The 129,398-nt window shown below is 45.6% G+C and overlaps 25 protein-coding genes, 4 long non-coding RNA genes and 2 other non-coding genes across 57 annotated transcripts; 13 read left to right on the top strand and 18 right to left on the bottom strand.

The window, feature by feature from the left end:
- Positions 1–23,789: 23,789 nt before the first annotated feature.
- On the bottom strand, positions 23,790–25,790 carry LOC9646564 (EP1-like glycoprotein 3). Its single transcript, XM_002976215.2, has 5 exons — positions 25,555–25,790; positions 25,160–25,412; positions 24,939–25,023; positions 24,148–24,827; positions 23,790–24,053 (listed from the first exon to the last, which is right to left on the bottom strand). The coding sequence occupies exons 1-5, from the start codon at positions 25,788–25,790 to the stop codon at positions 23,790–23,792; spliced, it is 1,518 nt and encodes a 505-aa protein (XP_002976261.2).
- Positions 25,791–33,104: 7,314 nt separating this feature from the next.
- LOC9648833 (syntaxin-132) lies at positions 33,105–35,033 on the bottom strand. The gene is made up of 12 exons (XM_024681374.1): positions 34,728–35,033; positions 34,567–34,659; positions 34,450–34,506; positions 34,341–34,389; positions 34,182–34,270; positions 34,052–34,125; positions 33,955–33,997; positions 33,831–33,891; positions 33,671–33,774; positions 33,537–33,617; positions 33,408–33,473; positions 33,105–33,356 (listed from the first exon to the last, which is right to left on the bottom strand). The coding sequence occupies exons 1-12, from the start codon at positions 34,743–34,745 to the stop codon at positions 33,180–33,182; spliced, it is 912 nt and encodes a 303-aa protein (XP_024537142.1). The 5' UTR covers positions 34,746–35,033; the 3' UTR covers positions 33,105–33,179.
- A 208-nt stretch (positions 35,034–35,241) lies between these two features.
- TRNAG-GCC lies at positions 35,242–35,312 on the bottom strand. The gene has a single exon. It is a non-coding gene; the product is annotated as a tRNA-Gly (tRNA).
- Positions 35,313–35,456: 144 nt separating this feature from the next.
- LOC9648832 (cyclin-dependent kinase F-4) lies at positions 35,457–38,383 on the top strand. The gene is made up of 16 exons (XM_024681175.1): positions 35,457–35,600; positions 35,724–36,149; positions 36,207–36,285; positions 36,350–36,418; positions 36,471–36,560; positions 36,609–36,747; positions 36,801–36,903; positions 36,950–37,069; positions 37,126–37,234; positions 37,291–37,356; positions 37,409–37,477; positions 37,528–37,597; positions 37,652–37,686; positions 37,744–37,798; positions 37,856–37,931; positions 37,996–38,383. Exons 2-16 carry the CDS (start codon positions 36,124–36,126, stop codon positions 38,162–38,164), a joined length of 1,275 nt encoding a protein of 424 aa, XP_024536943.1. The 5' UTR covers positions 35,457–35,600; positions 35,724–36,123; the 3' UTR covers positions 38,165–38,383.
- A 113-nt stretch (positions 38,384–38,496) lies between these two features.
- On the top strand, positions 38,497–40,776 carry LOC9648831 (protein KINESIN LIGHT CHAIN-RELATED 1). Its single transcript, XM_002976355.2, has 3 exons — positions 38,497–39,464; positions 39,559–40,508; positions 40,579–40,776. The coding sequence occupies exons 1-3, from the start codon at positions 38,826–38,828 to the stop codon at positions 40,724–40,726; spliced, it is 1,737 nt and encodes a 578-aa protein (XP_002976401.2). The 5' UTR covers positions 38,497–38,825; the 3' UTR covers positions 40,727–40,776.
- Positions 40,777–41,212: 436 nt separating this feature from the next.
- Positions 41,213–44,410, top strand: LOC9648830 (alpha-L-arabinofuranosidase 1). The gene is made up of 17 exons (XM_002976354.2): positions 41,213–41,474; positions 41,546–41,600; positions 41,684–41,877; positions 41,953–42,080; positions 42,146–42,290; positions 42,366–42,435; positions 42,511–42,656; positions 42,728–42,773; positions 42,831–42,883; positions 42,952–43,096; positions 43,158–43,276; positions 43,333–43,407; positions 43,462–43,565; positions 43,614–43,670; positions 43,746–43,941; positions 44,003–44,140; positions 44,217–44,410. Exons 1-17 carry the CDS (start codon positions 41,334–41,336, stop codon positions 44,349–44,351), a joined length of 1,947 nt encoding a protein of 648 aa, XP_002976400.1. The 5' UTR covers positions 41,213–41,333; the 3' UTR covers positions 44,352–44,410.
- A 3,300-nt stretch (positions 44,411–47,710) lies between these two features.
- LOC112348569 lies at positions 47,711–48,980 on the top strand. Its single transcript, XR_002993108.1, has 5 exons — positions 47,711–47,873; positions 47,921–48,221; positions 48,308–48,544; positions 48,596–48,768; positions 48,826–48,980. It is a non-coding gene; the product is annotated as an uncharacterized LOC112348569 (long non-coding RNA).
- Positions 48,981–49,101: 121 nt separating this feature from the next.
- LOC112348511 (pentatricopeptide repeat-containing protein At4g14820-like) lies at positions 49,102–50,004 on the bottom strand. Its single transcript, XM_024681174.1, has one exon. It carries the CDS (start codon positions 50,002–50,004, stop codon positions 49,102–49,104), a length of 903 nt encoding a protein of 300 aa, XP_024536942.1.
- Positions 50,005–50,561: 557 nt separating this feature from the next.
- LOC9646563 (probable helicase MAGATAMA 3) lies at positions 50,562–54,246 on the top strand. The gene is made up of 20 exons (XM_024681369.1): positions 50,562–50,671; positions 50,722–50,878; positions 50,954–51,087; positions 51,136–51,309; positions 51,372–51,557; positions 51,605–51,640; positions 51,700–51,782; positions 51,839–51,889; positions 51,935–52,046; positions 52,104–52,209; positions 52,270–52,367; positions 52,421–52,531; positions 52,583–52,675; positions 52,724–52,777; positions 52,830–52,888; positions 52,939–53,023; positions 53,081–53,446; positions 53,509–53,631; positions 53,690–53,776; positions 53,843–54,246. Exons 1-20 carry the CDS (start codon positions 50,579–50,581, stop codon positions 54,071–54,073), a joined length of 2,439 nt encoding a protein of 812 aa, XP_024537137.1. The 5' UTR covers positions 50,562–50,578; the 3' UTR covers positions 54,074–54,246.
- Positions 54,247–60,828: 6,582 nt separating this feature from the next.
- On the top strand, positions 60,829–62,147 carry LOC112348502. 6 transcript variants are annotated; one of them, XR_002993062.1, is made up of 7 exons: positions 60,829–60,955; positions 61,032–61,143; positions 61,229–61,302; positions 61,359–61,448; positions 61,513–61,642; positions 61,688–61,757; positions 61,816–62,147. It is a non-coding gene; the product is annotated as an uncharacterized LOC112348502 (long non-coding RNA). The 6 variants fall into 6 exon arrangements; XR_002993065.1 differs by having other exon boundaries at positions 60,829–61,125; XR_002993064.1 differs by having other exon boundaries at positions 60,829–61,131; positions 61,376–61,448.
- Positions 62,148–65,102: 2,955 nt separating this feature from the next.
- On the bottom strand, positions 65,103–65,884 carry LOC9646561 (embryonic protein DC-8). The gene is made up of 3 exons (XM_024681368.1): positions 65,686–65,884; positions 65,358–65,513; positions 65,103–65,285 (listed from the first exon to the last, which is right to left on the bottom strand). The coding sequence occupies exons 1-3, from the start codon at positions 65,791–65,793 to the stop codon at positions 65,205–65,207; spliced, it is 345 nt and encodes a 114-aa protein (XP_024537136.1). The 5' UTR covers positions 65,794–65,884; the 3' UTR covers positions 65,103–65,204.
- A 203-nt stretch (positions 65,885–66,087) lies between these two features.
- LOC9648827 (protein MODIFIER OF SNC1 1) lies at positions 66,088–70,583 on the bottom strand. Of its 2 annotated transcripts, none has more exons than XM_024681198.1 (10): positions 70,160–70,583; positions 70,029–70,096; positions 69,897–69,968; positions 69,801–69,845; positions 69,246–69,726; positions 69,096–69,192; positions 68,983–69,042; positions 67,949–68,931; positions 66,374–67,885; positions 66,088–66,284 (listed from the first exon to the last, which is right to left on the bottom strand). In XM_024681198.1, exons 2-9 carry the CDS (start codon positions 70,043–70,045, stop codon positions 66,374–66,376), a joined length of 3,267 nt encoding a protein of 1,088 aa, XP_024536966.1. In that variant the 5' UTR covers positions 70,046–70,096; positions 70,160–70,583; the 3' UTR covers positions 66,088–66,284. The 2 variants fall into 2 exon arrangements, with proteins under 2 accessions (XP_024536966.1, XP_024536967.1); XM_024681199.1 differs by having other exon boundaries at positions 69,096–69,189.
- A 101-nt stretch (positions 70,584–70,684) lies between these two features.
- Positions 70,685–72,184, top strand: LOC9648826. Its single transcript, XM_002976350.2, has 10 exons — positions 70,685–70,782; positions 70,849–70,962; positions 71,031–71,126; positions 71,220–71,304; positions 71,356–71,480; positions 71,546–71,570; positions 71,619–71,702; positions 71,765–71,794; positions 71,850–71,958; positions 72,021–72,184. The coding sequence occupies exons 2-10, from the start codon at positions 70,870–70,872 to the stop codon at positions 72,082–72,084; spliced, it is 711 nt and encodes a 236-aa protein (XP_002976396.1). The 5' UTR covers positions 70,685–70,782; positions 70,849–70,869; the 3' UTR covers positions 72,085–72,184.
- Positions 72,185–72,296: 112 nt separating this feature from the next.
- Positions 72,297–76,823, top strand: LOC9648825 (transportin-1). 3 transcript variants are annotated; one of them, XM_002976349.2, is made up of 27 exons: positions 72,297–72,508; positions 72,708–72,995; positions 73,052–73,219; positions 73,274–73,354; positions 73,419–73,469; positions 73,520–73,605; positions 73,657–73,723; positions 73,776–73,832; positions 73,880–73,909; positions 73,960–74,019; positions 74,080–74,196; positions 74,252–74,365; positions 74,414–74,638; positions 74,685–74,765; positions 74,812–74,883; positions 74,933–75,043; positions 75,101–75,184; positions 75,230–75,337; positions 75,390–75,491; positions 75,537–75,599; positions 75,657–75,719; positions 75,774–75,845; positions 75,905–76,029; positions 76,085–76,136; positions 76,197–76,265; positions 76,318–76,377; positions 76,440–76,823. In XM_002976349.2, exons 1-27 carry the CDS (start codon positions 72,332–72,334, stop codon positions 76,521–76,523), a joined length of 2,667 nt encoding a protein of 888 aa, XP_002976395.1. In that variant the 5' UTR covers positions 72,297–72,331; the 3' UTR covers positions 76,524–76,823. The 3 variants fall into 3 exon arrangements, with proteins under 3 accessions (XP_002976395.1, XP_024536970.1, XP_024536968.1); XM_024681202.1 differs by having other exon boundaries at positions 75,654–75,719; XM_024681200.1 differs by having other exon boundaries at positions 73,052–73,354.
- Positions 76,824–76,834: 11 nt separating this feature from the next.
- TRNAQ-UUG lies at positions 76,835–76,906 on the bottom strand. Its single transcript has one exon. It is a non-coding gene; the product is annotated as a tRNA-Gln (tRNA).
- A 59-nt stretch (positions 76,907–76,965) lies between these two features.
- Positions 76,966–79,136, top strand: LOC9646560 (probable polygalacturonase At2g43860). Its single transcript, XM_002976348.2, has 4 exons — positions 76,966–77,564; positions 77,857–78,188; positions 78,243–78,789; positions 78,845–79,136. Exons 1-3 carry the CDS (start codon positions 76,966–76,968, stop codon positions 78,719–78,721), a joined length of 1,410 nt encoding a protein of 469 aa, XP_002976394.1. The 3' UTR covers positions 78,722–78,789; positions 78,845–79,136.
- LOC9646559 (caffeoyl-CoA O-methyltransferase 1) lies at positions 79,105–80,509 on the bottom strand. Its single transcript, XM_002976210.2, has 6 exons — positions 80,426–80,509; positions 80,227–80,356; positions 80,048–80,127; positions 79,787–79,931; positions 79,602–79,733; positions 79,105–79,532 (listed from the first exon to the last, which is right to left on the bottom strand). The coding sequence occupies exons 2-6, from the start codon at positions 80,350–80,352 to the stop codon at positions 79,239–79,241; spliced, it is 777 nt and encodes a 258-aa protein (XP_002976256.1). The 5' UTR covers positions 80,353–80,356; positions 80,426–80,509; the 3' UTR covers positions 79,105–79,238.
- A 497-nt stretch (positions 80,510–81,006) lies between these two features.
- Positions 81,007–82,956, bottom strand: LOC112348533 (probable glucuronosyltransferase Os03g0107900). Its single transcript, XM_024681257.1, has 9 exons — positions 82,861–82,956; positions 82,579–82,808; positions 82,347–82,493; positions 82,205–82,269; positions 82,081–82,150; positions 81,779–82,006; positions 81,588–81,731; positions 81,385–81,520; positions 81,007–81,332 (listed from the first exon to the last, which is right to left on the bottom strand). The coding sequence occupies exons 1-9, from the start codon at positions 82,937–82,939 to the stop codon at positions 81,130–81,132; spliced, it is 1,302 nt and encodes a 433-aa protein (XP_024537025.1). The 5' UTR covers positions 82,940–82,956; the 3' UTR covers positions 81,007–81,129.
- A 3-nt stretch (positions 82,957–82,959) lies between these two features.
- LOC9648824 (anthocyanidin 3-O-glucosyltransferase 7) lies at positions 82,960–84,405 on the bottom strand. The gene is made up of 2 exons (XM_024681173.1): positions 83,908–84,405; positions 82,960–83,846 (listed from the first exon to the last, which is right to left on the bottom strand). Exons 1-2 carry the CDS (start codon positions 84,350–84,352, stop codon positions 82,960–82,962), a joined length of 1,332 nt encoding a protein of 443 aa, XP_024536941.1. The 5' UTR covers positions 84,353–84,405.
- Positions 84,406–87,190: 2,785 nt separating this feature from the next.
- On the top strand, positions 87,191–89,313 carry LOC9648823. Its single transcript, XM_024681302.1, has 8 exons — positions 87,191–87,488; positions 87,553–87,606; positions 87,665–87,820; positions 87,891–87,996; positions 88,053–88,094; positions 88,149–88,205; positions 88,264–88,960; positions 89,148–89,313. Exons 1-8 carry the CDS (start codon positions 87,346–87,348, stop codon positions 89,294–89,296), a joined length of 1,404 nt encoding a protein of 467 aa, XP_024537070.1. The 5' UTR covers positions 87,191–87,345; the 3' UTR covers positions 89,297–89,313.
- A 1,485-nt stretch (positions 89,314–90,798) lies between these two features.
- On the top strand, positions 90,799–92,163 carry LOC9646558 (peroxidase 5). Its single transcript, XM_002976345.2, has 4 exons — positions 90,799–91,014; positions 91,136–91,330; positions 91,384–91,549; positions 91,606–92,163. The coding sequence occupies exons 1-4, from the start codon at positions 90,805–90,807 to the stop codon at positions 92,040–92,042; spliced, it is 1,008 nt and encodes a 335-aa protein (XP_002976391.2). The 5' UTR covers positions 90,799–90,804; the 3' UTR covers positions 92,043–92,163.
- LOC9648821 (peroxidase 2) lies at positions 92,075–93,617 on the bottom strand. Its single transcript, XM_002976208.2, has 4 exons — positions 93,157–93,617; positions 92,886–93,074; positions 92,649–92,814; positions 92,075–92,561 (listed from the first exon to the last, which is right to left on the bottom strand). Exons 1-4 carry the CDS (start codon positions 93,388–93,390, stop codon positions 92,164–92,166), a joined length of 987 nt encoding a protein of 328 aa, XP_002976254.2. The 5' UTR covers positions 93,391–93,617; the 3' UTR covers positions 92,075–92,163.
- Positions 93,618–94,383: 766 nt separating this feature from the next.
- LOC9648820 (peroxidase 57) lies at positions 94,384–95,785 on the top strand. Of its 2 annotated transcripts, none has more exons than XM_024681380.1 (4): positions 94,384–94,708; positions 94,766–94,954; positions 95,018–95,180; positions 95,258–95,785. In XM_024681380.1, exons 1-4 carry the CDS (start codon positions 94,490–94,492, stop codon positions 95,653–95,655), a joined length of 969 nt encoding a protein of 322 aa, XP_024537148.1. In that variant the 5' UTR covers positions 94,384–94,489; the 3' UTR covers positions 95,656–95,785. The 2 variants fall into 2 exon arrangements, with proteins under 2 accessions (XP_024537148.1, XP_002976390.1); XM_002976344.2 differs by having other exon boundaries at positions 94,385–94,714.
- A 150-nt stretch (positions 95,786–95,935) lies between these two features.
- On the top strand, positions 95,936–99,346 carry LOC9646557 (pentatricopeptide repeat-containing protein At4g02750). 3 transcript variants are annotated; one of them, XM_024681219.1, is made up of 2 exons: positions 95,936–98,559; positions 98,615–99,346. In XM_024681219.1, the coding sequence occupies exon 1, from the start codon at positions 95,958–95,960 to the stop codon at positions 98,217–98,219; it is 2,262 nt and encodes a 753-aa protein (XP_024536987.1). In that variant the 5' UTR covers positions 95,936–95,957; the 3' UTR covers positions 98,220–98,559; positions 98,615–99,346. The 3 variants fall into 3 exon arrangements, with proteins under 3 accessions (XP_024536987.1, XP_024536986.1, XP_024536985.1); XM_024681218.1 differs by having other exon boundaries at positions 95,936–98,664; positions 98,717–99,346; XM_024681217.1 differs by having other exon boundaries at positions 95,936–98,800; positions 98,847–99,346.
- A 667-nt stretch (positions 99,347–100,013) lies between these two features.
- LOC9648818 (pentatricopeptide repeat-containing protein At4g02750) lies at positions 100,014–101,819 on the bottom strand. The gene has a single exon (XM_002976207.2). It carries the CDS (start codon positions 101,817–101,819, stop codon positions 100,014–100,016), a length of 1,806 nt encoding a protein of 601 aa, XP_002976253.2.
- A 452-nt stretch (positions 101,820–102,271) lies between these two features.
- Positions 102,272–103,015, bottom strand: LOC112348528. The gene is made up of 4 exons (XR_002993076.1): positions 102,906–103,015; positions 102,795–102,855; positions 102,474–102,553; positions 102,272–102,413 (listed from the first exon to the last, which is right to left on the bottom strand). It is a non-coding gene; the product is annotated as an uncharacterized LOC112348528 (long non-coding RNA).
- Positions 103,016–103,026: 11 nt separating this feature from the next.
- LOC112348529 lies at positions 103,027–103,664 on the bottom strand. The gene is made up of 3 exons (XR_002993077.1): positions 103,506–103,664; positions 103,383–103,462; positions 103,027–103,247 (listed from the first exon to the last, which is right to left on the bottom strand). It is a non-coding gene; the product is annotated as an uncharacterized LOC112348529 (long non-coding RNA).
- A 267-nt stretch (positions 103,665–103,931) lies between these two features.
- Positions 103,932–106,277, bottom strand: LOC9646555 (calcium-dependent protein kinase 16). 6 transcript variants are annotated; one of them, XR_002993075.1, is made up of 3 exons: positions 105,991–106,277; positions 104,093–105,919; positions 103,932–104,046 (listed from the first exon to the last, which is right to left on the bottom strand). XR_002993075.1 is itself a non-coding variant. In XM_024681220.1 (2 exons), the coding sequence occupies exon 2, from the start codon at positions 105,794–105,796 to the stop codon at positions 104,201–104,203; it is 1,596 nt and encodes a 531-aa protein (XP_024536988.1). In that variant the 5' UTR covers positions 105,797–105,919; positions 105,991–106,277; the 3' UTR covers positions 103,932–104,200. The 6 variants fall into 6 exon arrangements, 1 of the variants encoding a protein (XP_024536988.1); XR_002993073.1 differs by having other exon boundaries at positions 103,932–104,019; positions 104,093–105,928; positions 105,977–106,276; XR_002993072.1 differs by having other exon boundaries at positions 103,932–104,019; positions 105,977–106,276.
- Positions 106,278–106,518: 241 nt separating this feature from the next.
- Positions 106,519–111,376, bottom strand: LOC9646554 (serine/threonine-protein phosphatase 4 regulatory subunit 3A). 9 transcript variants are annotated; one of them, XR_002993087.1, is made up of 26 exons: positions 111,045–111,375; positions 110,805–110,909; positions 110,649–110,748; positions 110,402–110,587; positions 110,286–110,351; positions 110,148–110,230; positions 110,040–110,099; positions 109,875–109,974; positions 109,746–109,823; positions 109,630–109,697; positions 109,514–109,582; positions 109,382–109,459; positions 109,233–109,328; positions 109,108–109,178; positions 108,983–109,060; positions 108,838–108,931; positions 108,696–108,788; positions 108,422–108,636; positions 108,263–108,377; positions 108,084–108,215; positions 107,928–108,035; positions 107,711–107,871; positions 107,580–107,657; positions 106,898–107,526; positions 106,790–106,840; positions 106,519–106,738 (listed from the first exon to the last, which is right to left on the bottom strand). XR_002993087.1 is itself a non-coding variant. In XM_024681233.1 (25 exons), exons 1-25 carry the CDS (start codon positions 111,147–111,149, stop codon positions 107,073–107,075), a joined length of 2,742 nt encoding a protein of 913 aa, XP_024537001.1. In that variant the 5' UTR covers positions 111,150–111,375; the 3' UTR covers positions 106,523–107,072. The 9 variants fall into 9 exon arrangements, 6 of the variants coding, with proteins under 6 accessions (XP_024537003.1, XP_024537001.1, XP_024537000.1 ...); XR_002993086.1 differs by having other exon boundaries at positions 106,790–107,526; XR_002993085.1 differs by having other exon boundaries at positions 106,523–106,840.
- Positions 111,377–111,405: 29 nt separating this feature from the next.
- LOC9646553 (gamma-secretase subunit APH1-like) lies at positions 111,406–112,688 on the bottom strand. Its single transcript, XM_002976204.2, has 6 exons — positions 112,533–112,688; positions 112,324–112,476; positions 112,186–112,271; positions 111,974–112,099; positions 111,775–111,902; positions 111,406–111,701 (listed from the first exon to the last, which is right to left on the bottom strand). The coding sequence occupies exons 1-6, from the start codon at positions 112,643–112,645 to the stop codon at positions 111,588–111,590; spliced, it is 720 nt and encodes a 239-aa protein (XP_002976250.1). The 5' UTR covers positions 112,646–112,688; the 3' UTR covers positions 111,406–111,587.
- A 114-nt stretch (positions 112,689–112,802) lies between these two features.
- Positions 112,803–115,015, bottom strand: LOC9648817 (U1 snRNP-associated protein usp106). Of its 3 annotated transcripts, XR_002993088.1 has the most exons (15): positions 114,866–115,015; positions 114,757–114,809; positions 114,542–114,701; positions 114,419–114,482; positions 114,287–114,366; positions 114,069–114,222; positions 113,948–114,009; positions 113,825–113,887; positions 113,709–113,767; positions 113,574–113,655; positions 113,485–113,522; positions 113,285–113,425; positions 113,160–113,240; positions 113,017–113,092; positions 112,803–112,907 (listed from the first exon to the last, which is right to left on the bottom strand). XR_002993088.1 is itself a non-coding variant. In XM_024681236.1 (14 exons), coding segments are annotated over exons 1-14 (1,185 nt in total). In that variant the 5' UTR covers positions 115,013–115,015; the 3' UTR covers positions 112,813–113,091. The 3 variants fall into 3 exon arrangements, 1 of the variants encoding a protein (XP_024537004.1); XM_024681236.1 differs by having other exon boundaries at positions 112,813–113,092; XR_002993089.1 differs by lacking the exons at positions 112,803–112,907; positions 113,017–113,092; positions 113,485–113,522.
- Between the last annotated feature and the right edge of the window lie 14,383 nt (positions 115,016–129,398).

Here is a 129,398-nt window from a genome sequence, read left to right as displayed (position 1 = left end):
CATATTGTGACATACGAGGACTTGTGCACGACTCTGAGAGCTCGTGCGCTATTGAAGGATTGGATCTTCGAGCAAGTGGCCGTGGCGAGGGTGAGCATCGACACCACGCAAGAGATGATGGAAGAGCTGGACTTGTCAAATGAAGACATCGACGAGTACGTGAAGGGGGCCCCCAAGTTCATCGATCTGCTGCGGGATGCCACGAAAAGTAAAGCTGAGAAGTTGGATCAGTATCCAAATTTCATTAAGAGGGATGTCGACCGCCGGCTTCAGAAACAGCTCGACCCCGCAGCAGAGGCCTATCGAGAACCTTACCGGGTATACGTGAATTCGGATGAGGATCAAAGGTGGAGGAGCATCGTTTCCCGCGGAGATGAGCAGGTCAAGAACATCTTTTGTGTGATGGACTTCACAAACGAGGAGATCACTCATGCAGACGAAGTCAGCTCCATCATTGACTTAATGGTGGGACTTGCGGAGGTGGAATCTTCAGTCCACTATATGATCTACGACTCCGAATCCTATCACAAGTTCTGGAAGGCCTTGAACGAGGTGAAGGCTCGGTTGAAAGGCAAGGAGATGCGGGAGATCCATGGGATAATGGCTAAGAAGAAGATACCGACGAATGTCCGCATCTTCACAGTCGCCCTTGTTATTGGTCCTGCAGCAGAGTGGGACTGGAGTGACTTCCCAGCTTCGTTCAACAAAGCCGATCGAATTGATCTGAGGGAGGTCAATTTACCCGTGCCTGAGGAACTGAAGACGGCTATGGAGCTTTCGAATCCAAAGAAAGCTCCAGGTGCAGCATGGGAAATGCTCAGCTGGGTCTTCAACGCAATAGCGGGTGACTCCAAGGGCAAATGCGTTGTCGAGTACAACTGCGGCGGACTATTCTTTCGAGCCGCACTACTCAAGGGTGTCCCGTGTGTTGCGGTGACAAACTCCATTGAAGAGGTGACTTCAATGGAGCATATAATTACAGTTGCCAAAGAAAAACAGTATCTTCTCTACGAACCTGGTGAGTACGCACTTTAAGTTTAAATGTTATCTCACAAGCTCTGTATGCAGGAGCGTGGCCACCCCCAGATGCTGAAACGGCGTTAACAGCTACTGATGTTAGGCCGAGGTCACAACCTGCACAAGGTAAGGTCACGTGAGGCCTCACGCCATTTTGATTATAGATCGTTGTGAATATTCAGACACGAGGACTGAAAAGCGCACTGGTGGCGCGTCGAAGAAGGACAAACAGACAAGCAATAGGAAAAAAGGAGGTACAAATTATATTTGCAATGGCGTGTGGTCTCATGCCATTCCTTGCAGGAGACACTTCTTCAAAGGCAAAACAGGCAAGCACCAGCCAAGCTCAAACTGACAGTGGTCATAAAAAGCGAAAGCACGTTGGACAGTCGTCGGGATCAGAGGCGTTTGATTCGAAAAGGAAGAAGGGCAACGAAAAGATGATAGGTAATGCCTCGCGGTTATGGCGTGTGTGCTCATGCCATTCATTGCAGATCAAGGGCTGAGTGAAAGGAGCCAGTCACCACCTTCTGACTCAGATTCCTATGGCGGACTCCCCTTCCCCAATCTCAATGGAGAGGTACAATGGATGAGGGATGCTTTTCAAGTCAGGGCCACGTTTTTCTCATCTCGTCGTCTTCGAAGGGTGCAAGAACGTGCAGAAACCATGTTAAGACAGTCGGGTGAGGATACGGTCCTAGGTCACGCACTAAAACAGGCTATGGATGTCTTGTATTTTGAGATGGAGACTCGGCCAGATGATTTTTCCAAGATGGTCCTGGAAAAACAAGCAATCCAGCCTGAGCAGCCTATGGAAGAAATGCAAGTGGGGGATGAGGAGCCAGAGAAAGATAATGAGCAGGAAGAGCAGAAGGACGAAGAGGAGGACGAAGAAGAGGAGGACGAAGAGGACTTGGATGGTCCTCACAATGGTGACGATCACAATAACGACGATGACGATGATGACGATGATGGCCAGCCTGAGGTGGCCAAAGAGCAGCGGAGGAAGGTCATACAAGACAAACCATCAGGTAAATAATAGTACATCCATTCCTAACCTTTTACCATTTCTAACATTGTCCATGTAGGTCGCAGAAGAAATGGTAAGTAGAGATTATTCAGTTGAATTAAGATACAAACTCTAGCCTTTAGTGTCGAGGAAGGATAGTGCCAAGCAAGGGTCGAAACGTATGTCCAATCCTTCAGAATCAGCAGTGCGCCCAAGTGATATCGGTCCTAGTTCCTCAATAGCAGTTGATGGTAAATACAGTATAGTCGATTCAATGTGCTAATGAGTTTGTTTTTAGTAGCACGGGAGGATACCATCTCAATCGAAGGGAGATATTTGGACATGATATGGATCCGCCAGTGGACTCTACTTGCCTGCAAGAGTCATCAGAGCTGGTGGAGGCTACTATCCATATCAACGCCAAGCAAGCTGACCACGCTCCACTTGATGCTGCCCATACCACTGAGTCAATCTTGTCCACGTATCCAACTGACGGTGACCAGGCGCCATTGGACCCGCATGAGGCCGCCCCAGCCGCCGAGCCGGTCGTATCCTCATTTCCAACGTGTGCCCAATCGTCTGACTACGCGCCGTTGGAACCTCCCTACACCGCCCCTGCTGCCTGTTCGGTCATGTCCACTTTGCCAACGGAGGCACCAGCTGAAATGGCGTGTGATCACACGCCATCGGAACCACCCCATGCCACTGTTGAGCCAGTTGTACCAGAGTCTACAGCTGAAATGGCATGTGCCCACACGCCATCGGATGCGATTGACCCCACATTGCAGAGGAGAGTATTTCCGCCCTTCACGTTTCCTCGACCAAAACCCTCTGAACGACCATCGGGAGCACCATTCGCTAATATTGTAGATGGTAAAATTGACTTGTACCATTTTTTATGCTAACGCATTTCATTTCAGAGTCACGGCGAAAGTACTGTATCGTTTTTGATCTGAACGGTGTCCTTTTCTCCCATGAGCGTGGCTCGTCCTCGAATGTCACTGCACCCTCCAAAGCCTGCGGTCGCAAGTTGGTCAAAAGAGACAGATTCACATTAATCACACGGGAGAAACTGCGGGATCTAATAATGACCATGCGACACTTAAAACAGAGGGCCGGGTTCAATTTGCAATTGGGAGTTTGGACATCCATGATGCGCCACAATGCATTAACGTTGCTACAGATGATGCACGATCAGACGCGAGTAATATTACCATTTGACTTTCTCCTAACGCAGGAGGATTGCTTGACTATGGTCCATGTGAGGGGTAGCAAGCCCATCTTCGTCAAGGCAGAGGCTGTAGTGATGAACCGGACTGCTAGGTCAAGTGAAATCCTCATCATCGATGACTCGCCGATTAAAACTGCAGCGAACACGCACACATATGCAGTGCACCCCATCTCTTGCAGTATGGAAACTAGGGAGAAGAAACCGTATGTTCTGGGGGACCTTGCAAAACGGCTTGAAGCGATGGTGATAGAGAACCGGCCAGTCCAGGAGGTGGCTGCAGAAATCAACCAAATGGCAGATGGAACGGTATATCAGAAGCCATTTGATCGGACAGACACCAGTCATCATTTATGGCATGTATATTGTCTAGCCAAGCACTATCCGCATCTCCATAATCTGTTCAACCGGATGGGTTCTTCGACCACTGAACATGAGCGTGGACGTATTAGAGAAGAGATGGCATTACTATTGGGTTTAAATCCTGATAGTGTGGAGAGTGATGAAATTCCAAGATTATTGTATAGGCGTTGGAGGCAAAAAATAACAGTCTGAGATGGCATGTATTTATTTAAAAATGTAACTTATTATGGCATGGGGTTCCATGCCATTGTATTAATATTAAAAGACAATTCTTTGAGAGGATTTGCATTATACTAGAAGTGTTACAGCATGTTATTGGAAGTCTACGAAGTTGTTTTATTAATAAGGGGAAAGTAAAGATTGAATGGGGACTTGGGCTCCACCTAGACTCGGAGCAACTGAGCCAATATTAAAAGGATGGAAAGAAATTGGACGACAATGACAAGGAGAAGAGAGAGGTGAAGCAGTGAGAAGTGATTGAGTAGACATTTCCTTGTTTAAAATAAAATGGCATGTGCCTCAATGCAGTTGAATTTTGTTATATTTATATACTATATAAAGGTTTGGAAACCTTATTTTACAAGTGGGATAATGACAATTCCCACTTTAACGAAATAGAGCTTTATATTAGTGTTCCTTGGCTAACTTTGCCATTTGGATCCCTTCCATTAAATTCCATGGCCCAAACTTGGCCACTAGTCCTTTGCTCTTATCCTTGATTATTGCACCCAGCAACATAGGATCGCTACCTCCATTTTCGAGGTATCCCTTCGGTTCCATAGCAAAGACTCTTCTTTGCCAAGTCCAGAGGATGTTCACTCCTAATACATCTCTTTAGCATCTTTTGGTATGGGCTCTATCCACGGCCCAACTTCGTGACCCTCCCATGGGTCTTTTATAAAGACTACTTTCCTCAGACTCATTATGCCATCGCACGGACACAACTTATTTCCCTTAGGTGCTCTTCCCACTTGGTCATCTTGACCAAGCCACACCATTTTAAACAGTTCAATTTAACATTTTGAACCAGGAACTTCATTCCTTAGCCAACCAAGGACCTTGTCCTTATTTGGCCATAAGATCACCTAGTGATCTCACCTTGGCACCTTAATAGAGTTGCCAAGAGGTATTTGGTCTTCTAGACCTTCAAGTTGTTGACCATAACCCTGGGGGCATCCCCCACACTTGGCGGTGCACCCAAGCCAGCTCTTACGGCCAAGGGTTCATAGCAACTGAGATTAGGTGTCCCCATCTCACTCACCACGTCCTTGGTGCCACTTGCACCAAAGCGTTCAAGTTAGATATGCCGAGCTTTCACACTAAACAATCTAATCGTGCATCACGACTCCAAAGCATCCCTCGCTTGGCAGTGTGCCCAAACCAGTCTCCCCACTGAGAGTCCATGACCACCGAAATATAAGTGTCCTCATATTCCAAACCATCACCACGCCCTAGTGAGTTGGGACTCGAACCCAAGCACTAAAGGGTCGGGACTCGAACCCAACCTCCATATATGCATCTACGGATGGCATCACACTAGATACCTGGCGTGACTCCCCACGCCGGTGCACCAACTTATTTTTAAAGCGTGCTATAGATCACCGCTTAGGAACCTAGTTCCTCCGCACTGCCAAGTCCTCTTGCTTGACATGTCTGTGATCATGCATGGACTCCTCCATACTCGGCCCCATGGGCCACCCCTTTTGAAGTTAGCACCTTCAACTAGGGGATTGGTTCCCCCCGTCTTGCCAATCTCACTTAGCAAGTCATTCGGCCACCGTAACATAGTTCATGCATAAGTGTGAAAGTCCTTAACCATCGACTTTCATTCAAAGCCTTCTCTTTGAACACTCGGAAACTACTTCCCCAATCTTGATAGCCTTGCCTCATGGCAAGCTTCAAGACCATGCTTCTGCTGCGCTACTCTGATTTCGCGCGTTCTATGAACCATTTACACTTGGCTGACTAGGTACTTACCTACCTAGGGGAACGTTCAAGGAACTCTGTTCCTTGGCTTGCTAAGGCCTCTCCTTTCGCAAGCATTCCAATTACTATATAGTCTAACATGAACAATCCCATGCTTTAGACTCTCCATGGCATCCCGGTCGCTAGTAACAACATGCTTGAGCACCCACTTGATTCTCCACTCCCAACTTCCATAACCACATTTGGTCATGCGTGTCAATTTCTATGGTTCGGTTTTATCCCTTTACTACTTGCTTTTTTGGCCCCATACATTTCCTTCGATTATTCTCCTCTAGACTAGGAAGATAGCTTTGCACTTTCTACCATGCCTTGGCAAGTATTCATAGGGATGAACCTACTTGACAGCCTAGGGAGTGGTTCCTCAATCCAGGTTTGCTCACCTCGTAATCCCACACCCTGGGATCACCGTTGTTACTTATGGGCCTTTATATGCCCATCACTAGCCTTGCCAAAATCCCCTTTTTGGCTTTGTCCAATTTGGGTAGACGGACTTCTCTCGTCTCCGCAACCTTGAATATTTGGATAGCACCTCCTATCCATCATTCACTAGGAACTTTGTCCCTTGGGCATTATCCATTGCCCTCATGCTACTAAACACCACCTTTTGGTGTTCTAGAGTGTTTGGGTGTCCCAATGATGGTTTCTTTGACAATGAGCATTCCCTTTTCGACATTAACTTACTATATCGCAACATAAGCAATTTATCCCCTATAAGGGTATATCTAACTTCCTTAGCCCAATAAGAAGTCTTAGGTAGTTGCCTTTTACCAGCTTAACGACTTATTTTGCACCTTTTGATTAGTTGTCTCATAGTTGTCAAGTCTTACAACTCATTGCTGGTGCTTCCACACCTCCATCATTATCTGGGTCACCACACTCTAACCGCATGCCTTCCAGCATAGGCTATGCTATTCCCATTTCCATTGGGATTCCTTTAGAATGGGTTCTCATAAACCCACCAACTTGACCTCAAGGTAGCACGCCTTGGCACATTCGGTGTTTCCACACCATCGGCTCCACGAGCCTACCTTTATGACACTTCTTACTGGTGTCTAGGTCTTTTTGCCAAGACCAATATGGTTGTCTCTTATGCCAATTATCCATTAGCACTGCACCATAAAGTTCACACACAACTTTGTGTCAAAGTTGTTTTCTTCCGGGAAACTCCTTCCCACGACTTTAGCATGGCACCTTCTGCCATCAATGGCACCGCTCTCATGCTTGGATCTCAAGATCCTCCCCATCCTTTGTGGGGCACCACACACCTCAGTCCAAATGCTTTCCTCAAGCCCTTAGAGGATTATACCTTAACTCTATTGGAGTCATTCAACTTTTTGGACTTTGTTAATCCGATGACCCATGAAGTCCTACCTTTAAGGTGCTAGCTCATTGGAATACAACTCTTTGTATTCATGTCCTACTCCAAGGACCATCTTTTGCAAGTGTTACTCCGACACTCGATTTTTTCTCTAGGGGCAACCTTTCGCCCCTTAGGACCACTTGTCCATGTGATGAGAATACCAACTCATCCTCTAAGTACACCCCCGACTCCTTGGGTTGTTCCAGCATTTAGAGGTAGCCCCGGCTACCATTTCAAGGACTTGTGTCCTCTTCCGTATTTGACCTCCCACGGTCATCAATTCCGATCTCAAATTTATGAGCACTAGCCCCAACTATATGAGGGTAATCTTGTGACTCCTTTATTGTTTTGGAGTCTACATCTTTCTCGTGATCCCAACTGCCACAACTACGTAAGCCCGTTTGCTGCGTCAAACGCTCATCTGGATCATATCATCAGCTCTCTGAGGAAACCTTATACTGTTCCCAAGATCCCAAAGTCATTCCCTTACTGACCCTTTTCCATCCACCATATTGCGCACAAGTTCACGCATGAACTTGAGTGGAGAGCCATGTCCTCTCGACAGGCTACTCTTCGAGGATAGGTCCACATCTAGGACCTTCCAATTCCAATACAAGTGGTGATATACTTGGCCACCAATAAGAGTCGGACTAAGGAACAGCTCCGATACCAAGTTGTAAGCGACTAATTTTTCCATTCTACTTTAGTCACTTAACCGCACCTCCGACCACTTGGAGGAGTCTCATTCACAACCTCCATAAGTCCCATTCAGAACTTGGGGCTTGCTAACCCCGCAAATGACATCCACGCCACTCAACTTTTGCACTTGGTCCAAGTGCTCCATGTGTCCGATCCCTTGACTGACACCCCAAGGCACCACCAACATACCAGCCCGTTATGCTAGGCCATGCCCAATCACCTTGGTCACATTGGTGGTCCAACACCACCTGCATTGCAATCCCGTCTCTCCAAGACTGGGCTATCTGTCCATGAGTGGTCATCCCAGATCCACTCCTTAACATCCTTATGATGCCTGCAGACATAGGAAATAGCCTTCCCCAATATCTCCTTTCTAGTCCCCACCAAGTCCCTTTCTGTCCATGGCCGTGTTCACCAACACTGCCACTGGATCAAGGCCCACAGGCCCGACCACTAAGTCCAATTGTCCTCTAGGACTTCCTTACTGTGTGGCTGTGTCCCTTGTCACCACACTAGAGGGTTGCTCCTCTTCCTTTCCACAGTCTGGGACTTTGGGGCAACGTTTCGGAACACCGTGGCTCTACGCGGGCCTCATGGGTACTCTCCTCGCCTTCTGCCTTTGGGTGCTCTAGCCATGGGCTTAGAGCGAGGTTCCGTTGAGCCACACCAGGTATCCAAGTAGGTAGTGCCACCCACACTTAGACTGGGAGCATCGGCCAGTCGATCTCTCGGGGGAACTAGAGCTGGCTCTTGAACACTTCACCAAGCTACCCCGCTTGTCGGTCCGTGTTCACTCTAGTCTTGGACTTCCCAATGGGCAGCTCATCACCCAACACTGGGTCCGGCCTTCCTGGGACAAACTGGCCTTTCCTGGCTAAACTGGCTCCACTGCAGTCTTCCCCCTACTATACTTTTGGAGCTCACTAAACCCCCCAGGGTCTGGGAGACGAACGCTTTGGGCTTTCACCCTCTCAGACTCGAACTCGGACTCGGCCTCGGTCTCGGACTCGGACTCGGATTCGGACTCAGACTCGGACTTGGCCTCAGCCTCGGCCTCGGTCTCAGTCTCGGTCCCGATCTCGGTCTCGGTCTCGGTTCCGGTCCTAGTCTCGGTCTTGGTCCCGGTCTCGACTTCGGACTCCATCTCAGACTCCATCTCGGGTCCATCTCGGGTCCACCTCAGACTCCATCTCAGACTCCACCTCGGACTCCATCTCAGACTCCACCTCGGACTCCATCTCGGATCTTGGACTCCATCTCGGGTCCATCTCGGGTCCCATCTCGGGTCCATCTCGGGTCCATCTCAGACTCCATCTCGGACTCCATCTTGAGTCCATCTCGGACTCCATCTCGATGTGAGACACAAAATCCCTATGCCCCAAAGTGGAGCCGGAAGGGCGCCACATGGTAGTGGCCGAAGCGAGAGCCAAACGAACGTAACACGTTTGGACCAAAAGCTTCGACTTGAAAAGTCAAGAGCGGGAGTGGAACTCCCAACGAAGTGCTCGAGGAACGAGCACGAAGAGAGCAAAAGGCGAGGCTCCAAAAAGGGACCCAAAAGGACCAACACATGACACGTGGGAGTGTCCGAGATGGACTCGAGTTGGAGTCCAAAGTGGAGTTCGAGATGGACCCGAGTTGGAGTCCGAAGTGGAGTCCGAGATGGACCCGAGTTGGAGTCCGAAGTGGAGTCCGAGATGGACCCGAGTTGGAGTCCGAAGTGGAGTCCGAGGTGGACCCGAGATGGACCCGAGTTGGAGTCCGAAGTGGAGTCCGAGATGGACCCGAGATGGAGTCCGAGATGGAGTCCGAGATGGAGTCCGAGGTGGACCCGAGATGGACCCGAAATGGAGTCCGAGATGGAGTCCGAGATGGACCCGAGATGGAGTCCGAGATGGAGTCCGAGATGGACCCGAGATGGACCCGAGACGGAGTCCGAGATGGAGTCCGAGATGGAGTCCGAGATGGAGTCCGAAGTCGAGATCGAGACCGGGACCGAGACCGAGACCGAGACCGAGATCGGGACCGAGACCGAGACCGAGGCCGAGACCGAGACCGAGGCCGAGGCCGAGACCGAGCCCGAGCCCGAGTCCGAGTCCGAATCCGAGTCCGAGCCCAAGTCCGAATCCGAGTCCGAGTCCGAGTCCGAGTCCGAAGCCTGAGAGGGTGAAAGCCCAAAGCGTTCGTCTCCCAGACCCTAGGGGGTTTGGTGAGCTCCAAAAGTATAGTAGGGGGAGGACTGCAGTGGAGCCAGTTTGGCCAGGAAAGGCCAGTTTGGCCCAGGAAGGCCGGACCCAGTGTTGGGTGATGAGCTGCCCACTGGGAAGTCCAAGACTAGAGTGAACACGGACCGACAAGCGGGGTAGCTTGGTGAAGTGTTCAAGAGCCAGCTTTAGTTCCCCCGGGAGATCGACTGGCCGATGCTCCCAGTCCAAGTGTGGGTGGCACTACTTACTTGGATACCTGTCGTGGCTCAACGGAACCTCGCTCTAAGCCCATGGCTAAAGCACCCAAGGGCAGAAGGCGAGGAGAGTGCCCAGGTGGCTCACGTAAGGCCACGGTGTTCCGAAATGTTGCCCCAAAGGCCCAGACTGTGGAAAGGAAGAGGAGTAGTCCTCTGGGGTAGTGACCAAGGATATAGTCGTGTGGTGAGGAAGTCCTAGAGGACCGTGGGACTTAGTGGTCGGGCCTGTGGGTCTTGATCAAGTGGCAGTGTTGGCAAACACGGCTAGGGGCAGAAGGGGACTTGGTGGGGACTGGAACAGAGATATTGGGGAAGGCTATTCCCCATGTCTGTAGGCATCCTAAGGATGTTAAGGAGTGGATCTAGGATGACCACTCATGGATGGATGACCCAGTCTTTGAGAGACGGGATTGGAATGTAGGTGGTGTTGGACCACCAGTGTGACCAAGGTAAATGGGCATGGCCTTAGCGTAACGGGCCGATATGTCGGTGGTACCTTGGGGTGTTGATCATGGGATCGGACACGTGGAGCACTTGGACCAAGTGCTAAGGTTGAGTGGCATGGATGCCATTCTCGAGGCTAGCAAGCCCCAAGTCCTGAGTTGGGCTTATGGAGGTTGTGAATGAGACTCCTCCAAGTGGTCGGAGGTGTGGTTAAGTGACTAAAGTAGAATGGAAAAATTAGTTGTTTACATTTGGTATCGGAGCTGTTCCTTAATCCGACTTTTATTGGTGCTCAAGTATATCACCACTAGTGTTGGCATCGGAAGGTCCGAGGAGTGGGCCTATCCTTGAGGAGTAGCAAGTCGGGAAGACATGGCTCTCCATTACAGTTCATGTGTGAACTTGTAGACGAGGTGGTGGATAGAAAGGGGCCAATAATGGAACGACTTTGGGATCTTGGGAACAGTATATGGTTTTCCTTAAAGAGTTGAGGATGTGATCCAGATGAGCGTTTGACTTAGCAAACTGGCTAATGTAGTTGTGGTAAACAACTACAGTTGGGATCACGGGAAAGATAAAGACTCCAAAGCAATAAAGGAGTCACAAGATTTTCCTCATATAGTTGAGGTTGGTCCTCATGAATGTGAGACCAGAAGTAATGACCGTGAGAGGTCAAATACGGAAGAGGACTCAAGTCCTTGAAAAGGTAGCCGGGGCTACCTCTAATAAATGCTGGAACAACCCAAGGAGTTGAGGGTGTATTAAGTGGATGAGTTGGTGTTCTCATCACATGGACAAGTAGTCCTAAGGGGCAAAAGTTGCCCCCAGAGAACAAAATCAAGTGTCGGAGTAACACTTGTGAAAATAGTCCTTTTGAGTAGGACAGGAATGCAAGAAGTGTATTCCAGTGAGCTAGTGCCTCACAAGTAGGACCTTACGGGTCTGTGGATTAACCAAGTCCAAAACTGCTAGATGACTCAAGTAGAGTCAACGGATGGTCCTAAAAGGACTGATGGAAGCATTTGGACTGAGGTGTGTTGTACCCCACAAAGGATGGGGGGGGGATCATAGGATCCAAGGATGAGAACAGAAGGTATCTCATCGATGGTAAAATGTGTCATGCTAAAGTTATGGGAAAGGTGTTCCCAGAAGAAAACAACTTTGACATAAAGTTGTGTGTGACCTCTATGGTGCAGTGCTAACGGATGGTTGGCATGAGAAAGAGCGGTGTTGGTCTTGGCAAAGACTTAGACACGAAGGGGAAATGTCATAGAGATAGGCTTGTGGAGCCGATGGTGTGGAGACACCAAATATGCCAAGGTGTGATACCTTGAGGCTATGTTGGTGGGTTCATGAGAACCCCTTGCCAAAGGAATCCCAATGGAAATGGGAATAGCATAGCCTAAGCTGTAGAGCATGCAGTTGGAGTGTGGTGACCCAGATAATGATGGAGGTGTGAAAGCACCAAGCAATGAGTTGTAGGACTTGACAACTATGAGGCAACTAAGCAAGAGGTGCAAAATAACTGGTTAAACGGGTAGAAGGTAGCTACCCAAGACTTCTTAATAGCATAGGGAAATTGGATATACCCTTACGGGGGATAAGTTGCTTGTGTTGCGATATAGTAAGTTAATGTCATAAAAGGAAATACTCATTGTCAAGAAAGCCATCATTGGGACACCCGAACACTTTAGAACACCAGAAGGTGGTGTTTGATGTCGCGAGGGCAATGGATAAAGCCCAAGGGACTAAGTCCCTAGCGAATGATGGATAGAAGGTGCTATCCAAATGTCCAAGGTTGCGGAGACAGGAGAGGACTGTCTACCCAAGTTGGACAAAGCCAAAAATGGAATTTTGGCAAGGCTAGTGATGGGCATGTAAAGGCCCATAAGCAACAATGTAATCCCAGTGTGTGGGATTATAAGGTGAGCATACCCGGATTGAGGAACCACTCCCTAAGCTATTGGGTAGGTTCATCTCTAAGAATACTTGCTAAAGCATGATAGAAAGTGCAAAGCTATCCTCCTAGTCTGGAGGAGAATGACCAAAGGAAAGGTGTGAAGCCAAAAAGCAAGAAGTAAGGGGATAGAACCGAACCGTAGGAATCAAAGGGCATAACCAAGGTTGGTTATGCCAGCTGGGAGTGGAGAATCAAGTGGGGGCTCGAGGGTGTTGCCGCTAGCAACCGTGATGCCATGGAGAGTCTAAAATATGGAATTGTCCATGTTAGACTGTGTGGCATTTGGAAGGCTTGCAAAAAGGGAGGCCTTAGCAAGCTGAGGGACAGAGTTCCTTCAAAGGTTCCCAGAGACGATTCTAGGTAGCTTAGTACCTAGAAAGGCCAAGTGTAAATGGTTCATGGAACGCGCGAAATCAGAGTGGCGCAGCAGAAACGTGGTCTTGAAGCTTGCCATGAGGCAAGGCTATCAAGGTTAGGGAAGTAGTTCCCGAGTGTTCAAAGAGAGGGCTTTGAACGAAAGTCGATGGTCAAGGACTTTCACGCTTATGCAGGAACCATGTTACAGTGGTCGGAGGACTTGCCAAGCGAGATTGGCACGTCGGGGGAACGAATACCCTAGTTGAAGGTGATAACTTCAAAAAGGGTGGGCCATGGGGCCGAGCATGGAGGAGTCCATGCATGATCACAGACATGTCAAGTGAGAGGACTTGGCAGTGTGGAGGAACTAGGTTCCTAAACTGTGATCTGTAGCGTGCTTTAAAAAATAAGTTGGTGCACTGGCGTGGGGAGTCACGCCAGGCATCTTGTGTGATGCCGTCTGTAGATGCATATACGAAGGTTGGGTTCGAGTCCCGACCCTCTAGTGCTTGGGTTCGAGTCCCAAATCACTAGGGCGTGGTGATGGTTTGGAATATGAGGACACTCATATTTTGGTGGTCATGGACTCTCAGTGGGGAGACTGGTTTGGGCACACCGCCAAGCGAGGGATGCCTCGGAGTTGTGATGCACGGTTAGATTGCTTAGTGTGAAAGCTCGGCATATCTAACTTGAACGCTTTGGTGCAAGTGGCACCAAGGTCGTGGTGAGTGAGATGGGGACACCTAATCTCAGTTGCTATGAACCCTTGGCCTTAAGGGCTGGCTTGGGTGCACCGCCAAGTGTGGGGGATGCCCCCGGGGTTATAGTCAACAACTTGGAGGTCTAGAAGACCAAGTACGTCTTGGCAACTCTGTTAAGGTGCCAAGGTGAGATCACTAGGTGATCTTATGGCCAGATAAGGACAAGGTCCTTGGTTGGCTAAGGAATGAAGTTCCTGGTTCAAAATGTTGAAATTGAACTGTTTAAGGTGGTGTGGCTTGGTCATGATGACCAAGTGGGAAGAGCACCTAAGGGAAATAAACTATGTCCGTGTGATGACATAGTGAGTCTGAGGAAAGTAGTCTTTATAAAAGACCCATGGGAGGGTCACGAAGTTGGGCCGTGGATAGAGCCCATAACAGAAGATGCTAAAGAGACGTACTAGGGGTGAACATCCTCCGGACTTGGCAAAGAAGAGTCTTTGCTATGGAACCGAAACAATACCTCAAGGAGGGAGGTAGAGATTCGATGTTGCTTGGTGCAACAATCAACGGATAGGAGCAAAAGATGAGTGGCCAAGATAGGGCCGTGGAATCCCTTGGAAGGAATCCAAGTGACAAAGTTAGGCGAGGAACACTAATGTGTTGAACGCTAACAAGTTGCGGGAAAGAAAGTGTGTTTCCAAGGAGGGATTCCGAAATGCTCCGATTTGGCGAAAGTGGAAGCTCCAAGGGAGGGAGCGGTAAGGTAGCCAAATGATAGGGCCATGAACAGCCCTAGCACAAAGTATGATAACTGGAACTTTGGCACGAAATAGAAGAGAGGATGATGGTGCCCTCGAGTAGAGAACTTCCTAGGATGGGAAGTGGAGTTGCACAAAAGGTGCAAGGCAAGGTGTCGGAGACACCTAGGAAATTGACTCCAAAAAGTCAAAATTCAAAGTTCCAAAGTGCAAAGGTTATATCGATGGAAATTGAGACTACTCAAGAAGGAGCAGTGGAATTGACTTAGAGAAGGGTCTCTAAGAGGTTTAGCGAGAACTAAACCAATAAAAGGAGAGAACCACTATATGTGGTCCAATCAATCTCTAAGTTGAAGAGACTACCCTCCTTAGAGGATATGCAAAAGGCATGGTGAGCCTTCAATGTCCAACCATTGACGAATATGGAGAAGGCATGGTGAGCCTTCAATGTCACACCATTGACAAAGATTGGCTACACGCCAAGGATGGAAATGGTAACACATGCGGGTGTTACTTTATAAAATGGTTCACCGTTCGATGAGGACATTGAACTTCGTCTATGGGTGGTGGAGTTGTGAGACACAAAATCCCTAGGCCCCAAAGTGGAGCCGGAAGGGCGCCACATGGTAGTGGCCGAAGTGAGAGCCAAACGAACGTAACACGTTTGGACCAAAAGCTCCGACTTGAAAAGTCAAGAGCGGGAGTGGAACTCCCAACGAAGTGCTCGAGGAACGAGCACGAAGCGAGCAAAAGGCGAGGCTCCAAAAAGGGACCCAAAAGGACCAACACATGACACGTGGGAGTGTCCGAGATGGACTCGAGTTGGAGTCCAAAGTGGAGTCCGAGATGGACCCGAGTTGGAGTCCGAAGTGGAGTCCGAGATGGACCCGAGATGGAGTCCGAGATGGAGTCCGAGATGGAGTCCGAGATGGAGTCCGAGATGGAGTCCGAGGTGGACCCGAGATGGACCCGAAATGGAGTCCGAGATGGAGTCCGAGATGGACCCGAGATGGAGTCCGAGATGGAGTCTGAAATGGACCCGAGATGGACCCGAGACGGAGTCCAAGATGGAGTCCGAGATGGAGTCCGAGATGGAGTCCGAGATGGAGTCCGAAGTCGAGACCGAGACCGGGACCGAGACCGAGACCGAGACCGTGACTGAGATCGGGACCGAGACCGAGACCGAGGCCGAGGCCGAGACCGAGCCCGAGCCCGAGTCCGAGTCCGAATCCGAGTCCGAGTCTAAGTCCGAGTCCGAGTCCGAGTCCGAGTCCGAGTCCGGAGCCTGAGAGGGTGAAAGCCCAAAGCGTTCGTCTCCCAGACCCTAGGGGGTTTGGTGAGCTCCAAAAGTATAGTAGGGGGAGGACTGTAGTGGAGCCAGTTTGGCCAGGAAAGGCCAGTTTGGCCCAGGAAGGCCGGACCCAGTGTTGGGTGATGAGCTGCCCACTGGGAAGTCCAAGACTAGAGTGAACATGGACCGACAAACGGGGTAGCTTGGTGAAGTGTTCAAGAGCCGGCTCTAGTTCCCCCGGGAGATCGACTGGCCGATGCTCCCAGTCCAAGTGTGGGTGGCACTACCTACTTGGATACCTGTCATGGCTCAACGGAACCTCGCTCTAAGCCCATGGCTAGAGCACCCAAGGGCAGAAGGCGAGAAGAGTACCCAGGTGGCTCGCGTAAGGCCACGGTGTTCCGAAATGTTGCCCCAAAGGCCCAGACTGTGGAAAGGAAGAGGAGTAGTCCTCTGGGGTAGTGATCAAGGATACAGTCGTGTGGTGAGGAAGTCCCAGAGGACCGTGGGACTTAGTGGTCGGGCCTGTGGGTCTCGATCAAGTGGCAGTGTTGGCAAACACGGCCAGGGGCAGAAGGGGACTTGGTGGGGACCGGAACAGAAATATTGGGGAAGGCTATTCCCCATGTCTGTAGGCATCCTAAGGATGTTAAGGAGTGGATCTAGGATGACCACTCATGGATGGATGACCCAGTCTTTGAGAGACGGGATTGGAATGTAGGTGGTGTTGGACCACCAGTGTGACCAAGGTAAATGGGCATGGCCTTAGCGTAACGGGCCGATATGTCGGTGGTACCTTGGGGTGTCGATCATGGGATCGGACACGTGGAGCACTTGGACCAAGTGCTAAGGTTGAGTGGCATGGATGCCATTCTCGGGGCTAGCAAGCCCCAAGTCCTGAGTTGGGCTTATGGAGGTTGTGAATGAGACTCCTCCAAGTGGTCGGAGGTGTGGTTAAGTGACTAAAGTAGAATGGAAAAATTAGTCGCTTACACTCGGACTCCATCTCGGGTCCATCTCAGACTCCATCTCGGACTCCATCTCGGGTCCATCTCGGGTCCCATCTCGGGTCCATCTCGGACTCCATCTCGGACTCCATCTCGGGTCCATCTCAGACTCCATCTCAGACTCCATCTCGGGTCCATCTCGGACTCCATCTTGGGTCCATCTCGGGTCCACCTCGAACTCCACCTCGGACTCTATCTCGGGGTCCTTCTCGGACTCCACTTCGGACTCCAACTCGGGTCCATCTCGGACACTTCCACATGTCATGTGTTGGTCCTTTTGGGTCCCTTTTTGGAGCCTCGCTTATTGCTCTCTCTGTGCTTGTTCCTCGAGCACTTCGTTGGGAGTTCCACTCCCGCTCTCGACCTTTCAAGGCGGAGCTTTTAGTCCAAACGTGTTACGCTTGTTTGGCTTTCGCTTCGGCCACTACCACGTGGCGCCCCTCCAGCTCCACTTTGGGGCCTAGGGATTTTGTGTCTCACAATCATGTAATCAAGAGTCCCTACTTTGATGCATATTGGAAATGATGGTTTTACAAGTGGTGAGTTATGGGATAGATAACAATGAAGAGCTAAACCATTTTGTTTAGGCTTGGTATTGGAAGGCTTGGGTTACAATGCTTAATTCTTTTTCGAAGAACTTTGCTATTGCTTTTTGAATAGTTTGGTGTTGGATTAGTTTTGAGTTTGGTCAAAACGAAAGTGGCATGAGTTGTAGCGCACGTGGTTTTGACCCTTTATCCTATGGTGTTGTAGCGCACCTTATCTCTCTCCCCTTAAGTCAATTGGAAAAGGGGCAATTGCTTGATGAGAGAGCCCTTAGTGGCTATTTTATCCCCATTTATCCCCCAAGGTTCTAAGGATCCACGGTGACAATATATCCAAATCTCATCCCATGATCACATGCGCTACACTCACCCCCCTTCAGAGATGTCAATGTCCTCATTGACTATTGACTAGCAACCCCTACTGAGCCAAGGGGAACCAGCACCTCCATTTCCACACTCAATCTACCAATCCTTCCATTGTGTAGACCAGTTATTCCATGTGAGGCAACTAGTCATCCACCCGTACCGTAGTCCCACGGTAGATACCTTCGTCCATGGATACTCCACACAAGAGGAAGGACGTACGCATGGATGCCCAATACGTACAATTTCAAATTTTTAGGGGTAGGAATATACCTTGCTCAAGGGTATATTATACTTTTAAGTAGCCACTAATTAATGGGAATCGAACCTGTGCCATTTGCTCTGATACCAACTGTAACGCACTTTATCTCTCTCCCCTTAAGCCAACTGGAAAAGGGGCAATTGCTTGATGAGAGAGCCCTTAGTGGCTATTTTATCCCCATTTATCCCCCAAGGTTTCAAGGATCCACGGTGACAGTATATCCAAATCTCATCCCATGATCACATGCGCTACATGAGTTTGTCCGTGTTGTGAACAAAAGTTAGTGGTGTTGGGTGTTGTAAGTCTCTTTCGGTGGAGTGTGGCATTTATGTTGTATTTTGTCAAATCGAGTTGACACTTGATACTCACATAAACCTTTGTAGTAGTGATATGTGCATTACTTGTGGTGTTACTCAATTGATGATCAACTCATTATGATTTTATATCATATCCATGTGAAATGAGTAATGTGTTTACAAAGTTGCTTGGTTAGACGATGATCAACCCTAAAGTGGTTGATGGTGAAGCTAGTCTACTTGCACGAAGTAGCTTTGACTAAATTCTTGATAGTGATCCATTATACTAAGCTTAAGTTGGTACCTTGCTTCCTCGAGAGATTGCCCATTGAGGTGTTAGAAAGGGTTATAATATTCACTTGCTATAGCTTGTCAGTTGATCCGTTAACACTTGAGTAAATTATTGGATGGAAAAGATGTGTAATTGAAGTATTGACATCGCTACCACTTATGTTAGTGAAAGTGGCATTGTTATGTTAAGTGATGAGGAATTTTCCTTAGAGCTTGATTTTCCATGTCATTTTATTTGTTAGTGTTATGGCTTCACATTGGATCTTGAAAGTGATTGAAGAAAAGTGTTAATGCAATATGGATATCTGAAGATGTGGTCTTCATGATCAAGCCTTGGATGTTCACTTTGCATTTTGCGGATGTCAGCGTTGGACGTCAGATATATGAGCAAAGATGTCAATGTTTAAATATATTGTTGGATCTTGAGAATTTGTGTTAAGGTATAAAGTTATTAGTAGATAGAAGTTGGTTGAGTTTTGAAAGTTTACATTCCTAGACTGAAAATCATTCTTTTTCTAAGATGGAAAATTTTCCACAAATTTTCTGAGGCTTTTCCAATAGCTGATCTATTGATCATTTTGCTAAAAAATCATTCTATTTTCATAAACTAGTACAAACTAGTGAAAGGGTTGGAAGTTGGCTTAGATTTTAGTAGTTAGTTTGTATAATGTGACCTGAAAAGGATGCTGACTTTTGGAGCTAAGGCAATTGAGTTAAATAGAGTCTGGAGTTGGTGTAGAAAAGTGGCCATTACGCTTTTCTAAGAAGGGTGACTCTTGTGCCTTTCTTCTATAACGTTATGCTTGGTGGTACATTGCACTTTGTATTTCATTAGACTTTATGAGAGTAGTAAGCTCTTGCTAATCTTGATTTAGTCTTAATAGCCCTGTGCCTTGGTTGAGGATGGTGATGTCCAACTTAGTTGTTTGAGGTTGAGATGTTGGTACCCATACTATAGCTTATCTATCAGGAGGTTGTGTACCAATATAAGTCCATCTCATGGTTTTCACTTTAGTTTCGATTGAGTGTTGATCATGCATAGCTAGTCTCTTCAAGGCATGTTCAGAGCTATTGGCTAGATGTGTTGGTGAGTTTATTGTAGTTGAGTTGGATTCGAGTAGTCATTTAGTTCGTGTTTGTCCATGAATCGTTATCTCATGTTAGGGATGTTATGTTTATGTTAGATAAGTATATAATTCGATGGCATGAGTTTAGTGTTCAAGTTTTGTGAAGGCAAGTTGAAGAGTGGTTGTTGGTTGCTTTGCGATTAATGATTGCTTGTAGACTTTGTCAACGACTTTTGACACTTGCTTCATTTAATGAAGATTTAGCAATGATGGATTTGCTTTACCGAATGGTGTTGCGGAAGATTGTGTCGTTAGACGTACATGGGTTTTCTATGTTAATATGTTGACTCTATGCCTATCAATATCATTTGGTTGCATTTAGTTCGTAGTGTTGGATTTCTTTGAGTCTTGGATGTGGTGATTCACTCTTTGATGAAATGTTATCTGTAGCTGAATAATGTTGAAGAACTGTTCTCAAATACTAACTAGGGTATCTTTGACTTTGGTTAGCTTGATTGCTGAAGAGCTTTGAGTGATTATTCACTCTTGCTTTCTTCTAGCTTTGTCTTGGTGTTGATGGCATTAAAGTAATACTTTATCATTGACAATATTGATGTTGAGATTCAAGTGAGATGAAATATCTCTCTGTAGAATTGATATTGAGTTTCATTAGTCTCGATGAAGATAGTGTTAATGATTTGGCTATGGCTTTATGTTATTGACATTCATGCATTGCTAGTTAACAACTTTGTTAATGTTCAAATGAACTAAGTGGTAAGTTTGAATTAGTTGTATTCTAGACAAGATTGTTTAGTAGGGGTTGAGTTTTGAGCTTTTCTTTGAAAAATGATTTAGTCGTGGACTATGTTAACTTTACGAGAGGAAGAGTTTGTGATTTATATTGAAATGTTTGAATCTTTATTAGATTTGAGTTGGAGTATATCGATCATTAATGATTCTTCTTGTGCTTGTTATGAAGTGAGTTATGTCTTACTATAGATGGATTCATGGAGGATCGTTTGGTGATCATTTGTTGAGCATAGCTTCGTTATACTTAACTTTTGGATTGATATAGACATGTTCTTCATTAGCTTTAGCATTATGAAGTTTAGCTTATAGATGTGTTGAGGAGAGGATTGTGGGTTATACTATGACTTCTTCGTTAGCATTGAAGTTGGTTTATGTGAAACTCGTGATCATTGTTAAGCAAGACTTAACTATATACTTTTTTGAGCTTTTGGTTCTTTGGGTCTTATGTTCATTGTTCCATCTGTTAGAAGTTGTTGGGGAAGGCATTTTGGCTTATTAGCTTCGATATTGAAGTTGACTTTTGCATTTAGCAGTCATTGGTGATAATTGACTATTATCTAGAATAGTTGATTATCCTTGTCAAAAAGTTTTGCTTGATTGTTGTTGATATCGAATGATTTGCTATTCTTCAGGATAGGGAATTTCTTCTTTGACGATGATTATACATATCTTTTTTTGATGGGATGATTAATGATCTTTTATGTTAGTTAGTTGTTCTCTTTGATAGCTTATAGCTTTTCGCAACACCACATGTTCTTTGTGGTCTACTTTAAATTGGTCTCTTGGGTTTGAGACATCAATAAAATGTTGCTAACACTTGCTTAAGCAAACTTGAGTTCCTTCATATTGTTGATCGGGATCTATTCAAATTGGCTAGTGCGATGGTTAGCAGACTAAGTGTTTATTGGTCTTACCATATTCATTCTGTTTTATTGATTATTGCTCAAATTGGTTTTGATAGATTATGATGTTATTTCCTTTGGGTGATACATTCATGAGCATTATGCTTATCAGTTAATGATACTTTATGTTCTTTGAGTTATCTTTCATAAATTGTTTGGCATTCTGTCTGTAATCTTTGATAGTTATGTTTTGTCATTAAGTGTCCTTGATAATACACTAGCTATTGAATTTTGTTGGATGGTGAATCTTATATTTCCAAAAATAATGATCTTAATGGTTCTTATACTGTAATATTGGTTTATCAGATGATAACTTACTTGGAATACTTTTGTGTTCTCATCTAAGTGTAAGCAACTAAATTTTCCATTCTACTTTAGTCATTTAACCACACCTCCGACCACTTGGAGGAGTCTCACTCACAACCTCCATAAGTCCTATTTTAGACTTAGGGACTTGTTAGCCCCAAGAATGGCATCCATGCCACTCAACCATTGCACTTGGTCCAAGTGCTCCACATGTCCAATCCCATGACTAACACCCCAAGGTACCACCGACATATCGGCCCATTACACTAAGGCCATACCCATTTATCTTGGTCACACCGGTGGTTTGACACCACCTACATTACAGTCCCGTCCCTCAAAAACTGGGTCATCCGTCCATGAGTGATCATCCCAGATCCACCCCTTAGCATCCTTAGGATGCCCACAGACATGGGGAATAACCTTCCCCAACATCCCTTTTCTGGTCTCCACCAAGTCCCTTTCTACCCATGGCCGTATTCGCCAACACTGCCACTGGATCGAGGCCCACAGGCCTGACCACTAAGTCCCACAGTCCTTTGGGACTTCCTCACCACCCGATTGTATCTTTGGTCACTACACCAGAGGACTACTCCTCTTCCTTTCCACAGTCTGGGCCTTTGGGATAACATCTCGGAACACCATGGCCCTACGCGGGCCTCATAGGTACTCTCCTCACCTTCCGCCTTTGGGTGCTCTAGCCATGAGCTTAGAGCGAGGTTCCATTGAGCCACTTCAGGTATCCAAGTAGGTAGTGCCACCCACACTTAGACTGGGAGCATCGGCCAGTCGATCTCCCGAGGGAACTAGAGTTGGCTCTTGAACACTTCACCAAACTACCCCACTTGTCAATCCATGTTCATTGTAGTCTTGGAATTCCTAGTGGGCAACTCATCACCCAACACTAGGTACAACCTTCTTGGGCCAAACTGGCCTTTCTTGGCCAAACTGGCTCCACTGCAGTCCTCCCCTTTACTATACTTTTGGAGCTCACCAAACTCCCCAAGGTCTGGGAGACGAACACTTTGGGCTTTCACCCTCTCAAACTTGAACTCAGACTCGGACTCAGACTGGGGCTTGGCCTCGGTCTCGATCTCGGTCCAAATCTCGGTCTCAGTCCCAGTCTCGGTCTCGACCTCAGACTCCATCTCAGGTCCTTCTCGGACTCCATCTCGGATTCCATCTCGGACTCCATCTCGGGTCCATCTCGGACTCCATCTCGGGTCCATCTCGAACTCCATCTTGGATTCCATCTTGGACTCCATCTCGGGTCCATCTTGGACTCCATCTCGGACTCCATCTCGGGTCCATCTCGGACTCCAACTCGGGTCCATCTCGGATTCCAGCTCGGGTCCATCTCGGACTCCAGCTCGGGTCCATCTCGGACTCCAACTCGGGTCCATCTTGGACTCCAGCTCGGGTCTATCTCAGACTCCAACTCGAGTCCATCTCGAACACTTCCATGTGTCATGTGTTGGTCCTTTTGGGTCCCTTTTTGGAGCCTTGCTTATTGCTCGCTTTGTGCTCGTTCCTCGAGCACTTTGTTGGGAGTTCCACCGCTCTCGACCTTTCAAGTCGGAGCTTTTAGTCCAAACGTGGTACACTTGTTTGGCTTTCGCTTTGGCCACTATCACATGGCACTCTTTTGGCTCCACTTTGGGGCTTAGGGATTTTGTGTCTCACACTAAGATTTATTCATTGATAATTAAGTCTCTGAGATATCATTGTCTATGATTTTGATATTGTCCATTTATTGATCTTTGAACTTAGGCTAGTATAGGTAGACTAACTTCAGCACTTCGTATCAAAAGTTACTTGTCGGCCAGTCCTTACGGACACTCTTTCTTTACTACCAGGACAATAGAAGGTCGATATTGCTAGACCCTTTATTAATCCCTTTTGTGCTAGTGAAGTTAATTGAGAATTTTGAGCGTACTTAGACCGGATGAGCATAAGGACGGAATTCCTACATGTTATTAGATAAGTATATTTAACCCGGTAAGGAGTTCCCGTTTCGTTATATCTTGCACTAGCTAGTGACAAAAACCCTTACGTATTGAAATTAGTCCCTCAATATCGTTGGATGATAGTTTACCATGTCTTTCAAACACCCTCACTATCATGCCCTTTGTGTTAGTCTCATTTTGGTTCTAAATGCTATTTATGAAAAATGTCCAAATTTACTCATTTGACATATTTACGAAATGTAGAGATTGTCCTGAACACAATTGTGTTCATCCGGTGTCCAAACCCCTAGCCATCCTCAGCATAATTTCCATTCTCTATTCCCAGTTCAGCACCTTCTATTCGACACAATCTTGATAGATCCACTTGTCCAAAGAACTATTCTCCATGTGCTCATAAACCAGAAGCTTGTTTAGGCCCTCTGAGCAAAAACCAAGCAGTTTCACCAGATTCCAGTGATGAATTGTCCCTAGGATGGAAACTTCCGCATAGAATTCCTTCTTCCCCTGTCCTGTACTTTCCAGTTGCTTCACAGCAACTTTCCTACCATCGGGCAGGACACCTTCGTACACACCACCAAAACCACCGGTACCTAGGACTTGCTGCAAGTTCTTTATGGATTCAAGAAAGGTGTCACTGTCATATTCAACAGCCTGAATCTGTCTCCTCTTCTTGATGAAGAATATCACCGCATACCAGCATCAGGAACAAGCTGCCAACCACTGTTCCAGCAATAGCACCAGCTGAGAGACCAGAACTGCCTTGTTCAACTACTATTGCCTTGATGTATGCAACATGACTTTGATTGGAAACTGTCTGGAGAGTGTTGACATTATTGGTCATGAAGCACGAGCTAGACTTGTTCCAATAGAAGAAAGCTGAACAGGAGCAGTTCTGCAAGCACCTGCTCTTGCAATCCTCGAAACTTGTGACTGAAGAATTCAAGTACCTGCTGGAAAAATACTCTGCAACTGAGACCGAAAGAAAATCGAGAGACTGAACGTCTGTACAAGAGTCAACCCGAGGAGCAGTGCATGTGTTACTCCAAGCTGCTTTTGTGCTGTCTGGTTTTAAATATCCTACACAATCCCCGTTGGAACAAATCCCAAAAGGCTGGCACTTCTGAGGTAGCGAGCAGGAGTCATCGAACAGCTGGTAAGGCGGATCCTCCCACCGATACATGGACCCTAGCGTGTAAGCCCGCAGATTTCCATCAGGTTCAAGTCGCATAAAGGATTGATTCACAGTGTTGGAGTTCTTCAATCGCAAAGTGCGTGTTGTATTTAAGCTGTAAGTTTGGGACTTCACGTTGGCAGCCGCAGAAACGTTGGTCAGCCCCAGATCGAGAAATAGTCCAGGTCCGTTTCCATGGAGAACTGCAGCAAGACAATCACAGGTACGAAGTGCACCACTGAGTGTATCCTGTTAGCTCCTGACCCAGTACGGTTCTTGAGAGCCCAAAAAGTTGTTATACAGGACTAGTCCACCAGGTTCCATGACCAGCGAGTAAACTCCCAAAGATGAATTACTCAGGCTCATTCGACTTTGCAGCTTCATTCCTGGTTTGAAAATCTGTGTCACCATGAGAGTGTCACTTGGATGATCAAAACTTTGCCACAAGATGGTGTTGTTGGATCTGACTACAAAATTACCTGTTGGCAGAATTTCAGCATGGGTTGGCTTTGTTGGCTGTATCAGTTGACCACACAAATCTTCCATCTGTGTCTCGGAGCACAAGATCCCCATCAGCTTCAAGGGTGAGACTGGCATTGAACCCAACTAGATCATCTCGGTTGGCTTCCCAGATCAATCTACTCGTATACGAAGGCCCTGAATACTCATTCACATTCGGAGGACTCCCTAAATCCGCATGCATTGCCAAAGCAAGCGTGTACCGACCGGGTGTAGAATTCGCAAAACCCAGATTGTACTGAGAGAGTGGCGAGTCAAAGAAGCCAGTCCTGTAAAAGGTAGCAACATATATATCTTGCTTCTCCAGGAAGCTGGAGCCAGGATTGTTGAAAAACACTAGAGGCTGGCTGCTGTTTATAGGGAATGCTGCTAGAAATGGTATGATCGCCAAACAACAGTATACCAAAATACCTCGAACTCGCATCTTCATCTTCATGATCCAAGGCGCTCGCTGTGCCTGTGTGCAGACTTGAAGCCCCGAAGTCCTGCCGCTCCTTCATTTCAACAGTATGGCGCGTAGAACTGTGCAATAATGCCGGCTTTACAGTTGCTTGTAAAAAAAATCCCTTCAAGAACCTTGACTCAGGAGAATCGAAGCCCGCATTCCGCTCCGACCGTCCGATTCCGCCACTTCTCAGCCCGTTCATGCATTTCAGCGGGGTTCGAATCCCATAAAGAAAACGTCTGTGGCTGACATCAACCAAAACCTCGATCCATCGATTCCATGACCCAATTTCCTAATCGGTCATTCTGCGGGGCCATTCTTGCAAACCAAACTCGGATGTGACATTCAAAGATCCAGGAACAGACAAGAACAGCAGCTTCCCTTATTGACCACAAAAGCTTTCAATCGAGCGAACGAGTGTGCTGGTCACAGGCTTTTGACTTCATGTTTCGGTGCTCGAACGGAAAAAAAAAAACAAAAGAGGACAGAAACGGACAGATCACCAACACAAGTTACACAACCCTCTGCTTTCTGATTGGATTTTTTTTTTCCTTTTGATCCAGTGCGGCTCTAGGTGGATCGGTACACCTACTGCAAGAGGGTACATCCCTCTGGGCTGCATCACGGTCGTCAAGCACAAAAAACAAAAAACGGATGAATTGGAGCCGAGTTTTCTTCTTCTTCCTCCTCAGGAAATATTTATCCTGGCTAGGGAAAGTATTAAGCTAATGAATTATGATTATATTAAGCTGCCGGTAGTGAATATTCTGGCTCGCCGAACCTATTCCGGTACAGGAAGGCCCGCCTCACGCCTCGATATCGCGGCCTTGGAGCTGGTACTGCGGCTGTTGCTGGAGCTCAATCGATCTTCTGGATTCGGTGAGTCTTGGATTTCCCAGGCAGCAATGTTTGGATCAAAGGGGATCCGGATTCGTGCAGGGAAATGTGCAGGGTTTCTGTCTCCTCTGCCTGGTCGGTGATTTTCTTGCGGGCTTCAGCTCAAGCTTCTGCTCGTAGCAGCTCCAATTCGTGGCCTTGCTGGGATTGAAATCCTCCCTCTGTCACTTCCTCCAATCCCCCGCTGCTTGCTGCCAAATATGCGGAAATTGACTGTACGGATCACGAAAAAGAGATTCCGGCGGCCATTCCGACCTGTTTAATCAGAATTTAACTTTCAATGTAATCACTTTATATGGCCAAAAGTGGTTACCCACACTATCCACGACGCTACTGTGGCTGCTGTGGAAGGGTGAGCCCTTATGTCATATCACTTTTAGGAAATTAACTTAAGTCAATATAATTAATTAGAAATTTTATAAAGGAAATCTAAATTGCAGAAATAAAGGTTTTAATGAACTTTAAAGTATTGGAAAATGTGAATACATGAGTTTAAGGTTTCTAATAGATTGAGTTGCTTAAAAAAAATGAAGTTCATGAAAACCTATCTTTTCTAAAGCTATATTATTTTACTATAATTATTGTTATAGTTGTCATATTTTGATTTGATTTCTTTATATTTTAACTACTTTTACAACTGTCATATAATTACAGACTATTCTCTCATTTAAAAGATTTTTCTAAGTTTTTCCATCTAAATTTTTCTTGAGAAGATGGAAAGCAAGAAAAATAAAAAAATCTATGAGTAAAAGTTATAGTGCAAAAGAATGTGAGAGTGTTAATTTTGTTTCACTACCACAATTTTTATATTACACTTATAATCCTTATTATTCATCTGGGAATGTTGAAATTACTGTTACTATTAATAAAAATGCTTTTATTACTTTTGAAATAACATTCTAAAGTAAGAGAAATGAAGAAATAGGTAGAAAACACCAATAAATCTACTTTATAAAACTTTCTATGACATTTATAATTTATATATTAATTCATATCAAAAACTATGTTACCTACCTATATTGCAATCCTCTCATATGAGAAGACCAAGGTATATTTTTTTGGTGAATCCCCAATAAGAGTTTTTGGGAGTCATTTGTGAATAATAATAAAAGAAATCAATTTTTTTTTAAAGACTCAAAAGTGATATCACATCAAAGAATCAACTTTATCTACATTTCCAAGACTAAAATGCAATACATAAGAGAAAATGGCAATATGCCAGCATTCCTTACCATTATAATATGGTCTATATTTCCCTGCAATCTATTTCTCTAGAAAATTGGTATGTGTAGAAAAAAAATATATGCGTAGCAAAGTAAGATTTCATTAGAATGATAAAGCATATGTATACACAATAATCTAGAATTCTAGAAGCTCTTATGTTTACAAGTAAACTATGATTATGAAGCCCCATTTCTGAGATTGATATTTCAAGAAACTGAGTATTTTCTGTCATAATATATAAACCTCATTCTCAAGACTAAAACTTAGTATATAAATTACCAAGAAAAATTACAATACAATAAATTGTATAGTACAATAAATTTCAAAATGAGTTACGGATACATACCCACTATTTCTTCATGATAAGGAACAATATCCCTTTGGAAAACACTATATCACTGTATCACCTAATGTGAAATATGGAATTTTTCTTTTGTCTCATCATCAACATATTGATTTCTATGCCTCCTATATTAGTATTGTGGGGAAGATCTACCTTGCATTTGTTGAGTTATAGCTTCTGCATACTTCAAAAGACTTATGAAGCCTCCAATTCTAAAAACTCTAGATAACTGTGATCTATAAAATAAAACTAAACATGTATTGGAATCTTATTAAATATAATTTACTTCCTTGAGGTTGAAGGTAGCTCATGAAATCCTTTGAATTAATGTTTGAAGAAAATGATGTTCTTCAATAGCAAACATCAACCTACTAAAGTCACGTACTACCTTCACTATATAATTGCTACCTACTATGTAATCAATCACAACACTATATGGTGGGCAATAGAGCTTCACCACGACTTGTATCACCAATGGAGTTCGAAATCAATACCTAAAAAATATGTTGTGAATCTATTTGTCCACAAAGTTGGATATGATGTTTGTGGAACTATCCTAAAAAAGCAAAATGCACCATATAGTTGCTATCATGAAACCTGTCATATGTGTTTCTCCAGAAGGCATGATAAGTCCACATCATAACCTAAAAAATTTAGAAATGAGATAAAAAATACTTTTTTAGGCTTGCCTTAGATGCCCCTAGTATCGATGCTATCAAGGTTTATGATATATTGAAGAGAACGACTTGAAACAAACTTTTGTTGCACACATTATAAGCTCATACATACAATTGAGGTCATTCGGTAAAATGAAGATGACATGGCCAACTTCAAATATAAGTGCTTATAACAAAAGGAATGCATCACGCATATGGTTAAGTATGAGAAAGTTCTAGTCCTTGACTTTCCTATCAATATTTGAAAGATTGTTTGGAAAGTTGAAGAGAATAAAGTCCACAATTGGGAGTAAAGGCCTTTATATCTTTCAACACTAATGGTTAAATTAGCACTATATGTCTATGTTCATATTGTTTTTCGTGAGAGATATCAGCAATCTACTACAAGAGTCAATGAAGACACCTATAGTGCCTCAATGTGTTATTAGAAAAACAAGACAAACCTATAGAAAAGCTAAATGAATTAAAAAATCAAAGAATAATATACTACCATCATATGGCATGTCGTTAATAAGAGTTCCTCTTAACTCCTTGTTATGAGCGTCTCGTCAAGTTGAAATGAAATTACAACTAATAGTCATTGTTATAAAAAATATGTGTTACCAACTTTTTTTTGTAGAGTTACTTTTTGCTTACCTTAAGGTCAATGTAATATTTTGGGAACCATTCAATCATCGTTATTTGGTGGTGGAACTTGATCCAAATCTTGGATGTCTGATAGTTGAATTGGAGCCTGATTCTATATATTTAGGAAAGATTTTAGAAATTATGTTATACTTGTAAGCCATATATCGCATGAAATAAGGTTGACTATGTGGGTAATCATAAATTGTCATGCTCGTGGATTTCTTTAATAACCACCCCTCTTCGATCCCTTCCAATGATATGTTTATGTAAATGTCAAAGGACATGAATACACCATTTACATTATCACCAATGTGCGGTGCTAAGAACTTTTCACATTCGCCTATAGTTTTTGTGATATAGATAATTCTTTTTATCATGTTCTCAAATACTTTTAGCAATCCTTTTTTTCTATTCATTAAGAAAATATTGAAGAATTGTAAAGTCTTGATCTGTTGCTTGTATAGAAGCCTTAATTTTACAATATTGTAAATCATGTCATCTAAAGTTTTGTTCATTGCAAAAGTAACATTTGTATAATTAACAAAAATGAAGCATGCAATAAAAAACTTACATTTGTGAACATAAATTTTAACTATAGTCTCTAGTTAATGTTGTTGGATGTTATCCTCACTCAAGTCTGTAAGCTTATGTTCAAATATGACAAAACAAATTAAAGTGGAGTTGGAAGTGAAATTTTAAAACTCACATATTGATTTTTTGGTTCATGATCTAAAATGTAATGGTAACAATTTCTATTGTCCCTGACTTGCAAAAAGAAATTAAAAATATACCAATATTCATTGTTAAGCCATTCTGTTTGAATAGGTTATATATGTTTAGGTTGACATACTTAGTTGTTGTGTGCATAAAGTTCATTTGCTACAAATGGCAAAGGGGGATTTTTTTGATCAAATTACTAGAGATTAGTCACTTGAGTGCCTCAAGTGTTTGATAAATAATTTTTTCCCTTATTTGCATAATAATTTTTTGGAAGTGCTTATCCACCATATTGTTAAGAAGGTTTACAACTTTTTTAGCTCCAGATTGTTTGTTAGATTCCTTATTATGAACTTTGTTAGATTGCCTAACTTCAAGGATTTGTATTGGTGGTGGGCCTATAAAGATTAAGGGTGTAGGTGGTGGTGGTGGAGATATTTAGAAATTTATTTTCTATTGTATTAAATCCTAAATAATAGGCACATGCTTTAAATGTTATTGAACAGTGTTCATAATTATGGATAAAACTCAAGTCATACTAAGAATTGAATTTGTCATTAGAGAATAAGATTTGACAAGATTTATCATCATCTAGCATTTACGATTTGACAACTTGACACATTACACGTGCTAACAATCAAATTAGATCTCTTGGATTGATACGCTATCACAAAATGTCATTATTGATATCATTATTGACTATTAAACTTCACGTGTTGAAAATCCTTCCTTGGATCTATGTGTGTACATACATTAGACATCATAATAGATGATAGTAATATTAATATTATCACACATGCACATGTTAAATTTTCTATAGAATTTAAATTTATTTTGTACATTGTTGGTATTTTCTTATTGCTCTCCTTAAATTTCAATTATGTTTCATTATGGATTTTTACAAACAACACAAAGAGAGAGAGAACTTTAAAACTTATTGAGAAGGATAAAGAAGTTTCTTCTACATTTTCAAGATCACCCACCTCTTTCATTCACTTAGAGTATTATTTTTAAAAGTTTTTATGTCAACATTTTAATCTTCGTTGTGGCTTTATTTCTTTAGAGGCTATAATTCACAAAAACACCAATATAGTTGTATACTCAGAGTTTCTTTTTTCTAGTGTGGGTGAGGGCAAACAACAATAGGATTTATAGAATTCTAAATTGAAGGAGATTTGAGTTTTTGGATCTCCAGTCAAAATGCCAAGATGCACTCCAGCAAAAATAAATGTGAAACAAGAGTCAATCATCATATTTTCCTCTTCTTATACTTTAAGTGGAGAAGTCTTATTAGTGCTAAAGCCAAATTCACTAACTCTATCTTCATAAATACTCAAAGCCATTAACAATGCTTTTTAGTTTTTATGGCTCTCAATTGACATAAACTTGTTTTTGTATAGGCCTATAGTTGAGCTTGCATCCTTTATAACAACATTTTCTTACCTCTTGTCAATAGTATAAGTTCCAAACAAAAGGGGATGGAAATCAAGCAGGATGTCTACAATTAGTGCAAGATCAAGATCACACTTCTAACATTTCAAAGGCATATTATCTATAGTTTATTGTGATAGATATTTAGATTGTGTGAAGGAAGCATGTAATCAAAATTGCTATAGAAATTCTATATTTTTCAAAGGGTCTACAAAAAATCCTCTTATATGTGACACTGTTGCTATTAGATTCAAGTGTCAATTTTGGAAAAATGTTTTTATATGTTGTGCTATCTACGAGGCCAAGATGTACTACTTTCTTCCACGGAATGAAGTGGCTAGAAGATTTGCAGTGCATGTTGGCACACACATATATCCAATGCAGAAAGGGATACAAAAAAATTCTTTCAACTATTTTAAAGATGTTGTGCAAAAAGAGGCTGTGAAAAGTTCATTTGCAACTCCAAAGTATATTCAAAAGACCATCCTTAAGGATTTTATTATAAACAGGTTACTCAATTTAGATTGTCAAAAGATTCAACTAAATAAGGCTAGTTTGCGAGACTTACTACGAGGAGTACAACCTACTACTAGCCTGAGGAGGTACATTTGTTGTATTTTATGCATTACAATAATATCCTTTTTATATTATATTATTAAAAATAGGATAAAATCTAGGATTTTTTAAGATAAAATCTGGGATGTGTGAATCTTGAGAGGGGAAGTTGCAATACAAAATTGACTTTATCCTTGAATTGAGATAGAGTAAATGAAAATCTATAAATTTTAGACAATATGCTATAACAAAACTCTTCAAGAATGTATTCTAGAAAAAAATCAAATCTCTCTTTTATATACAAAAAGCTTACATTAATGGTTTTTTTTTCCTTTCAAACAATTATATGGCTTTATATAGAATGTTATTTCAAATTTAATAATTTTTAAATTTTGACAAACCTAATATTTACTAGCCATAAAGCACAGAGTACAAATTTAAGGAAGTGACAAGAATACTTTTTTTTGCAAACATCTTATTTTATGTTCTAACATATTATGGCATGTATTAAATATTTAATTTTAAAAAAAAAGAAATATCTTTAAAAAAATTTATCTATATAATGTGTAGAGAGTTGTGAAATTATTAAGTTCACTATAACTTTAATATTTTTTTTTTTTTGTCTTGATCTCATTCTTATTGTTTTTTTTTTGTGTGTGACAATACCACTGCTAATTTACGAAGATGTCTACAGCAGGGCATCTTTTTCCTTTTCTCGCAGGATTTGGAAAGTATGAATCCTTATTATTCAGTGAGGTGAGTCTCTACTGTTTTGTAGGTGCTATCATCTTATACCAGAAGAAAAAGGAGTTTATCTGATCTTGAAGTCAGTGAAGCTTGCTAAACTCAAGGACCTTTTATTTGAATAAGTCCAGAAGAAAACACAGCCATGTACCTGGTATCATACTGCCGAGAATCGGCTAAACACTTTCTAGATTGAATTTGCGAAAGAAACGTTCCTCATTGAGGTTCCTGTACTTCGCAATAAACTCACAAACAAAAAACAACTACTCATCCTTTTACAAAGATTTTCAGCACAAGTAAATCGTGTAAATATGGTCACCCTGTTACTGTAAAAATCGATCAAACAACACGATGCGTGCTTGCTAGCGTAAGACATCTATCTCCCGATAGACTTGCTTTGCCAGGGCTTTACGATACCTACAACAATGACAGCGATCACTATTAGAAGTATGATGATGGCAATGCACATCCATTTCCTCTTGCTGCGTTGCAACTGCTTGGTCCTCTTGAGAGCGCTCGTGCCCGCCTGGACGTGATCCACCGCCTTGGAAACCTGCGCAAGATCGATCGATCAGTTTTTAAAAGTTTTGAGGGTGATTCTTACTTGTGTTTCTATGTTGTCCAGCATCTCTCCCTGCGCCTCAACGAGGACAGCCATATCCAAGAATATCTGCAGCAAAGGAAACGCACAGTGAGATTCTTGGCACGAAAGTTTTTTGTTTCTCTTGTAAACCTGATGGAGCTCCAGCAGTTTCTTTTCCATGTCCTTGACTGCGTCGTGTCTTTCCTGGATTTCGGCTACGGTATCTAAAATCTGTAGCAAGCAATCCAGCGTTACGAACGAGCTTGTTCCAGAGCTAAAATCACCTGCCCACGCCCTTGTTCTTGGATAGCTTTTTGGAATATTGATTCACTGTCACCAGTTTCAATCAGCTGCTCTATCATATTCTCTTCTGGCCTTTTACCAGTGACTGGAAGAACAAGTTTTAGTTCTATAAGCGAAAGAAACAATGTCCTCTTCACTCACCAGTAAAGATTCTTCTTTCGACAACTTCTCTGTACTCGTCCTGGAATTTCTGTCGTAAGTCCTGAGACAAAACCCAGTTTTACATTATTAGCCTTTTCTTTCTTTACGAAGATAGCTGGCTTACTTGGAACTCTCCCATGAGGTCCTTTAGCTTCTTCTTGAGAGTTCTGTTAAGAATTGATAATCATTGAACCAAGCACGAAAACTATAGATCGACATACGCAGTCATCGACATCCTTTGCCTGTCAATACTCGATCCTTCGCCACATCCCGGTTTCTTACGATTAGATATATTCTGCGAAAAGTATAAAACCAACGAGACTGATCCACCAAATCAACGAGAAAACTCACAGATTTATCCAACGCCTCCAGCTTCACTTTGATCTTTCGCGCGGCTTTGCTAACCTCATCAACGTCCGCTTCCATCCGCTTCTTTAAAGCTGCGTAGTGGTGAAAGACAAGGGCATTGATGTTAGAAAAGAATTTTTCCAACACCCCTCACTGACGAACCTTTCATTGCTGCCGCCTTGGTGACAGTCTTAGATTCCTCGTGTGCTTCCTGAAATGATTCCGGTCACAAGGCGTCTCAAGAACAAGGAAAAAAAAAAGAGATCACTACCTGTAGCTTGTGAAGGTTTTTTCTAATCTGTCCCATTGAGGTAGTGATATGTCCAACCTGATGAGAAAATCCCCGATGAATAAAAAATTCTCTTTTCCAGAAGGCATAGACACGAACCTCCTGAAGGAAATCCTCCATCCCTGTGTTAGCGACCCCGGCTTCCAGGTCTCCATTTGAGTCGCCGCTGATCCTAGCTTGCGGCGAAGAACCCTGGAAGAAAGAAGACCAAGACAAACTTTCAAAACCAAGAGAGCTTTCCAGCCGATGGGGGTTTCTACCGCTAGAAGATCGTTCATGCTGCTAATCCACCGCGCGAAGAATTCCTTCCGAAATATCACCCGCAGCTCCGATCGCAGCTAGAACCCTGAAATCCCTTGGAAGTAGACCGATCGATCGATCGATCCGTCTGATGGAATTCCCAATGCGCAGGGACTGGCTGGCGCTAGATCATGGAAGAGACGATCGATCGCTCGCTCACAGCACCTCGCTCGACTACGAGATCGATGATGCGTAACGTGCCAGCGCGATCGGCCCCGTTGCCTCCGCCATGACCCACAAAACTAGGGCTTCCTCTTCTAGCTCCTTTTATTTTCCACTCTTTTGCTTCCCACTCACTCACGACTTTAGTTTAAAGAACCATCTAATTAATTGTCGTGTTTCTGGGATCCATTTCTCCGATTGATCGATTTTTACAGTCTTGGAATGAAACCATTAGCAATCAAAGAGATAAACCTTCCAAGAACAAAATAATGTATTGAAGCCAACAAAAAGATTATTCATGTGGTGGAAAAATGCACTGCCCGGGAATCGAACCCGGGTCTGTTCCGTGGCAGGGAACTATTCTACCACTAGACCAGCAGTGCTCGTATGTGTATAGAAGCCCGCAAAAACATTCTTTGATATTTAAAAGGGAATAGTTTTACGCGCAAAATAGTTTTCGATTTCCACATCGTTGCTTTTGACGGCCCAATCCAACGGCGGCACCACCAAGAAAAAAATTCACTGTCCTTATTAGGGCTGGCCAGGAGCAAGGGCTAGGGTTTGGCGGCGTCGGGGGGTGGGGCAACAGTGCAGCAAGGCGGCGGCAGGCATCAATCTCTCCAGGCGCCTCCAGGCGCCGGGCTGTATCGGCTCGTTTCACAATTCCTGGGGTAAGTAGAGCAGCAGTAGCGCCCAAAATTCTCGCCCTCTAGAACTCCTCCTCGCTCTTGGCGCCGATTTTCTCGCGGCAAGCTTGCTCGAATCAGCTGGCTGACGGTGAATTTTACTTGCAGAATTGTGGTGCCTGAGCCCATGAGCATAGAAGGAATGCCAATCATCTATGGTGTTGGGCGGTTTGCACCGCCTCCAATTGTTAGGCTGGCGAAAGGGGGCATAGTTTGGACGGGACTAGGAGGGCTGTTGATGCAGCGTCATGGATGAGTCGTGCTTTTGGCAGCAGTTGTCCTGCTGCGATGACAAATCGTCATGGTTCTGCCGGTTCTGAAATGGACGAAGCTGCTCGATGCGTCCTAGGCTCTAGTTTTTGCGGTTTAGTCCTCCGGGATGGAGGATCTCGGTACCCGGCTCGCAGATGGAAGACATCGTTAGAACGTACTTCAGATATTTTCAGCTACCGTATTTATGTAGAGGGGGGTTTCAGCAGCTCAGGAAAGGCCTAATCGTAACAGTTGAATGCACAAGACCTCAATCATGCAAAGGTATGTCCTCCTTCTTTGTTTCACTGGAGCAAACAGCGATTTTGTTGTTCTTTCTAGGTACAAAGTAATCAAGCAATTGGGGGACGGTACTTATGGAACTGTTTGGAAGGCTGTGAATAAAGTTACTAATGAGACTGTAAGTGGAATCCGTCTTCCATTCCGTTTCTTCTCTGTACTAAACTTGGGTTTCGTTTATTCAGGTTGCTATAAAAAAAATGAAAAGAAAATACCTTTCTTGGGACGAGTGCATGAACCTGAGGGAGGTGAAGGTTTGTGTCCTTGAAATTTTTCTTGCTGGCCTTATCTTTTCTCTTCTTACAGTCGCTGCGGAAGTTGAACCATCCGAATATAGTCAAGCTGAAGGAGGTTATCCGGGAAAATAACGAGCTATTCTTCGTTTTTGAGTATATGGTATTATATTTCTGCTTCCCATTTTCGGCGACTCACGTTTACTTGCAGGAGTGCAATCTTTACCAAATGATGAAGGACAGGCAGAAGCTTTTTCCAGAAGCAAAGATACGGAATTGGTGCTTTCAGGTGTTGCAGGGTCTGGCTTATATGCATCGCGAGGGATACTTTCACCGAGATCTGAAGCCAGGTTTGTCTTTTGTTTATCTCTACTCGCTCTTACCTTGTTTCTTTCTTTTGTAGAAAATTTACTTGTTACGGTCGATGTTATCAAAATTGCCGATTTTGGTCTTGCACGTGAAGTGCGGTCTCGGCCACCATACACGAATTACGTCTCTACTCGATGGTAGCTTCTTTTGTTGTTCGTTGCGTAATCTTATGCATTACCTCAGGTACCGTGCCCCGGAGGTGTTACTGCAGTCGTCTCTGTACAACTCTGCGGTCGACATGTGGGCAATGGGTGCTATCATGGCTGAGCTTTTCAATCTCAGGCCTATCTTTCCTGGCGCTAGGTAATTTCGCAGTCTATTGGACGCTATCGCTTACCATTTTTTTACCATCTGTGCAGTGAAGCGGATGAAATATATAAGATCTGTAGTGTTTTGGGCAATCCATCTCAAGCTACTTGGCCAGATGGAATGAAACTTGCAAAATGCATGAATTTCCGCTTCCCGCAGGTCTGCTGATACTCTGCTTTATGATCATGACATTCTAAGAAGGATTCTTTTTCCAGTTCGTGCCAGCTAATCTTTCGGCTCTTGTACCTTCCGCGAGTGCTGAGGCGATTGATCTGATGAAGGTAGAAAAATCCTTTCGAGGTGTGCTTGGTCTTAAAAGTGCCACCTTGGCAGGCAATGTTCGCTTGGGATCCTTTGAAAAGGCCGACGCCATCGCAGGCCCTGCAACATCCGTTTTTCCAGGTTTGTTCTTTATCCATGTTTTGTACCGAAGCAATAAAACCTTTGTGTAGGTGGGTGCGTGTATACCACCCTCGATTCCGTTCCAGGAACTTCGTGAAAACAAAGTAGCTCTTGCAAAAGGTACTGTTTCTGAATCCACTTTTTCTTGACTCATTCCGATCGTCTTCTTCGCAGTTACATCTCAGCCTGTCAAGGGTGAAGTGACAGCGGTATGTTCGTCTTTCTCGTTTTCCCTTTCGACTTTACTAACTATGAATCTCGTGCAGGCCCGAAGCAGCCTCATAAGGCAGGCGCGCTACAAGCCGTTCGTGAATCCATCTGGTAAGCTTGTCGCTTCTCGCCGTTCTCTCCTTTTATCCCTGACAAGCGGACTCACAGACGTGTACCGGGCTCCACCTCCAGCATATGTGTCGCCTCTGTTGAATCCAACCGATCTCAAGGATTCGTTTAGGAGGTCTGCTCGTCTTTTTTATTTAAACTCACCGCACAGAGAATCTAAACTCTGGATTGTTGTGCAGTCAGATTGCGCTTGGAGGAGCCGAGAAGATATCCTCACAAGCCAGTGGCAAGCAACAACACTGCAATGACTACTTCCAGTCAGTGAAGCCGCACTTTGGTCACGCTCCCTATGGAGCGGCGGCTTTCGGCTACAACGATTTGGCTGGAGTGCCTCCTTCTAGGTACTAAGATTTGGAGAGTGGTTTTAAGTTTGATCTCTGCCAGGCCCGGCGTAAGCATAAGTCCTCTCCTGCGAGAAGAGGAAACTAAACTAAGGTGCTTTGATACTAGAGGAAGCATTCTCTGATTTGATGCTGGGCTGGATGGAGATGGTGGTGTGGTTTTTAAGAACTAAATAAGCTGGGAATGGAAGTGCTTTAATGTTTGTGAAAGAAGTTGGCTGGCAAACAATGTCTTGTAGCAAATGGAACATTGAATTTTCTTGCTTCATGCCTTTCTCTATTGGCCAGAGTGTGACATTGTACCAACATGGCCAAAAGAAAAATATATCCTTGTCGCTAGAACGAAAGGAAAAGAGTAAGAGTGTGATCTTTGGCTGGGTTCCACTTCTAGCCTTTAAAAATGCGATTTTGATAGTAATTCATGGAAGATTCAAGCGATAATCAAAAGTTGCAAAAGTTGCATCGTGAGATGGAAAGAAGAGATCCCAACCACATTGGTGTTGATTGATGTGAAAATAATTGGAAACTTTCTTCAAAGTAATTGGTGGATTGACTTGCAAGGGAGAGGGAAGAGAAAAAAATCCTTTTCTAGAGCTGATCTGTGCTCTTCCAATGGGTGTACCAATCCACGGGAGATCTAGCAGTGCTGGGCAGTGAATTTCGAGAGAATGGAGAGTAAGAGCGCAGATTTCAAGGACAAGGAGAACACGAATCGCGGCGCCAATGCCAGGATCACCAGCGGCAGGAGGAGCAATCCACCGGAATTGCCGCGGATCGTGCCTGGCAGCCCCAACAAGCCGCCGCGCGGGAGCAAGGAGACGATCCGGAGGAGCTCCAACCCCAAGGGCCAATCCCCCGCGCGATCCTTCGCCCCAATTTCCGCGGCGGCGCTCAAGAGCCTCTCCAAATCCATCAGCGGCGCCACCGCTCCGCAGAGGGCGCTGGACTACGCGCTCCAGGCGGTGAAATTCTTCGAGGAGGACGAGCAATCGGGCGGCAATTCGATCGAGCTGGCCATGAGCCTCCACGCGCTGGCCGCTGTCCACTGCCGGCTCCGCCAATTCGGCGACGCCATCGCCGCGCTGGAGCGCTCGATTAGGGCTCCTGACGCTGGCCGGGGCACCGAGCACGCGCTCGCGATCTTCAGCGGCTACATGCACCTGGGCGACACCTATGGATTGATGGGCCGGCACCCCGAATCACTCCAGGCGTATCACACCGCACTGGATCTCCAGAAGAAGGCCGTGGGCGATCGAGATCCCGGCGTCGCGCAGACTTGCCGCTATCTCGCCGAGGCCCACTTGCAAGTAAGCTCCAATTCTCGCGAATTCTCCGCGAATTCGCCTCCCCGATCGTCGCCCTCCTCTAGCCCTAATCGTTCGTTCGTTCTTCTTCCTCTAGAACTTGGAATTCGACGAGGCCGAGGCAATGTGCCTGGAGCTGCTCCAGATCCACGCCCACATCGGACGGCCGGGATCGGTCGAGGAGGCCGCGGATCGACGGCTCATGGCGCTCATCTGTGGCGGGAAGGGCCAGCATGACGTGGCGCTCGAGTACCTCGTCCTTGCCAGCATGTCACTCATCCAATCCAACGGCCACGATCTCGAGGTGGCGGCCGTGGAGGCGAGCATTGGCGACACCTACGTTGCCCTAGGGCGCTTCGACGATGCGGTGTTTGCCTACCAGAAGGCGCTCACGGTCTTCAAATCCGCGAGAGGGGAAGATCACGCGTCGGTGGCGTCAATCTATGTGAGTCTCGCCGATCTCTACCTCAGAACAGGCAAGAATCGCGAATGCCGCACGTATTGCGACACGGCGCTCAAGCTCTTCACCAAGAACGAGGGTTTGATCCAGGGGAGTAGAATCCCGCGGCAGCAGCAGGCGCTGGACGAGATTATCAGCGGATTGACAGAGATCGCGGCGCTGTATGGCGCGCTGGACGAGCCGGAGCGCGCGATCCAGCTGCTGGGCAGCGTGCTCGACGCGATCGAGCCGGCGGCGCAGTATAATCTCGGGCAGCAGAGCGCCGTGGCCGCGATCGAGGCGCAGATGGGGATTCTCTACTACGTTCTTGGAAAATTCGGCGAGGCGCTTGTGACTTTCAAGAGCGCGGTGATGAAGATCAAGGCGGCGTCGCCGGATCAGGCTTGTTTGCCCGAGAAGAAGATGGTGTTCTTGGGATTGCTGCTCAATCAAATGGGGCTGGCGTGCGTGGAGCTGTACGAGATTGTGGATGCCGGGGAGTGCTTCCAGGAGGCGAGGAGCTTGCTGGAGCAGGCGTGTGGGATCGATCACCCGGACACCATCGATGTGAGCATGAACTTGGCGGCCACCTACGATGCTCTTGGGAGGTGGGATTTCGTTTCTTTTGGTTTGGTTTGCAAGAGCTCTCCCTGATCTTGGTGAATTGGTGTGTTGCAGATTGGATGAAGCAATCATCTTGCTACAGAGTATCATCAAGATCAAAGAGGAGAAGCTTGGAGTTGGGTGTGAAGAGATTGAAAGTGAGAGGAAGAGGTTGAATGAATTGACCAAGGAGAGAAGTAGACAAGTAAACCCTAAACCTTAGAGTTATAATATACTTTTTCTGTTTTAAATATGTTTTACTACTAAAGTGTATTCTTAAACTTGAGTTGAAAGTTATTTTGAAAGTGATTGTTTATCAATTATATTGCACGTAATATTTATTAATCTGCATGTTATTAAATATGGTGGACTATAAACAAAACGATTATAAGCAAATAAAGATAGTGAGAAAGGCACATGAATAAGAATGCACTTTTTTTAATTCATTAAAACTTTAGAGTTAAGGTTCTTTGAATTTAAATATTCCACAAATTTGGTTACTTAGTTAACTTCTAAACTGTATTACTTATAATATAGATACTTATTAAATTTTTGTTATATATAATAATAAACTGAAACTAAAACCTCCATTATTTTCTTATAAAGCCCTTAAATTCTTAAACTTTTTATTTCAATGTCTATCCCATTCGATTGGAAGGACTAGCTGACAAGAAAAGGAGTCATTCTGGATGACTTTTACTCAATTGCCCGATTGTGATTTGAGGAGCCCCGAAGAGAAGGGCGTCGTCCAAGCTACGACAATGTCCATGTTATATAAGCACAGTAGCGTTTGGGTAAGATAGATAGGCACAAGATAGGAAGAAAAATCCATGGAGCTCCTCCTCTTGCTGCCGCTTGTGATTTTTCTGTCCATCTATTGCGCCCATGGCAGATCCATCACCATGCATGTCCTCTCGGATGAAGGCGATGGCACGCCCATACCAAGCACTCTCTTTGGCATTTTTTTCGAGGTAAAGTCTATTCGTTTCTTCGTTTTGGGGCCATCGCTAATAGCTATCGATACGTTTTCATCTTCGCCCAGGAGATCAATCACGCTGGAAACGGTGGACTTTGGTCTGAGCTCGTGAGCAATCGAGGTTAGAATACACCTCTCTCTTCTTTTTTCTTTTTTTTCTATTTTTTCGACCACTGGTGACTTTGTGAGATTTTGGGGATCAAGGCTTCGAAGCTGGTGGACAAAACACACCCTCCAACATTGCGCCATGGACCCCGGTTGGAAGCTCCTCGGATGTTTTGCTCGCCACCGAGCGTGCTTCTCCGTTCGCGAGAAATCCCATCGCCTTGCGAGTGGAGGTTTTGTGCGATAGCTGCCAGGCTCCTGTTGGTGTAGCCAATCCTGGCTACTGGGGAATGGTGAGCTCGCTTTCATCTTCTCAGTTCTCCGAATTCTTTGGTTTTTTTATGAGTTTGTATTGGATCATCCTATAGGACGTTCGTGCTGGAGACGAGTACAAAATTATTTTCTGGTTGAAAGCAGCCACATCCAGCAGTGTCGTTGTCTCCTTTGTATCTTCCGACAGTTCTGTGACACTGGCTCAAAGTGACACGATCAACGTGTGAGTTTTCTTTTGGTTTGATGGAACTATTTGTTTTTCTTTGTCTAACTTTGTAGAGTTTTCAGCGATGGCACGAAGGGGTGGACAAAGCAGGAGATCGTCTTGAAAGCACAAGCCACAGATCATTATGCCCAGCTGACAGTCACAAGCAAAGAAAAAACAGTCTTTTGGATTGATCAAGTCTCCGCGATGCCTGTGGAAACTTACAAGGTAAGTTAGTCTTATAAAAACCAAAATCAAAACGAAGCTCTTATTCCTCGTGCTTTTCTTTCCTTCTGGCTCCAGGGACACGGATTTAGAAAAGATTTGGCTCTCATGCTCGAAGAACTCAAGCCTCGCTTCATTCGATTCCCAGGTTTGCAGCTCAAATATTTTGGCCAGCTGAAATTCTCGAGATTTTTGTGTGTGTCTGTGATATCAACTTTGGCAGGAGGATGCTATGTTGAAGGTGAGAGACTCCAAAATGCTTGGAGATGGCGAGCCTCGGTTGGTCCATGGGAAGAAAGGCCCGGCCATCTCGGCGACGTGTGGGGGTACTGGTCCGACGATGGAATCGGCTACTTTGAGTTCCTCCAAGTAAGTTTTCTAGCGTGGAAGTTTGTCTTGCTTCCAGCGGACTCTAACAGGACAAGTTTCTATCATTCTAGCTTGCAGAAGACTTGGACGCATTGCCAATATGGGTGTTCAACAATGGTACGCAAACAAAGAACTCTTGACAAACTTCCAAGCATAACTTTGATTCTCTATCAGGCGTTAGTCACACGGATGAAGTTGCTACTTCACTTATTGGACCTTTCGTCCAGGTACTACGTCGTGAGATGTATTATAAGCTTTAAGCTTTTGAGGAGATTCTGATGGTTCTTGCATCCAGGAAGCTCTGGATGGACTGGAATTTGCTCTTGGCTCCAGCTCTAGCAAATATGGAGCATTGCGTGCTCAGATGGGTCATCCAGAGCCTTTTAATCTCAAGTATGTCGCGATAGGAAACGAGGACTGTGGAAAGCAGTACTATAGAGGTAATGACTCTTTCGAGTTCTTTATTTTTGTTCTTCTTTGATTGGTCTATCGAATGAGCAGACAATTATCTCCAATTCTACTATGCCATCAAGAAATACTACCCCGATATTAGCATTGTCACAAACTGCGATGGATCATACAGACAACTCGACCATCCAGCCGACCTCTACGATTTCCACGTACAGAAAAAAGCTGACTTAGTACACATACATGTTTTAATGCGTGCTTTTCTCAGATTTATACGTCCGCTAGCAATCTCTTCAATATGAATCACCAGTTCGATAAGATATCTAGAAACGATGGACCAAAGGTATAGCTTTAGTGACGTTCTTCCCATTTCTTACTGTTTTCTTCGATTTTTTAGGCGTTTGTGAGTGAGTACGCGGTCACTGGCAACGATGCTGGCCGCGGGAGTCTCTTGGCTGCACTCGCAGAAGCAGCATTCTTGATTGGCATTGAGCGAAACAGGTAACTTCCATTAGAAATAAATTTCGAGCGTAACTTTTTGTACCATAGTGATGTTGTGCATATGACAAGCTACGCTCCCCTCTTTGTAAATAACAACGATCGCAGGTATGATAGAAATTTTTCAAGAACTCCAATGATTTTAATCAAGGACTATGCACTGGCTTTGGCACTTGATTATAGATGGAATCCAGATTCTATAGTCTACGACTCGTGGCAATCGTATGGAACGCCAAGCTACTGGGTCCAAAAGTTCTTCAAGCTCTCAAGTGGAGCTACACTCTTACCCTCCAACATTACGGGCAGTACCAATGTTAATAGCGTGGTAACTTCGGCAATTCGTTCTTCAGACACAAACGATCCATCCATCATCGTAAAGGTGAGCAAAAGAAAAGTTTCTTGTTTTCTTTTGTATAATGGATGGATTCTTTTCTGTTAAGGCCGTGAACTTTGGAAACAAAGCAGTGGGGCTTAAGCTCAACATTGATGGATCATTCTGGAATTCCGCAAACTCCACTGCTGTGATTCTCACGTCAAACAACGTCATGGATGAAAATTCTTTCAGCAATCCCACGAAGGTCAGCTATACAGAAAAAAAGAAAGAAAGTTCTTAGTAAACTTTCCTGTGTCTTGATTTTTCCTTGATTTTTCCAGGTGGTTACCAAGACTGTGACAATGTCTGGGAAAAATCAAATGGGAATAACGTTGCCTGCTTATTCCTTCATGGCCATCACCGTTCCTTCGCTGGGCAGCAACTCGAGAGATAGCGAGCTTCACTCTGATATGTAAATCCAAATGTGATATACGCCTGTATTAATCAAATTCATGCTAAAACATTATCTTTGAGATTTCAGTGTTTAACATATATTCTTTTTCCTTCAAATATTCCTTTTTCCCTTTCCTCGGTTTTATATAAGTTTTCCCCTAGGGAAACTGAGATGACAATGGAGAACCCTTTTTCCAATTGGAGGCAAACGGACGCTGGCAAACAGGTGGAGAGCATTGTGAGGCCTCTCTTCTCCTACTTTCACCTCAACACCGACTCGCTCGCCTTCTATCGCATAACATCCCAGCGAAAGGTCGAAGTTTGCGATCTGAGGTGGAAGATTTGGCATCAGGCTGTTCGTCACGTCCTTGAAACGCCCACACCTGATGTTGTGCTGCTCGCAATATTTGCAGCTGATTGCTATGGGCAGAACCTGCCACCCTTTTCCTTTGCCTTTCGAGTCGTTGAAGAAATGTTTCGTAACCATGGGGTACTAATATGTTCAATGTTTTTTTTGTTCGTTACTAACAGTATCGCTTCTGCAGGAATGCGTCATCAACACAAATGAGACTGAAGAAGCACTCACAGGTATGTATTGACTCTAATGCAGATAGTTGTTTCTAACTTGGTGATGTTTTTTCATCCAGCCATGGTGGAGGCTGTCTCGAAACTCCCCTCCACTTCCATGCCGCAGACAATCATCCAAGACGCGGCTCGGCTCTTTGACATGACTGAGGCAGTGTGTGATCTTGTTCATCTCTGGCTGCTGGTTCAGCTCCAGCACAAGACTTACGCGCAATCGATCGAGTGGCTGGTCACCCTTGAGAAGCAAGCACAAGACGCAGATCCTTCCACCCGCGAGAAACTACACAGCGCATTGCTCATCTTTGCAGAGAACTCCACCTCTTTGGATCCACCACTGGAGGAGCTGACCGAGGAACTCATCAAGTGGTTTGACACTGTTACGAGGATAGATTGCAAGTCCATTGATCTCACAGCTGCTGTTCATCAGATGTTGAAGGTATGTATGTGCTAGTTAATCTTGATCGAAGTTCCTATACTTTTCTCTGTGTAGGAAGTGATGGCGGTAAAGTACACAGACTTGGGCGATAGCGATGCGATCAACGACTGGCTCGACAACCACTCACAAGCCCACCACCGGAGCCAAGATGCTCGGCAATCATGGTCTTATCAGTGTATTATTGACGTGAGCAAGACAATGGGACGCTTGCTCTACACCTGGGTAAGAACCACGAAAGGCAAGATTGACCATGCAGAGCTCCAAAACCTGTGCGGCTCCACCGTGAGTTCATTCGTGGAGCATGTCAAGCTTCATGCAGACGTCAACGATCAAGCTGAAGAGCTCATGTATCGAGCGGCAGCACAAGTCTTTGGAGAGGCGTTTTGTGGTGTGTTTGTGAGCCTGTGCGAGAATGCTCGCTGGGAGGAATCTAGAATGGTGGAGCTCTCACTCGAGGAGCTCCAGGCAATACGAGGGCGAGCTTGGAATGGGCAGTATGTTGTTCCCAACCCGCGCCTGGAAAACATTGGCAAAACTCGGATGGTTCATGTGAGCGACATGGTTCTCTACTTGGTTGATGTAAGTATATTTATATTTTCGAACTTTTATTCGGATTTTCTTATTTGCAGCTGATTTATGAAGACAAATACAAGGAGTGTTTGGCTATTCAGCAGAAATACTGGCATATAGACTGTGAGTTATTATTATTGTTATTATTAATTTTCTTCGACTATACTTGTTAATACAGGTAACTTTATGCTGTATTGCAATAACTGGGATGTGTATATTGAGGAAAAAAAGGGCGTTTACTTGTTAGATAAATGATCAAATATTCAATATTTATAATTTATAAACTTTCTTAAACACTTTCTAGTATATTCTTTTTTATTCTACCATCTAATGGTTGATAAAGATTAATCTTGTGTTTATAAATTATAAACACGTTTATAATTATAAAATTTTGTTTGATCAAATGGATTAAGAAGTAAGAATAACATTACTATTAAGCAAACCAAGCGTTGCTACATGCAAAGTGTAGCAAATTATTTCTTAATTTATCATACAAATTAAGACTTGATGAATAATTAAATAATTACTAGAAAAAATATCATTTGTCAATTATAATAGCACATTGATAATCTTTCTGGCTCAAAATCTAATCATCAAGGCTACATAAATTATTGTATTGGGCAACTGATGCATTGCACATGAGATTTATTATACAACTAGAGGATCTATAGCATAATATAAATCAATTTCCCTTTTGGAAGCCATTGAAACTTGGTCGAGAATCAAAACTATTGAAGCTTGCATCAAGAATCAAAATAGCAAGAAATAACTCATGTGGCAAGCTTGTGAAAGAATAATCCTTGGAGTCAATGAGGTTTGACATTCCTAAAATAATGATTATACATATATTTGTTCTAGTGTATATGGATGGAGGTTAAGGGATTTTTTATAGGATCACACAATCTAAGGCTAAGCAAAGTTATCGTGAAGTTGCTCTTGTGTTTGACAATTACTTTTAGTTAGCTATGGAAAGTGGTGAACTTAAAGGTAAATTGTGTTTGAGAAAATGATGATTACATCTAAACCCAAATAGTTTCAGGAATATTCATTAAGGTTTTCTAAAGCAAATATTCTACTTTCTTTCAACGGCTATAAAAGCCCTTTAATCTTGTGTTTCTTCTTCGTATGTTTGGAAAGATGGGGGATTGCCGACGCTACACTCGACTCATGGCGCGGAGGGGCGTGGAATTTCTTCGCAGCGGGCCAGTGACCCGGCAGATGTCTCGAGAGCCTCGACCAGCGGCGCCGCTTCCTGCGGCTGCGAATTGCGATGATCTTCGCGAGGAGCGCGCCGGCAACCCTCGGATGAGCGCTATCGATCTCTCCCTCAAAGCCGCACCCTTTCGGCGGCCTCGAACGGCTCGAACACGGCTGCCTCTATCAGCGAATCGCGATGATGCTGCTGGCGAGAATGAGAATCCTCGGAGGATGAGCGGCGTCGAGCTCTCCCGCAAAGCATACCCCTTTCGTCGGGCTCGATCGCAGAGGACGCGGTCTCGGTTTTCCCCTCGCAACGATGGTGTCCGCGATGCCAGCACTTCCGGTGGCGATAGCGGCGACGCTGGCATCGGCGGTGGCGGTGGCAGCAACGCTGACGAACTCGGACGAGGAGATGTAGCGGCAATGTGGGCGGAAGTAGGAGGCGATGTAGCGGCAATGTGGGCGGCGATGGGGGCGCTGGCCGAGGCCTCCTCGAAGTTCTTGAGAACGTATACTCGTGGTGCCATAGCTTAGATATCGTTGTTTCTGTCACGATATAATTGTAAGAGCTGCTTCACGATTTTAGGGTATTATAGTAGCGCTCGCAGCGCGACGCGCTGAGTGAATCCTCTCACAGCGAAAGGGGCGAGCAATCCGGCATTTCTTGAGCTTCCGCAGCTTCATCTCGGAGCGCAATCTCTTCCACGGCTGGATTAGTGGCGCAGAGCATCGGGCGCGAAGGATTCAAGCTGAGGTAGGTCTTGTATGCCGCAACTTCGTCGTTGATCTTGATCGTTCCAGCGGCATCCATCCAGTGTCGTTCTTGATCGCGCCGGAAAACACACAAGTAAAGATCGATCGAAAACCCGGAACAAAACGAAGAAGTTTCGACATCGGCCTCCTCGGACAGTTTCTGGTAACTCCAGTCTTGCGTTTCTCAGTCGTAGAGCATCCACAAGAGCGGCATCGTTCGAGTGGATTCTCCCGCAAGAAAACCGTCATTCCATTTTGCAGGCTAGCTCCGTTGCTGGGTGATGTTCTGCCTTTTGGAAGCTCCAGAAGATTTTGCTCTCTTGTGGATCCGGCTGGTGTGTTTTCCAAGGTAAGTGAACTCTCATTTCTTTCAAGTTTGTTTTTCTTGTTTATCTCCCGGCTTTGTGACATTCCTCGTATTTTTGTTTTCACCAGGCTGTGAAGACTCGTGAAAAATGCTCAACGCACTAGCACGTATTATCGAATGCATCATCTGTTCTGTCCAATAGATTGCATTGTCTCAGGCATGCATCACGGGTTCGAGAAAGAAGTTTACGAGCAGCAGACTGCTCGGGCATGGGTATCGCCATCCCAATCGCTTAAGATCTGGAGCTGAAGAGTTGCTATGCTGAAGTCCAGGCTGCTCGACTTATCGACGTGGATGGCTTTCAGGTACTTCACAGACTTGGCGTCTTCGTGCGTAAATTACGGTTCATCTTTTAGGGACGTGAGAAAGCCGGAGCTATATTCTTGTGTTCGAGCGAACAAGAAAGACCACTTCGCCAAAACGCTGCTTTTGTGGCAGCCCGCTCTCTCTATGGACCAGATATGGAAGAAGCATGTTTAAACGTTTCCAAAAAGCTGGGTACAGCACACAATATCGAATGCATCCTCAGGTAAGCATCCAATCCGCCCAATGCATTGCCATTGTCTCACGCATATAAGCATTTCAGATTCGAGAAGAGAGTTTTACGGAGGATGGTGAAGACCGAGCGAGTGTGGCATGAGTACTCTTGTTCGTTTTCTTTGACATCGAAGGCCGCGAAGCAGGGAGCGGCTCGTACATAAACAGTGACGGAACTGACACACTGTGGATGGTTTCCAGGTACTTTGACTTAGTTTGCATCCCGGCCGATGACGGTGTTATGCTTGTTACAGGGAAAGCCATAGCTATATTCTCTTGCGTGCGTGCGAAGAAAGATTATCAGATCAAGAGTATGCAGCTAGAATCAGTCCAGGAGAGAAAGCCACCCAGCCTTTCCAAGTAGATCAACCATGCAGCCATAGTGATTCATTTGTGGGATCAATCCATAGTCATCACACATCCTCGTCAGGTACTCGAGCCCATCTTCCAAGAGCCCAGCATTGCCACAACCAAAAATCACTCGCAACGAAGTTACGTGGTCGGGTTCTATCCCTTCCAAGCTCAACTCTAGCAAGAGCTCCACGGTTTCACTGCCATGCCCGTTATGGGCGATCATGGCATTCCAAGGGACAAGATCTTTTTTCACCGACTGGAACGTTTCTCTTGCTAGAACCAAGTTGCCACACTTTCCATACATGTTTACAAGTGCGTTACCAAGGTTTGTGTCGAGTTGAGACCCATAGATTCTCTCGATTCTTTGGTGGATGTTTCTTCCTCGTGTAAGGCACGGAAGGCTAGCGCAAGCATCCACCGCTCCAATGAAAGTCACCGAGTCAGGCTTTATACCCTCCAGATCCATCTCTCTCAAAAGGGGAGAGCTTCTCTCCCGAGTCCTCTCTCGGCAAATCCACACAGCATGGCCGAGCAGCATTCTCCGGAAGACTTCGATGGCTTGGGCATGCTGCTTGTTCTTGGCCATGGCAGAAACCATGGCATTCCAAGACACCACATTTCTTTCTCGCATGCTCTCGAAGACCAAGGACGCATCTTGGGTGCTGCCACACTTGCCATATATCTCCACCACCAAGTTCTGAATGAATCGGGGTTTTGGGGAGCTGGAGCTCGCAATGCAAGATCTTGATATTGAGAAGGGCCCCTGCTGGCTCCTCGATGAGCGAGCAGGGGCAGCACCACTGCCAGACAGGACTTCGCAAAGAATACCGGATCTATGAGGCCTAAACATCACAATGGATGATGGCCTTTCCATCAGGAGACACCAATTGCAGCAGCAAGATTGCCTACCTTAACCCTCGAGCATTTTTTCACTCGTCCATGCAATGATATCCTTCTGTGTAGGCATCCTTGCTGCATGTAGAGCTTCCTCCATAATGCGCCCACTCTTGTCCATCTCACAGCAGTGGCAGTCTCGCCAATTGCGCGCCCACTCGTGCCCTCGTGTTAATTGGATGGTATGGTAATGGTGATGGGCAATGACATGTCAAGAGCTCCATCGTTCGAGCAGCGTTTCTTTTGTTACTCTCTTTTTCCATCGTCTTAACAGAGAACTTGCATAGAAGAAACGGAGCTTGCCGAGATGAACAAGATGGTGATACCAGTGGCTTTGTAGCTCCAGAGTGAAGATCTTTGGCTTCTCTCTTTCACAATCTGGAAATCTAGTGTTCCAACTTGTCTAGCTCAATCGCCAACTCAGCTCACGTGCTCAAAATTTCAAAAAGTCAATTCAGTCAACCCAAAGTCAATAGACAATCTTCGCGCCAAAAACCCTGAAAGGATATACCAAGTATCCAATCTTAAACCCTAGTGTTAGGGCTTTTGGCGCGATGGACAAGGCGTCCATTGTGGCGTCTCATCACACCAAGCTCCAGAAGATCTTGCTCCGGTGGGATTACATCCAGCTGCTAGCTCAATCCAAGGTAGTGTCGCCGCGTCGCAGGAATTCAATCCATAGGATTCTTGATTTCAGGCTCCAGAGACGAAAAAGAGGAAGAATCGCGTGTCGGCGCCAGTGCTGCCCACCGTGCCTCAGACGTTTGCGAGCCTGGAAGACTACATTGCTGTGTTTGAGCCCCTTCTTCTCGAGGAATGCCGAGCACAGATCGTGAGAGGGGATGACGATGGAGGTAAAAGTTTTCTCATCGCTCTTCTTGTGGTGTTGCTTATAGCTTCTTTTTCTTTTTCTTTCCTTCTCCTCTTAGGTGCGGCTGAGTGTCACGTCGCAGCGCTCACGCATTGCGAGAAAGTAAACGAGTTTTACTCTGCCAAGGTTGCAGTTCGAGCAGAGATAGGCGAACTTTTCCCAGACAATGAGTTGATTCTCATCACGAAAGAGGTTAGCATTTCCTTCTCTTCTTTAGGAAGGTCTTAACCTTTCGTTCAGCCTTTAGGTGGTGCTGATCTTCCAAAAACTTACGCACTTGCTATGGTGGACGGGCATGAAGGGCTACAAATTCTCTCGCTTCGGCTTTACTTGGAATCGGACTCTTCGAACGACAGAGATGCGAGACTGCGACTGGCTTTGCAGGCGTCTGGATCCGGTTGGTTCATTTGCAAGGCAAGCGAGCTGACTTACTATTCAGTGTTTTCTTTTCTTTCTTACAGTCTTTGTTCTCCCAGCTTTGTAACTTGTCGACGATATCCAGGGAGTACGTTGCCTTGTGCTCGTTAGGCTCTATAGCCTTCAGTGATACAATCGTTTCTGCGAGCGCATCAGATGTCTCCGCTGGCTGTCGAACGATCCCCCGTGGACTTAAAGACTATTTACAAACCACGCATAACCAGTCACAGATTAACGCTATTCAGGTACTCGCAAGCAATTCTTATAGTCTTAGCTCTAATCTGGCAAGTAGGCAGGGCTTAGTGGTCAGCCCTTGGTGTTGATTCAGGTATGTACTTGTGTGTCGTTGAACTTTGCTCTCTTTTTCTTACTCGAAATGCCTTGCAGGGGCCCCCGGGAACTGGCAAGACTCAAACAATTCTTGGGCTCCTCAGCGTCATTTTACATGCAACTGTGGCAACCTTTTCTCAGTACGTACCCCTTCTTGTCTATTTGTAAGGCAAGGCCACTGATTTTACTTACACAGAGAGGGTTCGCTGCGCTTGCTACAAAAGTCCGAGATGTCTTCGCATGAAAAGTAAGCCACCTTGAAAGGAAACTAGAATGGTCATTGTCTTTGCAGGCTGGATCACTGGCTTAAAGCTTCGCCATGGCTGGGTGTTGGAAACCCACGCGATTTAATTATGCCGGAGGATGGTGACGATGGTTTTTTTCCTTGCGCACCGAACCAGTTTGTATAACAGAATGGTTTTGAATGATTCCATCCAAGCTTATGGTAATTTTCTTTGCAGAGAGCCGAAGTCGTTGGAACAACGCGTAAGCATCGCGCTCATGTTCTCGTATGTGCACCTTCAAACTCTGCTCTGGATGAGATTGTACTGCGACTGTTAAAATCTGGTACACAGGTATACTCTTTTTCTAAATTATAGAATTTACGTTCTCCTGTACGCTTTCCAGGTATTCGCGACGAAAATGGTGACAGTTATGTCCCAAGTATTGTTCGCATGGGCTTGAATGCGCATCACTCCGTTCAGTCCGTTTGTATGGATCACTTGGTTGGTGTTCGCAGCTTTTTATAAAATTTATTTATTTCACGCCGTGGTTCCAGGTTGATCAAAGATTGCAAAGCATCGACCGCTCAATGTCTAGTGCTCGAGGAGGGGGTGGTGGAAGAGAGAGGGAGCGTGTTCGATTGGCAATCCTTGAGGAAGCTGCAATTGTGTGTAAAGCTAACTCATCGCGATCTTTTTTTTCGCTGACACTCTTACAGGTCTGTTCGACTCTAAGTTTTAGCGGCTCCAGTGTTTTTTCGAGGATGAAACGTGGATTTGATGTCGTCGTCATTGATGAAGCTGCTCAAGCTGTAAGCTAGCCGAGATTTTTCCGCGTGTAACAATGTATGTTTTATCAGGTTGAACCCTCGACTTTAGTACCTCTAACTCACGGTTGCAAGCAAGCGTTTCTGGTAAGTGCTTCTGTACATCATAGCTTTATTTGTGGTTAATTTCTGAGTCCAGGTGGGAGATCCAATACAGTTACCGGCAACGGTGTTGTCCACCGAGGCAGTGAAGCACGGGTAAGTTCATTCTGTTCGATGACACTTAACATTTTTTTTCTCTCGACCAGATATGGAACAAGTATGTTTAAACGTTTCCAAAAAGCTGGGTACCCCGTGCAAATGCTCAACACGCAATATCGCATGCATCCTCAAGTAAGCATTCGATCCGCTTTATGCATTGCCATTGTCTCACGCATATAAGCATTGTAGATTCGAGATTTCCCGTCCAAAGAATTCTACGGAGAAGCTCTGGAGGATGGTGCTGAAGTGGAGCAGCAAACTTCTCGAGCGTGGCATGAGTACTGCTGCTTTGGCCCGTTCGCTTTCTTTGACATTGAAGGCCGCGAAACTCAACCTCCAGGGAGCGGCTCCTACATAAACAGTGACGAGGCCGAGTTTGTGTTGGTCTTGTATCGCCATCTTATCGCGTTATATCCCGAGCTCAAGGGCGGGCCTCACGTCGCCGTGATCTCTCCTTACAAGTACCAAGTGACAACGTTACGTACCCGATTTGCCGAAGTTCTGGGAAAGGATGCCGCTCGACTTATCGACATCAACACTGTAGATGGTTTCCAGGTACTTATTTCTCATGCTCGCAGATGATATTGTTTTTTGTTTATTTACTTGGTCTTTTACAGGGACGTGAGAAAGACATAGCTATATTCTCTTGTGTGCGAGCAAACAAGAGCAAAGGCATTGGCTTTGTGTCCGACTTTCGCCGAATGAACGTCGGTTTAACGAGAGCAAGAGCTTCAATGCTGGTATGTAGACTCTCTCTCTCGCTTTCATTTCCGTTTTTTTGTTCTTTTTGTTAACTAGGTCGTCGGATGCGCGGCTGCTTTGAGGCAAGACGAGCACTGGGGAAATCTCATCAAGCACGCACAGCAGCGAAACAGGATGTTTAAGGTAGTTTATTTTTATCTTTTTTTTCTCTTTGTTCTTTGTTCTTGCTTACAAGAAAGTTTCCAACAGGTCCAAAAGCCTTACCACGCGTTGTTTAACGAGGCGAGCTTAGCAGCCACAAAGAAAATGTCCGATGGTCCTCCTCTTCCAGTGCAAGAAGGCGACGCCATGGAAGTGGAAATGGAGCTTCCGTCTCACTACGATCTCGGTGAGGCCGAACAGCAGGACGAGCCGGGCGATGGAGGTGATGGAGGCGATGGAGGCGATTTTGGAGACTTCGGAAACGATGGCGAAGATTGAAAGCTGCATTTTTCTATTGGTGGCATACACAGCCTTGCCCCACCAAAAAACGTGAAATTCAACGGGTGTCATTTTGGGCACCTTTACACTGCAGAAAAACAACAACTCTTGCTATAAAGCATATGATGGAATACTACTACTAAAAAATTACAAAAACAAAAAAATACTTGGAAGATCTTTGTAACAAAAGTAAACTTTGGTAAAGTGGAATCATGTGAGGGATTTGCACTATAAAGCATTAACAATCACTAATGAATACTATTATACTAGAAATTTGATAACATTATTCATATAAAAGGTTTTTGTGATAAAAACAAACTTCATCAACCTTTGGTGCAAAATATAATGAGTAAAACACTAAAAGAAGAAAGGGGTAAAAAACTCATTTAAAGTGTTCAAGGGTCACAAAAAAGTCTGGAATGCCGCATAATTTGTTTTCATGAGGTAACTCTTCCGTTCCATCTTTCAGTTCTAGCTCTTCAAGTACAAGTTTGGTCCTGTGTGCCACCTCTTCGGTTATGTTTCAGTCACATGCCATAACCTCCAGAAGTTTCAAATTGATAGGTAGCAATCCCTTGAAGTGGACTATGCCATCTGAAAAGAAAATCAATGGAAATTACAAATTGGAAATAGCTTACCAGAGATCAAGCGTTGCAAAGCACCACATCTTACAATGACGGCCAGAAGAGTGTTTGTACACGTAAGAAGATTAGGATGCCGCCCAAGGAGGGCAGCCAGAAAGAGCAGCCATCGTGTCCTTTCATTACTCGAGTAATCCTGAAACTTTTTGTAGTGGCTGTAGGAAAACTGTCGGGAAATTTGACAATGTAATCAATCTCTCACCTGGATAGAACCATCAAAATTTCTTGGTCTTCTCCACTGAAAATACCCTCCAGAGTTGGTATCCAATTTCTTAAGAACTGTGGAAGCGTACTAGAATCACTATTCACGAGTTTAAAGTATGGGCAAAAGAATCAACAAAACTAACGAAGCTCACCTTAGATTAATCACCCATAGAACCTGTGACGGCGTAAATGCGTGAACTCCTTTCCTCTCCAGCTTCTTCACGGTGTAGAGCATGCATGCCATCCAAATACGCTCAGCTTCATTTGCCTGAAATAGACGATAAAATTCTTTTGGAAAACCACCTGTTAAACAAGGAATTCATTTACGGTGCCACCCAACAAAGTGCGTGAAGCAGCACCAATGCTCTCTCCATGTAAATCTCGCATGCCTGATCAAATAAATTTCGAGCCCTTCCAACACAAGAAAGCCGCAACACGGCCGGAAGCAGCGATCATTGCCATCGCACGACAGCTGGAAGCAGCGATCATTGCCAATCGCAAGGCGGCTGGAATAGACCCTCACCATCGCGGCATGGCCAGACATTACAATCGAGCCTTGCCATCGCAGCACCAGCATCGAGCATTGCCATGGAACTGCGGCCAGAATTGAGCAGCCTCCACCATGGAATTTCTGCCAGAGGCAGTAGCAATCAATCCATCTTGCTCTTCACTTGGTATTAGCGCCAGCGCCATGGGATTCTCCAGACCATTGATGCCAGGTGGGAAATGTTTCCTGGCGCTCTTCTCGCCTAGCTTCTTCTTGAAGCTAAGCTTTGCCACGGGCAATCCGCGCGGTGTGACGCGGGTGGCATGTAGATCGGGCATGGGAGCTGCTGTGTCGGCAAATGCACACATAGTCGATCGCTCCGCCGTCGAATTCCAGGGCCGGCTCAATCATGGACGGCTCGTTGGGGAGAGAGAGAGAGAGAGAGAGAGAGAGAGAGAGAGAGAGAGAGAGAGAGATTTCTTTGGCAGACGGGATTGTTTCTCGAGAACATCCAGATCGGAGGACGAGTTTGGTGTGCACGATCGTAAATTCACACGGACGGAGTCCATTCGATCAGAACGCGCTTCTTTCGCTTTTTTTTCCAGGTAACGGTATGATGTTTAGCGACTTTTGTAGGTTTTATGCTTGACGCAGTTAAGTTCCAAGCACATCTAGACCAACACAAAAATGGAAGGGTCTTTTATTGGCTCTCTTCGAAAGCAAGGTGGCTTCTTATCGTTTTTGTTTCTCTTTCTCTTTTGCATTCCATGACTTTGTTTGATTTGCAGTTGACGAGGAGACACAAGGTGCGGAGGTAGAGCTTGTCAAGAGTTCTTACTTCAGTTACGAGCAAGCTTGGCACAGGTTAGTTCTTCCTTCCAGTTTTTGTTCTTGATTTTCACTATGAGCTCGGAACCATGTCCCATGGAGGCTGGTGCCTGCTTAAGATCCGAGATTACCGCTACCAAGATCCGAGATTGCTTGGTACCGGCATTATCAAGGTGCTTTTTGTTTTGCCTTTTGCCAGCGTTTCTGATCTTCCTTTTCTTTTGAATCAATGTATTCAACGAAATTCTTGCGTACTTCCATCAACAAAATTCTTCCGGGAGAGCCATGAAGTCCAAGCCGCTAGTACAACACGCCTATGGGGGAAATCTACACTCAGCTCGTGACTTGTGGGTGAGAGTCCCTTTGTACACATTTGATTTCACCATTCTCTCTGGTAAGAGCTCCAGATTTTATGTTTTAAAATGTGAATCTTTTTGCTCCATTTCCAGATCTGAGAGAGATGTCAAAACGCTTAACAGATTATGAGAACTCTATTGCTGCCTTGTTGTGAACGTGACATGCTCTTTCTATACACTTTTTCTTTTGGACAGGATTGTGTTACACATAATTGCACCTTGTCTTTCTGGAAGCACTGGTACGTGCTCGTTGACACCAATTGTTTACTTACTGATGCAGAACTTTGTTGTTTCGTTCAAGCGTCCTTTAAGCTACAGACAAGGAAGAAGAAGAAAGAAACTGTCCCACAGTCGATAAGCATCGCCCCTGTTGCCACTGGTGGAGAGCCAGAATTCATGACTGTCAAAAGTTTGTGTTTCCAAGTTACCTGGGCATTGTGCTAACTAGAATAATCTGTGAAGGTTGTGATGATGATCACCCATTCTGACATGGATCGGGGATTTGGAGCAGCTACTGTTGCAGGTATGTTTTTAGTCTGGTGTTTGGTTCTTCGTCACCACGATATTTCTCTCTTTTGTCCTTCTTCTTACCCTTCGCTGCAAGTTCCATCTTCTCCAGTGGTTTGGTTTTTTGCTTACAAGTTCTTCTTACTCCGCTACCGGCAAGTTTGGCTTTTTGTTTTCGTCTTCTGGGTTGATTCTCTTGCTTGCGGGTCCCTGGTGTTTCTTTCCTTTGCTTTATTTTTCTCTCGTTTCAACCAGTTGATCGTAATGTTCTTCCTTGACTGATTGATTGTTCTTGTGATCCTGACAGTGAAAAGCTAAAGTATTGTTCCGGCCGTCTCTGGTACTTGGCTTGGGTCTGCTTTGACGTGCTTTATTGTTTATGCATTTCTTATACTTTTCATTGCTTCATCACCATCGCCATTGTCGTCCTTTTTTTATTGACGAATCTTCACAGTCAGAGCTTCTTATATGTTCTTCTGTTTTTTCCTTCCTTAGATCAGCTGGTTGCAGCAGCAATCACTTAACCTTCAATTTTACCGGATTTCCACTGTGGACTACATCAAGGTCATACAGATAGTACACGTGAACTTCAAGTCTGCGCAGCCGATGTACCTGGATTTGGTGCTTTTGATCGAGGGAATGAATGGTGCTGCTCATGATCATCGCGTTTTTGCTGGCCACGCACTGGTCGAGGAGAAATATCGTTAAGCTCCACTGGCCATTCCACAGGTTTGACGGGCTTCAATGCCTTTTAAAATGGTACTCGCACCATTTGATCGTCCTCGTTTACGGTCTTCTCATCGTTCACTCCATTGTTTTGTTCCTCGCTCGGGACTGGAGAGAAAATACGGTAAACACCTTTCTTCTTCTTCGTGTTTCATTGTTCTCGCAGGCCTGGATGTATATAACTACCGCTCTACAAGCTTGTACTTAAAAGGTTAGCATTGTAAAGGTAAACAAAGTTGGATCTTTTCAAGTTTTGCTTGATCGATCCTTTTTTAACGATGTTTCATTTACCCAGGAAAATGTTCTTGCTTTATACATGACTAAACCTCCGGGCTTTAGATATCAGAGTGCAATGTATCTCTTCTTGCAAGGCCCGGCTGTTTCGCCCTTCGAATGGTAAGCTAGAGTTGTGTGAAACAAAAGTTTTTTTTTTTCTGAAAGATTTTTTTGTGTTACAGGCATCCATTCTCCAGAACTTCCGCACTGGGAGATGAGTATGTAAGTGTACACATACGCAGTCTCGGGGATTGGACTCCAGAGCGAATGAAAATGTTCTCTCAAGTAAGTTTCTCGTGAAGAAAACTAACAAGTTTTTCATGGCTTATGTGCAGGTCGTATCAAGTTTGTTTTCTTAGCTTTTCGTATGATCTCTAAATTTTTTCCCTGTAGATATGCTGTGTTAATGGACCACATGGAGCACCATCACAGTCTCCTTTGAATGGTTTAAAGGAGCCATGACCGAAGTCTCTCAGCTTGATCACAAGGTCAGGAAAACTTTTGTGATTTCTATCTTCCACTTCTTTTTACAAATCTTTGTTCTGCTTCTTTACAGGCCTTGATCGAGATGCATAACTATCTGACGAGTGTTTACGAAGAAGGAGACGCTCGCTCCATGCTTATCGGTGTAGTCCAAGCGTTGCATCACCCGCTAAGTGGTGTTGATAGTGTCTCTCACACTTCCATTGTGATTCATTTTCTTTCTTATTTGTTCCCCAGGTTTGAACACATTTTGCTCGTCCAAACTGGAGAAAAGTGTTTGCGAGGCTTGCATCGATTCATCCAGCGTTAAACGGACTTGTTTTCCTTTTTTGGGGAACTAGGGTATGGAAGTAGCGCGTGCGTTATTCGAGCGGCGGCTTCTGCCCAAGCGGGATCTGGCAAGATGCACGGCCGTGTGCAAGGAATGGAAATCTTGCATCATAGAGCTCTACCAAGAGTGGCTCCATGCGATTAAAGATCCGAGCGAGCCCGGTGTGCTGGTATGTATGGATGACCAAGAGTACGAGGTGTGGTTTGTTGCCTCCGAGCGGCGGTTCAAGCTGGACCTCCATCCATTCTACGAGGAGGATGGCCTTGATTGCCTAGCAACCTGCAAGGGCCTCTTCTTTAGTTTCGGATGGGAGAGCTTCTGGGTCGGAAACCCTTTCACGCGACAGTGGAAAGGGCTTCCATTATTTCCACGAGACGAAGAGGAGGATGAATTTGATAAATATCTCGGGAAGTTGAATCATGTCGAGCTATTGGTGGATGATGATTCAGGAAGTTCCAGGGATAGTTTCAAGATATTTGTCCTCACTGGGAACAATCGTATTGACTTTTCACCGCTCAAAGAACATGATCAAGCAAAGAAGGTTTTCTTCTTTAATTCCAAGGTTTGGGAGTGGCAGAGTTGGGACAACAATCAAAGGGTCTTCTTGAGCTTGGAAGAGCTTGAGCTTTGGATAGAAAACAACAAAGAATGCCTTGAGTTTGTTGTTACACCTTATACCCTTGGAGGAGGAGGGATTGAAGTGTTTGGAATAACAGATGACATGGAAAGGTGGCAGAGTTCTGTGGTATTGATAGACATTCCAAGGAAGATTTTGGAATACAGGTGTCATGCCCATCGTATATTTCAACATAAGGGAAGATGGATTTTGGTGGCATTTAGCCACCCAAGGGGATACGGAGATAAGTATTTCAGTGTTTTCGAACTTGATAAAGTGGAATTATCTTGGAATATAATAAATCAGGTTTTTTTGACTGAGTTTTTCGGAGTAAAATGGGAAGAACAATTTGAAGATGATCCATCCATTTTGGAACCATGTTTCAACATCAGCATCCATGGAGATTATATAGTGATTTATGCAGGTTACAATATCCCTCCTACTTATATCCCTCCTACTTATTTTAATTTGGACACTAATTCTTGGAGCAAAATAGAAGATCCAGACGGCTTTGTTATTACTTCATTTGAACCATGTATAAGAAAATCTATAGAATAAATTAGTAAGTATGTTAATTATAGAATATATTTATAAATATAATTAAAAACTTTTAATAATAAATCTATATTAATTTTCATGAATAGTGCTGATAATGTGAAGATAGAAAGTAGTCTCATTCCCAACATTTTTTTCCTAATAAATCTATATTAATTTTTCTTTTGGCTTTATAAATAACACTGATAATGTGAAGACAGGAAGTAGTCTCATTCTTAACTTCATTTTCCTTTTTAAATTCTTTCTTTCATATACTTGCCAAAGCCTAATATATGTTTATATCTATCATATCATAATTATATGATCATATAAATATTAACTTCAAAATTTTATATACATACATACATACATACATACATACATATATATATATATAACTTTGTTATATAGTTTGTAATATGGAGTGTTTAAACTATCATTAACTGAACTAATAAATAATGGATAGTATCACATAAACGTTTAATAAAAATAGCAATTAATATCCATTATATCAAATTTGAGAATAAGGGATCACAATTAAATAATTTGTAATAGTATTGGAACACTTACAATGATAATGTTAGTTAATGATAGTTTATATTTGTTAAATACTCCATATAACAAAGTTTAATATTTTTTATATATATTCCAATGAAAAATAGTTTGAGGATGGAAACATTGTTTCCACGTCAAATGTTAAAAAAAGGAAAACCAAAAAATGAAACTTCAAAATCCACTAACGAGGAGGTATTGAGAAATGATTAACACGCCACTTCATCAGAAGCACACAAACAACAAAAGGGCCTGCATGAAGGACGCATTGTAAGAGATATAGCACACGCCATCATGGCATAGTTCATAGATGTATTGGCCGGCCTCCACCCCTCCCCCAGGTAGATTTTTCCGCTCGCCCACAACCACGCCATCAGTAGATTTCACAGATCCTTTCCTCCGCCATGTTTCCTTTAGGGTTTAGTAAACGATATCTTGCGGTCGAGGAGAAATGGGAGAAAGCTCTAGCTAGTTAATTGATCGAGAAGGCGAGAACATTGCCTACGAAGTGGTAGAGGTTTGTCTCAATGTTAGTGGACTCTTACGCTCGCTTCTCAGCATTTTTCGAGACGCTTCCATTGTTTCTATTCTTTTGGGACTGATAGTTTTTGCAGGGTAATCCAGCACACGCTGCACAGAATTGGCACCCGGTCAGATCAATCTTTCGGATGCTGTGGACGCCCGCCAGGTTTTTCTCTAAGCTTTAAAGTTCCTTTTTCGTTTTTGGTTCTAACAGATGTCTAGGAGATCGATGAACGTAGAGGTGCTTCCTTCACTCGCTTTCAGACAAGGACCGCTTTGTTCTTCCATTTGACGAGCCATGGCCCGTGCCAGGTAACGAGAGAAAAGAGAATCTCCATTCCAGTAGCCAACATACTCAAGGCTTTGTCGTTGAAAGATACTGGCAAGTTCATCCTGAAGGTTTTTGGACCATAAACTGCGTGTACAGCTCGGAGAACGACAGAGCGTCCTTCAAATGGGCGTAAGTCGTAGCTTGCTTAGTTACTACGTTTCCGCCTCTTGCTACGGTAACATTCGTGCATGCTCGAAAGAATTTAAGCCTTCTCTTTCAGGTTTTCTCTGTTGCTGGACATGAGCCACGTAAAAATCCAAAGCGGGGAATGCCTTGGGTAGACAATGAAGGTGTGAATCTCTAAGCTGTTGGTTCGTGTTTATCAATCGGCAACCTTTGAACTTGCAGGCCGCGGAAGAGCTTTACCAACAAGGATTCATCCGCTATCCCCGGGCTCAGACAGATTACTTTTCGGAAAACTGCTCTTCGAGTGTGTGTTGCATAGGTTCCTAGTCACCTTGAGCTGATATAATGCTGTCCACGCAGTGTGGTACAGGACCAGACCTGTGTGGGGAAATTATGCGCATCGCCTTCTTGACCCTCGAGCGAGCAAAGGCGACAAAGCTCATCCGCCTGTATGGTATATGCTTTAGATTAATCATTCTTCCCCCCTCTGTGTTAAAATAAATTAAAATTATTTCTAGATAAACAATTTTAAATTTTTATTCATAGAATATTAAATGAACATTTTAGATCAAATATAAAATGTAAAATGCATATGATGAAAAGTTTTATATAAGTCCTCTTATTGAATGTAGAACATATTATTGTTTGATAACATATTTTATAATAATAACTTCATTTGGTCATAAATATTTTTATAAATATTCCTCACTAAAAAGTAAGGCATTTAAAGTTTTTAAATATATATATGTATATACATGTATTACCCTAGCTAAATAATACACTAATTATAATACTATAGCAAATGGACCGTTCATTTGGGATTGAATTTACTCTATCCATTCTTGTATATAAGCAAGGTTCTAAAACTTAATTAATATACTTATTCCTATATCCCGAGCACTACAAATATAATATAATATAAATTATATTATAACTTTTAAATTAAAACAATTTAATTTAATATCTTAGTATTTAGATCACTTAAATGTATAAATTGATATACTTAAACGTTGTGCATATAAAGTTGGTTTGCTACCAACATCAAGTCACTAAAGCTGAACTATATAAATGCCTTAAATACATTTTTCTATCCAAATCTTCTTTAGCCATTTTAAATTTTATTTTATTATTTTTGTAAAATAAATATAAGTAATCACTATGCTAATAATTTATCCTTATTTAATGATATGTTTTAAATTTATTTTCTTTATTTATATTATTAAATGATAAATGGGTTACATTTAAATTTTTTACAATAAAAAAACTTATAAACTTTTTATAACTCTTTTTGAGCTTTTTTTCTCTCATTTTTGTTATATGGCTATGAAAAAGTCTAGGAAGACAAAAAAACATAAATAAATGCTATTAATTAAAAATAAATGTAAAAAGAATTAACTTATCTTTGACCACGACCACCACATCTATTACGTTGATTGTGATTCCTCCTTAGAAGTTCCTCACCTTATGTCTTTGTCGCTTACTTTTGCGCGTATTGAAGATAACCTCGACTTCGTATTCCTTTTCCTTTTGAAGTTTAATATTAGTATAAAAATTCACTATTATTTGTGTGTATTATTCTCTTATAATAAATAATATTTGTGTTAAAAATTATAATTTATTATCTTTATATTCTGTAAATTAATAAACACTATATTTTTATTTATAAATAAAACTTATTAATATTTTAAATTTTTATCCTTAATTTTGGATAATTGAGAAATATATTTTATATAAATTGTTTTAATATATGAAACATTTATATTTTAAGTTTCTTTTTCACCTATGACTTAACATATTTACTTTACAAAATATATTATGTTACTTTAGTTATATATCAGTCACTTAACTTATTTAAAATAATATAAGCTATATATAATAAAAAATTTAAGATTTTGTTACATATATATACTTATGAAAGAAAAAAAGATTTATTTCACCATGAGAATAGTTTTATCATTCATAAAGTATAGCTAAAATGTATTGCAAAAATCTTATAGAAAAAGTGCATTTAGAGTAATAATACAAGAATGCACTAGTAATATTTATTGCACATGTATATATGTAAATACACCTCTTTAATTATATAAACTTGTTAAAATTTATTATTGATAGTCCAGTTTTCTAAAATCCTGAATTTTTTTTTACAATGAAAAAGTAGTAAAACTTTTACGTTAGGATTGTTTAAGTACTTGTTTAAGTTCCTCTTTACCATTTGTATTTTTTATTATAGATTTATTACTTATTTTACAATTTGACAAGATTTTATAAACACTCTTAGTAACATTAATAGCATTATGAATTGTCTGATTAAATAAAAATATTTCTCCAATTGAGTATCAATTTATTGAATAACTATTCATCTAAATAGTAGTTTCAAAAAGAATTCAACCAGTTTATGTACATTTAAGAAGTATTTAGTAAGCTAGCTGTACTGGCACAGCTATTGAGCAAGCAAACCCTTGCCTAGCCCAAGTCCTTGAATTCAGATCATATGAGAAGCAAACCTTGCCCTTCTTACCTTTGCAAGAGCAAGAAAAGCTGAGAACACTCCCAGCTTGCCCAGTAAATCTAAACTCCCCAGCCTCCAAACCCACATCATACTTACTCACAAATTCAGTCCAGATTTCTTTCACTTCAAAACGGACTTCCCAAATCTCCACTCTGCCCTTCTCCACCACATTGAGCACGAGCACATAGAGCTTGTCACCCCAGGCAGCTACACAGACACCATCGCCAACTTTGTCATACAGATGCGAAAACAAGAACTTGTTGCGTGTCAAGTCATACTGGAGGAGCCACTTGCGATCGTGCGAAGCGGTACAATACACTACACCATCCAGCAGCGCCGGGATCGATCCGGGGCCGCCCCCCCCTTTGGCAGGAATCCACGCCGCCTGGCCGCGAGCAAAGGTGTAGAGCGTGCCATCCGAGAACCACACCACAACCTTGTAATCCCCGGGAGAAGAATTCGGACGTGTCCCCGAATCGCAAGTAGGGGATCTCCTCCCACTTGCCCACGAAGGGACTCCCGACGGAGAGCCTCCTCTTCTGCGAGGAGCGCGCCAGGACGAGGCGCTTGTCCTGCGACACGGCGCACATCCAGTCGGGAACATCCCTCTCCACGTTTCCGAAGTGCCGCGGCGCCCATCGCAGCACCGCGCCGCTGCTGTCCTGGATCGAATTAGAAGAACCGAGCGCTGTCCCTGTACGAGCTCCGGAACCTGGCACACGCATCGCCCGAGAACGGCAGCCTGCGAAGGATATCCCTGACGAGCTCCGGCATCAGGCTCGAAATCCCTGCCGTGCCTCGCCATGCCTTGCTCGTCGCCATGTCCAGGAAACCCTAGCCCTAGAATTTGAATTTTAAGCTCTAACTAAAGGTTCCACAAACAGTAACTTTAACCTAAAACTCAATAAGAACTTTAGGCCCCAAGGGGGTTCCACAAACCATTGGCTTTAACCTAAAATTTGTAAGAACTTTATGCCCTAAAGGTCAGAGCGCAGACCAATTTTTACACACGGGACAAGATTATATTCATATGCGACTTATTTGTACAACCAATCCTCAATAGTGTGATGAAGAGCGCGATGGATTGATTCGATTCACACTTTTACTTGGTGGGATTGTTGTTGCCACCGCCAGAGAGGGTCTCCTTGGCCTTCTCCACGGTTCCTTTCACCTGGTCTCCAACCTTGCAAAGAACAAATCACCAAAAATGTTAAAGAGATGTTGGAAGAACGAACGGAGATATTAAACGAAATACCTGCTGCAAGACATTTCCGGTGTGGTCCTTGGCCTCGGCCGCCTTGGCTTGAGCTCCATGAGTAGCGTCACCGGTGCCCTGCTTGGTTTGACCCCATTTGTCTTGGGTCGCCTGGCCGGCCTCGTGGGTCTTCTCCTTGGTGGCACCAGCAGCCTCCTGTTCGTCACAAAATGGTGTCAAAGTCGATTACCAATTGAAATTCGGATCCATGAACGATTTAGAGGAACAATCAAAACTCCCGAGAGGCTTGAAAGGATCACTCCATACAAAACATCTCTCGAGAGCTTCAGAGGATCCAGAGGAGCAACTGGAAGAGAGATTGACAAACCTGTGAGTGCTTTTGGGCCTCTCCAGTCTTTTGCTGCCCCGCGCCGGTGGCCTCGTTCCACTTCTGTCCGGCGGTGTCCTTGAGCTCCTGGGCCTTTTCAGATGCCATTGCCGAAGATCGAACTACGAAAAAAACGATTCGGAAGAAAGAGAGAAATCCAAACAACTGGTGTGAAGAACGCTGAGAACTTGATGAGGATGCGAGAGCAAGGAGCTCCCGTTTTATACTTGGCGAATATGGTTAAGTGTGGCCTACGTGTTGATTGTGCATGGCGTCCAGCATTTTGGACACGTGTTACGCTGTCTGGGGAATGAAGATAGCTGTCGCCACGCGTTAAAAGTCCAGCGCTTTTCGAGTTTAGTATTACATGTTTAAGATCATATTGCCCAACTAGAAGCGAAGTAGTAAACTTTATAGCTATTAAGCTAGGAATCACTTTCTCATTTCCACTTTCTCATTTCTTGGCAGAGCAAAGGCTACAAACAACGACCGAACGAACGAAAAAACTTTTTGCTTTAAAAACCTCTCCATCCAATGCTGAGTAACCAATCCCAGTGACAATCGTTCGCGGATAGGATACGGCACCGACAATCCAGTTCCTATCAAAGCAAAAGAAGAATCATCAAGAACAAGAAAAAAAAAAAAAAGCGAGATGAAGATAAAGATCGAGAGAGATAGAGGCGCTTACTCAGCCAGCAACTTGATTTGGAAGAGCTCCGCCGGTTGCATCGATCACCATCCTCTGCTTCTCGACCCTGCCTCCCATGTCCACCACCGACCTCATCCCTGCACGTCCAAACCGACCTCGCCTTCCACCACCACCGCCACCGCCACCGCCCCCACCGACGCCACCGCCACCACCGCCACCACCGACGCCACCGCCACCACCACCACCACCACCGCCACTTCCCCAGTTGGAATTATTTCCATGCTCGGGTTTTCCGGATCGATGCTGCTGCTGGTGATGGTTTTGCTGCTGATGGTTCTGCTGGTTCTGCGGGTTCTGCTGCTGCTGGAGATGGTTTTGCTGCTGATGATGCTGCTGGGGATTGTTTTGCTGCTGCTGCTGCTGTGGTACTGGCTGATACTGAGACTTGTTATGGTGATGACCGCTCTCAGACGAGAATGGTCGCTCTCTATGCCCAAACCTGGAGCCAGCCGACTGTGGCCTCTGATGACCACCACCTCCAGCAGCAGCACCACCGCCACCACCGCCTTCCGCATGAACTGTTGCTTTGTCTTGCGGCTGAGGATGATGATCGTGGCCTTGCCTACCGCCGCCGTTTCCTGACTTCTGCTGATAAACCATGCCGTTGTCTCTGTGCCTCTCGGACCTGTCGTGTCTCTCGGGCCTTTCATGTCTCTCGGGCCTCTCGTGCCTCTCGTGCCTCTCGGACCTCTCGGACCTCTCAGACCTTTCGTGCCTCTCGGACCTCTCGTGCCGCTCTCGTTCCTTGTCGTGGGGACGAGAAGCCGGAGCCTGGTGCTGCTTGGAAGCCTGTGGCTGTGGCTGTGGCCCTGGTGGTGGCGGAGGCGGAAGCTGCTGCGGCTGGTCGGGAGCACTACGCACAGGCGCCCAGATCATATTCTCAGCTCCATGCTGCTTGTCGCTAACTCGTACGTCCTGGGACTTGGACGATATCCTCTTTGGCTTCCTCGGAAGCCTTCTGCCACCATTCCCTTTTGTCGCGTTTCTTTCTTCGGCCGGAACCTCTTCCTGCGCGGCAGGACTCTGAACTCGGGCTTCTTGAGCTCGGCCATCTTGTCTCGGACTTTGGAGCCGGTTCTCTTGCTTCGGACTTTGGACCCGGGCATCTTGTCTCGGGCTTTGGGCTGCTCCGCCGTCTTGGACTACGTCATCTCGCCCATCTCGTACCGGAGTTTCCACGGCGTCTGTTTTCGGAGGTGGTGGAGTTTCAGCGGCATTCACGTTCACGTCTTTCTTGGACTGCCCTTTCGACCTCTCTTTTCTTGCTCTGCTTCCTTTGCCACCTCGCTTTCCATGCTCGGGCTTACTACTTACTCCTGAAGCCTTCGCTTCAACTGGCGTATCAGTAGTATCAGTAGGAGCGCCTGTTGAACGCCTATTAAGCTCCTCAAGCTTAGCCATTGCCTTTGCTTTCTGTTCTTTGATTCGCTCTTCCTCTTCTTTCTGAAGCTGTTCTGCTCTTTGAGCAGCAATTTCTTTCATCTTTGCACGCTGAAAGAAAAAAGACAAAACGAAATAAGTTTCACGTCATTAAAATAAAGGCTTGTAGGATACCTGAGCCTCGTAATCATAAACGTTCAAATCCGTCGCATGAAGCTTAGGCCTCCACTCCTTTTCGGACTCGTGGGCCGCAGCTGTCTTGGGCTTTGACTTGACACCATCTTTAAGCACCTGTTCGCCGTGCTTCTCGTCAACTATGGTAACAGGGCCCTTTCCAAGAACACCTGCGGTTGTTTCAGTAGGCTCGGATGGAGGAGCCACAGCCTCAGCTTTAATGATTTCTTCCTTTTTGTCAGCAATGCGAGGTGCGTCAACTGAGTCTCCATCCTCTTGCTTTTCCTTGATAGGCTGTGGCTTTTTTAGGATGGCCACGTCCGGAACTACTGGTTCAGCCTTGGGAGGATGCATCGTGGACCTCTTTGCATCGTTTGCAGCCTTGTTCACTGGTTCTCTCCTGAACTCCCCATTGTCTCCTTCTTTCATCTTTCCACCACCTCTGAACTCCGAATGAAAGCCTTCCCCATCCTTTTCAAAGACTGCATGGTTCGGCATATGACGGGGCCTTGGTCCCATTGGATGCCTGGGAAAATCAGGATGAAAACCGCCATATCCTCCTGGTCCTCCCCACATCATCATTTCTCTCTCATCCATGTTGTAACTTGGAGGATAGCCGTAGTACCCATCGTAATGCCCTGGAAACATTCCCGGACCGAAACCAGGACGTTCCGGATTCATTGGCCTCATGAACGGTGGAGGACCATAGCCATCACCGGGCTGACCGTAGGAAGCTGGAGGGCTCGGACCAAACCTTTGATGAAGAAACTCTGGATTTGGGAACCTGGGAGGTCCGTATGGTCCACTTGGAGGCCAGTGGTCTTCGCCATCGGGTGGTGGCTCCCGACGCCAGCTATTCGACGGCATTCCATATCCTCCTTCCATACCAGGCCCGGGAGGCCCTCTGAAAGGACCCCGACCCCAGCCGTTGGCACCCTCCGGGTGGTCATTGAAGCGTGGACCTTGTCCAGGATAACCATCATCTATAGCAATCAATTTCCTTAGTAAGCAAGAAAATGTAGAAACACGCGTACCATACTGATGCGAAGGTGGTCTTTCTTCAGGACGTTCGTCTACGTGCTCAGGACGTTCTCCTGAATAACAGAATCAATCAGCAAACAAAGACACAAAACTTGATTACGCTTACGCTGCTGTGGTCGAAGATTTGGATTCTTTTCGGACCCAAGCGTAGGAAAATCTCCAGTCGTGAGAGTAAAACGGGACGGCTGAGGCACCTCGTCCTGCTGTAAGAATTATACGTGGATGGTGAGTAGCAAACGGTGTAGAAGCTACGAACCGATTTCCGTGATGCCGAAGGCCCCCATGGCTGCGGACCATTACGTGCGAGCTCAGAAGTCAGAAGAGACACTCGACCGTTCGGCCTCGCCTCGGCGCTCCGTGGGCGTGAATTCGAAGGCTGACTGCTAGCTTGTGTTCCTGAAGAAGTGGAAGGACGATTTGCAGGACCCCAGGCATTCTGTGGAGGAAGGTCTTGGTTCCCAGCTGAAGATGGACGAGCTAGCTCTTGTGGATGCCTACCCCCGGCAGACGCAGGTCGAAGCACACTAGACGAAGGATGCGCACCTCCCGCGGATGATGGTCTTGTGGAGCCAGCGGAAGATGGTCGTGTAGAGTTCGGCCCCCATGCTGATGCAGGCTTGGATCCCCATGCACCAGCACTCACTGGTGGCGATGATGGCTGTGAACCGTTACCACCACCCCAGTTGTTTGTCGAAGTCGGAGGAGAACGAGCAGCGTTACCCCACGTAACAGTTCCTCTACATTAAAAAAACATGAGAAAAAATTTATAAAGTCTAAAGCCTTGCGAGAAAAGAAAAGAAAACATCGCTACCTTGGCACTATCTCCACGTTCGGATCGAGTCCTCGATTTTCTAGCCTGTATCCAACATGACTTACTTGAGCCCGTTACTTGCTTTCAAAAACATACCTCTGGCTTGGAAGATTGACAGGCCTCGGCACCGGAATTTTGCCGAGCACTGTCATGCCCCTCCGAACTCCCCTGGAAGAATTCACAAAAAAAATCATTCGCCATCGTATCAAGAAACGCAAAAAGACTTACCTGCGCTCTGTGATCATGGCTTCCGAGTTGAGCGACTAGCAATTCAGTTTCTTTAAAGAGAAGACTTCCTGAAAGAAGAGCCGACTCAAAAGTCATACGGACGAACAAACAAATTCGAAATTTCCACATACCAGACAACATGAATGTCACCCCAGGAGCGTTGGCTTACAGTAAAACTTCCACCATCGAGATTGAATCACAAAGCCCTAATAAAATCTATACCTCTGGAAAGCCCGCACGGCGAGCAAAGAAACTATAAGCTACGGGCACCTCAGAGGAAAAAAGGGAAGAAAAAAGAAGACGAAGAAACAAAAAAAAAACACCTGTTCTTTCAATGTGCGGAAATGAGGAACTAGGGTAACGAGAAATGGGATCGCTGCTATACCCTACGGCCGATCGAATGCGAGAGATACAGACCAGGGGCGCGGCGATGGCTCTAGGGCGAGGAGACGGCGATGGCGCCGCGCTGAAAATCCACCGGCGATGGAAAAGAAAGGCCTGCCCTTCGTTTTACTGCTGGAGAGAGAAGGAAGAGAGAGAGAGAAAGGGGGAGATTAGGGCTACTGTGTTAAATTGTATTAAAGTTTTAAGTTAAAGGTGGGTCGCGGTGGTGCGTGTTGTTCTTTCCCCGCGCGGGGAGCCACTGCGCGGTGGAAGAAAAATATTTCGATGGTCTGGTCGATTGGAGGCTGGGTCAAATGGACGCGGCGGCGGCCAAGCACGCGATCGCGATCCGCGAATCCAAGCTCTTGAGGTGATGCTGCTGTGCGATCGCTGATATCATCGATCGATAATCGGGGTCTGATAATCCGAGAGATAGGAGGATCTCGCGGGAGCGCCAATGGATTGGGATTGGGAGCTGCGGAGCTGCTGCAATCGCCGGCAAGTCACATTTGTGGTGACGATCGGCGTCTTTGCCGTGGCGATTCTTGCGGTATTGTCGATCGAAAGGAAGGATTTTCTTCTTGTCTATAAGTTCTTGCTTGTTCTTCTTGTTTGCAGCTATGGCGGACGCCACTAGTGACACCATTCAAGCTCATCACCGTGTATCTTCACGAAGCGTCTCACGCGATTGCGTGTAAGCTCACTTGCGGCCATGTAAGCTCTCACGATCCTTTCCTAGCGTCACTTTCGTGCTCGCGATGGATGATCCAAGCTTTTCCTTCTTCCATGTTTTTTTTCTTTTCCCAGGTAGAAGGCATCGAAGTTAATCTCAACGAAGGGGGAGTGACTCGTACGCGAGGTGGAAGTCAATGGCTCATTCTTCCTGCCGGATGTAAGTTAAGTTCTTCCCAAGTTTCTCTGGTTTGATGGTCGTTTCACGCAGATCTCGGATCCTCATTCTGGGGAATGGCATTTATTTTGATGGCCACGAATCGCATTGCTACTCGAGTCGCGGCAGCCATTCTCGGTGGTTCTCTCCTCTTCGTTCTCGTCATCTACGCAAAAAATGTAAGCTTTTCGAATGCTCCATAGCTCATTTTTTCGTTCTTGCATGTCCAACTCGACTGGAGCAGTGGTTCCTTCGATTTCTCAGCCTCGGTAAAACCATTAGAATCTTTTGCTTCTCGACTGACACAAGCTTCGCAGGTTTTATCATTTTCCTGGCGATCATCTGGGTATTGCAAGAAACCACAAGCGTTCACCTTCTGCGATACGTGATTCTCTTCATTGGTAAGCGAGCTCAAGCTTGATCTAGTCGAGATATAACGCCTTGGAATCCTTTTTCCATCCAGGAGTTATGAACTGTATGTTCTCCGTTTACGGTACGTAGCGCTCGTATGTTTCGAAGGCTTGATCAATCTACATGATCTCCTCCAGATATCTACGACGATCTCATCTCGAGAAGAGTAAACACCAGCGACGCCGAGAAGTTCTCTGAAGTTTGCGTTTGCTGCCCGTGCAATGGGCTCGCTTGGGGAGTGATCTGGTAAGCTTTCCAAAGTTTCTAGATCGACGCCACCAAAAAAAATCGTTTTTTTTTCTTCCCAGGGGATTTGTTTCGCTAGCGTTCTTGTGTGCTGCCATATACGTGGGCCTCGTCATCCAGTCGTGATCACGGGAGAACTCTTTCGCTGGCACATTCTTCGATTCTTTCTAATACTTAGGTTCTAGTGGATGCTATTGTTTTGGTGTATGATAATTTTTTTTGTGTTTTGGAATATCGTCCGTATGACATGAGCAAAGGGAGGGAAGTAGGGTTTAACCTCAGCAGGACAAATCTCTTCCAGCTCGGTCTAGTGAGAGCTTCGCGCTTGGTGCTCGGGGCAGGGATTTAGGGCTCGCGTCGCGACGGCGCCCCCATGGATCAAAGATCGCCATGGCAGCCGCGGGAGGAGGGCGTCAACGAAATCTGCGCGCTGCTCCAGGAGGGCAAGCGGCCCAACGCCGACCAGGCGCGGATTTTCGAGCAGCTCCAGCGCTGCAGCCAGGTCCCGGATTTCAACAATTACCTCGTCTTCATCCTCTGCCGCAGCGAGGTAAGCGCGCTCCAATCCTCTTTTTTTGCATGACTCTTTGCTTCGATTCTGCGCATTGCTAGGCAATGGCTTGGTTTTGCTCTTCTAGCGATCTCTATAGCTCCTCCCAAAATGCCGAGTGAATTCTTTGTGCCCTAAAACTTCTAAGCTCGTCTGTGTGCTGTGCTCATCGCCATTTTCTTTTTTTTTTTCTTCCCAGGGACAATCAGTGGTAGTCCGACAGAGCGCTGGATTGCTACTGAAAAACAACTTAAAATCGTCCTACAAACGTCTCCCTGGCGTCTACCAGCAATATATCAAGTCGGAGCTTCTTCCTCGACTTGGATCTCCAAACAGGGAACTACGTGCCACCGTCGGGACCGTCGTGAGTGTGATCATCCAGGAAGGCCAGCTCCAGACGTGGCCCGAGTTGTTCCAAGGGATTCTAGAGTGCCTCGAGAGCAACGATTATAACCACATGGAAGGAGCGCTTGACGCATTGTCTAAGGTACTTTTAAGCTGCCACTGCCAATATCATTCTTCTCTTTGTCTGTTTTCTCTTAGATTTGTGAGGATGCCGCCGATCAACTAGACCAAGTTGTCCCAGGACTAGCACAGAAACCGTCTGATGTGTTTATTCCGCGGCTGCTGAAGTTCTTCTCGTCGTCTCACGTAACGCTAAGAAAGCTTGCGCTGGGCGCGGTGAACCAATTTATTAATTTCATGCCCCAGGTAAGAAGTGAGGTTTTGTTTTCTTCTTGCTGCTCATACGCTGAGCTGTTTCAGGCACTCTTTGTTAACATGGATAACTACCTTCAAGGTCTTTTTACGCTTTCCAACGATCCTGCGCCTGAAGTGAGGAAATTGGTTAGTAGTTCCGTTTGCTTGTGATATTGAAACAGTGAGTGATAATTTCAGTTTTACATGCAAGGTGTGTGCGGCGCTCGTTCGTTTGTTGGAGATGGATGCAGAAATTCTCCGGGTAAGAATTGTTGACTCTGTTAAGTTGTGTATGCTAATATTTGTTGGCAGCCTCACATGAAAAGTGTAATTGAATATATGTTACAAGCAAACAATGATCCAGATCCAGAAGTAGCGCTAGGGTCATGTGAGTTCTGGTACGCTGCTGCATGGCTTTCGTGAGATACCTGAGGTGCTGTTTTTCGTAGGACGGCATTTTGTGAAGCACAGCTACCTTTGGAACTTTTAAGAGACGCCCTACCTCGACTAATTGGAGTATGCTGGATTTCCATTAGAAATTTGTGGTTTTGCTGATAGTTTTTTCCAGGTTCTTCTAACAAATATGATATATGCAGATGATGATGAAGCTCTGCTCGACTCTCAGGTATTTTGCACTTCCATTTATTTTATCTAACTTGCTCTTTCTTTCAGGACGATGAAAGCGTACCCGACTCGGAGCAGGTAGTGGATTTGAGGTTGGAATATATAACGTTTATTTTTTTGGATTGCAGAACTTAAAGCCTAGATTTCATCAATCACGAGTTCATGGAAATGAAACTGATGATGATGAGGTAGCTCTGATGAAGCATTCTGTTCTTTAAATTTATTTAATTGCGATCACTTTTTTGTAGGACACGGATGAAATTATAAGTTCGTGGAATTTGCGCAAGTGCAGTGCCGCTGGACTGGACACTCTATCGACATTATTTGGCGACGATATTTTACCTCTCCTCATGCCCCTAGTAGAGGTAAATGCATAAGTTCTAGAGCATGAATGCATTGCTTGTTTCTTTTGCATGTCAGGCAAGACTATCGAATTCGTCGGATGATAAATGGAAAGATCGCGAGGCAGCAGTTTTGGCTCTAGGAGCTGTTGCTCAAGGCTGTATAAATGGTCTCCTTCCACACCTTCCTCAGGTAACTTACCTTGTCTGCCTTTTATTAATTCTTACACTTTTCTATTAGATGATTGCATTCCTTACACCACTTCTGGAAGACAAGCATCCTTTGGTCAGAGGGATCACCTGTTGGACACTGTCTCGTTATAGCAAATGGATAGTCCAGGCAGCAAGTGAAACAAATGGTCTCCAACAGTTCGATAGTGTTTTAACGGGACTACTTCGACAAGTCATTGGCACCAACAAACAAGTACAAGAAGCAGCCTGCTCCGCGTTTGCTACGCTTGAAGAAGTAAGCTTCTTTGTTACTGATCGAACTTAACTTCCACGCACTTCAGGAAGCGGCAGAAGAAGTTATTCTTCAACATCATCTTGAAGTCATTCTACAACATCTTATGTTTGCTTTTAGTAAATACCAGGTATACTATCTTATGTCTCCAATCACTAATGATTCAAAATTTATAGCGCCGTAACCTACGAATTTTGTACGATGCCATCGGAACGCTAGCAGATGCAGTGGGTGGAGACCTTAATGAGGTTTGCTTCCCAGTTTTTCTAACACTTACAAAATCTACAACCTTTTCAGCCCAAGTATCTCAATATACTGATGCCACCATTGATAGCAAAATGGCAACAGCTCGCCGATAATGACAAAGATCTATTTCCACTTCTAGAATGTTTTACGTCCATCGCACAGGTATGTTTTTTTCTTTGGTTATCGTCGTTATTGGCCTAAATTTTCACATTGATGTAGGCATTAGGCTCTGGATTTGCGCAGTACGCAGAACCGATTTTTGCCAGATGTATTCGAGTTATTCGCACGCAGGAAGTTGCGAAGGTGAGCTTTTACGGTTTTGATTTTGTTTAACATGCGTTTTTGCAGGCTGATCCTGGAAGGGCCGGTGTGCAATATGACAAGGAATTCATCGTGTGCTCACTCGATCTACTTTCTGGTTTAGCTGAAGGTCTGGGAAGCAACATGGAGAGCTTGGTATGTTTATATAATAAATTTGCATACATTCTGATGTCTGTTGTGTTTATAGGTTGTGAGAAGTGATCTCAGAGATCTCTTGTTTTATTGCTGCGGCGACGAAGCACCAGAAGTTCGTCAAAGTGCACTTGCGCTTTTGGGAGATCTTGCAAAGGTGTGCTAAAGAGTAATCGATTCTGATACTAATGCTTTTTGGCAGGCTTGTGCTGGTCACCTCCAACCGAGGATGGGTGATTTCCTCAGTCTTGCAGCAAGGCAACTGGTTGGTATTCAATCTTTCGGCTGCATATGAGAAATATTTTGACTTGTCTTAAAGCAGGACGTTGAACATGTTTCTGTATCTAACAATGCGTGCTGGGCGATAGGCGAAATTGCAATCAAGGTAACGACTATATATCCTCATGAATTAAATTGCACGTCAAATGTTCTTTTGCAGGTTGGAAAAGAGATTGCTCCTATTGTGATGGGTGTCATCAGTTGCCTGGTGCCCATACTTTCGAGTGTTGAGGTACCTCCACTTCATTCTCTTTGTCGGCTTGGGTTCTAGCTGGAAGCTTGTGTTACCAGAACGTCAACAAATCGATGCTGGAGAACAGTGCGATTACCCTTGGAAGACTGGGTTGGGTTTGTCCCGAGCTCGTTGCTCCACACATTGATCACTTTATGAAGATTTGGTGCCAATCGTTAGCCATGTATGCTTTGAGTTGCAATGCTGATCTTCACGCGCTCATGATGTTTGTGACACAGGGTCCGCGACGATATTGAAAAAGAGGACGCTTTCCGAGGACTTTGTGCAATGGTAACATTTTTTTTCCTTTTTGGCTTTCTAATGAGTTCTCATATGATGTTTTATTTCCAGGTAAGGCTGAATCCCGGGGGTGCTGCAAAATACTTTGGGTCTATATGCGAAGCCATCGGTAGCTGGCATGTAAGTCTCGTGTTTCAATGCAGCATGCTCTAGTGCTAACTTCAATGAACAGGAAATTCGAAGTGCCGAGCTACGCTCCGAGATAACACAAGTCCTACACGGATTCAAGCAGGTTTGATTGGAGAAACTCTTGTAACTGTGGCGATGATGCCTGACACACAAACTCGGACGCAGATGCTTGGTGGATCCTGGGAGCAGTACTTCAGTTACCTCGATCCTGGCACCCAAGAAAAGCTGAAAAGAAGGTACGGCTTGTGACAAATCACGGCAAATCACAGGTTTCCACATTGATCTTTATTCTGCGGGGTCTGGAGTGAAAAAAGGCCTGGTTTTTGTGCTTCCACCTCCCACTCGTGACGTTTTTTTTAGCAGCTTTACGCAAAGAAAAAAAAGAGAGAGACAGCGAGAGAGATGTTTGAATAAGGAGAGACTACCAAAGCAAGCCTTTTTTTTTTTTTTTTGAGTGGAGAAAGGGAGAGGAGAGAAGAGAAGAGCGGAGTTTTGTTTTGTAAAAAAGAAGCAAAGATTTATGTAAGACACTAAAATTTTTGGAGGGAAGTCTTAGTTAGAGGTCCCACCGAGATTCGAACTCGGGCTCTTGGATTCAAAGTCCAATGTCGTAACCACTAGACTATGGGACCATTAGTCATGGTATGTTACAATACTAGGTTTCTAGGGTTTATCCACTCTGTTTTAGGGTATGGGGATTTCTGGCATTGTGATCCTCTTCGCGGCGATCTTTCTCTCGTCTCAATCTCAATGCGCGATCTCTAGTAGCAGCGCCAGGAATTTCCCTCTTCTTCTCGATCATGGCCACAGGTGGGTGTGCAATGTGCTGGATTTCGGCGCCGTGGCGGATGGAAAGACGATCGATACGTCGGCGATCCAGTCGGCGATCGACTACTGCGCCTGGAAGGCGCGCGCGTCGAGCCTGCATTTTCCTCCAGGGAAATATCTCACCGGAGCTGTGTTCCTCGCCTCCAATATGGCTGTGGTCATCGATCCCGGAGCGATTATCCTTGGCAGCTCCCGGCAGGAGGATTATCCGCGCGAGAGGTCGCGCTGGTATGTTCTAGCGGCCGAGAATGCCGTGAATGTGAGCGTCACAGGCGGGGGAATCATCGATGGCCGGGGGCTCGAGTTTGTTTCCAGGTTTTGGTCGCGCAAGAACGTTATGGTCAGCTGGAACACGACGGGTGCGTGCATTGGCGATGAATGCCGGCCTCGCTTGCTAGGATTCGTGAATTGCGAGAACGTTCGCGTGTGGAACATCCATCTAAGGCAGCCAGCTTACTGGAGGTATCTTCTAGTTTGATACACTTTCATGCTTTCTTCCATGGTTTAATTCTTTCTAGTGTATATAGACTGGTAATTTTTTTCTTCCATGGTTTGATTCCTTGTAGAGAACTGGTATTTTCTAGTTTGATCAGCTTTCATGCTTTCTTCCATGGTTGATTCTTTCTAGTGTTTGATAACACTGGTATTGTCTAGTTTGATAAGCTTTCATGCTGTCGTCCATAGTTTGATTCTTTTTAGTTTTTGATAAAATTGGCTTTTACTAAATTCTTTGATTGTCTCGTGATTGTCTCAGCCTCCATGTTGCCAACTCGAGCGGGATTTACATCCATGATATCACCCTGTATGGAGATTTTAACACGCCCAACAACGATGGCATCGACATAGATGGTTCCAACAACACGTACATCACAAACTGCCGCTTGGACACCGCCGACGATGGAATTGTTGTCAAGAGCATCGCGGGACCAGTATCTAATGTAAGCGTGACGAACTCCTGGATCAGAAGCAAATCTTGCGCGGTGAAGATCGGCAGCGAAACTTACCATGATCTTGATGGTCTTTACTTCGACAGCATCACTATCGTGGAGTCTCACAGAGGACTTGGAGTACAGTTACGTGACAAAGGTATGGCTTTTAGAAAACGTTATCCTCATCCTCACCTTTTAGCTCTCATTGCAGGGAATATTTTCAATGTAACATTCTCCAATATTGTACTAAGCACTCGCTTGTACGACCCTTTATGGTGGGGAAGAGCAGAACCAATCTATGTCACAGCTTGTCCTCGGAACCTCTCAACGAGTGTGGGCACGATCGACAGCGTCAGGTTTATCAACATTTCCTCTTCAGCAGAAAATGGTATTTTCTTGGCCGGCTCGGACGGAGGAGTGCTGAATAGATTGGAGCTTTCTAATGTTTCTGTGAGGCTGGGCAGGATCACGGACTACCCGGGCGGCCTCCACGATTATAGACCAGGTTGTCAAGGCCTCGTACATCATCGAACTGCCGGCGTTTTCATGAAGCACGTACATGAAGTTACTGTGAAGGACGTGAACTTGCACTGGGAAAGAAGTGGGGTGGAAGATTGGGATCTGCCTGTGGATTTCGAGCCAAGGACTATCGGACGCCTCTGGATGAGTAACTTCACATCCAGCGCATAGCCAGCAGACGTCAGCTGGCATCACAGTCTTCTGCCGGCCGAGCTGTTTGTGAAATAGCTTTGTTACAAGTAAGCTGCCTTTCTGTTCGGTCTCTTTCCTTACGCGACTTCTTGTTTTTCTCAGCATACGTATGCTATATATCGTGCGCACTAGAGTCACTCTGAAAGACAATTTCTTTAATCGTAACTCGTGAGCGGGGGTCGTTGGAACAACCCCGTCGAGGGAACGATCATATCCTCAACTTCGGAAAGCGTAGAGTGGACGAGAAGCAAGCACTAGCAGACGGTGGGGTCCAAGTTTCTCAGGAATATCAGAGAAAAGCTATTACCCCACCCAGAATTCGACCTTTCAACCAAGGCACATAGATTCCCTGAACACTTTGATTGACTACTAAAAAAGAATCAGTCTTTATCGATTCCAGAGCACTCTTCCGCGTTGTCTGGATTTTTCCTCGAGACCCCGGTAATTTTCCACTATACAGTTTCATCATTCTCTTATATCTCAGTTCTGGCTATATCTAGTTGAGGCGCCGACACAGTGTGATCCCGTCGCTGATCGGGACCTGGGTGATTTCGATACGCGAGTCGGCAGCGAGAGCCTTGTTCACCTCGATGACGAAGTCCTTGTAGTATTTGACGTACTTGGGCATGGGTTCGTCCTCTTCGGCAACCACTGAGCCGTTCCACAGGGTGTTATCGTAGCCGATCACGCCTCCGACTTTAACCAAAGAGATCAACCTCTTGTGGTAGTTCAAGTAATTGTCCTTGTCAGCATCCACAAAGATGAAGTCGAATGCGCCATGATTCGCCTCCTGCGAGGAAAGTGTCAGCATTGTCGTTGGTTCAAGGTAAGATAAAGAAAAGTTGTATTGAAAGCTTACGTCTTTGAGCATCTCGTCCAGAGCTGCGAGGGCGGGTCCTTCCCTGAAATCGATCTTGTGAGCCACGCCGGCTTCCACCATGTACGGGTAGCCGAGCTCAAAGTTCTTCCTGTTGATGTCCATGGCTAGCACCTGTGCATCCGCGTCAGCACAGGTATGGCTGGTTATACTTTCTAAGATTTTACCGTTCCATCTTCCGGCAGAGCCAGAGCCGTGCTGAGAAGAGAGTAACCAGTGTAGACTCCAATCTCCATTGTCTTCTTGGCGTTCATCATCTTGAGCAAGAACATGAGGAACTGGCCCTCGTCCGGCGAAGTGGTCATCAAATTCCTGCAAAATGGGGGAAGCTCCGGACGTGAGAAGGGCGAAGACTTTGAATATCGAAGAACAGATATCTCGAATCTCGATCTATCTAGAGGTACGGATGAGCTTCATGTGGTATTTACCAGGGATGGTGGGCTGTCATCTCTCGCAGTCCTTTCAAAGGAGCCGGCTCCCGAGGATAGACGCTGGTGTCAAGGATGTACTGCACGGAGATACCAAAAAAGAAGTAAGAATGCTGCTGGCTTGCTCGTCCTTCGCTCGCTCGCTCGATCGCTAATCATCTAAAACTTTGGCCAGGTACCTGATACAACTTGTCGCTCTTGAGGACGCTCTTGTGCCCGACTTGCGAGTGCTTCCCGGCCTTGTTGGCATTGTCGCTCGACACTTCCACACTGCTCACGACAGCGGCAACATCGACTCCTCCCATCCTTCTGGAATTCGAACAGCAGAGAGCTTTAGCGATTGGGGAATCGATCAGTGCAATCTGGCTTTCTTCCCACCTTGAGCGAGCGGCTTCTCGATTCGAAGAGAAGAGATGGAAGCCTGGAGAAGACTCGCGAAAATGGGGGTGAATGGGAGAACAACGAAAGACCGCTGCTGGAGGAAACTAGCAAAAGAAGCCGCCTTTAATAGTGGCAGTGAAAGAGCACACAAACGCTGACGAGGACAACACAGACATTCACAAGTCGGAGTGAGAAGGTATGACGAAACGTGGCAATCAAAGCTAAAAAACGGAAAACAAAAAACAAATGAAAATAAGTAAACATGAGAAAAAGAACAAAAAACAACTACTAGAAATGCAAAAGAAAAAAGAGAAATGACAATTTAGCAATCCAACCAAGCGAGAGAAAATAATTAAAAAGTTGGCTCTACCAAACACACGCTCACCGATCGGTCAGGCTACCCGAAACGAAACCGGTCAAACATATTCAGCGCCTGGTCAACGCGCCCAACAAAGAGAAAGTCAAGGTTTACCGGACCACGTTTATTGACGTTTGGAAGCTAGTGCCCAGACCATATAGGGACCCGATCAATTCAAGCACGCTGTGATCAAGCAAACAAACAGTGCTACAACATGAAAGAATGAGAAAAGTTAAAAAACCTTTTAATCTGATGCGAATGAGCTGACCGGAAGGGTAGCTGGATTATTAGTTGGGCCAAGTTTTCTAATCTTTTTTCAGGTCTTACTCTATTTTTCTGTATGTTACTTGATCGCATTGAGATCCTCGTCCACTAGAGTTTGGTTGTGAAGCCAAAACGTGTCTTGCGATTGATGAAAACGCCTGGACTTGCGTTGGAGTTCCCACAAGATTCCCGTCATTGCCGAGCAAGCGTGCGACTCTCCAACGTAGAGCCACAGGCACCGGACGCTCCGGCCGCGAGAGATCATCGCCTCGATCTCATAGTCTGGAAGATAAACTTAGCTTGCGAGAGATCGACTGGAAATGTTTGTGTCTACCTGGAATGGAGCGAAGATAGTCCAGGAGCTGCTCGTCGGTTCGGCTGCTCGGCCACTTGATCGAGAATTTCCTGTAGTCCAGGACGTTCTGGAAAGGGAGCTCGATTCTGTCGGAGAGAATCACTGGAACGCACTCCTGGTTTTTTAATAGAAAGAATCCCAGAAGATCAGGTCGCTTTAGAAGATACTAAACCGAAACGCACCACAAAAAAGGACTCGAAGAAGCGCAGCGTCCATGACGACTCTCCACGCGGTGACAAGCAAAACTTGGCATTGCGAAGGTGGCGGAAGTATTCCTTTCGCTCAAGCTTGGATGAGGCTGAGAATGTTAAGTCCGGCGCCTCTAGCTGAAAGAGAAGTGGAATGAGAAACCATCTTATGGAGAGAGGCCTACCTCGTCGGGGTACAATTTCGCGAGCTTCAAAAGCTTGAGGCGTCCAGTTTTGTTCTGTGCACGTCCAAAGTAGTTAGCGAGGTAATTCCTCTTGGCCAGAGGTAGCGGCTTGATAAACTGCTGTATGGCCGAGCCTTGGAGAAGTATGTCGTTGTCGATGTTGCCTGGGATAATCACGTCTTTCCAAGTGTTGAAAGCACTCGTTTCGCGCTTATCCGTTCTATCACCCTGTCTTTGAAGAAGTTGTTGTAAGTAAGCTCTCCTAGACCAGAAAAGGAAAAGGAGATCAGCACGTCACGTACTTCTGGAGTGAGAAAGATAGATCGATTCAGGTAGACTGGCCAGTGCTTGAAAATGTGAGCTCCAATTCCACTGTCAAAAAAGAAAGAAATCCAAAACTCCCGTCAAAAAGAAACTCTTAGTCACCTGGGAAATACAAAGACGTGATCCCGACCACCGGAGCGGCGAAAGTATGGCATTTGAGTAACAATCTGGAACAAAAAATTGTCTTGTCAAGTCAAGTTCTCTCTCGAAATCCGGAGAAGCAAAAGAGAAGTATAGTACCTGCCTGTATGAACTTGGAATCAATCTCTTTGTCACTCAAACCACCCTTCATTCGCACGCACTTCACATACGTAGGAACAAAGAAAAAATCGGCGTCGTCTTTGTCGAGAGTCCTATACCTCGACTCCAGCAAAAGCTTGTGGATTTTCACCTGGAAAGAGTAAAAGCAAGCTTTTATTCTAGAACAAAAGAGTTAAAAAAAAGAGTGTAGTGTTCTTCCTTTCTTCTTTCCATACCTGTGTTCCATATTGACCTTTGAGACAATCTTCCGGAGAAATCTTGTTGTCACGGCCGGAAAGGAGTTCTTTCAGCCCTGGAACTTCCGATTCCTGGTAGACATAGATGCGTAGAGCCAGATGCGATCCATAGCCGAGCTCCGGCCACTCAAATTCGCCTACATTCTTCCTTCTTACGTCACTGCTCGTCCCGCAGCGATCGCGAGCCTCGAACAAGAACAATCTCGTGCCTGCGAGCTCCAGAAGCTAAGATCTGGCCAATGAATGGAGGATCCTTCTTACACAAGACGCTGGCGACGACGACACCCAGGTAGCGCACCGCTGAGGACGAAGAACAAGCGCCACGCGATGAGCTCCCCATGCCCTAAAATTTTAAAAGTTCTAGGGTTCTTCATTCTCACGCTCTGCTTTTAGGGCTAGCGCGAAGGAGTGGAGATTTCTCGCGGAGCTGCCGCCATCACCGATGCTCTCTCGCAGCGATCTCGCTCGCGCTCTCATGCCGCTGCCGATCTCGTCGCTCATCACCGCTCTAATTGCGCCGGCGATCTCTCCGCCGCTCACATTCACCCCGATCTTCCACTCCTCGGTCAGTACCATCGCGTTCCAGTTTTGCTCCGCCGCTACCGGCCAGCACAGCGTCGGCACGCCCGCCGCCAGCGCCTCGAGCGTGGAATTCCATCCACAGTGCGTGAGGAACGCTCCCACGGAAGAATGCGGCAGTATGAGCTGCTGTGGCGCCCATTCCACGAGCAATCCTCGCCCTCCTCCAGTTATCCTCGCCGCGAGCTCCTCGAAGAATCCTCCAGGTGCGTTGGTAGCAAAGTTTCTTCGCATCGCCCATAGCACTGGCTGACTAGTTTCTTCCACAGCGTCGGCGATCTTCGCGACCTCTTCCACCGCGAGGCCAAAGACGCTGCCAAACGCTATGTAGAGCACCGAGTGTGGAGCTTGTTTCTCCAGCCACTCCATGCACGCTGCGGCCTCGCGTTTGTAGCGATGGTTGACGATGGGCTTCTGTCGTATGAGAGGCCCGACTGGAAGGTACGAACGTAGAGTTTGCTGCCGTGCTCTCACCACTTCTATTTCCAGCTCCTCGATCGTGTTGACGAGAACGCAAACCGCCTGTGGAAGCCGCGCTATAGCCACTGCTTGCATACGCGCGTCGATCGAGTCGTTTTGGTAGCAAACCGGGAGTTGGGTCGGGCGGAGTGGTGGAAGTCCGGGAATGAAAGTGATGAGCTTCTCATCGTCCTTGCAATCGCCAACTTCTGGAAAAAAAAAACGTAAGTTTCCTTATAGCGATGGTGTTCTTCGCTAACTTTTGCTCACCTTGGGCAGGAAGAACGTATCTTTCAGCGATGAGTCGAGGGAGATAAGTAGCAATGACTTCGTTGGCCGCGTTGGAAGGCCACAAGGCGACTCGAGGAATGCCGAGAGAGTCGGCCAGATCTTGGGACCATCCCATGAATGCGCTCGAGATAAGCACCTGTGCCGGGGGTTCTAGAGCTTCCAGCGCTGGCTTGACGAAGTGGAGCATCTCCGGGGACATAAACATGTTGTTGTTGGGGATTTCTTCCTTCGGCATCGAGAAGAACACGAGGTGAAAGCTCTCGCCCTCTTGCTGCTCCTCGCTGGTGGGGATGTAGGGACAGTTTTCTGGAATCAGGAAGCTTACACTGAATCCGCAGTGGACAATTCGCCGGCATAGCTCGAGCATCGGGTTGAGATGTCCGGCACCTCGGGATGGCAACACAGCAGCGTGAACTCGCGGCATTTGAAGAGTACCAGATCTGCTCAAAACTTGGCCACAGAAACAAGAGGTACGACTTTTTGTTACATGTTTACAGAAACAGTTATCTTGTTTTGGATGTTATAGGTATGTTGTGGATGCTACAGCGAGGAGATACACTCCTTGGTGTGAGGAAGATGTTATCGTCCCAGCCAGGCAGGAAACAGGGCTTGGGTGTTGTGACCGGTTGAACTTCGTGGATCGAAAGCCGAGCCGGACAAGCTTTGTAAACCTTGACAAGTTGTGTTTCGATTGAATTGCAGGGGATGGAAGCTACTTCCTTCGTGATTCATGCGACCCTGAATTTGAGCTGCTCGCTCCTGCTCTCTCGATGTTCTTGACAGATTTATCAGGCAAGACGTTTCTCTTTGTTCCGCGGCCTCTTGAGGTTTTGTGTCCAGAGGAGTGTAAGCTTTCATACTCGAGCTAAGTTTTCTCAAACATTAGGAAAAGTTTCTCAAGCAAAGGTGCTGAGTTTCTTGATCAGGTTTTTGGAAAACTCCACAAACAAACTCACGTCTTTGTATAACACGCCATGGAAGCTATAGAAGGATAAGTTTCACCATTTAAGTGAACGAGCTTTCTCGGTCAACTAAAGTCAAAGTAGAAGTTTTTACACAACTGCAACAAGAAGGTGGCGAGACTTTTCATCCTCGTGATGGAACCAGCAGCGCAAAAGAATTGCAAAGGAATTTCTTATGAATCTAGTCATTGAGCACCAACAAGTGAGAATTTAAAATCTATGAGCCCCAGTTTCCTAGATCTTCGTGATAGTCCACTTGCCGTTGTCCCTGCAAGAGTCTCCCTCTCTCTTTCACAATCTGCATCGATCACCAGCTCTGCGCATCATGTCTCCTTGACTCGATTTGCTTGCGTTGATCCATCCTCAAGGAAGAAACCTCAAGACAAAGAATACGTATATGAGAGAGAGAGAGAGAGACGATCCTTCCTCAAATAAAATAACAAAACCAAAAGCTTGCAAGGCTTGGAGACTGCATCCCATACAATAATGCAAAGGCCCCCAAAGCGTTTCCATGGGCCCGTCCTCTTTGCAGGAGGGCTTCAAGGACACCATTTGGAGGCGTGCATCTTCTTCGGCATGGTCTGTTTTAATGAAAGCTGTTCTTGGTACATGGAAACTCAAACACAAGCATGCCATGCCCATCTTATTTTAATTATTTGGACTTGTTTTTTTTATTTTCCCTCATTCATTCCTCAAGACAAAGTCGGAACTTGGAAGCTTTAAATTCTTCTGTTCGTTATTTTTTATTTTTTATTTTTTTCTTCCGCAAATGACAAATTCTTATTACACTGATTAAGCTGTCTCCCTACCAACATTTTGAGTACTGGAGAAAGGGAAAGAGAAATTTATTTCTTTTTAGCATTTTCTTAAACATACCACGTTTTGGTTGTCCCCTGCTGCGTGTCCGTGTCTGAGAGTGTGTAGCCGTGTCTGCTGAAATACTTTGCCCCAAGTGAGAACTTGAAAATGCGAATGCCACCTGCCAAACAAAAATGCTCGAATTTTTCGACAAAAAGCATCTAAAAACCATTCCCTCACAACAGCGCTTACGAAATGGGATGACGATACCTCAACCCCCAAGTCATGCCAAAGAGCAAGCTTTTTCTTTTTAAAAAAGATAAACTTTAGTAGAATTATCACTTGGGAAATGAAATAGCAAATAGCAATATTAGGACTTTAGTAGAATTATCACTTGGGAAATGAAATAGCAAATAGCAATATTAGGATGGTTTGACCACCTTTAATTTTCCTGGGCAGGCTAGCTAGCCTTACTCCAAGCCAAGTGGTCCTTTTGTTCTTTCCTTTAACTTCTTCCTATCTGAACAGATGTTAGCTTAAGACTGTACAAAGCACCACAGAAGGAAAGGGAAGGTCCTCATTGACAGTTATGGTGGTGGTGCCAGCCACCTTTTTTTTCTTGTACTCATCTTATCATTATCAGCACATAATTGTCCATGGTATGGTGGCTAAAGTTGTAATTATAAGCTGTATTTCTGGTATTTTATACTAAGCCAAGCTGAGATGCTTTTTAGGAGAGTGAAGGAAATGAAAAGTTTTCTCTCTTCAGGGTGTGAGTTGCAAAAGTCACCAATGACCATTCAAACCCCTTCATGGAAAATGATTTCTGAGACCAGAACAGCAGTAGCAGCGGCAGCAGCAAGCAGGACTGTGTTGGCAGGAAACAATTGCAGCTGATCGAGCAACACATAAAAGCACATTTTCTTCTCAAATTTCTCAAGAAGCTTACAGAGACTAAGAAGAAGTTCCAAAGAGGGGTCCAGTCCACATCCCCCAGCCATAGCCAGCTGCATTCTATTGTGCACTTATTCTTTTCTTTCTTTTTTCCACCCTGATGAACTTCTGCAACCATATTTAAAAGGCATGGAAAACAAGGAATTTCAAAGCAAGAAGAAGGAACAGCAAGAAAAGAACAATGTGATGGTGATGTGTGATGGGGAGCTTTATATGAAGGTGCTGGGTGGTAGGGGGGAGTCCATTGTCAAGCTGATTCTACCCCAATTTCCCAGTTAGATACCCATTTTTCTTCACTCTTTTTTTGATCAATTGCTACTCCCTCAAACTTCTTCCATTGTCCCATTTCTCCACTGGATGAAAGCTAGCCAGCAATGAGTGGGTGATTGTGTGTGAAAACTTTGTCACTTTGCTCTTCCAGCATATTCTTTCTTCTTCAGAAGTAGTGAAAGGAAAACTTGCAGTGTTTTTTTTATCATGATCATATACATATATAAGAGTATATGTATACGGGCTACCTGCATTTCTTAGAGAGTAGCCACAGGAATTCTTCTTGTATATAACTTCTCTTCTTTCTTATACTTGTTCCATGTACTGGAGATTGAGAGGTTCATTCAGTTCTTGCTTGAGTCTGAGATTGTCAACAATGAGCAAGAATTGAAAGGAGGAGAATTTGTGGGCATTTGGAGAGCTTCTGATTATAATGGATAGACAACAGCAGCAACAACATGGATTGCCTGTGGTGAACCACTTGTTGCAGCACACACTAAGGAGCATCTGCACGGAATCTCAATGGGTCTATGCTGTTTTGTGGAGGATTCTTCCCAGGAACTACCCTCCACCCAAGTGAGCACACAGAATTTACCATATGAATGTTCTAACATGATATATGTATGATTGATACATGTAGGTGGGACAATGAGTCTGGATTCTTGGATAGGTCAAAAGGCAACAAGAGAAATTGGTGAGGGCATTCTATGCTTGTTTGATCCAAGTCTGGGTCCTCATTCTTTGGTTTTTAGGATTTTGACTTGGGAGGATGGATTTTGCGATTTTGCTGCTTGTGTCAAGAGTTTCAAGCAGTCTTCTTCAGGAGACAGTGAAGCTGCCTCGGCTGAGCCACTGCAGCCCGAGCTCTTCTTCAAAATGTCTCACGAAGTTTACAGCTATGGAGAAGGGTACGTTCTTTCCAAGGAAAAAAAAAAATCACTTGCGGTTTTATTTTTCTTTTTTCGTTTTTCCAAACAGGTTGATGGGCAAAGTTGCCTCAGACAGCAGCCACAAGTGGATTTTTAGAGACCCGGCCGACCAAGATTCAAGCTTGGTGTCGCCATGGCATGGATCGCTAGACCCAGTAAGAAAAACGCTTGCGATAATCCTTACAAAAGTTTGGCTGTTTTTTCGTTTCAGCATCCAAGAACATGGGAAGCTCAATTCAAAGCTGGAATTCAGGTGATTTTTCCTTCCATTTCGCGGCATTTTTCATATATTTTGGGCTCTTTCCAGACCATAGCCATTGTTGCAGTCCAAGAAGGCCTCTTGCAGCTTGGATCGTTAGACAAGGTAAATTTTCAATCTTCTTTCACAAACGATGAAGCTTTAGATCGATCGAGCTATGCAGGTTCTCGAGGATCTCAACTTGGTCATTCTCCTCCAGCGGAAATTCACTTACCTCCAAACCATTCCAGGAGTTTTCGCTCCTCATCCAAACACGCTAAATCACTCAATCCGTCCAAGAGTCCCGCTCCAATCCAGCGCCATGAGATCGAGCAGCAGCAGCTATGGCGTCCTGGACGACTCCTTCATCGGCCTCACCGAGCAGCAGCGGTTCAATCTCATGAGCCTCGGGGCTCGAACACCACCAGGATCTTACACCATCCAAGACCACCGATCGCTCGCGATGGATCCAAACAACACCACTCTCAAGCAACAGCAACAGCAAGATCACACCACGATCGTTCCATCGGTGGGTCTCAAACGAACGAGCTCGTCCTGCTCGGACACCAACGAAGATCAAGCCGCCATGATCGCCGGTAGCAGCGGCCGCAAGATACCAGAGCGACCACCGCTCTCCAAATCGCTCAACACTGGCCACTCTTCCCCGGGAGTCGTCCCACACTTACACCCATCCATGTCCAGCCTCCACGCTCTCCTCTCCAAGCTCCCCTCGGTCTCGGACAACGCTCTAGTGCCGCCACCACAGCTCTCGCGAAGCTTGAGCGCCCCAGCTCCATATCAAATCCACCCGGACGATCTCCCAAAGGGCTACAACGTTCCCTCTTCCACGACCATCTCGAGCACCAAGAACACGATTCCAGGTACTTGAGCTGCGTTGCTAGACTATATATTCCATAGCCCTCTTCCTTCCCCGATATCGAATCGTTCGATTGTATAGGCAATCGATTGAGAAGAGAGATCGCGAGGTCGAGAAGCTCCTCTCGTCTCGATCGATCGATACGGTGGTGGTCTCTAGATTGTTAATGGCGTTTTTTTTGTGTGTCATAGATGCTACTACCAAAGGAGGAAGCAGCCCATTAAGCGTGGCAAAGGACAGGCTCAGCGTCTACCTGGAAGCCTTCGAGAATGTCCCAGATTTTGGGATCCAGTGTGACATGGATCCATACCACTCCTTCTTAAGCGAGATTATTAACTGAAGATTAAATCAGATTAAACCAATATCTAACGGCCGGGATCTCCATCTGTATCCAACGGCTGGGATGCACCGTGTAAATTTAGGGGGTATATTCTTAGCGTAGCTATTTTTAGCAAGGTGCATGGCCTTGAAAAGCTCGGTGCCGCCACGCGTCGCAATCAGATATAGCGGCGACGTGGTTAATACACTAGGGTTCCAAGACACCCCGAGAACGAAAGAAATGGCTATGGCGACGCTGCGCTTGTTTGGGAAGAATATCGTTGTCCGTCCATCACCGCCACCGCAGCTATCGCCACCGTCAACGACGATTTCTCCAGCTCCACCGCCGCTACCGCCATCGCCACCGCGGCCACCGCCAACGATGATTTCTCCAGCGCCGCCGCCGCCACCAAAAGCCGATGCGATCGAGCGAAAAGATCCGGCGGAAAGAAAGCACTGGCACCGGTTCGGCGACACGGCGGGAGTCGATCGAAAGCCGCGGTCGCGCGATCGAGAGGATGATCGACAGCGATCGGATCGAGAAAATCACCACCACCACCGCAAAGGCAGCGAGCGAAATAATCTCCAGCAGCAACGCGACGATCGAGATGGCGCGAATCACCACCGGCACGAATCGCTCCATCCCCGCCAAGATCGTCGGCCAGAGCGCCCGCATTATCCGCAAGAGAGGAAGGAAGGAGAAAAGGGTGGCAAGATCGACGAGGAGCTCTGGCATTACACGAGCTCCACCGGGAAGACGCAGGGCCCCTACAGCATCCACTTGCTCAAGAAGTGGCGATCGATGGACATCCTCACCGGCGCCATCCGCGTGTGGAGGCGCGGCGCGGCGCCCGCCACCGATTCCATCGACCTCGCCGCGCTCATCGATTACTACGACGAGGCTGGCAACGCCGGGATCCAGACCTGGATGTACCAGGACGCCAAGGGCGCGTTGCAAGGGCCGCGGTCGCTAGACGAGCTGCGCAGCCGGATTGCCAGGCTCCCGGAGGAGCTCAAGATCTGGAAGATCGGCCAGAGCCAGGAGCGCGTGCTGTTTAGAGATCTGGCGAAGATCGGTGACGATCGCGGCTCGAAATCTCCCCAGAGGCGACGATCGAGGGAGGAGGAGGAGGAGGGGGAAGAAGCGGCCAGGAAGAGGGCAAGAAGGGAGAGGGAGAGAGAGCGAGAGGAGAATCGCCATCACCACCACCACCATCGGGATCGCGATCGCGAGCGCGAGTGGAGGCCTCCGGGCGTGGCGTGCCGATTCTACGATAAAGGCTATTGCCGCAATGGGGCGAAATGCGCATTCCTCCATCTAACCTAAGGTAACATAAACCCTAAAATAGGAGAAGCCCTAATACTTCGATACATTATTCCAAGGGCCATTTGTTTGATGGGCTTGACAAAGTCAACTGCGAATAGTTGGACTAAGACTAGATGAAGCACGAGATTTCTCCACCGCGATGGATTTAAAAGGACTCGTGCTCCACACACGTAACACTCAAAAGAGTTGATTAATCGTTTCCGATGATGAAGTTCCTAGTGCTGATGTTTGCCGTGTTCGCGTGTTCTTCGGTGTTGTTGAGCTCCTCCGACGCTCTGGAGATCGGCTACTACAACAAGGTCTGCCCGCTCGCGGAAGCGATCGTCTCGGCCACCGTCTTTAAGCACTTCTTGCAAAACCGGACCGTCCCAGCGGCGCTCATCCGGCTGCATTTCCACGATTGTTTTGTGAGGGTAAAGTTCTTCTTGGCTTGGATCTTTGGATCATCAATGTTTATTTCTTTGGATCGTCACTCAATTGTTTGGCACCGACAACGTTCTAGCTAAATGACGTTATATGACTGTTCTTTGACAGGGGTGTGATGGATCGTTGTTGCTGGACGTTACACCCGGTGGCGAAGTCGTGGAGAAGGAAGCCCTTCCCAACAAAGGCTCCGTGCGAGGATTCGAGATCATCGACGAAGCCAAAGACGCCATCACCGCCGTGTGTGGAAACGTTGTGTCGTGCGCAGATGTCCTCGCCCTCTCGGCCCGGGACTCTTTCTTCCTGGTAAGTTTTGCAAGAACTCCTCGGTTAAAACTTTAAATTCTAATGTGGAGCAGACTAGTGGACTCTATTATAATTTACCCACGGGGAGATTCGATGGAAGAACGTCGCTGGCGTCGGAGGCTATCCCAAACCTCCCGGCATTTACCCTCACTGCGGCGGAGCTCAAGGCTAACTTTGCTAGAAAGAAACTCAACACAAACGATCTCATCGTCCTCTCAGGTGAACTTAGTATGATCCGGGAGCCTTTCACTGAAAGATGTGGGCAATCTTCGCAGGAGGACACACTCTCGGACGAGCAACCTGTGCGGCATTCACCCACAGGCTCTACAATTTCCAGAACACGAGCCGCCCGGATCCAACTCTCAGCCAGGACTACTTGAGGATCTTGCGTGGGATTTGTCCCCAGTCCGGGAATCCCAGCCCGCGGGTCCAGCTCGACAAAGGCACCGAGTTTATCTTTGACAACAGCTACTACGCGGAAATTGTCAAAAACAATGGGCTGCTCCAGACGGATCAAGAGCTCCTGTTTGATCAGGAGACCAGCGCGACTATCCGTAGCTTTGCCAAGGATAATCTCAGCTTCTTGAAGCAATTCTCTCAGTCCATGATCAACATGGGGGCGATCGAGGTTAAAACTGCAAAGGATGGAGAGATCCGGAGGAAGTGTAATGTTCCAAACAGTGGGCGCATATCCAGCCATGCAACTGAGTAAAAAAATAAGTAAGAAGAATAAAGAGAAGAAAACAAGTCAAACTTTTTAAGTATTGGCATTTGTACCTTTATTTGACATTATTTACAACCTTTTTTAAAAAAAGATTCCAAAATCAAATCAATCAATTGACAAACTCACACCGACTGCGGATCTGTCCCTGCTTTTCAACGAGCACCTCAATCCGCCCCATCTTAGTCATGGATCGTGCAAACTGGGGCCTGAAGATCGAAGGCTTGGTAGATTGCTCCACCAGGAATCTCGACCTTCGAGTCTCTAGGAGTGCAGCATCGGACTGGAGCAACCCCTTGTTTTGCATGATAAACTTGTAGTAGTTCGTATCAAATCCTGTGAGAGTGTCATCCAGGGGAACCTTGGTGACAAGATCTCCATGCTTGCACTTGGTTCTAAGGTGGGCTGCATAGGCAGGATCTAGAGATGGATCTGCATCACCTTTCCCAGTGAAATTGTAGAGCCGGGCATCAAAAGCAGCACAGTGAGAAAAGCCAATAGTGTGTCCACCTGCAAGTCAAACGAGGAATTAAGAAGTGTAGGTGTGTATAGATGCTAATGTAAACGAAAAGTTGGTGAAGGTGAGATTTATCTTACCTGAGAGTGCCACAAGGTCAATTACATTCAACCCTTTTGCAGCAAAGATGGACTTGAGAGTTGTGAAATTGGCAAAGAAGGGTGGAAGATTTAGGAGAACGTCTGAAGCATTGGAGATAATACCATCTCTCCGGCCAGTTGGAACGTCCCAAGAAGGTCCATAGATCTGTGTGATTGGATCAAAAAAGTTTATTAGAAAACTATGAGAGATAGATAAGAAATAAAAAACTTCTGTACCGTTTCTACTGAATCTCTAGCCGCGAGGGAGAGAATATCAGCACAAGATACTGTTTTGGGGCACGCTGCTTCAAGTGCAGCCTTTGCAGCATTGATCACTTCGAAACCTCTGAGTGACAAGTTTGGGAGTGCGTCTCTCTCGGCAATGCTTGTCTTGGTAGAGTTTAGTAGAATAGAGGCATCGCATCCCTGTATAAATCATCAAAAGAGTTGAGTTATAACCATGGGAAGAGAATCTAAATCACTAAGTTGTTAATCTTTGTTAACTCACCATTACGAAACAATCATGGAAGTGCATTCTCAAGAGTGATGCAGCCAGCGTTGGATCCCTTTTAACATATTGCCTCACAATCTTCTTGACAATCGCCTCCGCATTGACACATTTTCTTGTGCATTTGTAGTATCCCATCTTGAGAGGATGATATGATTGATAAGCAGTTGAAATCCAAACCAGTGCAAGCAGCAGTATTGCAATGAATCCAAGCCTTGGGAAGTTTGCCTCCATGATTCACACAAGAACTTCCCAAAAGCTGTGAATGAAGAACACCCTGAGAGACCAAGAAACCTCACCTAAAAGAAAGTGGTGGGATGACCACTTTGGGATCTAGGAAAGTGGACAGAGACTTTAAAGGGATGAAACGATGTCCTTACAAAACTTCCTAGTGACGAGCGTTCCACGCTCCCAACTTGGGAGCGATGTGCTATGTGCTCGCCAGGCTGACACACAAGAACGCCACCAACACCAACAACAACAATTTATCAAAGAAAATGGAGCATTGGCCTTCTAATCTCTCAAAGTCAAAGCCTCTTTTCCCGGAGCCACATCACACTACTCAAAACCAGTTGACTTGGTTTAGTAGTTCATGATATGGATACATATATGTTGTTAATATGTTGTTAATAAAGTTTGTTTTCTATTTATTCATTGATGACCAAGTGATGAAACATTAGAGTAATAGTTGAGAAATGAGCTAAGCTGTGAGCGATTGCAGACGTGCTCACACGTCTTCTTTGGATGCAACCCTTCACCAGATAGATGGAAGTATTATATGAGTTTTTCTTGCGTGAAACTTGTCTTAGCTTCAAATGCGATTTGGAGATTGGATTGAGCCAAGCAATGGCAAACCATTTGATTTTTAAAATGGTCAATGTGATCATAAATGCTGTTTTGGTTCAAGAAATCACGAGGCGACTTGGTCAGCAGAGACACTATGCAGTTCTTAGATTTCTTGGGAGTTTTTTAAGTTTCGAGAAGAAACTTAGTCAGTACTAGGAGAATTTTAGCGTTTGAAAAAACTTAGGCTTGAGTATACACCAAGTTATAATTTGAAAGCGCGTGAGATTTGAAACAATCAGAGCCGTTGGATGGGAGCTAGAATATGCTAAGAATTTCTACTAGCGGATAAGAATATACCCCCTTAGAAGCTTTCAAAAGCGCCTGACAAAATAGGACGGGTTGGCGCGCAAAAACGATGGCTACTACATTAAATCACCTTGTGTCTTACCTTGGATCCATTAGTATATAAAGTGTGGAACTTGGGAAGAACACCATATAGTCAGTGTACGAAAGAAGGAAAAGAACAGAGATATAGAAAGCCATAGCTATGGGAAGTAGAGGAAACTCTGTTCTTGCTATGGTTTTTCTTCTTTTGTTTGCCGGGAATGTGGAGGTCATTGGCCAGAGCAGTGGATTGCGAGTGGGATTCTACTCGAGATCGTGCCGCAATGTAGAACCCATTGTTAGAGGCGTGGTGCAGAGGTTTCTCGGTAGGGATAGGACGGTCACGGCGGCACTGCTGCGGCTCTTCTTCCACGATTGCTTCGTCCGAGTAAGTTTCCTGGCGATGGATAGTATCTGATACTTCATTTCCTCTTGGCAGGGATGCGATGCTTCTTTGTTGCTCAACTCCACGAGAACCAACCGATCCGAGAAGGAGCACGGAGCAAACGGGAGCGTCCGGGGGTATGATCTTATCGACGCCGCCAAGGCCGAGGTGGAGAGGCAATGCCGGGGGGTTGTCTCGTGTGCCGATATCGTGGCATTGGCGACGAGAGATTCGATCGCCCTGGTGAGTCTAGAGGCGTTCCTTGGATTGATTGAACACCATGGTGGTTTTGTTTCGATCGAGCAGGCTGGAGGTCCAGACTACCCCGTTCCAACCGGGCGGAGGGACGGGAGAATCTCCATCGTGAACGACGCAAACGTCTTGCCGGATCCAAACAGCAATGCCAACGGTGCCATCCAAGCCTTCGCAAACAAGGGCCTCACTCCGCAAGACCTTGTTCTCCTCCTGGGTATGTACGGAAAGAACTTTGGGACTCCTCCGTGAACCCCGGAAAAATGATCATTTTCTTGTTGTCAATGAATGTAGGCGCTCACACTGTCGGAATCACGCACTGCGGCTTCTTTCGCCACCGCCTCTTCAACTTCCGCGGCACCGGGCGAGCGGACCCGAGCATGGATCCGGCGCTGGTGAGGCAGCTCCAGCGCGCTTGCACCTCAGACTCGGTGGAAGTTTTCCTCGACCAAGGAACTCCATTCCGTGTAGACAAGGTCTTCTTCGATCAGCTCGTCTCCAACCGGGCGATCCTCATCATCGACCAGCAGCTCCGGGTGGAGCAAAGAACAGACGACATCGTCCGCGCGCTTGCAAACGGCACTCTCAACTTCAACGCCGCGTTCGCGCAGTCCATGACCAATATGGGCAACTTGGATGTGCTCACGGGCACGCGCGGCGAGATTCGAAGAGTCTGCAGCGCTGTGAACTAAAGAACCCAAGATTGTTTCCTCGATGATCGAGGCAGGAAAAATTCCATCTTTGTGTGCATTGCATTGTCGAAGGCAAGTTGATCGTTGTACGTAAAGTTCATATATATAAAAACGAGATCTTTGCAACAAATGGGCCTTGTTTTTGACCGATTTTGTCCAGATTCCCGTGGCTTGTGTGCCAGAACACATGTTCGGGAGATCGACCGTTTCTTTGGTCCCCACTATTCTATTTGGAAGAAAACGCGTGCATTGGATCGATCTAAAGGCTTCTCTTTTTAAAATGAAGAGATGGGCGACGACGTATGTGCGTCCAAGTCCAAGAGCTCGCCCAGCTCCTTCGCAGCTGTGGCGCTGCCAAGGATCTGGCCAATGCCCAACACGCCCATGCTCGATTGCTCGACAGCCCACTGCGCGGCAGCACCTATCTCGGGAATCTGGCGGTGGAAATGTATGGGAAGTGTGGATCACTGGACGACGCGGTCAAGGCCTTTCGATCGATCCACGCGCCCAATGCCTTTTCGTGGAACATACTGATGAGCGCGTTTGTGACCAACGGTAGAGTTGACGAGGCCAGGCGGGTGTTTGAGAAAAACCCAGTGAAGAATCTTGTCAGCTGGAATGTTGCTATTGCAGCAATTGCCGCAGGTGGGGATCTGGAGGAGGCGCGGCGATTGTTTGATGGGATGCCTTTCTACAGTCTCGTGTCATGGACGACGATGATCACTGCGTATACGGATTGCGGAATGGTTGACGAAACGAAAAAGTTGTTTCTTGCGCTGGAGCACAGAGACGTCATCTGCTGGAACGTAATGCTTTTGTGCTATGCCCAGAACTGGCATCTGGAGGAAGCCATTGCCCTCTTCAATGAGATGCCAGAGCGAGATGTTTCGTCGTATACAACGATGATATCAGTTTTTTCATCAAGAAATGATTTAGTAAATGCGAAGGATCTGTTTGATTCTATGCCGTTACGAACTGTAGCCGCTTGGAACTCTATGATTGCGGCACATGCCGAGAATTGGCAAATGGAAAAGGTGGCCATTGTTTTCTTTGAGATGCCCGAGTGGGACTGCTTCTCGTGGAACAGCCTCCTGGGCGCAATTGCGGAGTCTGGGAGGATCGAAGATGCAATCGTGATGTTTCAGAGAATCCCTTTCAGAGACACAGTTTCATGGAACCTGATGATCGCAGCAATGGGTTCTCGCGGCCATATCCACGAGGTGCAAGCTCTCTTCGCCATGATGCCACAGAGAAACGCTGTCTCCTGGAGCACGATGATCGGAGCTTATGCGCAGCAGGGACTGGCCGTGGACGCAAAGATCGTGTTTGATTCCATGGAGTCTCACGACACGGTCGCGTGGAACTCACTTCTTGCGGCCTACCTCGCGAGCGATCGAGTGGGCGATGCTAGAAAAGTGTTTGATTCCATGCCTGATCGAGACGCGGTGTCATGGACGTCGATGATCTCCGCCCATGCCATGCGGGGCCAGATGCGCGAGGCGAGAGCGCTCTTTGATTCCATGCCGCGGTGGGATGTGGCGGCGTGGAACGCGATCATCTCCGGCTACGCGAGGAGCGGCGATCTCGATGAGGCGCAGCTCCTCTTTGGTCGGATGCCCCATCGCAACGCCGTGACGATCAATGCCATGGTCGCAGCGCTCGCGTTTGGTGGCAGGATCGAGCAAGCCAAGCTTCTCTTTGATCGATTCGCATCGCCCAACTCTGCAATCTCCATGCTCGAGGCTTACGCCCAGTCCGGGAGGATCGAGGAAGCCAGGGCGCTGTTTGATCGCTTGAGCCCGGAGGATCGGGACTCTAGCGCGGTCAGAGCAATCATCAATGCGTATGCCCGGATCGTGGATGTCGCAGAGGCGTGGCGGATCTTCTCCCAAATCACCCATCCCAATGCAGCGAGCTACAACGCTATGATCGCAGCATTGGCCTCGAATGGGCATTTGCGCGAGGCAAAGATCCTCCTCTCCAGGGCGCGAGAGAGCAACGCAGTGTCCTGGAACACCATCTTCACGAGCTACATCCAATTCGGCCATCTTGGCGCCGCAATCGCGATCTTCCGCGCCATGCCAGATCCAAATCTAGTCTCGTGGACAGCGGCAATCACTGGCCTCGCCCACAATCCCGGATCGCATCGATCAGCACTGGATCTCTTCTGCGAGCTCCAGCAGGAGGGCTGGAACCCCAGCGAGATCTGCTACACGGCCGTGCTAGCGGCTTGCAGCTACCAAGGCTCGATCGAGGAGATCCAGTGCTGCTTTCGATCCATGCGCGAGGACTACGATCTGACGGCGTCGCCGGAGCATTACTGCGCGGTGGTGGATTGCTTGGGCCGAGCGGGGCATCTGGATCGCGCGCTGGATCTTGTGGAGTGCTTGCCTTTCGCGCCCAAGTTTGTGGGTGCCTGGACGAGCTTGCTGGGCGCGTGTAGCCTCCATGGTCGTGATCCAGAGCTCGCGGCGATAGCGGCAGAGAGGATTCGAGCGCTCAAGCGCGACAGCACGGCATCATACATTCTTCTTTCAAACACATATCATCAATCATTTGGTTGAAAAGGTGGTAGGGTTCGGGAATTCGGCGATGGAGAGCAAGAAGCGCAACGCGGAGGAGGATGAGCATCCGGGATCCAAGAGGAAGCAGGTAATGATTCTGATAGCGCATGCATGCAGGAGCCTGGTGATGCGATTTTTGAAGAAGATGCAGCGCGTTTATCTTCGCTATGCCTGGAATACACGGAAGAAGAAGAAAATTTCTTTGTTTTGTGCTGGCTACTGAGCTATGCATCACTATAGCGTATGTGTGATGTCTTTGATGCTTTAGAATTGGGTCCGCCTCTGACACTGTAATCGATCGCGGCAACCGATGTGGGAGGCGTACAACTGGGTGTTGACGGTAATGTCTTTAGTTTATGTTGTGCTGCACTGACGTTCATTCAAGGCCATTGTAGGTGCGAAGAAGTTTTGCGCTTGAATGCTCACATGGAGCTTAAAGACTTAGGTACCTGTTGTCTACTTTTCTCCTCAAGGAAAAATCACTTTCTGCTTCGCAGTGGAGTATCCAAAGCGGTACGAGCTGAACATGTGGTTCGGCGAATACAATACGTCGTTTATTCGCACTGGATTGGCGCTGCAAGGTAATCAGGAAGTCTGCTGGCTGCTGACTGGTGTTGACTAGCGCAGGTTTTGTTGACCAAGCTGCAGCAAGCTTCTTCACTGCCAGGGACGACGAATATGATCCGTCTCGCGCAAGGTCTCGTTGAGGGTCCTTACAACAGGCGCCATGGCTCGCCTCTTCACCCTGTGCACATACACGAGTGGTTGCTTTTTCCGCAAAAGATTTTTCAGGATGGCGTTCAAGTTGAGGACCATGAGATGGTCATTCCGCCTCTGAATGTGACTGTGACTTCGCATTCGATACTTGTTCTGACAAGTTTGTTCTGAGCAGCTGATCCTGGACGTGCTTGAGGGCATACACAGATTCCTGTTTTCTGTGACATACTGTTTTCTCTCACCCTTCTTCAGCTGTGTAGAGCTCTGTTTCAAACGGCCTTGAGTAAGAGCGGGTTTGTTCCTTGCTCTTTTTTCTTGTTCTCTTCTCTTTTCTTATTTCGTGTGTGCTGCAGTTGTTCCTGCAGATCCTGCCATGAAATTCTAGTCTAACTGCTGCGGCAGGACTTTTATATCTGCTGATAGGTTGTCTTTCGATCTGGATTGCACGACGGTAATGCTTTAGATCTGCTCTTTCTTGGAGTGGGTGTTGGTTATGTTTATGTTATTACAGGTAGGCTTTATATGATGATCCTCTTGAAGATGGCCAGAAGTGAGTGCAGAGTTTTAAAGCTGGATGCTTAGCATTGTGTTATTCTTTGCAGAAGAGCCACAATACTTTTTGGACGAGCATGAGAAAACGTGTGCCATGAAGTGGCTGGCGAACAAACACACCTCTAGGTAATGTGTCCGACTACGAACTGGCTGCTGGAGCGATCAAAACGGGCTTACTGCTCAAGGGCTTTAAGTATGGTGTTCCTCTTCAGAGATTTTCACCATTTGGAGTAGTCTTGACTTTGATATTTTGTTATTTGGACAGTAAATAAATTTTTTTTTCGCTCCAAAACTCCACACTGATCTCCTGGCATGAACTTCTTAAGGGTTCGAGAATTGAGAAGCGCAACGCGGAGGAGTTGCAGCACCCCAAGAGGAGGAAGGTTTTGGAGCCCCTTGCTATTTCTAAGGTTGGCAACACTTTGTACGTGCACTTTTATCATTTTTTTTACAAAAAGATAAAGATATGATAGAATGTTGGTGGAACTATGACAAAATCTTGATCTAATGTTTAAAATGTACCTTTCAGTTCATACAAATATTGGAGAGAAGCACATATGGAGAAGAAATGTCTGGATTAAGCTTCACTATCTTCTCAGCAGCCCGTGCAGCTCTTTTCTCGTCCAAGTGAACGTTACAAGATCCAAGGAGGCTCCCCCAGGCCACATCGTCTGCAGCAAATGGCATGGAATGGATAAGCTCCTCGGACTCGTACAGGAGTCCCGATCTTCCAAGCAAGTCAGCCACAAACAAATAGTGGGCTTTGAGCGGAGCAAGGCAGTGGTCCGCCGCCATCGCCAGGAAGTAGTATCGAGCGGCAACGAGCACGCCAATGTGGCTGCAAGCGAGCAGCACATTCAAGAAGGAGAATTCGTTTGGATTGACCCCGTCAAGGCACATAAGCTCGAGAGCGCGGAAGGATTCGCCATGGTCTTGTTGCGCAAGCGCTGCCAGCATCGCGTTCCAAGCCAGAATGTCTCGGTCTGGCATGAGGTCGAACACCTCTTGAGCAGCTTGCAATTCCCCGCAATGGGCATTTGCTGTCAGTAAAAGCGTCCAAGCGACGAGATCCCACGAAGGCATCTTTCCAAAAACATCTCTCGCTTCAGGAAGACCTAAGTTGTGAACGAAACCCGCAAGAATAGCTGACCAAGAGCTCGAATCCCTCACATCCATCTCTCGAAACAGGTGGTCGGCATTGTCAATATGCCGGTTTTGTGCAAACACGGTAAGCATAGCGGTTTTGGACACGACGTCGTGCCGCGGCATAGCGTCGTAAATCTCTTTGGACTTTTCAGCTTCACCTCGGATTCCGAGTGCGGTGACCAGCGGCGTCCATGAAACGGAATTCGGATCAGGCACAGACCTGAGCAGCTCCTCCGCCTGCAGCAAATACCCCGTCTCAGCATATGCAGTAGCCATCGCATTCACGGCCACCGCGTTCCACTTGGGCATTCTTGAAAACATCGCAAAAGCCTCTAGGACGCAGCCCTCCTGGCCATAGCCCGAGATCATCGCCACCCACGCAATAGCGTCCCTTTCGGCAATGGCATCAAACACAACCTTCGCCCGGTGTAGCTGGCCGTGCCGAGCATACGCTCGAAGCAAAGTCGTCCACGATACCACACTCCACTCGGGCATCTGGTGAAACATCTCCTCGGCTTCCCGGAGCCGCGAGTTCCATGCGTAGGCTCGAAACATCGCGTTCCAACTCACGATACTCCACTCCGGCATCCTCTCAAACAACGCGATCGCGTCTTGGATGTCCCCATAGTCGGCATAGGCCGTCAGCATGGCGCTCCACGAGATCACACTCAGCTCGGGCATCTGATCAAACAAGCTCTTCGCCTCGCGCAAATGCCCTTTTTGGGCATATGCTTGAAACGCCGAAACCCACGACACCGCGTTCCTGGCAGGGATCCGGGAGAAGAAAATCCACACGTCCGGAAGAGCTCCATGCTGCCCGAATCCAGCGATCATCGCATTCCAAGTAACATCATTCCTCTCGAGCATAGAATCAAAATGCCGCTGTGCATCCACCAAATGGCCATTCTGGGCATATGCACTGATCATGATGCTGTGCGAGAAAACGTTTGGAGCATCTATGTCATCGAAGGCAAGGCGAGCATCGCGGGCGCTGCCACACTTCCCATACATCTGGACGGCGAGATTGGCGATGAATCGGCTGCGCGAGTGGTCGCTGGCGAGAACTCGCGCGTGGAGCCGGCGGGCCTCTGCTAGATCGCCCATATCCCCACAGGCGCGCAGGAGATTCTCCCAGTAGACGCGGCATTCCTCCAATCCCTGTCGCAAGATTGGGCTGCTTCTCATCGAGAGTCATGATCCAAGTGGCATTTGTCAGGTTCTCTCCAAAGATGGAATTATAAGTCTTCGATGACCTAGTCTCCATTGACCAAGTCTCCTCCATTGACTATCTTCTTTAAATTCGCCCCATCGCAAGCAAAGAGACCAAGCGAAAAAGATGGCTGCTACTCAACAAGGGGAGTGGAAACTCGACATCAATGGTACGTTTGTAGCGTTGGAATTTTAGCTACAATGTCAATGTGGTGGTGGTTTTAGTTCTCGATGGGAAAAATTTGAAGAACACCGAATGGATTGGCAAGCAAGATCCTTTCGTGGAATTGGTGTATGGATCCAACAAGTTTAGAACCAGAGTTCTCCGGCGTGAGTTCTTCTTGTGCTTGATGAGAAAATTCGAGCTGATGATGGAAGCGTATCACTGTGGCAGATGGTGGCGTGAATCCTGTGTTTAACAAGAAGTTCGTGGCGTTAGTGATCGCGGGGTGCCAGGAGATCAGTGTGGAGGTTCGGAACGACCACTCGCTCTACGATAACCTCATTGGCCGCGGCACAGTTCTTCTCGACAAAGTCTTGGCATGCGGCTACGATGATCGCTGCTGGCCGCTGCAAACAAAGAAGGGAGAGTATGGATCAGAAAGAGAGAACTTATCTTTGCTCACTTACTTAGAAGCGGGTACTTTGCAGGGACGCGGGTGCGCTGAGGCTGATCTTGCACACCAGGAAAGTGGCTCGACGTTCTCCCTCTGCACAAACAGAGCATCAATCCAAGGTCGCATTGATTGGAAGTGCCCTGAAGAAATTAGTGAAAGGCAAAAACAAAGCGAGCGAAAACAAAGGAGAAGGAGAGGAAGGAGAAGGAGAAGAGGAGGAAGAGGAGGAGGAAGACGAGGAGGAGGAAGACGAGGACGATGACGACGATGACGACGAGATTGAGTTTGACTTCTAATTAAAAGTATTAAGGAAACAAATGGATAAGTACAATACCTGGCCTTGCGATCGAACTAAAGTTTGGCAGCGGGCCGAACAAGGTCACGCTCTTCAGTTCCTGCTAGGACACCTTGGTTTCAACAAAAGCCGCAACAAAGAAGGGATTACCTGATGCATAAATACATTGCATATGCGCCTTGAGCTTCAGCGATTTGTAGACAAGGTATAAGCGGCTGCATAAAGAACATTTGCTAGAAACAAAAAGAAAAGAAAAGAAAAACTACTCGCCTTTGATTTTTGGCAAATCCCTGGCTGCCCCGCCTCCTTTGTCGCAATGAAAATCTGGGATGTGACCACTTCTGGTGAATCCGAAGGATGCCTTGGACTGTTTCACGTGCTGTTGCTGCTCGTAACTTTGGCCTCATTCATATGATCTCGCTCTCTTTTCCTCTGCCAAAGCAGCCACTCGAGCCGGGCCCAACCAACAGCAGCACATGGAGCCACCATCCCCTGCACACAAAAGGTGATAAATTAGAGCCCAGCTGTTGCTAAATGCAATGCAACCGGCAAGAGACTTTAGCACAAAAACTACATGCCAGGGCCAGCAGAGAGATTGAAATAAAAACTAAAGTGCCGAAAAAGTACCGTCTGAGATTGACCCCTGCGTGTAGTGTTGTGCGGGTGTAGCAGTTTTTATGGGGAGTCCCGTGACGAAAGTTGTCGTCCTGCACAAGCGTATCAGTTTACATTCCTTTGGCAGCTCTCTACCTGGAAAATGTTAACGAATGGCTCCGTCCAGTGGATGGAGATTCTCGACAGAATACACGGCGTCGATCGCGTAGCTTGTGGACGTGGTTAAATTATTCCTAGGCCAGAACCTGTGCAATCATTTTGCCAAGGAAAACAAAAAATAATCAGTGAGATTCAGACCATACTTCACATAAAGTACGTACCTCTAAACTTGAAGCCATATTTTATCTCCGGTCCCATCTTTCCGCAAGCATTCTCCTGTTGATTACCAGCTCTATTTCACCTTCTACGAGCTCTAGAAACACGGGCTAGCAAGTAGGACCTGCGTCGCTGGAAGTAAAAAAAAAAGAGAGAGAGAGAGAAGAAAACCACCAACATCACACTCAGTGGACAGTGATGCTTCAAGGGTCAGCCATAGCCATTAAGAAAAGGACGACATTACTCTGGTCTCAAAAGATGTTGTCATTTCTGGTGTTTCAAAGCTATGGTACAATAGAAGTTGTAAGAGTAACAGTCAGCCGACTACCACATCCTGAAAGGAAAAAAAAAATAAAGAACACTACACTTGAAAACTTAGCTGAAAGTGCTCGAAATCACGATCTTACGCTTTGTTGTGAGCCTCCCAGAGGGTTGGAAAATGAGAACCCAGAATACTACGCGCGCCGCATCGTTCAAGGGAAGAAGAAGAAGAAGAAGAAGAGAGCTTTAGCCTGTCACCGCTTCTCGTAGTTTCCAGACTGGAGCGAACCATCCCTGAGTAGACGAATGCTCAGACTGTTGTACCGTCCTCTCGAGTAATGTCTCGAAGCCTTCCGCCAGTCGGTTCCAGTCCGCATCATCGACGCAAACTCCTCATAGCTTATCTTGCCATCCTTGTCCAGATCAACCTCCTGGAGGATGTCGTCGATCATCTCCGTCTCGCTGGCCCCACGATCATCGTACAGAGCTTCTCGAAGCTCCTCCTTCTCAATGAATCCGCTCTCGTCCTTGTCCAGCCGGTTGAAAGCCTTCCGCAGGTACTCATCATTGTCCATCCTCTGTATGTGGATCATCATGGCCACGAACTCTTGGTAGTCAAGCGTCCCCTTGTTATTCACGTCCGCCGCTTCCATCAGCAGCTTCGCCTCGCTCTCCGCCAGCTGCGAGCCAATCTTCGCCAGGCCAACCTTGAGCTCGTCGTACGTGATGCTGCCCTCATTCTTCTGGTCCATCACCTTGAACATGTCCTTGTAGCTCTCGACCTCGTCACCCGACAGAAGCTCCGTGATCATCTGCAGGGCCTTCCTCTTGAGCTTGTTCATCGCTGAAAACTGCTTCAGCCTGTTCCTCACGACGTCCCCCAGTGGAACGTTCGACGCCTTCTTCGCGTTTTGCAGCCACGGGTGATCGAGGACCTGCTGAGCCGTGTAGCGTTGCTTTGGATCCGGCATCAACATGTTTTGCACGAGCGACTTCGCGTTCTCAGATATCTTTGGCCACGGGTCCCGCTTGAACTCGATCTGGCCGCGAAGAATAGCCTGCGCCACACCCTGCTCCGACTCGGCCCAAAATGGTGGGACTCCCGACAGCAGAATGTAAAGGATCACACCCGCGCTCCACACATCGATCTCCGGCCCATAGTTCCGCTTGAGAACTTCGGGTGCCATGTAGTATGGGCTCCCCACAATCTCCGAGAACCTCTCTCCCGGCCTGAAGAAGACGGACAACCCGAAGTCGATCGCTTTCAGTGGCGAGTTCTCCTTCTTGTTCGCGAAGAGGAAGTTCTCCGGCTTGAGATCCCTGTGCATGACGCCGTGCTTGTGGCAGACTTGCACGACCTCCACGATGGTCCTCGTGATCCCGGCAGCCGCCCTCTCGCTGTAGTGGCCGCGTGCAATGATCCTGTCGAACAGCTCCCCTCCCTCGCAGAGCTCCATCACCAGGTGGACAGCATTGCCATCCTCGAAAACATCCTTGAGCGCCACCACATTGGGATGCCGCGGCAAGTGGTGCATGATCTGGACCTCCCTCCTCACGTCGTCGATGTCCACTGCCGTCCGGAGCTTGGATTTGGAGATGGACTTGCAAGCTAGATCCTCCTGGCTCTCCTTGCCCGTGCACAGATAGGTGATGCCAAATTCTCCGCGGCCCAATTCCTTGCCGAGAACGTACTTCTCGTTGATGTCCACTCCCTGCTGGACGGACATTCCCGGCGCATGCTCCTTCATTATCACCTTGGGCGGCCCGGTCCCCTTGAATCCATCCTGAGCAAAAGGATTGGGCTTTCGCTCCTTCCTCTTGATACCTGGCGTCGCGCAGCAGTTCCCCATTGCCGCTGGAGATCCACAGATCACCGGATGCTCAAAAGCCTCTCGGATCTGTGCCTAAAGCCCCGGCGAAAAGACTCGTGCGATGCGACTCGCAGATCGCGCCGCCCGGCTCCCGGAGCAGATCTGCGCAAGCTATATCAGAATGTAGCCAGATTTCGAGCGAAGAAGCTATCGATCTACCTCAAGGCGCTTACCGGCCAGCGAGCCCCTCGTGGAATCTAGCCAAACCCCAGCAGCCAGCTCCCGATGCCGATATTTCACGCTGCCGACCGTCGAGAGATGAAATCCGGGCAAATCACGAATCACGAATCCCGCGGAGCGATAGAGAGGCGCCGCCGGCGCTCGCGCAGCGCCATGCTCCTCCGGCCCCCGGGAAAACCCTAGCTAGCACGCCGCAAAACCCTAGCGGCATCCACAACGAAGCCGAGCTACCTCGCGAGAGGAGTGAAAAGAATGAGTGAATCGAGTGAAATGAACGGCCTGGCATTTAGGGACAGTGTCCTTAGAGCGTAAGCCAGAGTCCTCCGGGGGTCAAAGAAACGTTGCTTTTTGGCCGCCTACGTGTCACGAAGCTCAGCCGTGGGATATTCGCGCCGGCATATTCTCACGTTTGAAAGTTCCCTGTGGGCAAGTTGGTTTGGATGGAGGTTTTCTTCCGTACACACTACCTATTGACAGCATTGTACGGTCAGGTTCCTATGTTCTTTGCTAAACTTAAAGACTTTAGAAAGCAAGTGTTCTTCGCGAACCTTGATCGCATGAGAGAACAAACGCGCAAACGCGCAAACGCGCACTCTCTCGATTTCTTTTTTACATTCCTCGAGTGAGACCAGTTTACACACCACCATCACCAAACAGTTATATAGTATATAGGTATGTCATCTTCGTCGTGGTCTCTTTTCTTTCTTTCTTTCTTCTTTTCCGCGGTCCAAAGTCTTTACCCTGCGTCCCACCCAGTCAGTGTTGATGTTGTTGATGGATTTATTTAGAGACCTTGACAATGTGTCGCGATTGTAGAGCTTCCCTCACGTCACCGGTGAGCTCCTGATAAAAAAAAATATAAGAAAAACTTCCATCCCTTCCTGCATTTTCTCTCCGGACTTTGTTAAGCTCACTCGACCTTCGCCTGGATCGTTTTTGTCAAAAATCTGCTTGCTGCTCGCTCTGGCGACCGTCCCAGCACCGAAAGTTAATCTTCCCTACTCGTACATATCCCGCTGCTTCGCGGTCCCAAAAAACACGAGCTCGTTGTACACTGGTCATCCATTTTCGGCTGCTATCGGCTACTCGATTGCTCTGGAGACGATGCTGCCGGGATCCGTGGCTTGGCCTCGATCTGGAGCTTGCATCCAGCACTGACCCGGCCTGGAGCTCCTAGTCTTGAGACCACGCTATCATCCCTGACCTTGCTACTCGAAGATTTAGTGGAGTCCCGTTTGTCGTCAAGACCACCTTTCAAGTTACCAGGTTGTTGATCAGTTGTTCTACCAATCTGTGGTTTCCCCTCGACTGATATCCTGTTGATTCCATCGACCTCTTGCTTTCCCAATTCGGACTGGCCACCACTGTCTTGTCTGAGCTTTTTGTGTATAGAAAAGTCGCCTAGATGAGGCCTCCGCTTAGCATGAGGCCAGTGTTCCGATCCATCACTCTTTCGAGGACGGCTTTTCCCATTGCTAGGGACAAGGGAATCGTCATCTTCATCGTCATAGTCAACCAAGCAGAATGGTCTGTAGGGACAAATTAGCAAGAGAAAAATCTTCCAAAGAGATGAACGACTAACCTGAATGGCGCATCCTCTACTGCATTGCCATTGACTGTGATAGTCTGAGACGTTTGTGCGCTGTCCTCTTCGTCATCACTGAGCAAGTCGGAAGTTAAAAACCAGTGCCTATAAAGTAAAGCAGCACGTACCTATCCTCGTTGAAATAATCTTCTTCAGCCTTATCAAGTGCACGTTCGTCTTTCCTTTTCCTTAGACTGGGAAGCGGGCCAATAAAGCGGTCGGAACTAGTTTCTATTCCACTAGGTCCGGCAGGAGCTTCTCGATTAGACGTAGTAGAATCATCCATATACTGCTAAGTAAAACATTAAAGAATGCGAAAAAAAAAAACACTCAAACTCTGCTCACCTGGTCATATTTCACCTTCAGTTGCTTAACAGTATCAACATAGTCGACGCATTCCAGCTTTTTGCCGTAGTTTTCAACAATATGTATGAGAAGATCCTTCAAATTCGACTGTAACAAAAGAAATTAAGCTTCGTAAAAAGTATAGCAAAGATTTACCTTCCGGATAAAATCAAGCAACTCCAATACAGCTGAGTTAAGAAGGTTATATCGGTTTCCGTTAGCTAAAAACGCCTGAATAACAGGCTCAAAAAGATTATTCTTAATAAGGTACCGAGCATAAAAGTTATCCTGTAATAATGGCGTTAGTACCGAACCACATCGCACAAAACCATCACCTTAAGCCCCACACAAGTTCGGAGGAACCTCACAGCCGCGACGACAAGGACTTTTTCCTTCCTTCGAACAAGGCGCAAGACCTTCTCTACAACGTTGTTCCGCATCACGTAATACCTGCAAACAGTCTCTTAGCTTGATTAAATGAAAGTAGCACTTACTTCATCCTGTATCCATGATGCAGTACGCAAAAGCACATCAATTCACAAATGTTGCCGAGCACCTCGCCAGATGCTTGTGTTTTCTCTACCGTAGGGACTCGCTTCGAATGTTCCGTAACCACCTTTGTCGGACAGGAAGAAGTTAACACTTCAACAAGCTGATCTATGTATTTTTCATAGAACATCTCCAAGTACGCAATCTTTTCGGTTGGCTGCTGCTTTCCAACTCCAAAAATCAATAAAAAATGCAAAAACACTAAAATTGACCTCATACCTGTTCTGATGGTTCAGAGTCCAAGAGCATTCTCATTATTTCGAGAATTTGTGCTTGCAACCCTCCTTCAGAGGAGTTCAACAGACCCTTGACCTGGACAAGAACCATCTTAGTATCTATTGAAAACAAGATTTGCAAATACCAGAAGACCAAAAAGAACGTGACCCTCTTGCTGCACAAGAAAAGTACGTAGCAAAGCAGCATCATGATTGAGAATTACAATCAGGATATCGCTCCTGCAAGACAAAAAAGATAAACGAGGATTCTCAAAAATTCGAGTGACTTACCCACTTACACGCAGATTTAAATCTTCACTTTGAAGAGCCATTGTAACAACTTCAAAAATGCCTTTCTCAACAAGGGAGCTGTAAAGCGACGATCAAAGTCCAACATCAAACTAATGTGTTCATACCCGAAAAGTTCCGAGCGGTGAAGAGAAAGAAGATTTTTGCTAAGGTTGCAAAACTCGTGCAGGAAGTATATCTGGAAGAAACAGTCTAAGCATAAATTCAATTAATCAACGAAATAAAAACTTACCAAATCGTTTCGAACATTTTGAGAGATGTCAGGGGATCGAAGTTTTGCAAATAGATCACTTACAAATGTTTTATCAGAATGGAGAGCAGAGACCACCTAAAATGTAGAGTTAATAGCAGGCCGTGTCACACAATGCAAATAAAAATTACCGCTTTGTTGTTCGCTAACATCATCGAATTCATATTGGCAAACGTTTGGTCATCCAAGACACGAGGTAAAATAACATCCTGCAAACATGGAGTAGTCAGAACAGATACTACAGTCAGAGTAAGAGTATGAACCTTTACGTAGCCGATTCTATAGGTTTGGTGAATCTTCGACACAATGGCTACGTCATGTATGGGTACAGCCTACATTTAAAATAATAAGAAGCTTCAAAACCAACGTACACAATTACCTCCTTAAAGACAACTTGAGTTTTTAAGAAACCCCGATGATCTTGTTGAGAGGAAAGTTCAGGATCGTCTAATATCCAAAAGATCAGAAACAGGAGAATGAAACCTTCGGTCTTACATTCTAATGCGCCCACCACGTCCATGACGTGTTCATCGCTAAAAATAGTGTCGAACACATTCTTGTCGTTCAAAGAAACTGAAAATGAAAGGAACATCACAACTAGGCAACCACAATTTGAAACCTTACTCATTCCCTTGACTATCCGGAAGATCATGTGAAGGTTTTCAACGTTTTCCAAGTCCTCGCAAAGCCTGAACAGCTCCATCAGTTTCGGGATATAACTTTGCTGATTAACACATATTCGAGCATGAGAACTTGCCTCAAGAAAACTTAGACGAGTTAACAACTTACTTCTTTCATTATTAGCGAAGCTACGCGGTCTTTGTCGGGGGGTGCAACTTCCGCGATCGTCTGAAGGGATGAAAACATGTCAAATATGCCACCAAGAATAACCTTTACCTTCACAATCTGCGGAAGCGAGGATAGCTCAACGCCGGGTAATTGTTGAATTTCACTGCTACCACTATCGTGGAGCACATCATCTGTGGCACAGTGTATCAGTATAGTTCTGTAAAGAACTATGTTCCAAAATGATACCATCGTCTTGAGATGTACCAGAATGTTCCAATTCGTCACTTGTAACACGGGCCCCGTTTTCCAAAGCTGAGTAAAGGAAGGTATCAGAGAAGGAACATTACTGTTTACAAGTGTACCTCCAACGTTGGTATAATGAACGACAGACCTTCGAACATTACAAATTTGCTCCCTGCAGCTCAAACTTTCAGAAGAATCCCACCACGCACACAATCCATACCAGATAAACCCACACCCCATGGCCTCTTGGAAGCTCAGAGCCAGATCTGTGGCAATCTCGGGATCCGTCCATGAAATAATCGTTTCTAGAGAGCACCAAAAGCATCAGTATAAATCCGCAAAGAGCAAGAGCGCAGTAGAACCTGCCTTCCTGCCGCCTATAGATATCGTCCGCCGAGATCCGATGAACTAGAAGCGTGTTGTTGTCTTCCTCGTCAATAACAACCATGCCCAAAGCATCTGATCTCTGCAGAAACGAAAGCAAAACATATGAGACAAAGTTGCGAGCAAGCTGGCACAAACCTCAAGGTACTCGACCGAGACATGGCCCGTTCCTTTGTCATCCCACCTTCCTTCATCGTTCAAGCGGTATACCTTTACACGCTGAACCGCAAGCAGATGCAAACTCTTATACCAATCGCGAAAAAAAAGGGGGAGAAAAATTCAGTATCAGTTAGCTGCAAGCTACTGCTAAATCGCTACTTCTACCAAAGGAGAAGGAGGAACAAAAAAATAAATCCTTGCGGGAACAATGAGACTCACCTGAAGGTAGTTCAAGTCGAGTTGAGTGGCGGCTTCGTTATTACTCTGAGAGGAAGACATGACCTTGGAACCAAGCGCGCGCGCGCTACTCACAGCTCCATCCATTCCGCCATTGGAGTAACCCTAGGCCCACTTCCCAGAAAACCCTATCCTGCCGGCTTCCGCTGCTGCTGCTCCACCTAAAACCCTAGAAATTCCCCCTCGCAGCTCACACCATTCTCGGCAGGGAAGGACTAGCAGCGCCACGCTACCTGCGAGCACGCCCGCGCGACAGCGCGCCGAGAATCCCCGTCCGCCATAGCCTCGCACCTTGGCGCCCTAGACGCGTGCGCGAGTCCAAACCCAAACAAGACAACACTACTCAAAAACACACACACTTTTTTATATTTCACCCTGGGGACATTTCTACCATGGGAATTATAGAACTTAAAACCATGGTACATTTTGTCAAAAAAGGGACATTGATTGCGAAGTTCCTGGCATCCAAAAGTTCGCGATTTCAAGCGCCATTGTCTCCTCTTTTTCTGGGAAAGAATATCCTGTTTAGTCCCCCTTTTGCCACAGGGATTTTCCACACACGAAAAGCGTCAGTGCCGCGCACAGCATCACGAGGGGAGTGCCAATTACACACCCGTTCTGTACGAGATTCACCAAAGTCTACAGGAAAAATACGAAGAGAGAAAGCAATTTTTACTTCTCGATTGTTAGAAATTTTATGGAAGAACTTTACCAGCGAGGAAGCCACGGCGTGCATAGCGGGGACGAAGAATCGGAGGCCACTGTTGTGGTCTTCGTAGCCTTTGAAAAATATAACCATTGAAAATGTGTGGATCAATAGAAATCCGAGTGAGATGAGAGCTGTTCTAACAAAAAACAGACACCAGTTAAAAAGCAAAAACCTTGAGAAAAAAAGACCAAACTTTACTTACAAATCACTAGAAAAAATGGCATTTGAGGACACGAGCGAAGGTAAAATGTCCCGGGTCCAAACGCCGGTGTAAGCAGGCTCAAGCAAAACATGATCGAGTGAGCCAAACCATGGCCAAAGCCCAGAGCTGCAACCATCAAGAGATTCAGACTGCGAAAATTAAATCGATTGCCTCTAACTATGATACGGAAAAACAAGTTTTTTCAAGCTTACCAATGGCGATCTCGATCTTTTCACTGGGTCTAAGAGGAGGCTTCGAGATCCTGACCGCAACACCATTTAGAGAAGACTCCACTTTCCTGATCAACACTTATTTCCACCTCCGAAAAAACAAAGAAAGAGCTCTCTTACTTGAAAGTTCGCCAGAAGTGAACTCTAAGAAACTCCTGAAGAGCCACTGACGAAGCTAGGAGTGGCAAACAAATCCAATCGGAAGAACCCAAAGGAAGAAATCCCCTCCAAACGATCGCAAGCGCGACGAGAGATGCGAGCCATACCAGCGTGCTGAAAAAAAGCACCAAGGAAAATCAATGCGATGTATCAACTTATCAAGACCATACCTTGCAAGGAGCGTAAGAATAAGAAGGGGCTTGGACACGATAGAGAGGAAGAAGAGACTAAACCCCGGCCCAAGCGCGATCAGTGTGTACCCCACACCGCTAGCTACTGTCATCACCTCAAACCCTAGAAATTTACTCTAGAACTTCCCCCCATCTTCTAAAAACTTTGATTTTTTTTCGAGCTCTTCATCTGTTCTTCGATTTTTTTCGATCTTCTTCTCTGTTCTCTGTCCGCCAAGACGAACAAGCTAGATGAGTATATCAAAGAGATTTCTAGAGAAGCGTAAAGAATTTAAGTTTATAACTTACAGATTGTCCCACCGAGTACATGAGAATGCAACACTCTGGGAGTTTGCAAAAGACCGTCAAGGAGTCCTGGGAAATAGAATAAGGTGCAAACCACGTCACAAACCATGCATGCTAAGTAGCCATAGAGCTATATGCTGCTGCTAAAATCAAAGAAAGAGAGAGGCACTCCACGCACATTTGGAAAGAGTACAAACGATGACTGCTCATCCCATCTTCGTGATGATCCGACTCTCTCAGAAACGCAAGCTTGTCTGTGCAAAACACACACACACGCGCGCGCGCGATTAGGATCATGTTCTCGTCCACTTTGGATCTTACCACCAATGACTTCTACGGACGTCGCGGGGTGAAAGATCTCTCGACCTCTCCCTTATACGCTCGCGAGAAGGAGACCTTGATCTGTAGAACCAAAACTTAGCACAAGAAAGCAAACGAGAACTTACCTCCTGCGACCACGCTCCCTCATGTATCCTCTATCTCTATCTCTTTCTCTTTCTCTGTCACGGTAAGATCTCTCCCTGCGTTCTCTGCGATCATTTTCTCTCTCGTCGGGCTCCTTGCTTGCCAGAGCCCGTTCTCGAGCCCTGCTCCACAAGCACACACGGTTAAGCTCAGCCTCGAGACGCCAAAACTACACTCCTACTTTTCTTCTGCAAGTTTCCGCGCCTTTTCTTTTTCCTCCTGCAGTTAAAGTTGAAAGGCCGAGCTACTAGCAATCATCCGGAAGATTACCCGAAGTTCGCCGAGCTTTTCGCGGATGCGCATGTATCCGAGGTGAAGCTTTCCACCAAAATGATCAGCGAGCCGTCGATCACTGCATGACATGAAATGAGATTTTGACAAGAATACCACATCAAACTACAGTACCTGTCGTAGATGCTAAGATATGCTCCACATATATCACAAACACGTAGCTTCTGATCAGTCTGTAAACTATCACGGATTAGCATAACCACACAAGTTAGGAGTATCAATATACGAACAGCTCGTGCGTCCTGTTGAAGCACCTTGTTTGGGTCCGGAGCCATATCATACCTCGAGACAAGCTGTGCGGCACATCAGATTCTTAGCCTGACACTTATTACAAATATTCTCGCAAGTGGTACCTTTTTCAACGCTTCTGCCTCTTCCAGGGCCTTTTGCGCTTCATCCACCAAGCCTTGCTCACCTAGATCGCATCAAAACCAGTGAGGAAAACACAACAATCTCTAAACGAAATATATTTACCCAACACTTCTGCCTTGTTCAGCTTCTCCTTGATCATATCCTGGGTCCTTGCATCGGGAGGAAAAGGCATATATGGAAGAGGAGCCAGTGGAGGCGCATTTCCTTGCAAAAGTAAAGCTCTGTCCTTGTTGAACGCTTCTAGAAGAGATAGAGCCTGAGAATAAAAACAATGACATTCAAAAGGAAAACAAAATTTTGAAAGAAGGAAGAAAGCATACTTGTCTGTCTGCTCTCGTGGATCTAAGCGCCTCCACTTCTCCCATCACTCTGATTTTATCATCGGTTTTCCCCTCCAGCTCTAAAATGGAAGAAAAATGTTAGCTAGCATCCCCAGGATCATCAACTCTCACCTAGATTTTCGGCGATTCTAAGCTTCTCTTTGATCTGTCTTGTGTATTCGAGTGCTTCCGAGGACTGCGAAAGTGATTAGCGAAGATGAAACTCTGAAACCAACAAAGACGATCAACGCTCACCCTGGTCACCTCCGACACTGCAATAGCAGTAGCAGCATTCACATCATCCTCTTCTATTCGCTTCAAAGCACGCTGGATCTTCCTGTCACACTCCAAAACGTGTTTCTCCAAGCATTCTTCCAGCTCTCTATTATAACACTGCTTGGTCTGCTCGTTATACCTGAGAACACATCGTAATGAGGAAAAAACGAGAGAGAAAAAATTAATCTACTCACTCTTTTCGCAGTTGCAAGGAATGGATCTTTGGGCAGACGCCTAAATCCATTCTCTGTGGAAAACCAGATGCAATAACATCTAGCGCTGTGGATTCTAATCGATGATTACCGTGAGCTGGAAGAGATCGTGAGGACAGAGGCCAGCAAGGTAGAGGCGACAGACATCCCGATCGGAGAACTTGCGCTGCACTTCCTGGACATCGCCGTTGCGATTGGCGCCCATGAGGGCGTCCAGCTGCTTCCGGAAGGAATCCATTGTCGAGCCCTAAAACATAAACAAAGTTCAAGGCAATCTATTTAAATTAATGAGTCTCAATGAATCTAAAATGAATTAATATTTAGAAAAAAATATTTAATCCATTATCTCATATTACTTATAAATTTTTTGAATATTTTCGGATATTTTAAATCATGCAATTTTCATTGACTAGAGTTTAGCCTTCAGGGAATGAAAAACAAACTAAACTCATGTTGTGCAATCTAAAACTAAAAAATTCCCAACGTTAGAAAAAAGTGTACATAGTCACGTTTGGGACATGCCACATATGCAGCCATGTCATCTATTATTTTTTTGAATGATTCAATTTAACCCACGATTCGTGGAGCTGTGGAGTTTGGCATATACAAAATTGCGCAAAGTATTGTAAGATCTTGTTGTGAACGATCAGTGAGTGACTTTTATAGACAACATTTGGAAGCCACATTTGGAAGTGATTTCTCTCATGAAAGTTCTTAGCAGCTTGAGAACATCCAAGATGCCGACTTGTGTCATTCACAAGCTCATCACGGTGTGTGGCTACAAGACCGTGGTCAAGTTCTTCCCTCACCAGCCATCAGAACTCGAAGTATACAGTTGCCCTCACTGCCTTGGGCTACTTGACAACGAGCACAGCATCTTCGTCACCTCTCGTCGAGAGAATGCTGAACTTCTGCAAGCAGTTCTTGTCATGCTCTGGTCCTGTTTGCGAAATGGCCGGAGTCGTTCTGTCCGGACTTTTGACGCAGCCAGATATTCATTCTCATCTTCTCGGGTACGAATAAGTTCTTGTAAATGATCTTAATTAGCTTGAGTTCTTCTCGGCGCATTCATGGCCTGGTCACACGATGCACTGAAAACACCCCAAGGCAGCTCTACTGGAGTTTTTTCTTATCCCTGGTACTGTCAATGCACAGGCTAGAATTTTTAAGTTGAGATGTCCCCTGCGTTAACGCATTCTACGCAGGTCGGGGATCGTAGCATTCTTCTGGAAATTGCACCTGTTCCATGGAAGGAAGTGAGTACGCTATCTGACTCGCCCGTTGCAACTCCCAGTCCTTTGCTACGGAAGCTTCTCATCAAGCTTAGTCAGTGCATCAGCCTAATGTATTTGCCTCCGAAGCTAGCGGCTTGGAGATACATGGTTCGTGACAAGTTATATGCAATCAGATTTTACTTCTGTCTATCTTTTGCAGCTTGGCATGAAGTCTCTTTTCCAAAATCTGGAGAAAACAAGCAACGTGTTGCCTGACGATGCCTCTGCCCCCACCGCTGAACAGGACGAGGATGGCTGCAACTTCATGGTGGCTGTTAGAAAGAGAAGGAACTCAAATCAGTCTCCAATTCGAAATAAATAAATGCACTTACAAGATGGACACTTCTCCACCACCAGATTGCATGCAGACAGCCTCACTATCGGGAGAGCTTCTCACCTTCAGCACACAGAAATACGAATCTGGGAGCAAATGAAAAACTTTCACCTTGTGACTCTAGGAGTGGCGCACTTCACAATCGGTTCACTCCAGCTTTCAACAGCACGACGTCTTGGCAATCTACGTGATCTATCAACTTCTTGGATGGTTTGCGTTCTCAGTGTGGTTGATCAGCTTCTATCCGCAAGTGCTGCTCAATTGTCGGCCAAAGAGGTACGCATTGATCACCGCTGGAAGAAAACTATTCCTATTCCTCGATTTTACGTTTTGCTTTCTTTTCTCAAGCTAGTTTTCGAATGTTTGCAGCGTCATGGGACTTAACTTTGATTTCCAGGTGCTGAACTTCACCTAGCATTCCTCATATCTCATTTACAATGCGACCGTCTTCTTCAGCCCTGTTGTTCAAATAGAAGTACAGCAGCAATGAGGTGTGTAATTGAGTGATAGACGAAGAACTCTGAATCCTTTTAGCTTTCTAGATGATTCCAATTGCTCTAAATGACATTGCTCTCTCCATCCACAATTAAAAATGATTTAGTGCATACTAATGCTTGGTTTGTTTAATAGTAGTGCTTATTATTTATTAATCTAATTAATAGTGCAAGTTTCCTCTATGAGGTAAGAAACAAAAGCTAAAGAGAAAGGTGACAAGCTTATAACTTTGGTGTCTATTTAGAGAGGAAAAGTATAATGAGACCCCCATTTTTAGAATTAGGGTGTGCATTTGATTCAGACTTGTCTGAGATGCAATAAAAATTCTTATATGGCACTAATGTGTACAAAACTATGCAAACATGGCATGCATGCCAATGCATACTTATGCATTTGAAAAACATTTGCATCCAAACATTGATTTGTGAGCTACTTGTCTTGAAAAGGTGGAGGATGTGAACCATGTTGTCAACAATTGTCTGACATATAAACAATCCCTTAGGCTAACCATGTCATTGTTGGTAGTACAAAATGGACAATCCAACTATATAAATTCTTACAAGAGATGGACTTCATATGTCAAGCTCTAGTAATTTACACTTGCAACTCCACTACATCAACCATTACCCAAAGGGTAACAGTGAGGAAGAGGAAGAGATTCGGGTGATACTAGACACACTAGAGGTGGAGACAGATATTGGCTGCCAAACACTGGAGAAAATCATTTGTAAAGCTTATTTAAATCCCTCGTAAGATCATATAAATAAAATATGAATGAAGGAATGAATGAATTTATCTTGTAGCATATCAGTACACTTCCCAGCTATACTATACCTCCCTATACTTGATTCATTATAATCTGTAATTATATTATTTATAATTTTTTGCATAAGCAAAATAAAAATAAGCGTGGTGTCAACAAGTGTACATGTAATAATTGTAAAACGTGTCTGGTGTCCGCAGAGGATCTCGGTGGTTTTCTTGGTGAGAAATTTTTTTCAAGGAGAAACAGTGGCGTTGCAGAGCTGAATGAAGTGAACACCTTCCAAGGCTGATTCCGTGGAAATAATTCCATTTTTTACCAGAATCCCAACAGGCAAGCTATTGACGAAACACCTAGAGCAAACTTGGGCACACAGGATGCAAGGAGGCAGCGGTGAATGTGTGGAGCTCGTCTTCTTCAGGCTTTCTGCAATCGATCTGTGCCAGGCGAGGTGCGTGTGCCGTGATTGGCAACGAACAATCGACGATCCCAGCTTCCGTAAAGGGTACGCGCGCTCCCACGCCTGCATCCCTCTCCTCTGCCTCCGCATTGCCTGGTGCTCGTCCCTCTTCGTCAAGCCGGTGGAGAACTCCCCTTGCAGCGGCCAGTGGCGTCACTTCCAGACGCTCCCGGAGGGCATGAGGATTGTCAGCAGCGACGCCGGCTTGCTCTGCCTGGCCACCGTTGTGGAGTTCCAGCGCCCAAACTCCATCTTCGTGTGGCGCTACAGTGATCTCAACTCCTCACCGGTGAGAGTCCCTTTGCCGCCGGTGGTCAGCAATGGAACTAGCATGGTGGTGTACAGCCGCGAGAGGGATCGATCGACGCCAGAGTTTTGCATTGCTAGCTTCAACAGGCCCCCTAGGTTCGACAGGCCCTCGCTCTCGATGCACATCTACGACTCGGCGTGTGGCGAGTGGTCCAGGCGCAAAGACTGCCCAGATGTATCGGCTACTGTCAAAGGGAAGGCCTTCTCTCCGATGCTGGATCACGGTGAGGTGGTACAGTTTTGCCCGAGGGCCTCGAGGATCGCGAGATACAACGTGTGGGATGGTTCCTGGCGGGTTTTCCAGGTTGATGCCAACGAGTTGGAGCTGGGACTTTATAGCTGGTGCTTCCTGCAGCTGGATCGGGACCGACTTCTGCTGGTGAGCGAAGACATGGAAGAGATGGGGCTGGTTGTCGCTGAGGCGCGGGGAGAGAAGTGGGAGGCTGTGTCGTACTCTGACGAGGAGCTTCGTGATCCGTCACTGCGGGAAAAGTTGACATGCACCGATGGGAAGGACAGTGTATGGCTGGTGGCCAAGTCGCGCATTGTGCACTATGGAGTTGATTCCAGGAGCTGGTCAGAGGTTGATGCGCCGGATGTGTTGAGGGCAGCTCCTGGTGCCTCTGATGTTTTGAGCGGAGCTCGAGGACAAGTGGAGCTTGTGTGGTTCTCGTGTTAAGTTCTTTAGTTTCTTTTGCTGTTGATCTTCACTGCTTGTTGCTGGATCTCACGACTTTCTCCTAGTTTTTGGCGCAGCTTGACTTTCTACTTTCTTTTTAGAAAGATCGTCCTCTCGTATTCGCTTAAAAGCACGTTGCCATCTTCGTGTCACCGTCCGATTCAGGCGCTCTCTATGATACCACTGCTTTATACCTGCGTAAGAAAAGCTAATTCATTCGCAGCTTAGAGACAAATCCATCCTGGAAAAAGTTTGTCGCTACTCACTCCAACAAAAAAATGTGGTGGAGAGATCTTTCGATTTATTGAGCCGGAATGGGCAAAAATTTGGCGCTTCTCTCCTCCATACTTGAGGAGCTGGGCTCGTTTCTTCAGCGCAGTGATAGCCTTTTACACACGAGAGAAATTTTAATCATGCAAGCCAAGAAGTTCAGAATCGTAAAGACTAGTTCTAGGCTTGACTCTTGGAAATTTGGAAGTTTGGAAATTTGCTATTGTTCATTCTTCCAGTGGGCAAACCAAATCACAAGATATGGATAATACGAACCATGAAGTCAGTGATAGTATGTGGAGTTGAGCACAGAGCTCCGAATGAAGTGAGTCCCTTGCAAGGCTGACTCCGTGAAAAGAATCCCAACCGACTGTCCAAACAAATCCTGGAAGCAGTACGAGAATTGCTGGCTCGACAGCACTGAGTTTGTCCAGCTTGGGCCACTGTCGAGGGCCTGTAATTGCGCGAATTGTGGAGAAGTGAGTTTCACGAGTAAAGTTTTTCGAATTTGTCTATAAAACTTCCAGAACAACACTCGGGTTCGGGGAAGATATGGGGCATGTGACACATCCTCAGCAACGCAGACCTGATCGGCTGGCCCTGGAGCTCCAATTTCCCAGCAAAATGCTTCGATAGCTGTGCCATAAGTGTTGCAGAGTAGTTGGTGGAGCAAAAACAGGCTTTCCCACGCAAGCGTCACATAGTTGCGCATATTCTTCGTGGCTGAACCGGGATAATTAGGATAGGTATCCAGGAAGAGCCCGAATAGTTATTCCGCTTGCCTTGTCAACTTACGACGGGGCTGCCGGCCTGCAAGAGGGAAGATCGGGGAAGAACCTAATGAAGTTGGGACTGTAAGCACGTCTGCACGTTCCATTTCCTGGCTGATCTTACATCTTCCAATTGTTACATCTGAAAAACTCCAGGATCCCAGGCTGTTCTGCCTTCAGACATAGTACAATGCAGTAGTACGGAGATATACCTATTGGTTAAGCTTTACATTTGTAGTTTGTTGCATATTACATGTGGTATAATAATGTATTTAATATTATTGAATAATCTAATTGATCAATAATTATAAACATGTTTATAGTTTGCATATTTCTCTCACTGATGAGTTCTGTTTAAACACTTATATTAATGGTTTTGCCAAATCCTCTTTTTCAGCTCTAGTCATAGCTTGATACTCTATAGAAGTCATATCAAATATTAAAGCAATCTAATAGAGCATTTCATTTGTAACTTTAGTAAATTATTCTGACAATGGCATTTTGGTTCTGATGTATCATAAAAGTTTGATAGTATGTGGTTTGAGTTTTCTGGCTTCCTTAGCCAACTCAAGCTTTAAATCACCATGCAACTTGGCTAATATTTTATTTTAACTTTTTGTGTAGAATTGATCAGATTTCTCTTTATTAGAATGCCTCTTTCTTGGTTCTCCACCATTTTTGAAAAGAGTCTTCAAGATTTCAATCTCTTTGTTTGTTTCACTAACAAAATAATGAAACAATGGAGAATAGTGTTAAACAATCTCCTTAAAACTTTACTTTTATAGAAGCTCTAATTTGGTCCAATCTCAAGTTGATCCACTAAATCATCTTATTGATGAGAAATAATACATTAAAGATATTGTTTAAGAGTTTGAATAATACACTTTGATTTCCCATTATTTTAAGGATAGTAAAAAAGTTGATTCCTTTTAGCGGGGTCTAACTCGCGGCCTGAAATTGAATATCAAATCTTTACTCATAAGATTTGAACTAAACTTGTTATGCACAAGAATAGACATCTATGACCTATATTTAAATTAAGTATCTAGATTACTTCTTGTAAAGAATCAATTCCTTGAGGTGTTATGGACTAAAGGATCCCCCGAAATCACAATTAAAATGATAAAGAGTTCATTTTAAATAAACTTTCTAGTGATGCTTTCAAATTAAATTTATGTTGGGACTAAGGGTTAGTGGAAATGAATATGGATTTGGTGGGTGAAAAGATCAAAAAAATGCTCAAAACCACTCCTAAAAGGGAAATTAACTATAGTACTCTTAACTCAAGTGGAATGGTGCCCCACTTGAATATTATAAAGTTCATTGGTCTTTGCCCCTTCCTAAAAGCTTGTGCCTTCCTTTTAGGATAAAGGTGGGGAGTAAAAGTATCTTGCCATAGTGTTTCCCTACAAGATCTTGAACTACAAGAGGCACCCAAAGCTTGGGATTTAAAGGGTCCCATGAACAAATTTTGTTATATTAAGGAATGTTATGAACTTGGAAGTTTAGTGTACTTAGTTATTTGTGTTTGCAATGAGTGTAATCAAATTTTAAGTCCAATCTAACCAAAGGAGGGGGATTAAAAAAGAGTTTAAGAATCCATGGATGGATAGTTAAGACAATATTGCTCGTGTAGTGAGTAGTTGAAGCCAAGTAGCATTAAGTAAAAGCTGATACAATAAACTTTAGCAAGAGAACTTAACTGAGGCCGAGGCAAAGGTGGTTGACTAGATGAGGTAAATTGATAAATTGGAAAAAATTAAATTATAAGGGGTTCCAAATGTATAGTAAAGATAGTGGTTGAAAGTATATAATTTAGCTCCCATTGGGTTGTGCTACTCCTTGTTCTATATCTAACTTGGGTTTAAACCTAAGCTCCATATTGCTCTAGTCGGTGGGTACCCTCCTCCTCGTGTTAGGCCACTAATATGTTGAAATTATATCAAACAATCATCTAACACTATCTTGTATATAAGAGTTGGATACAAAGAGCTGGTACTTGTAGGGGCTATTAAGTGTGTACCAAACCCTCATTTCATAATGTAACAAGTCTGAAGTTCAACTCCAAATTCATGTGTGCTTATTAAAAGAATTGTCTCAATGATTCCTATCAAATGTTAGAGTTTCTGACTTTAGTTGCATAAGTAAAGGCTTTTTTAGTAAATCTAAAGTGACTTATATAAGATTAGCTAGATTGCACCATTTAGTAAGAATATTGTATGCATGTTTGTTTATTGATAGAGGTATGTATACAACTAGTGAGATGGCAAAATGGAATTATGTTGATAATGCTGAAATTTTTAAATGAGCAAATCAAGAAGAGAAAACTTTTGTTAAAGATGTTATAAAAGCAGTTGAGACTGAGTTAAAAGAGGAAAAACTTAAGGCTGTGACACCGTAGTATATAGCTGAAGACATGAAATTGAGAAGTTGCAAAAGGAAATTCATAAATTAAAAAAAGAGAACAAAAAGAGGAAGAAAGAAGTTGAGGTAATTAAATTAGCTAAACTTAAACAATCAGACTCCTCTTTGAGTTTTAAAGACGATAAAGTTTTCCAATCACCCTCAATTGCATGAGTTTCAAAATTCAAGCCCTTGAAACCACATAATTTCAAAAGTATATTGGACTACCAGGTTTTGAAAGATTAGGCATACAATATGGAAAACTATTTCATAGTAGTAGATATGAATAATTGTACAAAGGTTGTGTACATGTAGTCATTTCTCACAAATTATGCCAAAATTTGGTGGTGCCAAGTGTACACTAAAAAAGGGCAAACTAAAAATTGGACTAAGATGTGATCTCATATCCAAAAAGAATACTTATTAAATGATTTTAGTTTGAGACTTCATGTAGAGTAGCATAGGGATCTTATACACTACATTAATATGTTTGCTAAAAAATGCATTATATTTGCAAATATAAGTCAAGATGTTTGGAGAAGGTTTAGAGATTTTGAAGTTTAAATCAAAGATGTATTTGGAGCGTAAGGAGAGAATATAATAAATTGCCTTCAATCACTCACTCATTGAACAATATTACTAACCATATATTAGTACCTTGGATAAAAATTGTCAGGAATCCCCCAATTCTTGCCACATTCCTGACCTACAGACCACATTCCTGACTCTCGAGACACTTCTCTATTCCTGACTCTCGAGACACTTCCCTATTCCTGACTCTCGAGACACTTCCCAATTCCTGAGTCTCGAGCCACATTCCTGATGATGATGTGGCGCCTCCTCAACCTCAGCTATATTTAGGCCGTCCTCGATCCAAGAGTGGTGGAGCTTCATCAACCTATAGTATATATAAGTTAGCCTTGTTCCATTTCTCCACAATCTGAATCAACACCAGTCTAAGGCCTTTTCTTCGTTTCCATTAGCTTTTCTCTTTGTCTTTTGCATTTTTCAGTCTTGATCTTGTTGGGGGTCTTGACAGTTTGATTCAGATTGTGGTTTTTTCGTTTTTTGATTTAGCTCGTTTTGATTGTTTGATTACCTTTGCCTTTTTTTTCCCCCTTTTTTCTTTCTTCTTGCCAATGGAGTCTCCAAGCCATCCTGATTTCTTTGCTGAAGTCCTTGCAAAAATCCAGTCTGAGAATACCGAGCTGAAGGTGACCCTTCTTCGCATGCAGCAGGAGCTTGCTTCACTTTCGGCTCAAGGATCCAGCAAAGTTCCTGAACCGAAGGTGAGCTTCCCGGCGAAATTTTCAGGCAAGTGTTCGGAGCTTCGCGGATTCCTGAACCAGATGGAGTTGATCTTCGCACTTCAACATCGGCGGTACCCTACTCCCGAGTCTCAAATCGGCGCGATTGGGACGTTGCTCGAAGGTGCAGCTTTGTCATGGTTTTCTCCTCTTCTGGAGAAGAGAATGAAAGGGGTTGTGGTTCCAGAGCTGATGGATCTTCAATTGTTCAAAGAGAAGCTCGAAGCATGTTTTGGCGAGACGGATCGGGTTCGGGCTGCTACCACAAAGATGAGACGTCTCTCTTAGGGGTCTCGTCCTGCCTCGATCTACGCTGCAGAGTTCCAACTCCTTGCTTTGGACACTCAGTGGGATGAGCGGGCCCTGATTGACCAATTTCGTTTCGGCCTCAACAACGGTGTCAAGGATTTGTTGCTCACCATGGAGGATCCCAAGGACCTGTCGGATGCCATCAACAAAGCTGTTCGATGTGACAATCGTCTCTTTGAACGTTGTCAGGAAAGTCACCGCACCGCTGTTTTTCCATCCCAGACTCAGGAATCCCATCTTGAGTCTTCAGGGCATACTCCTGAACCTACTGCTCCGGTTCCGATGGATATTTTTGGTACTCCCCGACTCATTAGAGGGAAGTTGAGTCCTGCTGAGAAGCAACGTCGAATATCTCATAATCTTTGCCTCTATTGTGCTGATCCTAATCACAAAGCAGCTGTATGTCCCAAGAAGCCTCCTCGACTGCTCGAGTTCACTCTGCCTCAAAGTCCACCTCTATTGCAGTTGGGAAACGACCCTGTCCAAACAGAGTAGGAGCTGTCTGTTTGGACTCCCCGAATAAAAATCACTTTTCTTCTTTATCAAGCTCCTCACCACCTTTCATCAAAGCCACCACCAATTCCCGCAACTTCCGCGTCCCATGTCTCCTTTCTTTCACCGGACAATCAGGACTCAAGGCTCTGGCGTTACTGGACTCGGGTGCAACTTCCTGCTTCATGGACACGGACTTTGCTGCTCGACATCACGTTCCTCTTTCTCCTACCATACGGGATTTGAGGGTTGAAGGCATCGGCGGGCATTTTGTGTCTCCATCTTCTAGACTTAGGGAAACGTTGCCCGTTCGAGTACACATCGGGTCCACCGTCACCGATATCGCCTTCAACATCATCAGCAACAAGTCCTCTTTTGTGGTGTTCGGTCTTCCTTGGTTCCAATTACATTAGCCTCAAATCTGTTGGAAGGAATTACAGCTCATCTCTCCCACGGCTTCCCCTGCTGTTCATCGAGTCCGAATCAGGGAAAGTTCCCTAAACTCAAATTGGGGTTCTATTCCTGACTCTATAAAGTTTTCACCCTCTTCTTTTTCCTCTCTTCCATCTTACACTGGACCGTATCCTCATCTCATCATTCCATTTAGTCGTACGCCTCCTCCTATCTCCACAATCACTATGAAAGAACTCCTTCATGAAGAACCTCTTTTTCTTTTTGCTTTGCATGTTTCTTCTGTCAGTCTTCCTGAGAAGTATCATGATTTTGGGGATGTGTTTGACAAGAAAAAAACTAGTGTATTGCCTGTTCATCGGCCTTATGATTGTCCTATTGATTTACAGGAAGGAGCGTCACCTCCGTGGGGGCCTATCTACGGGTTATCCCCGTCCGAGCTTAAGGCCCTCAAAGAGTACGTGGATGAGAACCTTGCCTCGAGCTACATTCAGCATTCGCAATCCCCGGCTAGAGCGCCTGTCTTCTTTGTCAAGAAGAAGGATGGGAGCTTGCGGCTAGTCATCGACTACCGAGGTTTGAACAAGGTGATTATTCGGAACCGTTATCCGCTGCCCCTAATCTCGGACCTGTTGGAACGCCTCGGCGGTGCCCGCTTCTTCACCAAGATCGACCTCCGTGGAGCATACAACCTGATCCGGATCTGGCCTGGTGATGAATGGAAGACTGCATTCCGAACCCGCTATGGCCACTTCGAGTACACTGTCATGCCATTTGGCTTGACATGCTCCAGCAGTTTTTCAACACATGGCGAACGACGTCTTTCGGGAGTTTCTTGATCAGATGGTGATCGTCTACCTCGATGACATCCTCATCTACTCAAAAACTCAGGAGGAGCATGATGAACATGTACGCAAGGTGCTAGCGAAGCTGCGAGAACACGGCCTATACGCGAAGCTTGAGAAATGTTCCTTTGATCAGCAGTCTGTGGAGTTCCTTGGGTACATTGTCACTCCTGAGGGTATCACGATGGATCCTGCCAAAGTCAAGACTATTCTCGAATGGGAGCCTCCACAATCAATGTCAGACGTTCAGGTTTTCCTTGGCTTCGCCAACTTCTACCGCAAATTCATTGATCACTACTCTGACATTGTCCTTCCTCTCACACATCTCACTTGCAAGGATGTTCCCTTCTCTTGGTCTGCTGCTGCCCAGCAGGCCTTCGACACACTCAAGGCAGCCTTCAGTTTTGCTCCTATCTTGATCCATGCTGATTCCTCACAACCTTTCTTCATCGAGGCTGACGCCTCCGACTTTGCCATTGGTGCTGTGCTGTCTCAACTCGGAGCGGATCACGAACTTCATCTGGTCGCTTTCCATTCTCGGAAATTCCAGCCTGCGGAGATCAATTACGAAATCCATGACAAGGAGCTCCTTGCCATCGTGGATTCCTTTGGAGAGTGGCGCTGTTTCTTGGAGGGGGCGAACCATCAAACAACAGTCTGGACGGATCACAAAAATCTCGAGTACTTTGCCACTTCCCGAGTTTTAAGCCGTCGTCAAGCAAGGTGGGCACAATTCCTGAGTCGGTTTGACTTTGTTATCAAGTACAGACCTGGAAAGTTTCAAGGCCTTCCTGATGCTCTTTCAAGGCACTCCTATCTCAGTCTCAGGCCTGGTAATCCTGCCTTCGATCAACAGGATCAAGTTATCCTCGGTCCTGATCGGCTTCAAGTTATGGCAATTTCCCTGGCCCCTCAGGACTCCTCCTTGATGGATGCAATCAGAAACGATCTTCAATCCGATGATCTCGCTAGTGACATCTTCCCCCATCTTCAGGCTGGACACCCAGTGACTCCTGACTGCCGGCGATTTGACGAGTTCGAGTTCTTAGATGGCTTATTGTACCGTAGGGAGCAACTTTACGTTCTTGAAGGTGATGCTCGAAGGTTGGTCCTGATGGCGTGCCACGATAGCCCGACTGCTGGTCACTTCGGCATTGCGAAAACCTATGAGCTAGTTGCACGGGACTTTTGGTGGCCTTACATGGACAACTACATCAAAGCTTTTGTTACCTCCTGTGACACTTGTGCCCAGAATAAGGTACCTCGCCACCTTCCTTCAGGTTTGCTTCGTTCCCTTCCGGTCCCTTCAGGTCCTTGGGAATCCATCTCCATGGATTTCTTGAGTGATCTTCCGAGTTCTGGAGGCTTCAACAACATTTTAGTCGTGGTGGATCGCTTCACAAAGATGGCGCACTTCTTGCCATGTACTAAGGAGTTTTCGGGCGATGACATGGCAAAACTGGTATTCAGGGAAATTTTCCAACTTCATGGGATTCCTACATATATGGTTTCGGATCGGGGGCCTCAGTTCATCTCTCATTTCTGGCAACGGTTTTTGCAGCTGCTTGGAGTGAAGGCCAACCTCTCTTCGGCATATCATCCTGAAACTGATGGGCAGTCCGAGCGAATGATTCAGACGTTGGAACAATTCTTGAGGTATTTCATCAACTATCATCAGGATAACTGGTTCGATATCCTTCCCCTTGCTGAGTTCTCCTATAACAACTCTGTTCACTCCTCTCTTCGAGTTTCCCCCTTCTTTGCGAACTCTGGCCGAAATCCCCGATTCAATCTCTCACTTCCTTCTTCATCTGAATCCTCTCGTTCAAATCCCCGCTCTGAGGCATTTATCTCCAACCTCCAGGAAATCCACAACTCCATCTCCTTCCACCTCCATCATGCTCAGGAATCTCATAAAACATTTGCCAATGTCCATCGTCAGGATTGTCCCCCTTACAATGTCGGGGATAAAGTCTGGCTCCTCAAGCGAAATATCTCCATCACCAGGCCCTGTCCAAAACTCGATTTCAAACGCCTTGGTCCTTTCCCTATCACTGCCATCATTAATCATGTGACTTATCGCCTTGCACTTCCCTCCTCATATCAAATTCACCCCGTTTTTCACTCCTCTCTCCTTGAGCCTTATATTCCCAGTCTTATTCCAAATCGGGTCATTCCTCCGCCTCCGCCAGTGCAGCTTGAGGATGGGTCTAAGTGCGAGGTTCAGGACATCCTTGATTCCAAGATTTCACGGTCTAAACTGTACTATCTGGTGGACTGGAAGGGTTACGGACCTGAGGAATGCACTTGGGAACCTGCGGACAACCTGATTCATTCTCCTGACCTTGTTCAGGACTTCCACCACTACTATCCTTCTCGTCTCAGTCCTCATTCTTTTTCTCCATCTCCCATCCCTCGCCGCTCATCTCATCCTCCTCTTCGTTCTCGTTCACATCCTCGTTCCACTCGTTCTTGAGGAGGGGGTGCTGTCAGGAATCCCCCAATTCTTGCCACATTCCTGACTCTCACCGGATTCCTGACTTGCAGACCACATTCCTGACTCTCGAGACACTTCTCTATTCCTGACTCTCGAGACACTTCCCTATTCCTGACTCTCGAGACACTTCCCGATTCCTGAGTCTCGAGCCACATTCCTGATGATGATGTGGCGCCTCCTCAACCTCAGCTATATTTAGGCCGTCCTCGATCCAAGAGTGGTGGAGCTTCATCAACCTATAGTATATATAGGTTAGCCTTGTTCCATTTCTCCACAATCTGAATCAACACCAGTCTAAGGCCTTTTCTTCGTTTCCATTAGCTTTTCTCTTTGTCTTTTGCATTTTTCAGTCTTGATCTTGTTGGGGGTCTTGACAAAAATAACAACTTTGGGAAGAATGGAAATAGAGGGTAAAAGGGAAATTCCACTTTAGAGGTTTATAAATGATGGTTAATAAGAGTGGTGATTAGTGATCATTAACAACTTCTTCTAGTCCTAAGCCCTTTATTCCTTTTTCTAATGGGTATAACTAGTAGCAACTTGCAAAACTTACTCTTAGTCGAATATACTCCTAGCAAAACATATAGTGTGGATCATTACTTCCATTATGGAGAAGTAGAATATAAGTCCTCAAAAGGTCTTAATAAACATAAAATAAAATTTTGTGTCAATATCATAAATAAAGATGGTGGTGGTGAAGTTGAAATAGTTGATAAATTGGTTAATGCAAATTATGGGGAAGAAGAGGTGAGCTATATTCTTTAAGTTTTTATCGCAATCAAAGCAAGCACCAATCCATTGATGTATTTTGTAAGTTTTGCCTATGAACACTGAATTTGAGTAATAATTGGCATAAGAGCAACACACAATGTGATATTTGAAGATTTGGTTAAATTGTTAGGATTAAAAGCTGAGCGAATGTCATCTATACACTTCAATTTTGCAGAAAATGGGCAAATAGCTAAGAAATTTGTAAGTGATATTCCAATAAAGATATCCAAGTAAA

The sequence above is a fragment of the Selaginella moellendorffii genome, unplaced genomic scaffold (genome assembly GCF_000143415.4).
Source record: "Selaginella moellendorffii unplaced genomic scaffold, v1.0 SELMOscaffold_30, whole genome shotgun sequence".
Taxonomy (NCBI): domain Eukaryota; kingdom Viridiplantae; phylum Streptophyta; class Lycopodiopsida; order Selaginellales; family Selaginellaceae; genus Selaginella; species Selaginella moellendorffii.
Note: the sequence above shows the minus strand (reverse complement) of the source record. Positions and strands in the feature narration are given on the sequence as shown.

Coding starts and splice junctions, on each gene's coding strand:
- LOC9646561 (XM_024681368.1), bottom strand. CDS start 65,793: ATGGCATCTGAAAAGGCCCAGGAGCTCAAGGACACCGCCGGACAGAAG. Junction 65,514..65,685: donor AGGCCCAAAAGCACTCACAG/GTTTGTCAATCT, acceptor TGTGACGAACAG/GAGGCTGCTGGTGCCACCAA. Junction 65,286..65,357: donor CCGGAAATGTCTTGCAGCAG/GTATTTCGTTTA, acceptor GTTCTTTGCAAG/GTTGGAGACCAGGTGAAAGG.
- LOC9646554 (XM_024681229.1), bottom strand. CDS start 111,149: ATGGATGGAGCTGTGAGTAGCGCGCGCGCGCTTGGTTCCAAGGTCATG. Junction 110,352..110,401: donor TCATTATACCAACGTTGGAG/GTACACTTGTAA, acceptor TCCTTTACTCAG/CTTTGGAAAACGGGGCCCGT. Junction 108,216..108,262: donor GAACTTGTGTGGGGCTTAAG/GTGATGGTTTTG, acceptor CCATTATTACAG/GATAACTTTTATGCTCGGTA.
- LOC9646564 (XM_002976215.2), bottom strand. CDS start 25,790: ATGAACGGGCTGAGAAGTGGCGGAATCGGACGGTCGGAGCGGAATGCG. Junction 25,413..25,554: donor GATGAAGATGCGAGTTCGAG/GTATTTTGGTAT, acceptor TACCTTTTACAG/GACTGGCTTCTTTGACTCGC. Junction 25,024..25,159: donor GAGACACAGATGGAAGATTT/GTGTGGTCAACT, acceptor ATGGTGACACAG/ATTTTCAAACCAGGAATGAA.
- LOC9646563 (XM_024681369.1), top strand. CDS start 50,579: ATGGACAAGGCGTCCATTGTGGCGTCTCATCACACCAAGCTCCAGAAG. Junction 52,532..52,582: donor TCCTTGAGGAAGCTGCAATT/GTGTGTAAAGCT, acceptor ACACTCTTACAG/GTCTGTTCGACTCTAAGTTT. Junction 53,632..53,689: donor GAGCAAGAGCTTCAATGCTG/GTATGTAGACTC, acceptor TTTGTTAACTAG/GTCGTCGGATGCGCGGCTGC.
- LOC9646560 (XM_002976348.2), top strand. CDS start 76,966: ATGGGGATTTCTGGCATTGTGATCCTCTTCGCGGCGATCTTTCTCTCG. Junction 77,565..77,856: donor AGGCAGCCAGCTTACTGGAG/GTATCTTCTAGT, acceptor TGATTGTCTCAG/CCTCCATGTTGCCAACTCGA. Junction 78,189..78,242: donor AGTACAGTTACGTGACAAAG/GTATGGCTTTTA, acceptor CTCTCATTGCAG/GGAATATTTTCAATGTAACA.
- LOC9648825 (XM_024681200.1), top strand. CDS start 72,332: ATGGATCAAAGATCGCCATGGCAGCCGCGGGAGGAGGGCGTCAACGAA. Junction 73,606..73,656: donor CTAGGGTCATGTGAGTTCTG/GTACGCTGCTGC, acceptor TGTTTTTCGTAG/GACGGCATTTTGTGAAGCAC. Junction 75,600..75,656: donor GTCTTGCAGCAAGGCAACTG/GTTGGTATTCAA, acceptor GTCTTAAAGCAG/GACGTTGAACATGTTTCTGT.
- LOC9648833 (XM_024681374.1), bottom strand. Junction 33,892..33,954: donor ACCTCATGGGAGAGTTCCAA/GTAAGCCAGCTA, acceptor GTTTTGTCTCAG/GACTTACGACAGAAATTCCA. Junction 33,618..33,670: donor AAGAACAAGGGCGTGGGCAG/GTGATTTTAGCT, acceptor TGCTTGCTACAG/ATTTTAGATACCGTAGCCGA.
- LOC9648820 (XM_002976344.2), top strand. CDS start 94,490: ATGGGAAGTAGAGGAAACTCTGTTCTTGCTATGGTTTTTCTTCTTTTG. Junction 94,715..94,765: donor TCCACGATTGCTTCGTCCGA/GTAAGTTTCCTG, acceptor TCCTCTTGGCAG/GGATGCGATGCTTCTTTGTT. Junction 94,955..95,017: donor CGAGAGATTCGATCGCCCTG/GTGAGTCTAGAG, acceptor TCGATCGAGCAG/GCTGGAGGTCCAGACTACCC.
- LOC9648824 (XM_024681173.1), bottom strand. CDS start 84,352: ATGCCGCGAGTTCACGCTGCTGTGTTGCCATCCCGAGGTGCCGGACAT. Junction 83,847..83,907: donor ATACGTTCTTCCTGCCCAAG/GTGAGCAAAAGT, acceptor TTTTTTTTCCAG/AAGTTGGCGATTGCAAGGAC.
- LOC9648826 (XM_002976350.2), top strand. CDS start 70,870: ATGGATTGGGATTGGGAGCTGCGGAGCTGCTGCAATCGCCGGCAAGTC. Junction 71,481..71,545: donor TCGTCATCTACGCAAAAAAT/GTAAGCTTTTCG, acceptor CGACTGGAGCAG/TGGTTCCTTCGATTTCTCAG. Junction 71,795..71,849: donor CTGTATGTTCTCCGTTTACG/GTACGTAGCGCT, acceptor GATCTCCTCCAG/ATATCTACGACGATCTCATC.
- LOC9646558 (XM_002976345.2), top strand. CDS start 90,805: ATGATGAAGTTCCTAGTGCTGATGTTTGCCGTGTTCGCGTGTTCTTCG. Junction 91,015..91,135: donor TCCACGATTGTTTTGTGAGG/GTAAAGTTCTTC, acceptor GTTCTTTGACAG/GGGTGTGATGGATCGTTGTT. Junction 91,550..91,605: donor CGATCTCATCGTCCTCTCAG/GTGAACTTAGTA, acceptor CAATCTTCGCAG/GAGGACACACTCTCGGACGA.
- LOC9646555 (XM_024681220.1), bottom strand. CDS start 105,796: ATGGGGAACTGCTGCGCGACGCCAGGTATCAAGAGGAAGGAGCGAAAG.
- LOC9648830 (XM_002976354.2), top strand. CDS start 41,334: ATGGAGCTCCTCCTCTTGCTGCCGCTTGTGATTTTTCTGTCCATCTAT. Junction 42,291..42,365: donor TGCCTGTGGAAACTTACAAG/GTAAGTTAGTCT, acceptor TTCTGGCTCCAG/GGACACGGATTTAGAAAAGA. Junction 42,884..42,951: donor TTATTGGACCTTTCGTCCAG/GTACTACGTCGT, acceptor TCTTGCATCCAG/GAAGCTCTGGATGGACTGGA.
- LOC9648823 (XM_024681302.1), top strand. CDS start 87,346: ATGGATAGACAACAGCAGCAACAACATGGATTGCCTGTGGTGAACCAC. Junction 87,607..87,664: donor AAAGGCAACAAGAGAAATTG/GTGAGGGCATTC, acceptor TTTGGTTTTTAG/GATTTTGACTTGGGAGGATG. Junction 88,961..89,147: donor CACCAAGAACACGATTCCAG/GTACTTGAGCTG, acceptor TGTGTGTCATAG/ATGCTACTACCAAAGGAGGA.
- LOC9646559 (XM_002976210.2), bottom strand. CDS start 80,352: ATGGGAGGAGTCGATGTTGCCGCTGTCGTGAGCAGTGTGGAAGTGTCG. Junction 80,128..80,226: donor AGAGCGACAAGTTGTATCAG/GTACCTGGCCAA, acceptor ATCTCCGTGCAG/TACATCCTTGACACCAGCGT. Junction 79,533..79,601: donor TGGACGAGATGCTCAAAGAC/GTAAGCTTTCAA, acceptor CTTTCCTCGCAG/GAGGCGAATCATGGCGCATT.
- LOC9648832 (XM_024681175.1), top strand. CDS start 36,124: ATGCACAAGACCTCAATCATGCAAAG. Junction 36,286..36,349: donor ATAAAGTTACTAATGAGACT/GTAAGTGGAATC, acceptor TCGTTTATTCAG/GTTGCTATAAAAAAAATGAA. Junction 37,357..37,408: donor AGGCGATTGATCTGATGAAG/GTAGAAAAATCC, acceptor CCACCTTGGCAG/GCAATGTTCGCTTGGGATCC.
- LOC112348511 (XM_024681174.1), bottom strand. CDS start 50,004: ATGGAAAGGCCATCATCCATTGTGATGTTTAGGCCTCATAGATCCGGT.
- LOC9648831 (XM_002976355.2), top strand. CDS start 38,826: ATGGAGAGTAAGAGCGCAGATTTCAAGGACAAGGAGAACACGAATCGC. Junction 39,465..39,558: donor TCGCCGAGGCCCACTTGCAA/GTAAGCTCCAAT, acceptor TTCTTCCTCTAG/AACTTGGAATTCGACGAGGC. Junction 40,509..40,578: donor ACCTACGATGCTCTTGGGAG/GTGGGATTTCGT, acceptor GGTGTGTTGCAG/ATTGGATGAAGCAATCATCT.
- LOC9648827 (XM_024681198.1), bottom strand. Junction 69,846..69,896: donor GTCAATCTTCCAAGCCAGAG/GTATGTTTTTGA, acceptor TGTTGGATACAG/GCTAGAAAATCGAGGACTCG. Junction 69,193..69,245: donor CTTCGGCATCACGGAAATCG/GTTCGTAGCTTC, acceptor TAATTCTTACAG/CAGGACGAGGTGCCTCAGCC.
- LOC112348533 (XM_024681257.1), bottom strand. CDS start 82,939: ATGGGGAGCTCATCGCGTGGCGCTTGTTCTTCGTCCTCAGCGGTGCGC. Junction 82,809..82,860: donor CGTCGTCGCCAGCGTCTTGT/GTAAGAAGGATC, acceptor TGGAGCTCGCAG/GCACGAGATTGTTCTTGTTC. Junction 81,333..81,384: donor CTATCTTCGCTCCATTCCAG/GTAGACACAAAC, acceptor TTTATCTTCCAG/ACTATGAGATCGAGGCGATG.
- LOC9648821 (XM_002976208.2), bottom strand. CDS start 93,390: ATGGAGGCAAACTTCCCAAGGCTTGGATTCATTGCAATACTGCTGCTT. Junction 92,815..92,885: donor CTAGAGATTCAGTAGAAACG/GTACAGAAGTTT, acceptor CCAATCACACAG/ATCTATGGACCTTCTTGGGA. Junction 92,562..92,648: donor TGACCTTGTGGCACTCTCAG/GTAAGATAAATC, acceptor TTTGACTTGCAG/GTGGACACACTATTGGCTTT.
- LOC9648818 (XM_002976207.2), bottom strand. CDS start 101,819: ATGAGAAGCAGCCCAATCTTGCGACAGGGATTGGAGGAATGCCGCGTC.
- LOC9646557 (XM_024681219.1), top strand. CDS start 95,958: ATGTGCGTCCAAGTCCAAGAGCTCGCCCAGCTCCTTCGCAGCTGTGGC.
- LOC9648817 (XM_024681236.1), bottom strand. CDS start 115,012: ATGGATTCCTTCCGGAAGCAGCTGGACGCCCTCATGGGCGCCAATCGC. Junction 114,483..114,541: donor CAGTGTCGGAGGTGACCAGG/GTGAGCGTTGAT, acceptor TCACTTTCGCAG/TCCTCGGAAGCACTCGAATA. Junction 113,888..113,947: donor AGGCAGAAGCGTTGAAAAAG/GTACCACTTGCG, acceptor TGTGCCGCACAG/CTTGTCTCGAGGTATGATAT.
- LOC9646553 (XM_002976204.2), bottom strand. CDS start 112,645: ATGACAGTAGCTAGCGGTGTGGGGTACACACTGATCGCGCTTGGGCCG. Junction 112,272..112,323: donor CACTTCTGGCGAACTTTCAA/GTAAGAGAGCTC, acceptor AGTGTTGATCAG/GAAAGTGGAGTCTTCTCTAA. Junction 111,903..111,973: donor GCCATTTTTTCTAGTGATTT/GTAAGTAAAGTT, acceptor TTGTTAGAACAG/CTCTCATCTCACTCGGATTT.